This window comes from Brachycentrus maculatus, unplaced genomic scaffold (genome assembly GCF_059751285.1).
Source record: "Brachycentrus maculatus isolate JH-2025_06_01 unplaced genomic scaffold, ASM5975128v1 h1tg000119l, whole genome shotgun sequence".
NCBI classification, from domain to species: domain Eukaryota; kingdom Metazoa; phylum Arthropoda; class Insecta; order Trichoptera; family Brachycentridae; genus Brachycentrus; species Brachycentrus maculatus.
In genome coordinates, this window is record NW_028280872.1 from 2,246,004 (window position 1) to 2,367,899 (window position 121,896).

General features: G+C 32.5%; 2 protein-coding genes across 6 annotated transcripts; both read left to right on the top strand.

Moving 5' to 3' along the window:
- The first annotated feature begins 6,818 nt into the window (after nt 1-6,818).
- Nucleotides 6,819-89,073, top strand: LOC148309653 (uncharacterized protein CG3556). 2 transcript variants are annotated; one of them, XM_088259613.1, is made up of 10 exons: nt 6,819-7,003; nt 53,662-53,836; nt 78,239-78,360; nt 80,414-80,520; nt 81,434-81,681; nt 83,181-83,341; nt 83,587-83,791; nt 84,442-84,586; nt 85,120-85,331; nt 85,949-89,073. In XM_088259613.1, the coding sequence occupies exons 2-10, from the start codon at nt 53,680-53,682 to the stop codon at nt 86,008-86,010; spliced, it is 1,419 nt and encodes a 472-aa protein (XP_088115739.1). In that variant the 5' UTR covers nt 6,819-7,003; nt 53,662-53,679; the 3' UTR covers nt 86,011-89,073. The 2 variants fall into 2 exon arrangements, with proteins under 2 accessions (XP_088115739.1, XP_088115740.1); XM_088259614.1 differs by having other exon boundaries at nt 6,912-7,003; nt 53,668-53,836.
- Nucleotides 89,074-90,618: 1,545 nt separating this feature from the next.
- On the top strand, nt 90,619-120,967 carry PhKgamma (phosphorylase kinase gamma). 4 transcript variants are annotated; one of them, XM_088259728.1, is made up of 12 exons: nt 90,619-90,975; nt 96,557-96,732; nt 99,872-100,004; nt 102,960-103,111; nt 105,521-105,611; nt 107,847-107,876; nt 109,860-109,966; nt 111,982-112,079; nt 113,395-113,478; nt 115,829-115,888; nt 118,144-118,302; nt 119,030-120,397. In XM_088259728.1, the coding sequence occupies exons 1-12, from the start codon at nt 90,884-90,886 to the stop codon at nt 119,162-119,164; spliced, it is 1,317 nt and encodes a 438-aa protein (XP_088115854.1). In that variant the 5' UTR covers nt 90,619-90,883; the 3' UTR covers nt 119,165-120,397. The 4 variants fall into 4 exon arrangements, with proteins under 4 accessions (XP_088115854.1, XP_088115855.1, XP_088115856.1 ...); XM_088259729.1 differs by lacking the exon at nt 115,829-115,888; XM_088259730.1 differs by lacking the exon at nt 113,395-113,478.
- Nucleotides 120,968-121,896: the final 929 nt, after the last annotated feature.

A 121,896-nucleotide genomic window follows, 5' to 3' on the forward strand; every position in this document is an offset into this window, starting at 1 on the left:
GTATACAACAGAGATTCGTATGGCCACACATGACAAGAGACATTAAAGAATTCGTCAAAAACTGTATACCATGCCAAAAAGCGAAAATAAACCGACATACCTCAGCACCAATTAACACATTCAACGTACCAGAAGACAGATTCCAGCACATCAACATAGACATCGTAGGACCCCTACCAACCTGCCGAGAATATTCGTATTTATTGACAATGATCGATAGATATACCCGGTGGCCCGAAGCAGTACCAATCAAAGACATCACTGCTGAAACAATAGCCAAAACATTACTAGACACGTGGATCGCCCGCTACGGCGTACCACAAACAGTAACCACGGACCAAGGAACACAGTTCGAATCGAAACTTTTCAAGGCACTATCGGAAATACTGGGAATAAAACACAGCAGAACATCAGCTTATCATCCACAAACAAACGGGATGATAGAGAGATGGCATCGCGCATTAAAAACCGCACTAACAGCAAAAAACGACGACACCTGGTTGGACACGCTACCAATAGTCCTACTCGGACTTAGAACTACGGTGAGAGACGAGCTTAGATGCTCACCCGCAGAACTAACTTATGGAAAAACATTACGACTCCCAAGCGACTTCTTCACAAACACCATAAGCACCGACCCAGGAATATTCGTGAGCAAACTACGTGACAGATTCACGGACGTCAGGCCGACGCCCGGCATCCACCACTCATCAAAGAAAGTATTCATACCAAAGGAACTACCGACAGCCACCCATGTATTCATCCGAACCGACTCACACAGAAAGCCCATACAAAATACGTACGAGGGCCCCTATCGAGTCGAATCGCGAACAGAAAAAACATTTGTAGTCGATATCAAAGGAAAACTAAAACACATTTCAATAGATAGATTGAAACCCGCGTTCACAACGACAATGGACGAGAAAATCGACACACAACAGAGAGCGACAGAAATCCGTACGCCAACCCCGGAAACGGACTCAAACAAGCCGACAGAAGGAAACCTGCAAGAAAGAAAAACCAGAGCAGGAAGAAAAGTTCATTTTCCAGACAGATTTCGACCATGAACGCCTGAACAATATAAAAAAAAACAAAAGCCAATTGTAAAAATAAAAACTTTTATTTTACCAAGAAAAACAAATCACAATAAATAACAAGAAAAACAAACTACGGTCAACAACAAGAAAACAATTTAAATTACATATGTACAATTCACCCATATGTTTTAAAATTTCTGATTACAGTATCATGTCTTCTGTTCAAAGACACTGGAGGAGGGCCGTGTGGCAACCTTCACACATAATGTACATCGAATATGGCAACTCAAGCTCAACGTAGCGAGCTACCTTCACGAGAGCAGAAAAGAACGAAACGAGCGACCTCGCCACACTTCGTCGCCACCCGTCCACAGATCGACACGTACTTCAACTGTTCTCATATTAGAGTCACGCGATTATCCTTAAGTATTTGCTTGATTGTAATTTAATAGAACTAAATAAATTTGTGTTAAAAGTAATCCGCTTTCATCTTGCTTCCCTTCTGATAAATTAAAGTGGTATTCAACTAGAAACCATAGCGTAATGCTTGTTTATAGGCTGATAGGGAGTTGGAAAAAATGTCTGCAGCTTCACTGTGTTACCAAAAATTTTTGAGCAAATTTTTGGTAATTTCAAACTTATTTCTGACCGATTCAATTTCCCACTGACTTTTCTTAATGAAACTGAATTTATTTAAAACAAAAACTTTAAACTTTCATGAAATTAATAAGAAAAAACGATGGGTTTTTTGTTATTAATTTTGTGAAGTCGGTAACGACAAAACCCGGTCACAGGTTAAATAAAAATTAATAAAAAAATCAAAAAAATTGTTGATGTTTTATTGCATACACTACAGTGAATATATGGTACATATAATTCAAAAAATAATTCTATTAGATGATAAATAATAGTTACTTACATGTATAAATTGATCACTTAATCCAGCCAATTGTCACGTCGTAAACCCTGGAATGCTCAGATTTTCACCTTTTTTCGTATAAATCGATAGATGCTTTTTCGTCAAGTTAAGACACCTACAATAATAAAATAAAAAGTAGTAAAATATTACTATACTTTCAATCCGGCTCTTCAAATCCAAATTATTCCTTGAAATGTATATTTAAAGGAATAACCCGCAAAGCCTCTACTTTTAGAGACTTTTCTGTGGGTAGGATAGTAAGAATAGGGAAGGTCAATGTGAAAAATACATCACAAACATCCAGACCGATTGAAAATAAATCTTTCTTAAAATTATTTTGCCCTTAGCGGAAATAGAAACTGCGATGCCAGTTTCGCAGTCAAGCGTCTACCCAACTACGCCACGACGACTGTCGATAGATAATTATATAAAATCAAATATCGGAGTATGATAGCACAAGAGCTCAGTCTCTTTTTTGGAGATGCTCAGGGCAACTAAAATTAAAAGATTGTATTAAATAGAGATGTATAGAAATTCGTTTAAAAAATATGTAATTATATTAAATAAATGTCCGCCACCATAGTGTAATGGTCAGCACGCTGGGCTACCGTTCTGGAGGTCCCGGGTTCGATTCCTAGGGGGCGGGTCAAATAAATATAAGTGATTTTTTCACTTTAATATTTATCCAATGTTACCCTGGACTGGTGCCTGAGGTGGAGGGCTGATCACCTTTCCTTCATGTGTTAAACGATCAAGTTAACACTGCGTTTATATGATGCAGTGCCCTATGCACCATTGGGGTGCGAATAAGGGTTGGAAGAATATTAAATAAATGAAAAAAATCAATATCTATTAAATCTTTTGTTTTTTGACATTTCATCAAAGATGAAGAAGAATATAACAAGTATTTGGACACATTTAAAATGTTGTATCTATTAAATCTGATTCAATCACCGTTGAATGAATAAATGTTAAAACGATAGGAATCTATATCGAAATTGGACAAATTCAACCAAATTTGGTCGGGCGACATCAAGCAACAAAGCATATTGCAGTATCTGTGGTCATGCTTCCCTTTAACCGAACAGGTTGGGCACCTCTGAGACAAGTAGCTATTAGGGATGTGCTCCACCCCAGCCCCTGTAGCAATGGGCGAGGGGGCGATGGGGGTATTCACGAGATGTCGTCGAGCGGGGATGTTGTCAGGCATACAAAACACGCCACCTCCGCACGTGAGGAAGCTGTGTAAAGAGATTGTACCATAGACTGTGGACGTCTTCTCTCGTATCATAAGAAATCCGATACAGACATCCGATCTAACAGTGTCTATTAATATATCATCTAACAGTTATGTGTACATTTTAGACACATCAACATATATATGTAGAAAATAATATGGGTATTTACAGGGTTTATGACCTGGCTGGTTAGTATGTAATCTATTTACATACGTGTTACATTCACCATTCTACCCATGATTGACATACACGTAACTCGACACTGGCTAACAATCAAGATGGGTGAAAATCCATTAAAAAGAAGAAGAATAAGAAGACATACATGTGAATGTAACACGTGTATAAAGCAACTTAACCAGCCTATGACAGGTAATAAATCCTGTAAATACCCAGACACTCACATACTTCTTCATCTATGTTGAGATGTAAAAGTTATACAATTTAAAGTGACACACCCAAACCAATTGAAAATAAATCTTTCTTGAATTAATTTTGCCATTGGCGGGAATCGAACCCGTGGTGCCAGTTTCGCAGTCGAGCGTCTACTCAACTACGCCACGGCGCCTTTAAAATAACGACTTATTTAAAAGAAACCCTTTTTCCATTAGGTTTTATAATCCAATTTCCCATGTCTATAGCATAATTTACATTATTGATTAGAATATAAATAAAAAAATGATTGCATCTTTTTAAATTTGAGTTTAACTTGGTAAATGTACAATACGGTATTATTTTTGACATCTCATCAAAGAAGAAGAAGAATATGGAAGTATTCCATATTTTTCTTCATCTTTGATGAGATGTGAAAAAATAATGTGAAAACTAACTCCTTTATTGGAGATAATCGAGATCTGTGAACAAGTATTTGGATACACTCAAAATGTTGTACTATACGCTATTTAAAAATGATGCGGAATGCATCGAAGCACGTGTCACAATAAATTATAAGAAATAGAGGTTTTTGCCAAGTAAAACTGAAATGAAAAATGGATGGATTTTACCACAAAGCGACTGCCAAATCAATTAATGAAATGGTTGTATATTCCTAGAACATTTTCTTGAGAAACGTGACTAATTTCTCTGGAATTCTGGAATAACCGTCTTGAAAATGTTTACCGAATGAGTGTTGTATTCTCGAAAATAATTGCATTATATTTCTCGTCCACTCTTATAAAGGAGTTACTTGGCAACGAGAAAACTTAGTATATATTTCGTTCACTCCTTTCAACAACGTCAAATATCAAAAACCATCATTTTTCAGTTGTGCATGTTTTCGGAATGCCCAGAAAATGTACTATATCCCAGCAAAGGAGACATATTTTTAACTTAATATTTACCCGCTACAGGGCAGAAAGTGTAGGTTTTGCATTTTGAAGAAAATTTATTGTTTTTTTTATTTTTATATATATACTAAATGTTTTTCAAATGGAGAAAAAAACATTCAAGTTTTACCTAAAAAGATCTGCTGCACAGTAAAAAGTTCAATAAGAGGCTAAGTATTTATTTATTATACATTTTATTATATTTTTAAACTTTAAAAACGATCTCCTGCAAAATCAAGTTTTTTGATATTTAACGTTGTTGAAAGGAGTGAGCGAAATATGAGTAGTCCACTTCAAAACCACGTTAAGTTAAAAAATAAGTTATTTTAAATAATATTATTTTAAATAAAGAGAAATAGTTGTGTTTTTACTATTTACACAAATATTTCAATGTCATACTATTTCTGTGAGCCTAGGCGGATCATTATTAGAAATAGGTATCAAACTGTGTTAGAGTGGGTTCGAACCGAAAAACTGACTTAAGAGTCCGCGACACCAACCACGGGACCACAACCCGACACAAGATATTTTAGCCAATGGGGGCAATCGGCAAAACATTTAAAATATTAACGTCTTTATTTTAACATAATCTGCCAAAACTCGTTAAGTTAAGAATAAAATGGAAAAGAAAAATCAATACTCTGGCAAAATCTGTTATGCCAATCGACAGTTCAGTTTCAAAAATCTCTCAAAAAAGCTCAAACGATAGAAGATTTAATCGTCTACCGTTTGCCGCTATCTATTTTATTGCTACAAAAACTCGATTTTTTTACATAACGTGGTTTTCAAACGGACTACTCATATATTTGTATAAATTCAATACTCAGTACGTACCTACTTTAAGGGCTACTACTATACACGTGGGTGAAATGGTTTGCTACTTTCATGGGATATCCCAACCACTGTCTCCCCACATTTGGCCGAATATGATTTTTCATAGGGTTGGCAGATAGTTTATTAGTATTCAAGTTCAAGTAGATCCAATGCTGTGGCCTATGCACCTTGGCCACGAATAGAGGTTAGAATATAATTTGATATTTTGACACGCACACACCGCACTAGATATTCAACTGTTTTAAATGTCAAATATTTATGTAACAATAATGTGTAATATCAGAACCAGGGGTGGAAACTTGGCGAAATTAAGAATGAATTATTAATATTTTATTTTCACATAATTTAAGTACTTATTTCTCAAAATTTCTCACACGAGACACATGAAAAAAATATTTTATTAAAATTAAACACTTGAATATACCACTTTATCGAGTTTTATTTTTATTTACGACTAGTTTCGAAAATATCTGTCGTTTTCGAAACTAGTCGTAAATAAAAATAAAACTCGATAAAGTGGTATATTCAAGTGTTTAATTTTAATAAAATAATCATGTCATTCCACAAAGTTAATGCCGAATCAATAAATAATATGAAAAAAATATTTATTACCAATGAGATATTCTAATGATTCAGGCTATTTTCTGGAATTCAATATTTTGAATTTATGATATATATATTCAATAAATATTATGAATATATATGAATTTATGATATATATATTCAATAAATATTTATGATATATATATTCAATAAAATATATATTTAATATTTTCAATATTTTGAATATATGTACCGACATGTTGAAAATAACATTTTTAAATATTTAGTGCTTACTTACATGGTATAAATCTATACTTTATTGTAATTATTTGGGATCTTGAAAAGCGAAATTATTAAAATAAATCGTTTAATATTTTCTCACATTTTTTGTTGTTATTACTAATAAAATTCACGTTTAAACGTTAAGATAACTGTTGTTCAACATTATGAAATACGATTTAAAGTAATATTACACGTAATTATGAAATAAATTTGTGAAAACATAATTTTAAAAAACTTAACAACCCTAAATATTTGAATATATGAGCGCTTACATTCATTATTATGAAACAGTTATATACGCCACTGTAGCAAAAGGTTCATACTCACTCCAATATGGCCAGAAAACTCCCTATTATAGGTTAGTATTTTCTATTAAAATTCTCGTTACAAACGCTTTCTTGTTCGGTACAAACCGAACGGAAAATGCGCGCGCAGCGCTAGTTCTGAAACTCAACGAAGGCATATTTCCCTCTTACTGAAAAACAAGTTCCACGGAGGCAAAATGTGCGTGTATTTATACAAGGGATTTATGGTAGAGAGGTAATGATATGTACCTTTGCTGCGGAGCCGCTATTTTCACTGCCGAATTCAGAGTACAAATTTACGTTGTTTAAGCATTTACGGCCAACAGTGCAGCCACCCTGAGTTCAGTATAGAACATTGTTTTACGTTTGTCGGTAGCTCCGTAGACCGGTTCAAATTGTAAAATATTTCAAAATTCAAACGTCATTGAATTAAAATCGCTATTTTTCCGGAACATCTTCTTCAGGGGAGTTGAAAATTATCCAATTTTCCAATTTGGACGCCGATTGACGCAGTTCAACCAAGGTAAGACTTTTTAAAAGTTTTATTGGATTATTTTGATATTATGTAAGCCGATAAGTAAATGAGAGAAAAATAATGCAGGTAGGAAATTGTCAATTTGCAGACGTGAATACAAATGCGTAATAGATTATTGTAATAATATAATATTATCAAAGTTTATATGAATTATCGTGGCGTTAAACTTTTTGATACAAAAAATGAGAGGTTAATTTTAAAACATGTAACGTTGATTTTTTAAATAGGTAGATTTATTTTAATATAAAACGCAGTTGTTGTAATTTTTTATAGGTAAATACGCATCTTTCAATTTACATAATATTTCATTTCGAGCGCTTTTTTGTAAAAAAAATCGCTCTTTTAAAACTTCATCTCGTTGGTACTTTACGTTTTTTTATGTTTAACAATAACTCATCTTTTTATATTCTTAAGCAAAATAATTTTATTTCTGATTTATCGAATTTTCAAACATGGTTATTTTAATGAGCTATTTTTAAGCAAAACGATTATTCATTTTAAAAAAAATACATTGAGTAATATTTATTTAATGAAAATAACGATTCATGTACATACATGTTTTATAATATGGGTACCTCCTTTATAACTATTTAATTACTCAAGATAGTCCGCTATTTTTTAAAAATAATTACAAAACAAAAAATTGCAAAATATTTGTAATTTGATATACCATATATCCGCTTTCTTACCGTAGTGGTAAGCGCGTTTTCTTACCGTACTGAACGTCCGGGGTTCGATTTTTAGGGAGGTCAAAATATGCTTACATAAGTCATTTTCGCCCTCATGTTTATTTAATATTACCCGGACTGATCATCTTGCTTTCGTGCAATTAACGATCGAGATAATACTATGGCGATATGATGCAGTGCCCTATGCACCACTGAGTGCGGATAATGGTAGTACGAATATATACATAATGATTTTTTAACAACGTTCGTTAAATTTTTATACCTACTACAGGCTTACCGACGGACCCGGCATATTTCAAACATCTCTTGAAAATCATTAAATATTTCGATATTACACATTTAAGTACAGTACTTTTCTAATTAAAATTATAAAATGGAAAATCACAATGTTAGTGCTTCAAATATAAATTATATACAGTAGTTTTCGCTTGATCGGAACACATCGGGTTTAAGATTTTTTTATAATTAATCGTCTTTTCCGATTGACCAAAGCGATTTTAAAGTTTAGTATAAATTTATTTTTTCGTAAAATATGTTTATTTTAGAAATTCCTGCATGAAAATATAACTTATAAAAAATAATTAACTCTGTGAAAAACTAATTTACTTTATTTTTGTCTTTAAATAACTCTTTGCATCCGTTTGACTAGTACTGATGAATATTTATTCTCATATTATTTTTTGACATCTTACCAAAGATGAAGAAGAATATGGAAGTCTGGGCATTTACGGGGCTGACGACCGTCATAGGCTGGTTTAAGTGATCACTTTACACACGTGTAACATTCACCAATTCTACCCATTATTGACAACCACACTACTCGAATTCTTGGAAGTTCTATATATATATATGAACCAATTTAGAAACCTTGTTCTTGAATCACTAGAACTTCACTAGAGTCATCTATTGGTGAGATGTAAAGTAGATTTTTACTAAGAAGAAATTCTTATATTAGTATGTGAGGTCTGAATCCTGGATTATAATCACACACATGAGAAGCGCCAGAAAATACCATTTTCATTTTTATTATTTAAGCTTAATAATAATAATAATAAATAATAATGGGTAGAATTGGTGAATGTTACACGTGTGTAAAGTGATCATTGAAACCAGCCAATGACGGTCGTCAGCCCCGTAAATGCCCAGACTTCCATATTCTTCTTCATCTTTGATGAGATGTCAAAAAATAATATGAAAGTAATTCCTGTAATTGGAGATAATCCAGATATTGTGAACAAGTATTTGGACACACTCAAAATGTTGTAAATATTTATTCTCTTCAACTTCATACAATTTTAAATATTTTCATTTCATTTCACCAATAATTTCAACTTCTATTTCTGTTTGTTTCGTACTTTATAATATGAATCAATCCTTGATTAAATGAACTTATTTAATTATTTTACGTCCTAAGAATTGAATAAATAAATAAATAAAGATTTATTTTCCTTAACATATAGATCAAATAAGCAATTAGGAGGAATCGACTGTTTTTCAATGATTCTAATTACTAGGTTGTCATCGGATTCGTTCAGAATACTGTGTCTAAATTACATAAACGCTATAGAAATGTGGAGTATGTAACCCTGAATGTCCTAGGCATTGCTGCTGTTTCCTACATAATTTCATATATTCCTCCTCCATTTCCTTCCCATTTACGCGGTTTAGCCCTCAACCCTAAGCTTCTTCACTTACGTCATCTATATCCCTTCCAATATGTCTCATTTGTATATACAAGTATCAGGAGCGCAGGACTGAATCACCCTACCTTCATATAATTAACGCACAATTTGCGTAGAGAGAAAAATCAGGGTCGTGGAACAGTAAAACATCCCTATTAATCAGTCTTGTCAGTATTAATAAGTCTTGATAAAGAAACAGTTAGCTTCGAAACCGGTAGACATTAAAATTAAGTTATAATAAAATATTCAGTGATTTTAAAACAAAGTAACATTTCAATTATATTATTATCTGAACTAGCACAGACAATTATTATAAAAAAATTCACATTTTTAGACATACATTTGTATTCTGTTCATTTTTAATCAATGAATTTTATGATGAAGCTTCACGTCATCGAAACGAAATTTCAAATTTATATTTTTGAAGCTCTGATATTCGCGTCACGTTCCGTTACAAAAATGAAGGAGGTATCTACTTAACTCTACGAGATGTGGGGGTGAAGAAGATCTGGAGTGTAAAAGAACATAGAGAGAATGTGAGAAAGATACTATTCAAAGAAATATCGGGTGCGATGTATTATGCTAACAAAGAAACCATTTACTAAAATATCGTTTTTATATTTGTGAAAGGATTAAGGCTTTGCATGTAAATACTCGTATCCGTTATATTGAAGATCAACCGTTTTTGGTTCAATATAATGCTGCAGATCATCATTCGTCTATATTCTGTGAATACAGTTAAACCTCGATCTAACGGACCTCCATTTAACGAACTTCTTATTATAACCCTTATCCGCACCCAATGGTGCATAGGGCACTGCATCGAATCGACACAGAGTTATCTTGATCATTACTTACTTGAAGGCAAGGTGATCAGGCTTCCACTTCAGGAACCAGTCCAGGGTAATATTAAATAAATATTACATAATACAAAATCAATAATATTTATTTTCACCCCCCCTGGGAATCGAACCCGGGACCTCCAGCACGGTAGCTAAACACGCTGACCATTACACCACGGAGGCGGACATTGCGACATAACGTACTTCAGTGGCAATAAATCTTTTTAAAATTAAATTACTTTGTTTTCACCACTTTTGAATTTTTTTTTATTAATACAATTTAACCTACTGATTTCGACAAGAACCTTGTCATCATCAGGGTTTATTTTAATTGAAAAACATTAAAAACATTAAAATACTCTCACCAAAAACTTCCACACACTCCGTAAACATCCTAAAAAATTAAATTGTATCAATTAAAAAAAAGTGGTGTGGCACATTTTATAAATTTTTTAAAATGTGCCACAAAGTAAGTGCGGAAATTTGGTAACCAAGCGTTAGTTAGCTTAGAAACGTTAAACGCATTAAAAATAAGATTATAAAAAATGAGTTTCATCTTATAAAGGTTTATAAACTGTACCGCAAACTACAGTGCAACCTCTCATAAAGAGCATAATTCGTACCAAATTATTACTCGTTAAGCGAAACACTCGTTGAACGATTTTTTTGTCGTTTTTACGGGCGCGGAAGTCTCGGCTCACAAGTGAATGTCGTGAAAAAGGGACATGTCCTTACTCTGTAACTCTTTATACGAAATGTCGCTAGTTAAAGGAGCAACTTTTTCACTTTTTTTGGTCGTTATTAGAGGTGCTCGTTATGAGAGGTTCTACTGTATCTGCAAAAAGACTTCAAGAAAAAATAAAAAAACTTTAGTTTTGAAAATGCACCCATACGAAAAAGTAATAAAAAACCACAGAATAATGACAGATTGTTGTATCAGGGATGATTATTGTCTAGTTTCTTTCTAGGTTCAAAATCAAATTATTGAAACCCTGAGAGTAGCTGATAGTGTCATACAACAATAAATCTGGACTTCGAAGGGTTAAGCCCTTATAAATAGTAAAAGGAATACAAAAAAAAGTTTAGGCTCCTCGAGCTTTGTGCTTAAAGAAAACGATAAACCTTTGAACCTCTTCCGAGAATTCAATAAAATAAAATATTTCCTTTTAGTATTTCTGTATTATTAATATTTTTTGAATACTGTCGAACGACAGAGAGAGGATAAAATATTTTTCAAATTTCTTCTGGTTTTTTTGTAGCCAGGATCAGATAAGGCGGTGAATCCTTTTTTTACAAGTAAATTCGTTTAAAGTTCGCTGACTTTAGGGCTAATCGCACTAAAAGATAATGGTTTTCCATGGAAGTGCTATCCAGTGGCGGATCTAGCGAGAAAGAAACTGATGAAAGCTACGGAACTCCGCGCTGAAAAAGGGGAAATACTTAGATTATAATACGAACATTTCAGGAACTTGGAACGAAAAAAAGGTGTATATATCAGGTTTCTTCAGGGAATGCTTTTGTTTAGAGACTAGAAGAAAAGTGTATTCGATTACGCATTTTTATCGGTTATTGCATAATATGAATTGATAAATGTTTTTGATAAAATCCGAGAATATGTTCTCGATTTTTTTCATTTGCAATATTATGAGTGGACCATTTTTTTTACTAATTTAATTTGGATTAACATCACTTATGAGCTATTTATTACATTTTTTATTGATATCTCTTATGTCGAGATGAAGAATCTATATTGAGAACAACATGGAAGTCTGGGCATTTACAGGGCTTACGGCTAGACAGTGGCTGGTTTGAGTGATAACTTAATAGAATGGTGATTATAACAAAAGTGATTTCTTTAACCAGCCAATGATAGGTGAATGTTCGGACTTCCATATTCTGCTTTATCATTGTTGAAATATTAATAAATCTCTTGATATATGGTTTCACGTTACATTATACGTACCTGGCGATAATTATGCTTGTTAGAAGAAAGAAGAGTACAAAATCGCTTTGGACGTTGATCTGTTCCATGTTTCCGAGGCGGTTTTCCGTTTCTTTTTCTCCTTTGGCAACTGTTTCCTTTTTGCCTCAACTGTAATCACTTTTCTCATTTTATTTATGTTTTCCCTGATATTGATTACGCAATGAATTAAACTAGGCGTTATTCCATTCACCATGAACAATAAATTGAATTGAATTCGATTAATTCACGAGGGCGGTAAACCTGTTATCGACATTATCTCCATTTTACAAATAACGGTAGCCTTAGTAAATTCTTAAACATCATCATAAATAATGTCTTTATATCCTATTCGAAACTGACTTTTCAATTTTACAAGTAAACAAAATTAGAAAATTGTTTAAAATTTTCACGTTAATAATTTTTATCAAACAAATTGATCGAATTTATCTATTTATTTTGTAGATTTTACTATATAACGTATCCACATAAATTTATTAATTAAACCTGTTGATTGAAAATCGCATAAAATAACATAAAAATCCTGTTTTGATTTATATATTTTTAATTAATGTTTTACTTAGTAAATACCATTATTTCTTAAAATCTACTGTGACACGTGTTTCGATGCATTCCGCATCATTTTCAAACACCGTATTTCAAACACCGTAAATGATGCGGAATGCATCGAAACACGTGTCACAGTAGATTTTAAGAAATAGTGGTATTTACTAAGTAAAACATTAATTAAAAATGGATAGATTTTACCACAAAGTGACTGCCGAATCAATTAATTGATTTATATAATATACATATTATGTACGGAGGTTAGAGGTCAAAATAAAATATGGAACAAAGGTAAAATAAAGGAATGGGTAAATGATCAAGAGTTATTTCTATGAAATTTGTAAAATAATTTATCTATTTTTGTGTGCTTATTAGGTTGAAATAGATAAAAACTATAAAAAACGTATGCAAAAAAACTCAACCGACAAGACAAACAAGGTGAGTCTTGGCAAAAAAAATATTTTAAATATGTTTTATAATTCTTATTTTGAATAAATGGATACAATTTTTAAAAAATAAATATAGATAATGATAATTGATTCCTTAGTATATCCTGAATTGTGACTTTAAATATGACTTCGAAATAATACGCTTGAAAAAATTGGATAAAAAGAACATTTATTAAGTAATTCGTAAAAGTAATTTAAAAATTCCATATCCTGCATGCACTTACTATTCATATTATGTTTGGACATCTCAACAAACATGGAGAAGAATATGGAAGTTTGGGCATTTACGGGGCTTACGACCGTCATAGACTGATACACACGTGTAACGTTTATCTTTGTTGAATTGTCAAAAAATTATATGAATAATAATAACTCCTATAATTGGAGATAATCCAGATTTGTGAACAAGCATTTGGACACACTCAAAATGTTGTACTTACTATTCACTACTTTGCACAGAGACGTATGCGCAAGGGTGGTAAGTAATAACGTTTTTTTTTTACCTTTGATATTTTTCAAGTATTTAAAAAATATAATTGAGATAAACAGGCAACAGTGAAAGCTGTGTCGAGATGTTTTGGGCATGTAAATCGAATGAGTGTAGAAAGGATAGTTAAACAAATTTATGAGTCGAATGTGGTTGGTAATATAAGCAGAGAAAGACCGAGGAATGCTAGGCATGATCAAATAATTCATGTTCCTGAAATTGGTCAGGTCAAGAGTCAGAATAATCGGCGTGTATGTATGAGAACATGTATGAATGTGGAGAATATTGTGGTAAATATTGTTTGCAAAGACAGATTGGTGTGATGTTCTATTCTCTCTGCCTACCCCTTTGGAGTAGGGGCTTGATTGTTAGTTAGTTAATAATGATTTCGATTGTTTAATGTCTTGGCTTGATTTTATACAAGGAAACCTATCTACCATAATTTTATATATTCAATATTTCAGCATCCTTTTTTACACGGTATCGCGTGGAACGTAGTGAGCATATTAATATTAATTTTAACAATAATAATAATAATAATAATATCAATTTTTTAAAAATTAAATTAATTTTAAACTAAATATACCAATTGTTGAGTTAGATCATAATTGCATAATGAAGCAGCTTAAATTCATAAATCTTAATGATAGAAGGGTAATTACTGATCTGGTTCTGTTATATAAAATTATTAACAATTTTTTGGACAGCCCTGATCTCCTAAATCAAATAAAGCTTAGCGTGCGCCAAAGAGGTACTAGGCAAAAATAGATGTATTTAATATATTGTTATCCTCCTTGAAATCTGTACTTTCTCAGCATTTTTTCTCCATGTTATAATGGATAAATTTAAACGTTGTGTTTCACTCTCTCTTACTGCTCGCCGATAGTGTTTGAAGGAGACGTGTATTTACTAGTGCTTACTACTTGTTATTTTATTTTTTTAAATTATGATTTTATGTTATAAGACTATTTGTTACAAGACTTTTTCTTATTCTATTAGTGTATTCATTAGGGTATTTTTATTTTTATATTAGATACTGTATATATGTATTTTATGTATTATCTTAAAGGCTTCAGCCGTTCAATAAATATATAAATATATATTGGGAAGCTCAGTATACTCGTATATGCAAAAACAACCAGATATATAATATAAAACACAAATCAGAACAGCGAAAAAAATAAAACAATGTAAAAATAATTACGAATTAAAATTCCACAGAATTTTTCATCAAAGTTCGCCACTGTTGATTTGCATAAAAAACATCGCTGATCAGAAGAAAAGGTAAGGAAGGAAGGTAAACAATATCCGGGTCGAGGATTATTAACGCGTGAATAGGTCCCCGAATCTAAACTTCGAGATAATTCGGAATAGTTAACTAAATAACGTAATTTTATGATCTCCTTGCAAACTGAATACAAACTACCTTAATTAATCTTACTCAGCTAGACTACATACTAACTAGTCGATAAACACCTAGAACAATTTAGAAACTCAACATTTCGCAAAACAAATTTAATAGGCGAATGTAGTTGGTTATAGAAGCAGAGTAAGACTGATAAAAACTTGTCATGATCAAGTATTTAATAAAACTTTCGAAAATAAAACAATTATTTTTTATTATTTTTTTTTCCAGGATTCGGACCTGACATACTAATATAAGAGTTTCTGCTTAGTAAATAGCTTCTTTACATCTCACCAATAGATGTCTCTAGTGAAGTTCTAGTGATTCAAGAACAAGGTTTCTAAATTGGTTCATGTATATAGAACTTCCAAGAATTTGTGTAGTGTGGTTGTCAATAATGGGCAGAATTGGTGAATGTTACACGTGTGTAAAGTGATCACTTAAACCAGCCTATGACGGTCATCAGCCCCGTAAATGCCCAGACTTTCATATTCTTCTTCATTTTTCATGAGATGTCAAAAAATAATATGAAGATAACTCCTGTAATTGGAGATAATCCAGATTTTGTGAACAAGTATTTGGACACACTTAAAATGTTGAAAATAATTTTGTTTGTTCAACATTGTATTTAACCACTTTTATTTTTAGTACTTTTCTCCAACCGGTTTTGATAAGAATAATTATAATAGTGACAAATTCGGATAATTTATATAGCGCCATTTTTGTAAAATACTACGTCAAGTGCGCTTGTCATCTTCAGGGATAGATATGTAGGCATGTAATCGTACATGTCTATCCCTGAAGGTGACAAGTTTATTGTCAAAACCGATTGGAGAAAAGTACCAAAAATAAAAGTGGTTAAAAACAAAGTTCAAGTTATATTTTATCACGTTTTATAAAATGTGCCATAATATATCTACGAAAAATTCGAGAAAGCTGCAATACTTAAAAGTGGTCAGGTCAGGAGTCGAAATTATCGTGGAAGTGTGGAAGTGCATAAATGTGGAAGTGGCAAAGGCAGATTAATATGGCGTTCTATTGTCTCTGCCTACCCCCGCGGCAAAGTGGCTTGATAGTTTATTATTCAGTTACATTTCGCAAGCATTCTAAATTATTCTTGTAAAATTTGTATCACCCTTACACGCACATATCGCTCACTCCTTTCAAGAACGTCATAAATAAATAAAAAACTTGATTTTTCAGGAGAACGTTTTTAAAGTTTAAAAATATAATACAATGTATTAAAAATAAATTACTAATTACACTTTTTACTGTGCAACAGATCTTTTTAGGTAAAACCTGAATGTTTTTTCTCCATTTGAAAAATATCAAGTATATTTTGAAAAAATAATTAAACAATACCATTTCCTCAAAATGCAAAAACAACACTTTCTGCCCTGTAGCGGGTGAATATTAAGTTAGAAATATGCCTCTTTTGCTGGGATATAGTACATTTTCTGGGCATTCTGAAAACATGCACAACTGAAAATTGACGATTTTTGATTCATCACGTTCTTGAAAGGAGTGAGCGATATGTGTAAGGGTGATAAACTCCGACAGTATTGCTGGGGTTTTGAAACGAAAGGATTGATAGCCATACTTATGGCAGTCCTGCCGTTTTGACCTTCCGACGCGAGGCCATCAGTTAAAAAGCTTTCCACCATTTGTTTGTGTCGGACTTACATTAGTCACACTTAAGTTTTTATGAAATCTACATGACTAGTTTCACTACAAAACGCATGGTCGATTTATACAACTGCCCCTACGTAAAGCACTCTATCTGCAAATCTGTTACTATACAGGAGAGAGCTTAGAAGATTTTTTCAGCGTATTTTTTTTATTAATTAACGGTTTAATCTGAAAATCTATACTAGTATTATACATCAAAAAACACGATAAAATCGTTTTAAAACTTTATGCTTTTTTATAATTAAGTGGTTAGCGCTTTAGGAGTTCGGTTCATATAAAAAATTCGATGTAGATAGCGTCTTATACGCCTGAAAACAAGGCGTAATTATTTTTTTTTTATTTTTTCCATGTTTATGTTTGTAGATAACGGTCAGTTGATAACATACACAAAAAATCTCAAAATTGACAAACATGTACTAAGAGCACTTTACGTAGGGCACGTCGATTTATTTAACTGCCCCCTAAGCGGCAATACGTTTGTTACGCGTAATTAATGAGAATCTATCGATTTGTACGCACTGGCAGTGCGTGCAAATCGACTTCTTACTCTCATCCGCACCCAATGGTGCATAGGGTACCGCATCGTATAGAAGCAGTGTTATTTTGATCGCTAAGTACACGAAGGAAAGGTGATCAGGCTTCCACTTCAGGTACCAGTCCAGGGTCATATTAAATAAATATTACATTGAAAAATCAATAATATTTATTTTGACCCTCTTGGGAGTCGAACTCGGGACCTCCAGCACGGTATCCTATCGCGTTAACCACTACCCTTTGGAGACGGACTGTAAATATTAATAACTCTTTAATTTGAACGTCCGCGTATCTTTTTTATGACACTATAAGTAAATTTAAAAAAAATCACGTTTTTTTCTGTTTTATTTCATTTAAAAAAGGCAATTTCTAGGGGAGCCTTGTGTAATTATGTGTCTGGAAGGGGGGCCATGGCTCAATATTACCCCGGATATTGATTTGTTCCATACGTCTGAGGGGGTATTCCGAAGCGGGATTCTTTTACTTCTTTAACAAGAGTCTTCTTCGTGAATGTTTTCCGCAGATACTTTGTGGCACATTTTATATACTTTATAAAATTAAATAATTTTATTATAACCACTTTTTTATTAATACAATTTGACCTACCGGTTTCGACAAGAACCTTGTTATAATCAAGGTTTATTTTAATTAAAAAACATTAAAATACTCTCACCAAAAACTTCCACACATTAATAAAGTGGTTATAACAAAGTTATTTAATTAAAAAAAGTAATTATAACAAAGTTATTTAATTTTATAAAGAGTCTTCTTGCTTACCGTCTCCGCCTCCGTAGTGTAATGGTCAGCACGCTCGGCTACCGTTCTGGAGGTCCCGGGTTCGATTCCCAGAGGGGGGTCTAATAAATATAAGTGATTTTTTCATTTTAATATTTATTCAACATTACCCTGGACTGGTACCTGGACTGGGCTGATCACCTTTCCTTCGTGTGTTAACGATCAAGATAACACTGCGTTTATATGATGCAGTGCCCTATGCACCATTGGGGTGCGGATAAGGGTTCGAACTTCTTGCTTACATTTATATTTATATTTTTAATGTATACGCTTTAAATGTTACTTTGTAATGTATATATTAATTATTATTGAATAAATTGAATTCAACAAGTTTGGAAACCTATGGTTTACACCAACCTTGACAATACGGCTGGTCTGAAAAAACTCGTTAATTCTGAAAACATCGAAAAACCCTGAAAAGTATAAATCAACCATTTCAGCGATTCTCCGATGCGAATTTCATTATTAGTATTGTTTCAAATGCAATTAAAAACACGCCTTTTCCTTTCTATTGCCTGCCGACCTTTGTGCGTACTAAGCACGCGCTTGGAATATTTATTTTTCCAAACGTTTTCATCGAAACATTCACTGAAAAAGCTGCTGTTTACAGAAAGCCAAATATAATCGATACGCCACGCATTAGGGCCGTTCGAATGTTGCCACTGTTGTGTTGTGTACCCAATATCAAGTTTCATGCGTAAATGAAATTAAATTTTGACGTTTTTTTACAAAAATACTAGTATTATAATTTCAGTAGATATATAATATGTAAATATAGAGATTTCTGTCAACCGGTTTCGAGATGTACCCGTCTCTTCGTAAGGACAATCACTAGAACAGCATACAAACAATACTACACGTCTCTACCATAGCACACACTTCCAACTATAAAAAAATATTTATTTATTGATTTGGCGTTTAATTTGTAGAACTCCATTTTAATTTATGACTTATACTTTTGGTATTAATCAGTCTTTATAAAGAAGCGGTTAGCTTCTAAACCGGTAGACGTTATAATTAAGTTATAATAAAATATTTATAGTGATTTTAAAACAAAGTTACATTTTAATTATAAAATGGAAAATCACAAAGTTAGTGCTTCAAATTTGAATTATAAATTAGTATTTAATTTATTATTAATTTTGAAAGTTAATTTTTTCATAATAAATAAAATATTTAAAATACATGTATACATAAATAAAAAAACACCAATTTTAATCTGCTTAGCGACGAAAGATCCAGGTATTATACTAAGCAAGTACATGGACACTGGAAAATGTTAATAAACTATTCCTAACTAAAATTCAGCAAAAATGTCGGTTACGGCAGTTAGCCAAGAGAGCGACGATATGTTTAACATTATGACGAAACTTATACAGTGTAACCTTTGAATTTGAAGGAAGGTACCTAGAAGTTTGACAAAGTCGTAGTTTTGCTTGTGCCTCGAGGCTTTGCCTGCTCTACTCAGTAAATATTGACGGGACTCATGGGTAGGTACTGTGTTTTATCCTATATTAAACTGTTTATTAGGCCTCCACTACATATGTGATTAACAATTCATTTCAACCGTAACGACAAATAATAGGAAAACGTATCCTTATCATTCATCATTCACTCTGTGTAAGTACCACTTAAAAACTCCACTTATATATAGGTACCTACCCTTTACATTATTATTATTATTTTTTATTTAAAACCCTCATCCGCACCCAAATGGTGCATAGGGCACTGCTTCATATAAACGCAGTGTTATCTTGATCGTTTACACATAAAGGAAAGGTGATCAGCCCTCCGCTTCAGGTACCAGTCCAGGGTAATATTAAATAAATATTACAATGAAAAAATCACTTATATTTATTTTACCCCCCCTGGGAATCGTAGCCGAGCGTGCTGACCATTACACTACGGAGGCGGACGAAGGAGGAGGGCCTTTACATTATACATAAGATTAATTAATTTTAGTAATTATAAACTTTTTTTAAATTTATATATTTTTTTAATTAACTAACGTCCAACTTTATAAGTTTTTATAGCCTTTCAACTTTATAAAACTAAACAACTTTGTTTTGACCAGTTTTTTTCGAAATAAAAATTTTCGAAATATCTTTTTGAAATCAAGTTGTTTTTGAGTATTTGTAAGCCAAGGCTCCGATCATCTTGGTATCAAAACTATATATTGAAGGATTTTCTTTAGGTCGTCTTAAAAGTTTAGGAATCTCTATTTTTAAGGAAGTTTTTTTAATTGGTTGCGAAATACTGGATCATGATTAATTATTTTTAAAAAATGAATGTTTTTCGCAGATACTTTGTGGCACATTTTATGAACCTTATAAAATTAAACAACTTTGCTTTTACCACTTTTTTATTATAAGTACACTTTGACCTACCGGTTTCGACAATAACCTTGTCATCATCAGGGTTTATTAAATTCTAAAACATTTAAATACTCATAATTAATTACATTCCCTTACCAAAAACTTCCACACACTCCAGTTTTTGGTAGAGGAATGTAATTAATTATAAGTATTTTAATGTTTTTAATGTTTTAGAATTTAATAAACCCTGATGATGACAAGGTTCTTGTCGAAACCGGTAGGTTAAAGTATATTAATAATAAAAAAGTGCTTTAAACAAAGTTGTTTAATTTAATAAAGTTTATAAAATGCGCCACAAAGTATATGAGAAAAACATTCAAGAAATTTATAGCCTATGCCTACTCGCGAATGGATTTACTCTATATGTTTATAGATACTGTAATTTCATATAATTCATGAGTGAAAATTCAAAGCAACAACTCTCGCTTCCTTTTTTGTACTCTTTCTTCTATTCTCTTATACGGCTGTGAAACATGGCACCTTACAAGGGCCCAGAGCAGCCGTGTACTGAGAATAGGTGCCTGCGTAGAATCTTAGGCGTGCGGTGGTTTGACTTTGTGAGGAATGAAGAGATAAGGCGTAGGACGCAGCAAATCTTGGTCACAACTGTCGTCAAGAAAGGGCGATTCAGTTGGCTTGGCCATGTACTCCGCATGCCTCCCGAGAGCCGCCATCAAGGTTGCCTCCTTACAAGGCGTCAGGTTCGCGCCGCCCAGGACGACCACTGCTGAAAGTTCGTCGGCAGTTCTCGTCCGAATTTCGGGCCGCGGACCTGACTTGGTAGGATGCAAGGGAGCTGGCGGCCGACAGAAAAGCCTGGAGACAGTTTGTGGACTCCATATACTCAGCATAGGGAGCAGATATGTGTGTGTGTGTGTGTGTGTGTGTGTGTGTGTGTGTGTGTGTGTGTGTGTGTGTGTGTGTATATATAAACACATATCTTTAATTTTTAAAGAAGAAAAAAACTTATGTCAGGAGAATATCGTAAAGCGATTATTCTGTCCAAAAATTCTTAGTAAATTACAAAGTAGGCAAAAAACAATTTCGTTTTTAATTTGCGCATTATAAGTAATTGCCAAAGTGTATAAAAGTTTCAAAGAATTCGTAAACGGAAAAGCTATTAAAACTCATTCTAGGCTCGGGAGACTGCCAGTCCTTGGAATAATTCAACTATACGAGCGTTTCACTGTTCCTTACAAATAATTCCAGCCTTATAATTTTGTCGAATTGGTATTTTATTCCAATGTACGTACCGAATGATTAAAAGCTTAATTTTAGTTTCCCGGTTTTTTATGGTAATACGAAAACCAGAGATCTTTTTCTCATTTGCTTTTAGATACTTGGGTCCCACTAGTGCATTTATTTTTTCATTTGTGACATCTCAACATAGATGAAGAAGAATATGCAAGTCTGGGTATTTATACGGCTTACGATTTGTCATAGGCTGGTCAAGAGATCATTTTATACACGTATAACATTTACCATTCTACCCATGATTGACAACTAATAATAATAATAAAACCCTTATCCGCACCCCAATGGTGCATAGGGCACTACGTCATATAAACGCAGTGTTATGTTGATCGTTTACACATGAAGGAAAGGTGATCAGCCCTCCGCTTCAGGTAACAGTCCTGGGTAATATTGAATAAATATTACAGTGAAAAAATCCTTAAATTTATTTTACCCCCCTTGGGAATCGAACCCAGGACCTCCAGAACGGTAGCCGAGCGTGCTGACCATTACACTACGGAGGCGGACATCGATTGACAACTACACCACTCAAATTTTCGGAATTAATACGTATTTCATATATGTCATGAAGCTTCATCATTGAGTTCACAACAGCCATCTATGTTTGGATTGAGAAAGTTTTTATTTAGCAGAGGCCCTTTTATTTAGACACCCATTTCTTTTATTATAAATCTACAAATATTTCAAAAAATTTATTAAATTAAAATAAAGTTGCAAAACATAAAGAAAAAAACATAAATTGTATAACTTTGACTTCCAGTCCCTCTATTTATTTATTATTTCCCAACCACTAAAAATGAGTATGAATTGACCCAAGCCCAAGCTCGTAACACGTAGGAACACTGCTGACCTTATTTTTCTTTATAAAATTTTAAATAATTATGTAGATTGCCCAGAACTTTTATCACTTATCAATTTTTGAGTCCCGGTAGCATCGACCAGAATAAAAAAATATTCAAAATCCCTAAAATGCATACCAAGTCCTACCAAAATTCATTTTTAAATTGAGCTTCTGATACGTACAATGAAATGCTTAATGAAATAGACTTCAATAATGTTTATTTTAAAACGTTTAAAACAAATGTTGTGGATGTCTATTTTACTATTTGATTATGTGATGAAGAAATATAAGTTATAATATTATATAGTTATACTTATTTACATGACAGTTCTTTTTAGATTTCTTTTATGTAAAAACCTGTAATTGGAATTTTCTTTATTTTATTTCATTATATTTTGTATATAATTCTGTTGGTTTCAAATAAAAAAAAATAAAAAAATTTAAAAAGAGTAAAGTTTAACATACCGACATTATACTTAATAATAATATATTTTTCACTATAATTCCCCTTCATGAAAGACTTTCCTTTCAATGTGCATTTCCTTTTTCAACATTTTTCCACTTACACCTTTCTCCGACTGATCGACGAATTCCCGGTTCATCCAATTACAGGGAAGTGCTTTTCGGGATTGGAATCCAATCCTTGCTTAATTACATGTGCCTTTATTAGCGTTAATTAAGGGACAGTTGGCAACGTATTACAAGCTTAGCCCGCAACTGATTTCATCAAATGCGATACCCGTGTGCGTAATGGAGACTTACCTTTAGGCTACCTACACGTCAGATTAGATTAGGTAACTAGTAGCGTTTTTCGCATATTGGACAGACTATATGTGTGGCCTACTTTCAAAATCCGCCAGAACCAATTTTATAAGATTTTACAATAAATACTCTATCGGAATGCCAATTGTGAGTTTTATTGTTTAAAATATTTATATATTTGAAAACCATGCTAAAAAATAATTCAAAACAGCGTTGTATTTTGAATTCTGCTATATTCATGAAACCTGCCTTCTGACTCATATCGGCCAATCAGAGATTGGGGATGGGACAAAAATTAGGATGACGTCATTATCGGTATGTATCTCGTGTTTTTTTTTAAATACTGAAAAAAATCCAAAAAAATGGGAAAATTCTCTATTTCATAACATTTTATCTTATGATAGACAAATCTTTGAAACATAAATGTTACCCGGAGAATTTTGCATTTTTTGGAAAATCGACTTACATGGATCTGGCAGATTTTGAAAGTAGGCGACACATATCAGACAGTCGATTATTCACCCTACGGGTGAAATATCAATATTAAATCGTAGGTTTACTGGAAAAAAACGTTGCGTAACTCGAAAACATGCAATTTTGACTTAATGATGCATATACAAAATACACCCATAAACATTCTCTAGGACATGTCATACTTCTTTGCATAATTAAAAATAAACTATCGACCAAATACAGCTAATAATTTCAATTGAATAAAAGAAATTGTGGCGAAAAAAATTCGACACTTTAATGTACATATTAAACAATAAAATAAAAAAAAATCAGATTTCAAGTTAAGATTCAAGAACAATGTTACAAAATTGGTTCATATTTATAGAGCTTCCAAGAATTTGAGTAGTGTGGTTGTCAATAATGGGTAAAAAAGGCGAAGTGATCACTTAAACCAGCCTATGATTTCCATATTCTTCTTCATCTTTGATGAGATGTCAAAAAATAATATATAAAAAAATAAGATTTACTTGGTAAATTGAAAAAATACAATTTAAAACATTCCCTTATAATATTCCCCGCGAAAACGCGGTACCTATTTCAACGTTAAAGTGAGATTTAATGTACCCTTTATCTTAAAATCTATTGTGACACGTATTTTAATGCATTCCGCATCATTTTCAAACACCGATGTTTAGAAATGTAGTTTATTAATGCATTTAAATGCTGTTATTATGCTATAAAGTTATACAACCTGATTCCATTATTGATAAAGTCATTAAAATTAGGAGCTTAATGTAAAACAGCTATTCATGAATACAGGATAATAGAAGTGGGTAAAGCTGAAATAGGTCGCATCATTCAGCCATACCGTATTTGATTACATGTCGTAAACAATTTTATTTCATTATAATTTTATAAATAAATGCTTAGAAGGCCGGCTGGAGTGTCCCTTAGTGGCAAAATAAAGAGTTCATCCATTCGTGGAAGCCTGGGTGCAACAGACATGGCAATTGAAATGGTATGAGTACATGGGACGTAGAGAACCTGAATATATTGTAAAACAAGCGATCAGCATAGATCTTCCTCGAAAGACATCTGCAAAAAAATTATGGATGCTGCAGAAATATAACATGATTCAAGGCATGGCCTAGGTGAAGTTGACCATGATAGATGGACCTACAACCTGAGGATGAGGAGAGCTGACCCCAATAGTCTACAAAGACGATAAGTTGGTATAGAGCCAGGAAGAAGTAGATAATTTTATTCACAAATATTGTAGAATAAGAAGAAAACTCAAGTAGGCCAATATAAAGTAGGCCAATAAATATATGTATGATGTATTATGTGTATGATGAAATAATAATAAAGTTGTTGGGTAATATATCCTAAATTAAACAAGGTTTATTGGATTGAATTCTACATTTATTAATGTATATGTTAAGACGAAACGCGTCACGTATCAACATACACATAAATAAATGTAGAACTCAATCCGATAAACCTTGTTTAATTTTGAATATATTACCCAACAATTCAATATGGAATTCTACTAACTGTCTGCAGTTACAATAAATATTTTTTTCCCTCATACGGTTTACATCCCCTGAGGTTATACTATTCACCAGATGGCATTGAGTCAGCATATTTTTATATTTCTACGAACTTGTACATTTTGTTATACACAGTCATACAATTTCATGAGTCAAGGAGGGTGACTAAACGGAACGCGGCCAGGAAGGGTGCTGTCGGATGCCAACTAACAGGTGAATACAAAGTAATAATTAGCCCCGTCACCGCGATAAAAATATTCGTTCCAGTGAAAGTTAATTTAAACGAAGCCATTTTTCAAAAAATCAATTTAAGACACTCACTAACGTTTTTTTTAATGCACATATTTTCATCGATATCTCAACATAAATTTTTTGTTTGTTTTATCCGACTTTTTCTGATTTTGATCGACCATCCTGAGTAATTTTGCTGCCCGAAATAAATAAATTCCTTTCCGTTTTTGATATTTTATTATCTGATATGATGTTTGTCTTTAATTTATCTCTTCTTAAATGTACCTCCTTTTGTTCTTTCTGATTTTTTTCTCCAGAAAATGTTTCAAACTTACTACTGTATCTATTGTATACATTCCTGTCCCAAAACCAAATTGACCCTATGAATGTTTTTTTTCCACTTTTTTGCTATGATATTTGTTAGTATTTTAGAAACATGTGATATTAAGTGTCCTATAAAGTTCACGTCTCATTGTTCCGTTTTTTCATAATGTTTTTATCAATTATTTGGTAAAATCATCGGCTACCTCTTTTGCATTTATATTCTGCATACAAGTCTATACAACCTATCCAATTTTCCTTGTACTGCATTTTTAGGCGATTCTGATTGCAGTTACAGCTTTGGTACAAGATTTCAAAACTCTATTCTCAAAATGGCATCACCATAGTTTTCAGCATGATCCGTCTCTACAATGTCAAAGTCAGTCAAAACATTTTCTCCCATATAGAATTAATCCATATACTCCTTCCATATTTTTACGATCATTTCGTCTTAAAAAGGAGTTTTCCGTTTTGGTCTACGATAACACGTCTTGTCTGGGTCCTGTCTTTAAAAAAAATATTCATTTCACGATGTGCACCATATATAATATAATTACAATATTATTTCATAAATATAATTATTTAATTACTGTTATGCATTATTATGTTTAACGAATGCTCGATTTTTTTCCTTTTTTTTGAACCGTGTTATTTGAAATCGTATAAAAGGGGAGTTCAGTGTATCAACAGTTGACATTTAGCGGTGTTGCCAGTAAAACACATTAGCTGTAGCATAGTGAGATTAAAAAAATAAGCATTTAATTCGTATTTACTTTCAGAATAAGGATCCGCTGCTCCGCTGCGTTTTTGAAAAGAACTTTTAATTATCATCCTGCCATCTCGTTACCTAACTTGTCACGGTTTTGTTTTTCAGCGCGACGTGTTTTCACGGTTCTCATTCAATTAATTTCATATGTGGTAGGAGTAATACCCGTATCATGTACAGATGTTGTGTGTTACACAAACATACGTCATGGAACGTGTCTTCAATTAATTAAAAAGCAAATATCCCCCGTTTCGACACGGAATTCATTTTTCAAGGTACTCCGAATTCACCCCGGTATTAATGAACATGCCTCGTCAAAGGGTCTGTGACATTTTTTGGGTTTTATAAATGTGCTTCCATTGGGTTTGAAAATTAAATTATCAAAATGAGGATTTCATGAATACGTTCGAGCTTGAGCTGAAAATTTATTTGAATATATGTTTCTTTTAACCCTTACCTTCACCCAATGTTGCATAGGGCGCTGCATCGTAGCGACGCAGTGTTATCTTGAATTGCGTTTAGGCTAGGTGATCAGCCCTGCGCTTCCTGTACCAGTCCAGGGTGATATTAAATAAATATGAGAGTGGTAAGGAGTCGTAATAATCGTCGGGTATGTATGAGGAGATGCATGAATGTAGAAGAGGCAAAGAATGTTTGCAAATACAGAGTGGTGTGGCGTTCGATTCTCTCTGCCTACCCCTGCGGGGAAGCGGCGTGATGGTTAGTTAGTTAGAAAATCACCCATAATTATTTTGACCCCCTAGGAATCAAACCCGGGACGGACTTCTAACACGGTAGCCAAACGCGCTGACCACTATACAACGGAGGTGGACAAAATTTATTTTTAGCCTAGTTGAAAACTCGACACTTCATTAATGTTACCATTTATTTATTTATTTGTTAGACAATTTATAAAGCGCTGTTTTCGTGAGAAATCACACATAGATGATGAAGAATATGGAAGTCTGAGTATATTCAAGGCGTACGATCTATGGCTGGTGTAAATGGTCAAAATATAAGTACAATCAGTAAATAATTCGGAAAGAATACCGTGAAAGAATGTACCGTTTACGAGCCCTCAGCTATAAAAAAACTTACTGAATTCAACCTAAGATGGTGCAAAAGGAAATTACATCAATATCAATATCAAGGCTGAATTTACTTACTCGTACAGGTTTACGTGTTAAAATATATACAAGTTCCTTGAGCTCAATTATACAACATACGTTTACCTATATACATAATAAAATCCATGATTATGATTCAAACTATTTTTCTACAATGTATGTCTTCACCGAACATTTTAACAGCACCCTGCACCGAATGAACCATAAATAAGACAATCTACTAGGGGTAGGAACTGATTTAAATTATCATTGGAAAAAAAATCTTAAACGAGTCCCCATGTTAAAAGGATGCATGAACTTCAGTTTTTAAACACATTTCTTCGTATATTCTTAATAAACATCGTCTGTAATTTACCAGAAAAAAGGCAAAAGCAGTACACTGATTTAATTCTGAATTTTCATTCTATACTCAATTAAACAACAAAGGAAGGATTCATCAAACTTGCAGTATCTCTCCGATTCTTGTTCTAAAATATATATTGTATTATATAGAGTACCTACTGAAAAGGTTAGGTCAAGTATCGGAAATTCGAGAAGCTTTTACGGGCTTCTAAATTAATTACGCTCCTCTTCTTGAACCAAAAACTAAAGGGATTCTTGCGGAAAATGTTTATTACACCTCGATCTTCCAGGAAATTTCGTGAAAAATATCCTCTTTCATCCGGTGTTGAAATTTATTATATCTTTTGAATTCACGTTTTATTATTAAAGTATATTTTTTGACTTTTTTACTGTGAAATATGTAGTAAAATAACTGTAGACTGTCATTCTAAATTAAAGTATACATATATGCTATATTATATGGTAGCTATAATATGCTAGGTCAGATTAGGTATCCTTGTTTAGGTTAGGTTAGGTAAATATAATTTTTGACAATTGTAGTGTGGAATATTTTGTTATATAAAGACATGATTATGTGGCGACTGCGGGAATGTAGACTTTCATTGTAAATTTTGCTATATAATGGTAGATATTATATGCTAGAATAGGTTAGGTAATGTTCGGTTAGTTAAGGCAAAGTAAGATAAGGTTTGGTTGGTTTTATATTTGTCAATTATATTGTGGAAAATTTACCAACATAATGTAGAAAATATGACTGTCATTCTAAGTTGTACTATGTTTATTATATACTGGTAGTTATAATGTGCTATGTAGGCCTTCCGGGCAAACATTGGTTCGCTCTTCGAGCCTCTATAAATTGGCCCTTTGAGCCTCTGTTTGTTGGCCCATCGGGTCAACCTTGATAGGCTTTGTGTGCTTTTATTGATCGACTGCACAGCATTGGCAAAAAAATATCTCAGTTAAATTAATTCAGTTTCAAGGGGTTGATCATTCAGCCGACTCCACATATTGTGGCCATGTTTTAAAATGTAAGAAACATGCCCTTTAAACAGATTTTACATATATTTGGTTCTTCTTCTTGAAACCCTTATCCGCACCCCAATGGTGCATGAGGCACTGCATCATATAAACGCAGTGTAATCTTGATCGCAAAACACGAAGGAAATATGATCAGCCCCCCGTTTCACGTACCATTCCAGGGTGATATTGAATAAGAATAAGAGTGAAAAAAATCACTTATATTTTTTTGACCACCCTGGGAATTGAATTGAACTCCAGTACGATAGTCGAGCATGCTGATCATCACTCTATAAGTTTATCGTTAAGGCCGAGTTTCGAGCGTTCAAATTATAACGCGATTAAAAAATATATTTAAAAAATATTTTCATATTTTTTGAAACTCCTGGTTTTTCAAAATCACATAGTTATTTCAAAGAAAAACTGTTTTTAACAATACAGAAACGATGTTTCAAGAAAAATTCAATTACGTCAAATGCTATCTGGGTATAGAGAACTCATGTCATATTTATTAGACCTCTCCCTGGGAATCGTACCCGGGACCTCCAGAAAGGTAACCGAGCATGCTGGGCATTACACTACGGAGGCGGACATTTAGTAAGTGATTAATAATACAATTTGAATCTCAAAAATCGATCTAGCTATTTTTCAACGGGCGATCTTTCATTTTTCGCTCTCGCGTCGTGGTTTCAATAAACCATTATTCAAACCATTTTTTTTAAACGTACTTTCTCGTCTTTTCTCTTTCACCCGTATAATTAAGCGCCATTTTTCAGGCCATTCTTAAATATTTCACTGTTCCACCGTCCCCGCATTCCACGCGGCGGAACACCGTTCGCTAAAAGGAAGTGGCGGGCACCAGCTCATTTTCTGTTTTACAATGAAAATAAATATCACACGTGGCTTTGAGAAATGTTGGAGCTCTCAACGTTTGCTAATACCAGGTTTTGGAAATATTTTAAAGCGGGATTACAGTCCCCCGCCATGATATCATAAACAATAGAAAATTAAACAATATTTATTTTTTATATTCTCTATTTTATTAATATTTAAAGCATTTACTTTGTGGTCAGTTCTTTTTTACTTATTGGTGATATTAGTATAAAACCACTCACCGAGATTTTTATGTCTATCGGTTGCGAGACGTACCCGTCTCTTCGTCAGGACAATCACTACAACAGCATGCAAACAATACTACACGTCACCACTATACTTACACTTACAACAAACACACAATTCAGTTACAATTCACACACTTACAACTACACAAAATGTTTATCATGTGCGATTTCTGTCGGATAGATTATTTTTCTCCGTTTTAACGTCCATTCATCGAATATATTGGCGTTATGTGGGAATCTCAAGAAAAAATTACTAGACAAGAACTTCTATCTTTCTTAATTCATGATAGTCTATATAATATACAAAAATAGACTGATAGTCACTCTGCATCTTTCTTTGAACCATTTCACGTGGTGTAATGTTTTTAAAAAATAATAAATATATACATATATCGTCCTCATACAGGAGAAAATGACCAAGTGCATTTTTTACAAAAAAACATGATTATTGACTATTTGACATCTTACTAGCTTAATGTTGACCTGAAAAAAATCCCAAAGTGATTTTAAACTTAGAAGTATAAATATTGACTTGTTAAAAATGACTAACTGCATTGATGACGAGAGTGTGAAAACGGTTAAATGGCCCTCTTGAACATTTTACGTTTTGTTGGTTGGTCACTTTCTCCTGTACAACTACGATATATATCGCATATGCAAATAAAATTTAGAAGCTAGAATGTAATTAATATGACTTTTTTTAAAACATAAAAAATGACACACAAATAAAAACATAACATAATACAGAAACACATTTATATATATTTTTAATCATACACGAATAGGCGATCAGGGTAATAAATACATCTGGTAAATTGGAAAGAAATTGGAAAAGGAATTGTAAGATAGGAAAAGTTCTTTTTGAGTATTATACATTGTAAGTACTTGCTAACTTGTCTAAGTACACTGTACACTGCAAACGCGTACAAGTCCTTTGCAATATAATAAAATGTAATATTCACATATATCTTCAAAAGATTGATTAAATTTTATTTAAAATACATTGTTATCCGACGATTACGATATTTTGTGAGCGATTGTTCACAGGCGTAAGCTCAGACATAAACTCCTGCTTTATTCGTTTATATTGTTTCAAATCTCATTTTTATTCTGCTTAATACATTATACGCCGCAGTATGGCCGTTGTTTTCGGATTACATTATTGTATTATCATGCCATAAGCGTATTCAAGAGATGAATTAAAGTTTTTTACCATTTGTTTTAAGCTCACACAAAGTTTACGAAGCTTACAGCGCACAATTCGTAGGTGCTGCGCAAAAAATACTCTGAAAGCCAAATTATGCAAAAACGGGATACGGGAGGATTGCGTTATATTCAATGTTACGTTATTTTTTAGATAGGGTAATCAAATAATATTTTTCCTTGCTTGTAAATATAAGTTATATTTTATGAGCCTTAAAAATCTGAGCATTGTTTACTTCGTGGGATGCTTATATAACACTCTACTATCCTTCATCGTTCACTTTGTGTAATACAGTTGTTGTTGACCGTAAAAATTTAATTTTAATCTAAATTTAACCTGATTATGGAATGATTATTCCGAAACCAGTAATCACGAATAAGTGTTATTTAAAGTGGTATTACACAAAGTGAACGGTGAATGATAAGGAGAGTGTTATATGATAGAGACTTCAGAGGGGTCAGAAGAAAAAATAAAAATATTTTAAAATTAAAACCTTCAAATTAATTAGTAATTTTATATATAATTTAATTTTTACTGAGTAAATACCATAATTTATTAAAAGATAAGATGACACGTGTTTCGAAGCATTCCGCATCATTTTTAAACATCGTATACGGTGTTTAAAAAGGATACGGAATGCATTGAAACACGTGTCACCATATATTTTAAGAAATAGTTGTATTTTTTATTATTTTATTTATTTGGCAATCACTCGGTGAGAGGATGTTTCTGCCAGTGTCAAATCTTATTTTTATTTATAAACAAAATAATAATAACAATTAATAAAAAATCATAATTAAAAATTGATTAATATTTTAAAGTAACTGCCGAATCAATGAATGACATTTTTTTTCGTCTGTGATTCATTTTCTCTGTCGAAATATTTTTAAAGTATCGTAACATAATAATAAAGTCCTACATTTTTTTTCTCTGTTCGAGTACACCACATTACTGAAGACTTTATAGATTTATGAATTCTGTAGATAAAACAGAAACCTTTAATATTTTTGCAGCTCACGTAAAGCGATATATTATGTTAAAATCCTCGTAACCTTCTCATTTTAAATGTCATCCTTCGTTCGGGGGTAATTTCCCGAAAAGTTCACTCATTCAAGCCTCGGTTCCCTTAAAGGGTAGCTGCCCCTAACCGACCCTTTGTACAATATAGAACCATTCCGTACCAAAAGTTTCCGCGAGATCAAAGTTACCCCGCAAATACAATAATGAGAATCGAAAACCCTCCCGATTGAGGGTTGAACACCTGTTTGAAAAAAAAATACAAAAACACCTTTTTTGAATACCAAATGATTTTTAAACAAAAGGTTATGAAAAGTTTGGGAGAGAAGGGCTCCTTTCGAGTTAAACAATGTAGATTTTGAATTAATATAAAACACAATATGATGTACTAACTCATTGAAAAGTTTCGCCGGAGGGTGAAATCTAACAAAAGGAATCGTTTTATGTTTTAAAAATTGTTTTATTTTGTTTTTGATGAATTTAAGTATATTTTTGATGTCAAAACGGATATACATACTTACTTGATTAATAAATATAATTTACCTAATATAAAGTTCAAATAGTAATAATTTTTCTTTAAAAACATCGGAATTCAAGAAGAAAAATGGCACTGAACAAACAATGCTTATTTGCTAAAAAAACAGATTTATCTCATAGTTTTAGCAAAATATATTTTTATATTTTCAACATTAATTTAAACAAGTTGGTGCCACAGAAAATATAAAAAAAATATGTCTAGGTACTTACTTGAATATTTATTAACATAATTTAAAATTATTTATTTTAAACAATCGATTTTTACATAATAATATTCCTAAAACAAAACCAACTGACTATTGACCGGTATTTTTTATGGGATCAATTCCAAAATAAAAATCCTTTTTTTTCTTTGTAAAATAGAAAAAGGTTTGGTATTGTTTTTCAAAATAATACCAGGATGGTTCATTTTATCAGATATTTTAACTTATAAAAAGGATTATATTTTTAAGCTTTTTTATACTGTCCTTAAAGTTTCCCAAATATCTTTGTTATTAAACTTTTTAAATATATACTATAGTTGTCTCAAGTTGAAATGAAGTATCTTTCGTGTTTATAAGAAACAATATGGCTGGCTTATGTGATCACTTTATACCGTGTGTAACGTTCACCATTCTGCTCATCATTGAACATCTATTATACATAAATAACATAAAATTTTGAAAGATATAGATCGCTTAAGCCAGCCAAATGGCCGGCCATAGACCTTGGCTTGCGCAGACTTACATCTTCTTTTGTTTAAAAACGATAGATGCTTCGTCAAGACAACTATAGTGTATTTGATATATCATTAGTATGGTAAATAATCTAGTGCCTGATAAAATAAATAACAAAAAATATTAATATATTTTATAGTTTGATTGTATTTTGTAACTATTTTCAATACAAAAAAGTTCTCGTATATTGTAAATCGAGTATCATGTTTCTATAGAAAATTTATTTATACACTTGGGACTGAAAGGTTTAGCATTCTGAAAAATATTCCAACAAATTTCAGTTCTCAACACTCAGATTTCAAAAATATTATTTTGACGCGTCTATATTTCGATATATGGGGATTTTGCTATCATAAGAGCTTGATGCATTCGAACTCCGATACATCGAGATCGTATTTGGATATATCGTTATTTCTTTACTATGAGATTTGGATTCGACGGTATCTTTAAATATCGAGATTTTGGTATTATGGAATGGTATTTTAGCTGTCCATGCGATTTCATTTGAAATATGTAGGGAGATGTGAAATAATGTTGTTTTTTTTTTAATACGTGGCAGACAGGCACCGTCGTGTAGTTGGGTAGACGCTCGACTGTGAAACTAGCGGCTCGGGTTCGATTCGCTCCAATTGCAAAAATAAATTCATGAAAGATTTATTTTCAAACGGTCTGGATGTTAATGATGTATTTTCCACATTTACCTTCCCTATCCTTACTATCCTACCTGCAGTAGGTCCAGATACCTTCCCTATCATTACTATCCTACCCCCAAAGTCTCTAAAATAGAGACTTTGCGGGTTATTCCTTTAAATAAATAAATATTTAACAAAAACGTTAAGTGCAAAAAAACATAATAATGTAAAAAAATACTGCATTTGATGATTTTCTAACAATGCAAAATATTTGTCCCGAATTATATTGATTTATTTAATATTTCTTTTAAAATAAAATATCAATTTAAGTAGACCCTAAAAATCACTGTTTTATTTGAATATTTTATATAAATAAAAGACTGCAGTTGGCCAGCTATAAAAAAAATCCTCCCTTTTTTTTAGTCAAACGCCTAACGTATGGAAAATACAAGATAACGATCAAAAAAAGTTTAGTATGTTACAAACCCCACTTCTCTTTAGTGCACGAAGTTTTCCTAGTCGAAGTGGTGTCGGGAGGGTGGCAGGCTGTTGGCGCGGCCGGGTAGTTCGTCTACGGGGGCGCTACTATCGACCCAGTCTGCCCCCCCAGACGAGAGACTAGAATACTAGAATAGTGCTAGTCTCGACGTGAATAGGACGAAAATTCAAATGGGAACAATTTATGCTATTTTTTACTGTATTCATCTGTTCATCGCTGTGGCGTAGTGGTTAGCACGTTTGGATGATGAGCTTTTGATATCTCAGGGTTGACACTCGATTGGATGAATATAATAAGGTTTTGAACGTGATGCGGAATGCATCGAAACACGTGTCACAATTGATTTTAAGTAGAAATGATGAATACCAAATTTAAAAAAAATGAATCAATTAATCAATCTCTGCCGAATAAATCAATTCATGTTATATTTTTTCTACAACAATAACATTTAAATACGTACTTCTTTTAAACTAAATTTGAGTCGAGGAAATTTTAATCTTTGGATTGATATCTCGTTTTTATTAAATTGATACGTTGACACGTTTTTTTAGAACTAATTGTCGATCATTATTTATTGTAAAAGTTTAGTGGAATTATTCCCAACTTTCCGAAAAACAAAAATTAAATAGTTATCAAACACACTATTCTCTAAAATTTTAAAATGAAAAAATCCCTACCGACAGGATTTTACGCATACACTACAGTTACATTTTCTTCGTATTTTCTTTTACAAAAACGATATTTATAACGGTTTTTACTGATATATTTGCCGATTTTTATGTTTTTTCTTTGACCCCTGTATTCATCCTTATAGTTCAGAGGTCACAGTATCGGATCGCAGCATATTTTTGTTGTTGCTATGGTACTATCCACTTATTAAAAAACGTACACCTTCTCTTCAGCTGTTTTCATTGTGAAAACTAAAAAAAAAAAACACCATGATGCCTCGGCGCCTAAATTTAGGCAATCGGCGTAACAGGCCATAAAAAAAACATTTCACCTGTAAACAAGAGAGAGGGATATCTAGTCTCTCCCTCTATTAGCCCACCCTCCTCCCTCGGGAGAGGAGTCGAAGAGTGTCGTCCCTCTCTAGCGCATTGACCGCAATAGAGCGAGACAAGGTGAAAGACAATAGACACACATAGACAGAGAGTCACACTATTCTGTCTTATTGGTATTATTTTGTCTGGAATTTGAGAAGGCATGTATTGCGAGTTCCTCAATGAAATATTTTTCCATCTTTACACGGAGGCTTATTTAGTCAATTAGTGTAAGTCCAAAAATACCGATTAGAGATAATAAGACTTGAGTTAAATGTCTTCTCACAGTTGAAACAAGTATTTGAGAGAGAGGCAATTTGAAAAAAAATATTACTCTTTTAATATTTTTGTATTTTTGATTGGATTAAGAAAATAAGTTAAATAAAAAAATAACAAAGCATAAATTTCTCTTCTTCTTCTCTCTGGCTTCAACCCAAGTTATCGTCTTTGTTGACTGTTAGGGTTAGCTCTCCTCATCCTCTGGTTGTAGATATTTATGTCTTGGGTAACGTCACCTAGGCCATGCCTTCGAATCATGGTTTTGTCTGCAGCATCCATGAATTCTTTGGTCTTCCTCTAGGTGTCCTTTAAGGAAGATCCATAGCGATTGTCTGATTCACAATATGATCAGGTTGCGTTATATTTGTCCATACTATGTAATATATACATATCTAATTCATTCATATAATAAAACAACTACTAAATATTTTTTCCACTTGGATTTTATTTGACCAGTGACCGGGTTTCATCATTAACGACAAAATCAAACTGGCTTTCTAAATCTAATCATAGATGACTATAATGAACTCAATCATGGAACGTAATGAAAATGATCATATACGTATCTACTCATATGATTGGATCATATATGAACGTTCACTGGACAAACAAAAAAATCTTTAAAAAACTATAAAGTAGTAGTACATAAACATAATATAAATATGTGCTTTCTCTTTTTTCTTTTCTTTTATATTTAACAAGACTGCGTCATTAGAATAAGTATCCAGGTATAACTAGTTTTAAATATTTTATAAAGGCTACTAAAAATTTAACTAGAGTAATGTATACAAGTGAATTAATTGATTGGGATTATTTTTTTTTTGTTGACAATTGCTCACTCCTTTCAAGAACGTCATAAATCAAAAATTATCAATTTTCAGTTGTGCATGTTTTCGGAATGCCCAGAATATGTACTATATCCCAGCAAAGGAGGCATATTTTTAACTTAATATTTACCCGCTACAGGGCAGAAAGTGTTGTTTTTACATTTTGAAGAAAAGGTTTTGTTTAATTTTTTTTTTTAAATATACTAAATGTTTTTCAAATAGAGGAAAAACCTACGGGTTTCACCTAAAAAGATCTGTTGCACAGTAAAAAGTTCAATAAGCGGCTTGATATGTATTTTTAATACATTGTATTATATTTTTAAACTTTAAAAACGCTCACCTGAAAAATAAAGTTTTTTGATTTATGACGTTCTTGAAAGGAGCGAGCGATATGTGAATCAATTGAATGAGATTAAAAAAATATGTTTATTGAAATTTCTTCAAAGATGAAAAATAATATGGAAGTATATATTTGATAAATTGTCAAAAAAATAATATGAAAACAAAATCCCATAATTAGAGATAATCCAGATTTGTGAACAAGTATTTGGACACACTCAAAATGTTGTGAATGGGATTAATACTACAATTATCTGCGCATAACACTGAGTAAAAACTTGATTAAAAGTTTTGAGAGTTACTGTAAACTTTTTAAATTTGAATTGAGTGTTGAACCGAGGGAAATAAATATTTATTTAATTTAATCATAACTTTGTTTTACAAAATTGGATATTGTTTTTCCACAAATAGACATTTCGTGTTTTGAAAATCACGTTGGATCTGAAATTTAATCTACGGTTTCATTGAAAAACAAATCTGGACACTTAAATATTCATTAAATTTATAGTACTCCATAGTGTAATGGTCAGTACGCTTGGCTACCGCTCTGGAGATCTTGGGTTCGATTCTCAGGGGAGATCTAATAAATGTATTGTAGTGATTTTTTTCACTCTTATATTTATTCAATATTACCTTGGACTGCTACCTGAAACGGAGGGCTGATCACCTTTCCTTCATGTGTTAACGATCAAGATAACACTGCATTAATATAATGCTTTGCACTATTGGGTGCGGTTAAGGGTTTGAAGAAGAAGAAATTTATATTTTAAAAATCCTAACTATGGTGTTTAATAACGTATTCCAAATACTATAGTTGTGCATTCCGTTGCCTATATACCATAACACAATTATAGTATAAAGATCATTTTTAAACTTGATAATAAATTTTCAAACTCTTTAATGTTTATTTCTAATATTTCCTTATGTGAAATCAGAGAACAAAAATATTGTGAAAAACTTAATTTAAGACGCCGTAAAAAAATAATAAAATAAGTGTTTTCAAAATGAAATAAGTTATTCGAAGCTTGCTTGAAAATAAATGAAAATAAATAGTACTTAAAATATTAGATATAATAATATAGAAAAAATGAGAAAAGAACTCAACTGGTTATCTATAAAATAAAATAAAATAAACTGATCTTTATATTTAAACCTACCTAAATACCTAAATATTTACCCAAATATTTTAAGGATAAAATAGTGTTAATCAAATGTTTTGATGAACATATTACTAGAAATAAGGATAAAATAAGACTGCCATTGTTGTTTAATGTATGAGGGTTTGAAAATGTATGATGTGATACCTGAATGTATGAAGAATGAAAAGTGTCTGAAAGAATTTAAAAATAAATGTTTCGTTTACTGTAAGATGTAAATATTTATAAATATCCATATATATATATATATATATATATATATATATATATATATGTATATATATATATATATATATATATATATATATATATATATATATATATATATATATATATATATATATATATATATATATATATATATATATATATATATATATATATATATATATATATATATATATATATATATATATATATATATATATATATATATATATATATATATATATATATATATATATATATATATATATATATATATATATATTTATATAAATATATATATATATATATATATATACATATATATATATATATATATATATATATATATATATATATATATATATATATATATATATATATATATATATATATATATATATATATATATATATATATATATATATATATATAAATATATATATATACATATTTGTGTATGTATATAATGTAAATTAAGTGTAAGTAATAGTTTATATTAGTGCAATATAAGCTAATTAAATAAATAAATAAAATAAAATAAAAATAACAAATTCATCGCCTATGACTGAATTTTACACAGTGAAACCTTTTTTAAATGGACATAATATTTTATCATCGTAAAATATATTTATTTTTGTAAATTCAAATTTATATTGTACATTTGTCCATTATCCGTTTTGTTTCTTTTTGACATTTAATTATCTATTTTTTGTGTTCTTATGGGTATAGCAAAGGTGAATGGATGTATGTCTAGCATCAAACTGATGATGTCGGTAACGACGAAACCCGGTCACTGCCCAAATAAAATATATGTGGAAAAAACTATAAAGATGTTACAATATTTTATTATGTAAAATGCAGTTCCACCAAGAAATGTCAGCACAAAACTTAAATATCCAATATTTTTAAAATAATGCAATTTATTTTCAAGAAACTAAATGTTCTGTTGACTTGAGCACAAAACTCTTGGGATTACGATCAAAATAACACCGTTTACTGAAGATTTGGTACGGTCTTCATTAAAGATTCACTTAAGTATATAAAATTCATGGCCCTGGCGGCCATTTCACAAACCTTTTGAGATTCAATAATTGAATTAGATACTTGGCGAGTGTGCATGCTTTTCCCGCGTTTAATTGTGCCCCTTGAGTGTTGCGATATAAAAATATTCCCTCGACAATGGGCAAAACGTCGCGCTCGGCGCGGAAATTAGCGACCAAAAATGGGAAAAATTATATTCCCCTAAGTGGCATGCCATTAGCGAGAGTTGTAGGAATATTAAAGCGATGGAATTCAATTTGCACGCTGTTGTATTGTATTTACAGTATAATAATATGATTACCTACAAAGTTCCGGATTTATTACACTTATTTTTGGCTACAAATTACAATTTTTATTTCATGCGCACCTATTTCGTTTTAATTAATATAAAATGGTGTTTTCTCCTTCTCTACTTTGATATATGGGGGGAAACAAGGACGAAAACAAACAAATGTCCCACAGTCGTGAAGCGAGCACGAGTATAGAGGACATTAATTAGATATTTCGTAGGTCTCCATAATATAGTAGTTAGCGCCTTAGGTTAGGTAAGGTCAGGTTAGATTATGTAAAGGTTAGGTTAAGTTTGACTAAAGAGTTTTAACAAAGAAATATTTATAATATATATAAAACCCTTTTCCGCACCTCTATGGTGCATAGGGCACTGCGTAATACAAACGCAGTGTTATCTTGATCGTTTACACATGAAGGAAAGGTGATCAGCCCTCCGTTTCAGGTACCAGTCCAGGTATTCAGTGATATTGAATAAATAGTACAGTGATAAAATCACTTAAATTTATTTGACCCCCCCCTGGGAATCGAACCCGGGACCTCCAGAACGGTAGCCGAGCGTGCTGACCATTACACTACGGAGGCGAACATAAATATTCATAAAGACTGTATATTTTTTAAAGATGGAAAGTACTGACGTTTACAATTGAAACTGTCATTAATTTTTTTTTATTTATAATTGATGTTATACTTGGTAAACACCACTATTTAAAAAAAACTTTTTGTGACTGACGAATCAATTATTGAAATTATATTATTCGTTTAAATTTGTTGTTCGAATTTACTAGCTGAAAATATATTTTGTTTGTACAAGACACTAAAATTTAATTACAATATCAGCATGTTAATGAAAACAGAAAGTACGATTTCCCGAATAGGCCCGCTGTAATGAAATGAAATAATGTCAAATTTCTTTCTAAAATAAGACAAGCTATTTTTATAAAGTATAAAAAAGTGTCTCGGCGTCTGAGTAAACATAAAAAAACTTAATACAAAGAAAAACATCTTAATAATGTCAGGATCAGACTCGAAGGCCTGAGGGAAGATAACAATAATACGACGTATTGTGGGAGTAAGCGGAAGTGCCTTCCAGAAAAACACGGCGATAAACAAAAGGAAAGACTCGCCGGCGTAAAGATTATAGGGGTTGGTTGGTGTATTGGCCTCCCTCAATACGAACCCCACGCGTGCGGAGTAGGGGTAGGTACCTACCTACGTAGATACTACCTGAACCTAACTAGGGGGAATGAACAGAGCTGAAACTGCTAGTTTTATTCACAATATGTGTGGAGGTCCTCCAAAACCAAACCAAAAAGTTACGTTTCCAATATTGCACAAAAAATCCTTCAAATGAAAATCTGTTCTGTTTACTGTATTCTATCGAAATCTTAATTAAAATTGCGATAAAACGTGACCAATCCTGTATTAAACCAATATGAAATCAATAAATTGCACCAAAACGTAACAATTTTACAAGCTAGAATTCCTGATTACTTAAAAGCGCAGTGTTGACCTTGTCTTCATGTAAGTAACAATCAATATAACAGTGCGTCAATACGATGCAGTGTCTTATGCACCATTGGGTGCAAAGAGTTGGAAAAAATTGCATTAAAATGATTGTGACTACATTTTTCGAAGTCGTTGGACAACATCGTAAGAGCTAAAATCATAAAAATCACGTATGTATTCAAAATACTCTTGGATTTTCAGATAAATAAATTTTTCAAAATTACATAATCGTCGTTTAAAGAAAATCTAACAATATAAAGAATACATCCTTATATTACTTGTATCGAAAATTGTCGAACGATCACAAACAAAATGGCCTCGAAGTAGCCATGTCAAAAAGTAATTTGTAGCTTTTTCTGAACTAGCTCTTTGAACGTAACGCTCATTATGCAATCCAATTTCAGTTCGATTTTCAATTATCTAACAACGGGGTTGCCACACTCGTATTATAGTCAAACATCGAAAAAATGTTTTCTGGCTTTATTTACCAATGTAGCCACTTTTTTATCGAACGAGAGATTTTATTCGAGCGTTTAAAAATATTATTTTTCGAACGCGGTTGCTTTATAGAAAATTATCTTACATCTTTTTTAAGGGCGGAATTAACTCATACATTAATAATACGTTAGAAAAAAGCTTGGCTTCGCTTATTTTATATTCTTTCAACTAAGATCTCGAGAAATACGATATTGCTATCGATATGTAAATTTTTATATCGTTTAACAAGCATCCACTCCAATAATTTCAAATACTTTTCTAGACAAGAATATTTAAAAGTTTTCAATATATATTATATTCTTTACTAGTATTCATTTCCACGGTTAGCATTGTGATGGAGTATTTTTCTTCTTCTTTATTTATACGGAAATGTTTTGAAACTTGAACGTAGAAAGAAATCAAGTAATACATTTGATTATTTCATCGATGAAACGTAAATTAAAAACCTCGACAAATGCAAACTATAGTAAAACATATAAAATTATGTTTTTCCAAACTATTATGATGTCCAATTTACAACTCATGTATTTTATTCATAAATCAATTCCCAAATCTACAATCTGTTTAAAATAATGATATTAAATGGAATGAAATTAAATATTTACCGTGTGGTTATTTTTTTTTTAATTGTCACTTTGTGGTAAAAATCTTTATATTTTTAATTTAAATTGCACTTAGTAAAAACCACTTTTTCTTCAAATCTATTGTGACACGTATTTTCGCACATTCTGCATCATTTCCAAATACCGTACGTTTAAAAAAGTTGCGATTTGTACCAAAACACGTGCCACAATAAATTTTAAGAAATGGTTTAATTTTTTAAAACAAATAAGGCCGCCATTACGAAATTTTCGTTTTCTATCTTTCTCGAAATTATGACAAATTTTCTGTCTCTGATAAACATTAAAATGCAAAAGTAAAACAGTTGTCAAGATGTATGGAAATCGTGCATGCTCACCGAATTGATACATTATTTTCACTTGATCGGTGAAAAAAACCCACATGTTGACCAACAAAATGATTTTTTTTACCGCAATAAATACTCATTTCGAGTGTGTCCAAATACTTGTTATTTTTTACATTTTGTTGACATCTCAACATTGATGATGTTTTTGGATGTGTGGGCATTTACATGGCTTAGGACCACCATAGGCTTGCTTAAGTGATTACACTTTACACACGTGTTGTATTCACTAATAATACCCATGATTGACAATCACATTACTGAATTTTTGGAACTCCTAGATATTCTAGAATTGGTGAATGTTACACGTGTGTGAAGTGATCACTAACCGAGCCCATGACAGATCATAGACCCAGCAAATGCCCAGACTTCCATATTCTTCTTCATTTTTGTGTCCAAAAAATATGTAACTAATTTTCCAAATCAAAACACGTATACATCGAAAAAAAATCAAACATTTCCACATTTTTGTTATTGTTTTCAATTCACCACACAATTATCTGGAGCATCGTCAAAAAGATACCAGGAGAACATGAATGCCAAAGCAAGTTTGTAACAAGTGCCCGAATAAGATTCTGGTTGACCCCGTCTGAATTCCGAGTCGTAGATATTTCTGTCCGGAGTTTATCCACAAAGCTCTGCAAATAGCCTCCGGGATGAGAACACTCAGCCTGAATAATTGCGCGCCCGTCGGCGGCAGAGACAATGCGACTGCAGCCCCACAATGGGGGGTGAATTATTAAGGGTTGCTGCAGCCGGGTCGAGCTGCACTGCACTGGCACTGCTGACAGTTTCTGCGATTCAGTGCCGCTATACAAATGGACAATGCACGCTGGGAAGATTCGATCTGCTCTTTTGAAATTGTCAGTTGCATTCGCGTTGAATCTACTACGTTTCAAGCCCAATTTACACTTTTTGAAACAGTCAGCTTTGGAGTTTCGGTTTTTTGTTTGTTTTTTTTTTGCAATTACATTTGTTTGATTATTTATTGATTCGGTATTGACTTCGTGGAATGACATGTTGATTATTTAAAACAAAAGTAATCATATTAGAGACATGCGGTGTACATGAAATTTCTTGTAGAGACTGCGATAGAAAATACATTGGCCAAACTGAGAGATCTCTAAAAATTGGATGATAATAAATTTAGTATACATAATTTAAAGCACTAAAGGTTAGTGTCGTGGACTCTTGAGTCAGAATTTCTGGGTTCGAACCCACTCTACCATAACTCAATACCTATTTTTAATAATGAGCCGCTTAGGCTCACAGAAATAGTATGAAATTGAAGTATTTTTGTAAATAATAAAAACACATACATATTTATAAATGATAAAAAATATTAGAAATAGCGGTATTTACCAAGTAAAACTGAAGTTAAAAATGGATAAATATCACCAAAACGTGTTATTAATTAACTTTTCGATATGGCGACTATATTTTTAATGAATTAATTAATGACAAATATACTCGTATTCGCTATATCCTTTAAACTTGGTATTCATACTAATACCAATGCTTCAATCTTTTCTGCAGTTATCTTATACAATAAACGACCACGGAAACAAAATATTTTTTAAAAATTAATCATCTATTTTATATCCTTGCGCCACAAACCACGTAATTTTCAGTCGGTGGAAACTAACCACGCGAATCGGTCTGTTTTATTGGCAAGCTGCTGAAAACTTTGTTAATTATAACAACATTATCTTCCTCCCCTAAACATCCCATCCCTTGTCTTACCTCTTGCCTTCTACCTCGCCAGAGTGAACTTTGATTGCCGTCTTGTTAGGGGATTATAAATTGTACAAGGGAGGACTTAATACGTATTCTCAAAGTTCAAACATACCATTCATCCCTTTATAATGGTCTGTAGGTACATCTTTTTTGCTTTTGTAATCTGAAACGTGTAAAACAGGCTTATTTCTTGAAAAGATATCTTATTCTTAATTTCCTGTTTGTAACATCGACTTGTCGGCTTCCTTTATTAAAATTCTTTTAAATAAACGTAAGGTATGTATTTTTTTATTTGCCTAATTTTTTTTCTTTCCACTCAGGTATTTTTATCAAATAAATATTGTTGTGGCTGCTTTTTGCCCCAAGGGGTTTATTTTTCCTTAGTTTGTTAGATGTATTTCCAGGTGGGATCAACGTTAATATTAAAGGTGTTTTTTTTTTAAACAAATATGTAAAAAATAACCCCTAATTATAGATAATCCTGATTTATGAACAATTATTTGGACACACTCAAAATGTTGAAAACATTCAGTGACATAATTGAATTTTTCCTTAAACGTCGTTTTTATATTGAAACAAATAGTTTTTCGTCGAAACAACTATGTGTTTTTGAAAAGAAAACGATTATTGAATATTAAGGACTTTAAAAAATATATGATTTTTTAAAATCATATTACCACATGTTTTATGGTCAGCAAGCTCGGCTATCGTATTGAAAGTTCCGGGCTCGATTCCCAGTGGGGTCAAATAAATAAAATAATTTTTAATTGTAATATTTATTCAATATTACCCTGGACTGGTACCGGAGGCGGAGGGCTGACCACCTTTCCTTCACGTGTCAACGATCAAGACACACTGCGTTTATATGATTCAGTGCCCCGTGCACCGTTGGGTGAGGATGAGGGTTTTGAAGTTCTCAAAGTGTAATACAAATTACAAAGTACGACAAAATTCAAATTTCCTTTAAATTGAGTACTTACTTTGAATTGGATTGGTATAATTATTATGCTTCAAAACTAAGTTCTACAAGTCTTTATGTATAAAAATGGCGACTTACTCTGAAAAGCGAGTTTTGATAGAGCAGCTCCTAGGAGACCTTTTTTGTATCCGTATTCTTAGATGTCCGCCTCCGTAGTGTAATGGTCAGCACGCTCGGCTACCGTTCTGGAGGTCCTGGGTTCGATTCCCGAGGGGTGTAAAATAAATATAAGTGATTTTTTCACTGTAATATTTATTCAATATTAACATGGACTGGTACCTGAAGCGGAGGGCTGATCACCTTTCCTTCGTGTGTAAACGATCTAGATAACACTGCGTTTATATGACACAGTGCCCTATGCACCATTGGGGAACGGATAAGGGTTTTATTATTCTAAGATTCATCATTCTAAGTTTATTTTTGGGTAGGTAAGAAAAGAGGATGAAACGCAGCATACCGACACTAAAATTTATGTTTAAAGGTTTGAAGAATTTATTAGGTCCAGTATGTGACGTTTATGATGAAACATAACGAGAAATATACCGTAGTTATGAGTATGTTATTGGATTTAGTTTTTTTTCAGGATCCGCAACTTACATCGGATGTAATGATGGTTATTAAAATATTTAAAGAGGTTCGTTACAAAATATCATAAAACGGCAACCCATAACGTTGTTCCTTATTTCACGGTGTACATCTACCTTTACATATATCTTTGAAAAATCGTAAAATTTGCATTGTAAAAAAGTAAAAGCTTTGTAATGTAGTATTTTTACGATCCGACAACATCCCTAATTTCGGGAAAAATTGTACGAAATTCATTTTAATTTTAAATTCACTCGCTTACTTAATTTTGCAAAATCTTAATTTCAGAAAACAAGGCTTGTTTCTAGAGATTCTCCTAAATAATTTTACTAGCATTTTGCATAGAAATATACTCGTGAAACATAGTGTAGAAGGGTTTGTAAATATTTTAACGTTTAAAAGTGTATTATTGTATTTAATTATAAAGAATATTCATAAAATGTATGAGGAGATGAAATTTGGAAGGGGCGAAGAATGTTTGCAAAGACAGAGTTGTAGTGTGGCTTTCTATTCTCTCTGCCTACGCCTGCGGGAAAGCGGCGTGATGGTTAGTTAGTTAGATACTTTTCACAATATTTTGAATGCGTCTAAAAATCAAATATGGGTCAAATAATTACTTTAATAAAAATGAAATATCATGTTTCAGGCGTCTCCTAGTATGTAAAATAATTGGAGAGAATCTTACATAGGTATGGACATTTCATGAAGATATCTGCTAAATAACAAAAAAAATACTCAACGCAATTAAAGATGCTGAAAATATTTTAAAAAGTGGATTTGAAGCTAAATTATAAAAGCAAATTTTTAATTCCATTTTTAAAAATATTCCCATTGTGATTCATTTGTCTTCTTTCTCTCGTTCAAAATGTTTTTTTGTGTAAATGTCAGACCGTAATAATTTTATTTGAATGACCTGATGATGGAATGATTATTCCGAAACCGTTGGTAATGAATCTGCATTTATTAAAGTGGTATAACACTAAGTGAACGACGAATGATAAGGAGAGTGTTAGTTTATTTTATATATTTCTTAATGTCAGTTTATTATCAACATTTTAAATGTATCCAAATACTTGTTCACAAATCTGGATTATCTCCAAATAATCCAGATTTGTGAACAAGTATTTAGACACACTCAAAATGTTGTAAATAAATTAACTGGTCAAATTATAGGCTAAAATAATAAAAATGAAAATGATATTTTCTGGTGTCTCTCATGTATGTTATTATAATCCATGATTCGGACCTCACATACTAATATGAGAATTTCTGCTCAGTAAAAATATCTTATTTTCATCTCACCAATAGATGTCTCTAGTGAAGTTCTAGTGATTCAAGAACAAGGTTTCTAAATAGGTTCATATATATAGAACTTAAAGAATTTGAGTAGTGTGGTTGTCAATAATGGGTAGAATTGGTGAATGTTACACGTGTGTAAAGTGATCACTTAAACCAGCCTATGACGGTCGTCAGCCCTGTAAATGCCCAGACCTCCATATTCTTCTTCATCTTTGATGAGATGTCATAAAATAATCAGTTTATTATTCTTATTGTTTTTTTCCTCCTATCTCCATCTCCGCCTCCGTAGTGTAATGGTCAGCACGCTCGGCTACCGTTCTGGAGGTCCCGGGTTCGATTCCCAAGGGGGGTAAAATAAATATAAGTGATTTTTTCACTCTAATATTTATTTAATATTACCCTAGACTGGTACCTGAAGCGGAGAACTGATCACCTTTACTTCATGTGTAAAAACGATCAAGATAAGACTGCGTTTATATGACACAGTGCCCTATACACCATTGCGGTGCGGATAAGGGTTTTATTATTATTATTATTATTATCTCTTTCTCCTCTTATATCATTTATTTATTTTTATTACAATGTATTTTGTTTTTATTAGAGCTTAAATCACTAGTAAATGAGGCTTAAAAAAATATTTTTCTGGTATAAGCCCAAAATGATCATACAAGCCTTTTCGTTCAGACATGGCTGGAATTATTTTCAGCGTCCGGTTAATTTGTCACCATAATGAAGGTAATAAACGTAGGAATTTATACGATTTAGTACATCTGTTTGGGCGTCTGATTGTCTGCAGGGGTGAATAATGTATGTAGGGGTTAATTATACTGCAGCATTGCCAACCTCTTCAGGCAAATTCGCCCCCTTCACCTCGTGAAAAACAATTCACATTTTTTACCTTCCCCTCCCTGTGATATGTCGCTCACTCTTTTCAACAACGTCATATTTCAAAAAACTTGATTTTTCAGGAGATCGTTTTTAAAGTTTAAAAATGTAATGAAATGTATTGAAAATAAATATCAAGCCACTTATTGAACTTTTTTACTGGGCAACAGATCTTTTAAGGTAAAACCTGAATGTTTTTTTTCCATTTGAAAAATATGTTTTTTTTTAAATAATTAAACAATACCTTTTCTTCATAATGCAAAAACAACACTTTTTGCCCTGTAGCGGGTAAATATTAAGTAAAAAATATGCCACTTTTGCTGGGATATAGTAAATTTTCTGGAAAGATTCCGAAAACATGCACAACTGAAAGTTGACGGTTTTTGATATATGACGTTGTTGAAAGGAGTGAGTGATGTATTTACTACATTTTAATCCTAGATAACTAAAGATTCGTCCACGCGACGACGCCCTTTTCCGAAAAAGTGTACATACATCCCTGCACCCCACACCCGTCTGGCTTTGTTAACGGAATAGTGATTTATTGGTAAATGTCTCCTACGTTTATTTCTAATAAACTAAACTTATGTGTCATGTAACCAGTTACTATACAGGGTGTCCATGCTGCGAGAACAAAGCTTCAAGGGGGTGGTTGGGGATGCCGAGAAACGCAAAAAATCGTTCCACAGGGGGGGGTCTAAAATGCACTGTTAAAGAGTTACAGGGTGTTTAAGTTTTATTTTTTTTATTTTTAACACTATTGGAAATTTGATTTTATCTGAAAAACTGTTCATTTTAAAAACTTTAATTGAACTGAATTCGATAGGTAGTTATTGTACCTTAATTTTGTTATATCATTTGTTGATCGACGCCATACTAAACTGAAGTTATTTAGCTTCAAAGTAGAAAAAAAAATTCTTACATTTTGAACTTAAAGTTGAAATATCTAAAAATAATTATTTTTTAATTTTTTTATTTTTAAATTATTTATTGTTAAATTTTGCATCAAAATATTAAAAGTTTGAAATCAATCCCACTCACGACAAAAAAGTTACAGGAATCAACACGTGCGCATGTTCGCCATTTCAGTACATTAAAATATTAAACTCCACTAATTTATTTATTTTTAAATCTCAAATTTCCCCTGTAGAACGATTTTTTGCGTTTCTCGGCATCTCCAACCACCCCCTTGAAGCTTTGCTCTCGCAGCATGGACACCCTGTATTTAAGAAATACTTTGGATAATTTTCACGTTTTTAATTGCGTAGTCCGCCTGAAGGATGTTTAGTTACTATGTATCTACAAATATAGTTAAGTTATCTAAGGTTAATGTGTCCAAACAAGTTCACAAATCTGGATTATCTCCAATTGTAGGAGTTATTTCGTCTATTATTTGTTTCAATCTCAACAAAGATGAAGAAGAATAAGTCATATAGAGCATTTACATTTTTTTATTATTATTTAGGAATATAACATTTTTCCCGTTTTTAAACCACATTTTGATTTGATGTACAAAATGCATATCACCGGTTCACGCGGAATTTTTCAACGCCGTAAGGGAAAGGTTTACTCGACGCAAAATACACCCCTGGCTGTCTTTTCACGCAAAATGAGTCATTTAAAATAAGGGCTGCGAGTTGTAAATATGGCGCAAAAGTTTGTCCTGATTTGTTCGGCTGACGAAGACTCCAAGAAAATATAATATCATGTAAATGAAATATTGATTAAAACTTTTCTTGTTAAAATTTGCAGATAAAGATTTTGTGTTATATAAGGGTAGTAAATATACAGGGTGCTTAAAGAAATCTTCTTCTTTTAACCCTTATCTGCACCTAATGAAGCATGTGGTTTTGCATCATATGTATTTAAAAACATATTAAATATATATATATATATATATATATATATATATATATATATAAATCACATATTGCTCACTCCTTTCAAAAACGTCGTAAATCAAAAAACTTTATTTTCAGGTGAACGTTTTTAAAATTTAAAAATATAACACAATGTATTAAAAATAAATATCAAGCCACTTATTGAACTTTTTTACTGTGCAACAGATCTTTTTAGGTAAAACCTGAAGATTTTTTCTCCATTCGAAAAATATTTAGCGCATTAAAAAAATAATTGAACAATACCTTTTCTTCAAAATGCAAAAAACAAAATTTTCTGCCCTGTAGTGGGTAAATATTGAGTTAAAAATATCCCTCTTTTGCTGGGACATGGTACATTTTCTGGGCATTCCGAAAACATGCTCAACTGAAAATCGATGATTTTTGATTTATGACGTTCTTGAAAGGAGTGAGCGATTTATAATATTCCTGGTGATTAAGGTTAACAAGACTGAAACAAAAAAAGAATGTAAAAAAAGATTTTTTTAAAATAAACAAAACCAACACATTTCAGACGAGTGTGGCGTTCCGTCCTCTCTGGTTCATGGATTAAAATTGCTCTGCAGAAGAGGTCTGTCAGGATATGTACCTAGATGCTTCTGTATCAGATCTGGAAATGTGGTTAAAGGTTTCAATGTAGGTACAGTAATACCTCGATATAGCGGACTAATTGGGGGGAGTGGGTATCCGTTAAAACCGAAAATCCGTTATTTCAAAATATGTTTAAACTAACTAAATAACCATCACGCCGCTTCCCCGCAGGGGTAGCCAGATAGAATAGAGCAACACACCACTCTGTCTTTGCAAACATTCTTCACCTCTTCAACGTTCATGCATCTCCTCATACATACCCGCTGATTGTTACGACTCCTAACCTGACCAATAAAAAAATTAAAATATGTTAATATTATTTTTTGAATCATGGTATGTGTCGTGAAGTGACGTAACTATTTGATTTCGAATCAAGTATGTATAATATTAACAGGATGTTTTGAATTCTTTTTCTTTTGAACGGATTTTCGTCCGAAGTTCGTCGAATAAAGGTACGCTATATCGAGGTTTTACTGTACTCGCACCTTACCAGTGCTCCTTATGTGGGCATACGAATGTATAGAACTACGTATATTCAAGTTGGCAGTTGGTTGTAATTAGTTTTGTTAGCCACGTTAACATTTATTGCCTTCTCTCGTATTCAATATGTTTTGTTTAGCCCACTGAAATTTGTGTTCGCGAAACTAAAACCACAACGTAAATATCGAAGCCACGTTTACACAAAACTTTCATAACCGCAAACTAAATATTAATTATTCGATTTTTCTCTTCAGTTTACCATAATTTGACAGTTAACAAAAACGATATTCAAATAAAAACCAACGAACTAACCATCACAGCAATTATTCATTAATAAAAAATAAAGTAACAGTAAATGTGTAAGATTATCCTAGACAAAGAAATTCTTTTCAATTTCTTTTTTTTTTAATTATTCATAATCTTTCTCTATCCTCATTTCTTCCATGAACATATGCAAACGTATTTTTTGGTGTTATTGTATTTATTAATATTTAGATCCAGCATTCGTTAAGTCGCAACAAATTTTCTCGAAATCCAGGTAGCATTTTACGAAATTAAATTTTTTCTTAAAACACCGTTTTTGCATTGAAAAAAATAGGTTTTATAGAGAAGAAGTTAAAATAACAGAAACATGAATATTTTCTCCAGTATGCACGACGCGTTTAACAGAGATGCGCAATTTATATTCGCAAAATATTCTTAAGTGAAAATATCTCCTCTCGCCAGACGTCACAATTAATATTATCGTACATTTTCAATCGTGAAATCAGCACGAATCTCAATTCCGGGAGAGAAATGTATATCTCCATTTTGCGCTCGAATGCCTCCGAATGGAATCAATTTACATAACCTGCGTCTATTTCGCGCAATTTGCGTCACACCATATTTTCCGGCGTTACGCAATGTAAAACGTCGAAGCTGTTTGTCATAAAATACATCAGCATAGATAAATATATTGTATAACTGCACAAAATCTGTGTCGGGTTGTGGTCCCGTGGCTGGTGTCGCGGACTCTTAAGCCGGAGTTTCTCGGTTCGAACCCACTTTACCAAAATTTGATACCTATTTCAAATATTGAGTCGCTAAGCTCACAGAAATTGAACGATTTTTGTAAATAATAAAAACTCAAATATTTTTCTTTAAATAAAAAAATTAAAATCAAACAAAAATATTTCTTCAAATCTATATACTCGTTTATAAATAGCATGTCGACATCTCAACATAGATGAAAAAGAATAAGGGAAGAATAATACATGATTCATATCAAGTTGACACCTTTAAAATTGACATCTCATATCGCTCACTCCTTTCAACAACGTCATTTACCAAAAATCGTCAATTTTCAGTTGTGTGTGTTTTCGGAATGCCCAAATAATGTACTATATCCCAGCAAAAGTAGCATATTTTTAACTTAATATCAACCCGCTACAGGACAAAAAGTGTTGATGTTGCATTTTAAAGAAAAGGGATTGTGTTCAAAACTTTTTCAAATGTAGAAAAAACATTCAGATTTTACCTAAAAAGATGTGTTGGACAGTAAAAAGTTCAATAAGCAGCTTGATATTTATTTTATATTTAATATTATTTAATATTGTATTATATTTTTAAACTATAAAAACAATATCCTGAAAAATCAAGTTTTTTTTATATATGTAGGGTAAATAATCTAGTATCCGATATAATAATAATATTAATAATTGTTAAGAATTTAAGGGTGTGGGTATTTACAGGGATTACGACATATCATGGCTAATCTGTTCGATAGCTTGACTTCCATATTTTTTTCATCTATTTTCATATCTCCAATTAGGAGATAACCCAGATTTGTGAACATGTCGCTCGCTCCTTTGAACAACGTCATATATCAAAAAAAAATATTTTTCAGGAGATCGTTTTTAATGTTTAAAAATGTAATGAAATGTATTCAAAATAAATATCAACCCACTTATTGAACTTTTTACCATGCAACAGATGCTTGCTTGGGATATAGTACATTTTCTGGGCATTCCGAAAACATGCACAGCTGAAAATTGTTGATTTTTTATATATGACGTTGTTGAAAGGAGTGAACGATGTATTTGGACACACTCAAAATGTTGAAAATATTTTTTTTCTATTCATTTTTCTATTGTGGTGAATCGAATCGTTTTAATAAACAATGATTTTATTTTATCGGCAGGTACAGCTGACAGTGGGCATGTCCGGGAGTTGGGTGGCCCTACTGGGGCTGGTGATGGGGGCTCTGGGGGCTCTCGGGGGCGCGCCGCCCATCCTGGAGGCCTCCGTGCCGCCGACGACCGCCTACACGCCCCCCACGGAGCTCTACACCATGTCTCCTCCCGCCAAGTGGCTAGGTAAGCATCCGACAGCCAAATCTGAAACCAAAGGTTTCATTCTTTGCACAATTTGACCTACAAAATCTGACAACAATTTGGGTTATTATTTAAATACACAAATACTTCAATTTCATACTCACGAGACTACAACCAGGCTTTTCTTATATTGTTCATTAGTTGCAGTGTTAATATCTTAAAAATTATATTAACTAACCTTCGAAACTAAAGGTATCTATCAATTTTACTCATTATCTAATGTCATTTGTTTCAACATGTTTTTTTTTTATATATTTATAAATATATCGTAATTTAAAAACACTCATAAGTTCCTGATAGGCTCCCAGTAGATATTTCAAGCATTGACTCTATGGTTAGTCATTTTCATTTTTATATTTTTTTACAAAAATTATCTAATGCGATGTTCTTGATCTCAAAAATGAGATGTTCTTGATTGGCCCCCACTATATCATCCCTCCTGTTTCCCATACAGATTTAAATAATAACGTATTTTATAAAGTTAGACAAAAATCCTCTTGATAATCTATAAACCTTGTGTATAATAAGCAAGGTAAATAATAAATCCATCTACAAAAAATAACACTTATTGATAGTTCTTGTAATTTTAAATGTGACGATACTCAAAGTATATCTCATTTTCTAACAAACAGTATTCCTAACATGGATTCTTATTTTCTCCATATAATATATTTGTATTTGCCCGAAATGTATAATAGATTTACATAAAAGTAGATTTATAAAAGTCGAATTTTAATATATTAGGTACAACGAGTTTTAAAAGCGAATAAACAAAGTTTTTTCCTATGCTTTTTTAATCATATGTCCATATTTGCGGTATATTAAATAAAAACATCGTTCATTTTCCCGAACATGTTATAATATGTTTTTTATGGTAATTAATTTTTCTTAGAGGCAACACTTATTCTTTTCCATAAATGAAAAGATGTAAAAAGATCTTTCTTCCTTCGAAATGGGCCTTTCATTTTCACTCCTTCTTTTCGGAAAAAATACAATTTCCTATCTTTTATATTAAATAGTTAAAAATATAATAAGCGAACATAATAAGGAACCCGTATTATTTAGAATATAATTAAAATTTACGGGTTTAAAAAGGAAGCCACAAAAGGACGTTTAATATTTCATTAAGAGATAAAATTAGGTAATTTAACACGTCTAACGAGCAATGCCATAGCTGGGAAAACCACGCGAAAAGAATAATTTATTGGATCTATAATCATTGTATTATATTAATGAAAATTTTATAATTTTCTTTGAGAACGAATTCCTGCTTTTTATTTTTTTCTAAACCCAAAAGGGCTTCATAATATTAAAGGTGAAGCCAAAATGGCTAGTGTTAATTCGTTATATTTTAATCACAGGGTTTTTTAATATTGGCTAAAAACTTCATTAAGAAAATTAAACGAAAAACAATACAATTAATATTTGAAGCACTAACCTTGTGATTTTCCATTTTATGATGAAAATGTAACTTTGTTTTAAAATCACTGTAAATATTTTATTAAAACTTAATTATAATGTCTTTATCAAGACTGAAATTGGAAACGTATATGTTTCTAATCCCTCATCATCCCTGATCCGTTTTGACTGTGACTGACAATCAACACACAAAAAAAAATAAAGCCACTTGAGATCTACCCAAGCTCCTTTGCCTAGCCGTCAAAATATTTTAAATTTTATTAAGTGGATAGTGGTTTAGTATTAATAAGTCTTGATAAAGAAGCGTTTAGCTTCGAAACTGGTAGACATTATTATTAAGTCACAATAAAATATTTATAGTGATTTTAAAATAAAGTTACATTTTAATTACATGAAAAATAATATATAATCGAAAGCGTTAATAGCGAAGGATGAATATATGAAGGATATTTACGCCAATTTGCCCTGCAAAAGCACCTCTACCCACTCCTCAAACGTCCCTCTTATTCGGTGCTTTGTAATTAAAGTCCGTTCTCTCGAGAAGGCAGCGTGTTCTCGAGAGCTCGACTGATCGTTAATTAATATATTTCTACAACTAATTAAGAAAACGCGCCCTTGGGAATCGCTAAAAGTCGAATTAGAATAACCTTGGCAAAGGAACATTCAAATAACATCCGGAAATTAATTTATCGTTTAATTTTTTTTAGCTCGCTGTTGAAACCTAGCAATAAACCTACTGCTAGTAATTTATTACTCAAAGCATTTTTAAATTAGAAAACTGGCTTGTAAAATTTCGTTTGAGAGTTGTATTAGTATGTCAAAGGGGGAGCTCTGGATAGAATAATGATTTTTAAAAAAATTATTAAATATTATTAAAAAAATATTTTTACTTTTAATTATGGTGGTTTAATTTATTAGGTGGTTGTTGAGACCTAGCAATAAACCAACTTGATTAAAATTGATAAGACTATATTTCAAATAATATAAAGTCCAGGTGATTGGTACTACATTATACTATACTTGGATCTAGGAGTAAATCTATACGTAAGAGAATTTTACTAGTAATTTAGCTGTATTTGGAAAATTCATTGAATCCAAAAATTTCTCATTATATACCACAAAGTTTCACCTTTCTCCTCATACGTTGATTGACTAATTACCAAACGAATAATAAAGAAACGTTTACGGGAAAATATTTAATTGCAGGAATAAATCAGATTGTTCAAACTACATTTTGATTTAGATTAATAAATCGTAGTCATACAGGAGATAGTGACCAAGTGCATTGTTTACAAAAACCTGATCATTGACTATTTGATATCTTACTAGCTTAATATTGCGCTGAAAAAAACCCAAAGCAATATTAAACTTGGAAGTATAATTAATTAACTTGTTAAAAATGACTGACTGCATTAATGTTTATTTTCTTGCCAAGAAAAAGTGACTTAAATGGCATTTTATGAACATTTTACGTTTTGTTAGTTGGTCACTTTCTCCTGTACGACTACGACATGTTAAGTTAAACAAATTTAACAAATCACTTTAAAACATTGTGAACCTTTTAATTTCGTATTACCAAAATTACACTTTTTCAAAAACAAGTTAAATATGGCAAAATGTGCGTAAAGACTATTTACATCAGTAGAAACATGGACGGAATTGATTTTTGTGGTGAAATGCTGCGAGATGGCGCGAGTGTCATTGTAGAATTGAGTAAAATGGCGCCATTTCCGTCGCTACAACATCGAATGATATCTCCTGTAATATTTCTAAAAGTTTAATTACGCTATTGTTGCGCCAAAGAGCAATATGTAAAATTTGAAAAAAACTGAGCCCTGCGGGCTACTTTTGTCGTTTTATTCAGCTTTTGCGTAGCAAAGTACATAAGAAACAACAACAGTTATCCATTTAACAAAATTACCGATGAAAATATATAATTCAGTTAAAATTCAATATCACCCACGATATTGTATTTCAAACTTCTGACATCCGAACGAACGTGTTTGTAATTGGATTAATTTTCCAATAATTCTCGCTAAAAAATGAGCCCCGGTGAAACGGGAGGCTCATTATTTACCGGGTGGAGTTTTCAGGTTTTTCACGAATCCCCCGAGCCTAATGTGGGGGTGCGTTATTAAACACGACTTGAGTAATGTATTTGTTAATCGAATATTACTTCAGACGAGACCCACCGAACCGTCAATATTTTAGGATGAAATAAGGGCTTAATGACGCAGGAGAATTTTTTTTCGATATTTCACCGTTTGGCGTGTGTTTTATTTTAAGGCCTAGCATTCGTTATTGGCAACTTTATTTTCTTTAAACCCAGGTAACATTTGACCCCATAATCGTTTTTTTTATTAAACACCGTTTATCGTATTGAAAAAATATTTTTTATTCGAAATAAATATATGATTTTGAAAAGAAAGACGTTATTGAAAGGTTCAATACATATTCAATGCATATTCTAAAAAAACAAAATAAATCCAATTTGTATTTTGTTTTAAATGGGTGTGACCCGACGACCAGCTCTATGCGTTGACGGAAGCCAACTTAATTTTACTAATGCAAGTTTGACTTTTAAGTTCTAAAAATTTATTTTGTAAGCTTACGGAAAGCTTTACAAGGAAATACGTTTATTTTTATTTTTATGTATTTCTTATGTGTATCTCTTTAGGATTACATTCTGCGCATGGTAGTCAAAAAATAAAAATAAAAACTTTGATGTTATATGTCGAAAATTGCCCTCAAAATTCGATAACATTGTTATAACTGAAGCATTTTGATTACGATTATCGTCAAAGTTTTTTTTGTACAAAATTTTGAGTGTGTCTAAATATCTGTTCACATCTTGATTATCTCCGCTTTGGATTTATTTTTAACTCGTACATATATTGAGATATGTATCTAGGAGTTCCAAAAATTCAGTTGTGTGATTGTCAATCATGGGTAGAATTGGTGAATGTTACACGTGTGTAAGTGATCAATTAACAAAGCCTATGATGGTCGTAAGTCCTGCAAATGCCCAGACTTCCATATTTTTTTCATCTTTGTTGAGATGTCAAAAATGTAAATTTTAACATATATTCTTTAACACATCGCCCTGGTTATAGTTTCTGCAATACCAGCTGAAACTTCGACATATAAAAGTGAATACCTCAGGCAATCAATTTCATATATTTTTTTAGATATTACTTTTATATTAAATGCTTGTTGAAAATCCTTGCCAAATCAAATAACATGAAATGCTCAAAATACGAATAAACTAATCAATTAAACGATAAACCAATATCCCTTACATTGCTAAAATTTATTAGGGTCTGTGAAGGCCTAAATATTAATGCGTTTTTTTATGAACACCAGCAAATTAAATATTGATTCTTGTATTTAACCTTACTGGTTTATGGAATTACGAATTTAAAAAGCATTTCGATATTTTTCATGTTTGCTTCAATTAAAACGTTGATTTAAATTGAAAAAAATAATTTATTAGCTGTATCCGGTCACGCGTTGCTGTGCCTCAGTCTGATAAAATGGAAAATAAAAAATCAAAAGCACACATTTCTAATGTGTTTCATGTCATTATTCTTATTATTTTTTGACATCTCATCAAAGATGAAGAAGAATATGGAAGTCTGGGCATTTACGGGGCTGACGACCGTCATAGGCCGGTTTAAGTGATCACTTTACACACGTGTAACATTCACCAATTCTACCCATTATTGACAACCACACTACTCAAATTCTTGGAAGTTCTATATATATTAACCAATTTAGAAACCTTGTTCTTGAATCACTAGAACTTCACTAGAGACATCTATTGGTGAGATGTAAAGAAGCTTTTTATTAAGCAGAAACTCTTATATCATTATTCTTGTAGAGCAATGAAAACTCCTGTATTAAAAATCTATGAAATGCATCTCTATAAGATAAAGTGCGTTACATCACCATATTGTGAATGTGGACAAGATATAGGGGATGCAAACCATACGTTCTTTCAGTGTCTGCTCACAATAGAGTAAGAGAACTTTCTAAAAAGCTTAACACGGGATCCACCCTTCTTTCTGAACCTAATCTAGAATTGAGGTCATAATTTCTAAAACGATAAAGCTAAACGCATTTAAACTGTGATTTTTTTTATAATTTATTAATATTATTTTATTTGTAAATAAAATATAATACTTGACATTGGCAGAAACATCCTTTCACTGGGTATCTGCCAAATAAATAAAAAAAACGATGAAATCAAAATTTGATTCGTGTAGTTGCAGTCATGGGTAGAATGGTGAATGTTGCGCGTGTGTGAAGTGATCACTTGACCAACTCTTAACAGGTCACAAGCCCTGTAAATACTTTCATATTTCGTTCATCTATTCTTAGATGTCAAAAATGAAATAAATTACCCCCAAAGTGGAGAAACTCAGATTTGTGAACAAGTATTTGGACACACTCAAAATGTTGTGAAAACTAACTACATAGATTAAGTAAGATTCGTAATCAGCGCCCCCAAATAAATTTTATTTAAAAAGATAAATATTTTGGTTTTTATTATTTATAAAAATACTTCAACATCATACTTTTTCTGTAAGCCTCATTATTAGAAATAGGTATCAAATTGTGGTAGAGTGGGTTCGAACCCAGAAACTCTGGCTCAAGAGTCCGCGATACTAACTAGGGGACCACAACCCGAGATAATTAGGTAAATTAGGTAAGCACATTTATTACATATAAAACATCCAAAATCATTCCGACGCATGTAATTAAAATGTAATTTTCCAGCAATAATAGTAAAGAATTTATCATCCGAGTTTGTCAGCAGTAGGCAAACTCGTACTATTTTTAGCCAGCTCCTTTAGGCGAAATGCTGCCTTCCACATCAGCCGATAAAACAAACGAATTGCGAATTGTGAACAGCGAACTGTGAAAAGGAAACAAGAACTTCGCTATTGGAATACTACAGCAAATAACAAGAGTTATGTCTACGGTTCTCAATCTGTGGGATGCGGCTTATGCATACCTCCTAGAATATTTAAAAAAATTATTAGTTGCCTTAGAAAATTATATTTGCCTATTTTGTACAAGGATTTATAGCATATTTAATTTATATGTTAAAAAATGATAAGGGATATGTATAGTTAATAATAAATTAATATGATTGATCCCTAAAAACAATACAAAAGACACAATGGATTCAATATATAAGATATCCATCAAGATTCGTCACATAGCTTCTAGAAGTTTAGAAGGCAATAGAGCCCGTAAAAACGATAAATAGTAATCCATAAAACGCGTTATTGTTTAAAGATCAATGTGCATATCAAGTCTGTTGAGATGAAAATTGGTGACCTTTTATTGGCTGCTTTAGGTATTTATTTACTTTGTTAACTGTAACATTCACGATTCTACCCATAATTAAGACCCATGTTACTCAAATTTCGGGTAATATGCTTCAATCAAATACATTATCTGCCATTATTGAGTTAAGCCTCGTCTACGACATTTGTGATCGGAATTAGTATTTGGGAACAAAAGTGTGGATAAATGATAGTAAAAATATCCTAATTATTCGTGATTCTTGAAAAAATAACATTTAAACCTTTAAATAATTAATCTTGTATGACAACACGTGCTGTTTTTTAGTTTTTTTTTAAAGGGGTGTTGGCGAATATGAAAAGCAATAAGCTTATGTGTAAAGCTAGTTAAAAACCGTAAATTTGATCATTCTGACAATGTAATACTTCATACTATGACAGTTGTCAGATAGCATAACAGTTAAAGAAAGGAAATTTATCTTATAACAACGTTTGGTTAAGGAAAACAAATCGAGTTGAATGTATGATGGGTCCTTTGGGTCTTAATGTTACTTGTAAAGGGAAGGCAAAACCGTCAGAAACTCTCATGTAAAATTCTTGATTTTATTGGCGTCCACGATAAATTAATTGAGAAACACTGTGGCATACGTCAACACTGTGAACAGAGTGAATTGGAATAACGGTAAAACCATCGAACAATACTTCATCAAGCACATTTCATACAGAATTATGCGTTATAGTTAAAAAGATTATAACTGAGGGAAAAATAATTAAAACCCATGTTTTCTATCCTTTATCGAAACCTATTATCCCCGTTCCGGACTGGAATTTTGTTTGGAAGATAACACTTTAACTTCATAGTGTAGATAACTTTAACTTTACATCTACTCCGTAAAAAAAAACAAATATTCATTCACATTCTTTTGGTAGACCATTAATTTCCTGACAATACTAATCGACATCCGGTTTTAAAATAAAGAAAAGTATAGAAGTAATGTTAAAGATATCTACACTATGAAGTCGATAGTTATCTTTTCACTGTAACTTCATAGTGTAGATAACTTTAACTTTACATCTACTCCGTAAAAAAAAAACAAATATTCATTCACATTTTTTTGAATGGTATACCATTAATTTCCTGACAATACACTAATCGACGTCCGGTTTTAAAATAAAGAAAAGTTTAGCAGAAATGTAAAAGATATCTACACTATGAAGTCAATAGTTATCTTTTCACTGTGATATCGGTCCAGACATAAGTAACTAATAATACGTGTATATGTGTCACCTACTTTCAAAATCCGCCAGATGCAATTTGATAAGATTTTAAAATAAATACTCTATCGGAATGCCAATTGTGGGTTTTATTGTTTAAAATATTTTCATACTTGAAAACCCAGCTAAAAAATACTTAAAAACTGTGTTGTATTTCAAATTCTGCTATATTCATGGAACTTGCCTTCTGACCCATATCGGCCAATCAGAGAGCGGGATATGTCAAAAATTAAGATGACGTCATTATCGGTTTGTGCCAGGTGTTTTTTTTTAAATACTGAATAATTTTCTAGAAAAATGGGAAAATTTTCTATTTTATAATATTTTATCTAAAGATAGACAAATCTTTAAAACATAAATATTACCCGCAGAATTTCGCATTTTTTGTAATATTGACTTACATGGATCATATATATATATGTAATGTGTCGCCTGAAAGTTGGCGTCACGAGTTGGCAGGAGAAAATTAATTAACGAATACACATTTCTGTCGGCTTATGGCGAAGGTGGCTCGTATAACCTAAACAAATAATGGGGTAAATTACATAAGCTGTTTTGATGGCTATTAAATACGAGCTTCTGAAGGCTACGTATGTAAATGTTTTTATTGGTTCGTTAGCTGTCAACTTTATTAGACTTTCCATCTCACAACATGTTTTCATTTTGACATAACATAGTATCGTATAATGTATCATTCCGTTTTCGCGTTTTTGTCAACGTCACGCTAGAAACCGAGAATCAACATGTAATATATTATAACATATAGCACGCCAAGATCAAAACTGTTTCAACTCAAAAATTATGTTTTTTTTAGATAATCACTTATTCGGATTCTACAAACGAAGACGCATATCGCTCACTTCTTTCAACAACGTCATGTATCAAAAAACTAGATTTTCCAGGAGATCGTTTTTCAGTTAAAAAATATAATGAAATGTATTAAAAATAAATATCAAGCCAATTTTTGAACTTTTTATTGTGCAACAGATCTTTTTAGGTAAAACCTGATTGTTTTTTCTCCATTTGAAAAGTATTTGAGATATTAAAAAAAACAATACCTTTTCTTAAAAATGCAAAAACAACACTATCTGCCCTGTAGCGGGTCAATATTAAGTTAAAAATATGCCGCTTTTGCTGGGATATAGAACATTTTCTGGGCATTCCGAAAACATGCACAACTGAAAATTGACGATTTTTTTATATATGACGTTGTTAAAAGGATTGAGCGATTTATCAATTTATCCGATTTGTCAACATCTTAAATATTATTCAAAATATATCACTATATGTTCCTTTTGGTGAATAAAAGAGTTCGATTCTCTCTGCCTACCCCTTCGGGGAAGCGGCGTGATAGTTAGTTAGTTAGTTGGTATGAAATGTTTTAATGAAAATATTCTTTTATATGCATTGTACACTCATAAAAGAAATCAGAAAACTTATTTTACATAAGGCGATATCACTATACGTTTTTCGTCTCCCATGGATAAACAGTTTTTTTGAGTTGATACTCTTTTGATCTAGGGATGAGATATCGCTCACTCCTTTCAAGAACGTCATAAATCAAAAAACTTGATTTTTCAGGAGAACGTTTTTAATGTTTAAAAATATAACACAATGTATTAAAAATAAATATCAAGCCACTTATTGAACTTTTAACTGTGTAACAGGTCTTTTTAGGTAAAACCTGAAGGTTTTTTCTCCATTTGAAAAATTATAGTTTATTTAAAAAAATAATCAATCAATACCTTTTCTTCAAAATGCAAAAACAACATTTTCTGCCCTGTAGCGGGTAAATATTAAGTTAAAAATATGGCGCTTTTGCTGGGATATAGTACATTTTCTGGGCATTCTGAAAACATGCACAACTGAAAATTGACGAAATTTTATATATATATGACGTTCTTGAAAGGAGTGAGCGATATACGTAAGCGCGACGACTTGCTGCGTCACAAATTTACCCGACCTCATTTTATTCTGTCACCCACGAATTCACTACTTTCGTTTTACACAGTTTTCTTATCCCTTGTCATTCGAACAACCCCTAAATTTCTAAAATATTTTCCGAGGTACATCAGTCGCGGAATGTTATTTTTCGCGTAACAAGATTATATTATTCTCGTGGTAAAATTGAAAAAGTATATTCTAAAGGAAAAATGTTTGAAAAAATGTCGGAATGAAGCAAAATACGAGCAATATCACCTTTGAAATGGCAAAAGTATTTGCATAAAATATTATCCCAGCTGAAAAATTCCATTAAAGCTTAGTTCTTTATTCTAAAACTAGCTGTATCTGCTGTTTCTGTGTCATAGTTAAATAGAATAGAAAGAAAGAAAGAAAAGATACATGTCTAATACAGGGTAGCGCAAAATCAATCACCCTATCGGAAGATATTATATTTTTGAAAATAGCGTCGTACGTCATATTTCAAAAATCGACGATTTTCAGCTGTGCGAAGTCAGAGTTTCTCGGTTCGAACCCGCTCTACCACAATTTGATACCTATTTCTAATAATGAGCCGCTAAGGCTCACAGAAATAGTATGAAATTGAAATATTTGTGTAAATAATAACAACACAAATATTTATCATTAAAAAAACTCTTAATAAAAAATAAATATTTTAATAACATTGTTACTCATTTTATTTAATTAAATTTTTTAGTTTTTTAATGTTTTCTAATAAAATCATCTTTTTATCGTTAGAATTTTCTTAAGGTTAGCTTTATTTCTTTATTAATATGTCTATATACCTGCTGGGAATTTTAAGTGTCGAGATTTTGATGTAGGGGTAACAAAATTTAACACGGTCGAGTTATGAGTTCCAGTTAAAAAAGTAAATTTGTAAACACGTTTATCGTTAAATCTCTATAAGCATATTTATAGCACCGTACATTATACGTCTTACATTCACTGTCTGTAATAAAATGCGGACCGTTCCTTAAAGGGTTAACCCCAGATTACTAGGCTATCGTACGAGTGACGTTGTTACGAAACATTCGTAAAATATACGACCTAGAAATAAAACGGGAAAAAAAATTCTTTTGGAAGTAATTGTAACATTCATTCGGTATAATGCCCAACATACTATAAATTGTTACATAATTTTCTTTTAACCCAGGTAACATTTTACGTAATTGAATTATTTTCTTAAAACACGGAATTTGTATTTAAAAGCAAGTTGTATTTTTGTACTGTGAGTTTATTTTCGGAATTAATATATGACAAAGAAAAGAAAGTAATTATTAAATGTAAGGAGTTCAAAAAAACATAAAAATTTTTTTTCTAAATAAATTCTGAAAAACAAAAAAATCCAATACATGTTCTTTAAAGAACATCGGGAGTGAACTGACGTCCGGCTCTCAGTGCAACCAAACGCTTAATGATTTCTGTTATTGCGAGTAAGATCTTAATAGATAACTAATTAATGAAAAAATCAAAGGTGCATTTGGAAGGTACTGTGAAGCAGGAACGACGCTAACATTGTTTTTTCAGGAATCGTCATTTTACCGTCGTAATGTTTACGATAGTTTAGTATTCTAGGGTTAAATCAAAGTTGTTCCGCCTCGAGGCTCGGGGCGCATGAGGGTTGGTAATAATTCGGTCCGTAAGATAAAATATACGTTTGTTGTGCTTTTATTACGCAAACTGGATGGGATTCTTGTTAGACTAGAATAATATTACATTTAAGAAATTCGTTTTATCAGTGCGCTAGTATGTTGTATGAGCATGTACATAAGTACGTTACCCATTATTCTTAAATCTAGAACAATTATTTATTTATTATTTATTTTAACAACAAAGTTGGATACAATATTTTTTTTAATTAATTTAACCTACGGCTAGATTTTTATAGGGTTGCCACACTAGAAAAATACAGAATGCCATTTGAATTATTTGCATGTTTTTTATTGTTTCTATATTCACTTTGTGATAAGACATGATTAAATTGTAAATAAAACATTTGTTTTTTTATCACTTGAGTATTTATTATATTGCAACGGTTAGTTTTGGAAGATACAGTTGCTTCCATTTACGGGTTTTAATATAAACTGAATTATATGCATATGAGATTATAAAGCGCTATTAAATAGAAAATGTTTTATTTTTGTTTTTAAAAAGTATCTATATATTAGTGTACTAAATGTGTAAAAAAAATATTTTTATTTCGTGGTCGTAAGCGGTCCGTTACTAAACAAATATTTAATTCTGGCGGACATATTTATGCTAGTTACGAAATACTACTTTATAATAGATTTATATTATCCACTGACACTTCGTGATGGAATTGCATTTTTAATTTATTATTAGATTAAAACCAATATTTTTAGCTTTTCCACTTTTTTATTTGACCAGCGACCGGGTTTCGTCGTTACCGACATCATCAGACTGGTCTGATGATGTCGGTAACGACGAAACCCGGTCGCTGGTCAAATAAAAAAGTGAAAAAGCTAAAAATATTGGTTTTAATCTAATAATAAATTACAATATACTAGAGTTTTGAACGAAGATCTAAACATATTGTATCTACATAGCATAAATATCGCTCACTCCTTTCAAGAACGTCATAAATCAAAAATCGACAATTTTCAGTTATGCATGTTTTCGGAATGCCCAGAAAATGTACTATATCCCAGCAAAAGAGGCAAATTTTTAACCTAATATTTACCCGCTACAGGGCAGAAAGTGATGTTTTTGCATTTTGAAAAAAAAGATATTGTTTAATTTTTTTTTTTTAAATGCTAAATATTTTTCAAATGGAGAAACAACCTTCATGTTTTACCTAAAAAGATCTGTTGCACAGTAAAAAGTTCAGTAAGTGGCTTGTTATAATATATTGTATTATATTTTTAAACTATGAAAACGTTCTCCTGTAAAATCAATTTTTTTTATTTATGACGCTCTTGAAAGGAGTGAGCGATATGACAACCATAACTTGATTCCTATTTTTAATAACGGACCGCTTAGGACTATGAAATTAAAATATTTGTTTTTATAATAAATACACCAATATTTCTCTTTTGAAAAAAAACATATATTTTTTTAAAGCGCTTCGTAATTTCATATGCATAAAATGGAATTCAAATGATATTCTTAATTTGTCTAGTGTAGCCACACTTAGTAGCTATTTCAATCAAGCTTTTTATTGAAATTTAAATACAGGTGATGTAGTTTTTATTGGGATGAAAATATGGAAATCTAGGCATTTCCTGGATTGACGAATAGTCAGGTGAGGAATTTGGCAGGTTTAAGTGATTACCAGCACTATAATTATCAACATTCACCATTAAACATTACTTAACTTTTGAAAAAAATTGTCTGCCTCCGTACTGTAATGGTCAGCACGCTCGGCTACCGTTCTAGAGGTCCCGGGTTCGATTCCCAAGGGGGGTCAAATAAATACAAGTGATTTTTTCACGGTAATATTTATTCAATATAACCCTGGACTGGTTGGTACCTGAAGCGGAGGGCTGATCACCTTACCTTCATGTATAAACGATCAAGATAACACTGTGTTTATATGAAGCAGTGCCATATGCACCATTGGGGTGCGGATAAGGGTTTTATTATTATTTTATTATTAACTTTAGAAAAAAAAATATGCTTCAATTAAAAACACAATACTTTTTTTTTTAATACATATTTTCTAACTATTGGGTATATAATACATAGTGAGCACACACCCTCAAAAACATATTCCTATAATCATTCTAGTCTATTACTACCCCGAGGCGATACTATCCCCTACTACAGGCATTGTTATCTCGGGATGCCTTGTAATAATAATACCAAGAGAACTGGAATAATCTAATCGAAAATCTACATATTATATTTTTACATTCTCAGAAATTTGTGATGAAAAATCAAATTACGGAAGAAAAAAATCCCATCTCAAATTTCACTCAAATCATACATTTTTAACCAATTTAAAATCAGGGTGTTTTTAATGAAAAAAAAATGGAATATCAAGGCAAAAAGAAATTTCATAAATATGAGAAATGTATGCATATAATATTTTTTTACTAAGATTACCCGAATTCGCCAGGCATTTAGATTTTTTAACCTACATTCATACCTTGTATTTCTCTGAGAACAAATTTTAATCTCATCAAGTATTCTTTTTTCATATTCTTTGCTTAGTGTTCTTCTAAAAAGTGGTTTAATCTTAGTGTTCTTTGTACACCCTTCAATTTTAATACCCTCATTTGTATTTTTTTAAATTGTATGTTATAGATATATTGAGTTATCAAATAGAAATGTGACTTTCATATTCTTCTTTATCTATATTGAGATATCAGAAATGTAAAAATAACTCCTTAGTGGGGAAAATCCAGATTTGTGAACAGATAAGATTTTCACATACTCAAAATGTTGGGATTTCATCGCCCATCATGGTCACGGAGGTTGACAAATAATAAAAAATTCTATAAATATCAGTATTTAAATACTTTGTATTAATATGTAACATAGAAGCCCCAAAAAGGTTCACTACTCTCATCTCCACTAGGTTTAATTTAACTTGTCTTAAGTGATTTGTGTAAAATAGCGTTGTGTGTTCGAATCCAAGAACCGAATTATGTAACAACTTCATCAGAAGAAACCGAATTATAAACGCCTATTCGGTTTTAAGATTCGATCGCCCATCATGGTTCACAAATAATATACAAGATACTATAAATATCAGTATTTAAATACTTTGTAACATAGAAGCCCCAAAAAGGTTCACTTCTCTCAACTCCAATAGGTTTAATTTAAGATAAGATAAGTAATTTGTGTAAGATAGCGTTGTGTGTTCGAATCCAAGAACCGAATTATCTAACAACTTCATCAGAAGAAACCGAATTATAAACGCCTACTCGGTTTTGGGATTCGATCGCCCCTCATGGTTACGGAGGTTGACAAATAATGTATAAGATACTATAAATGTCAGTATTTAAATACTTTGTTTTAATATGTAACATAGAAGCCCCAAAAAGGTTCACTTCTCTCATCTCAACTAGGTTTAATTCAAGATGAGATTTAAAGCTAAATGCACAATCTTCAGTGGCCCTAATAAGGTTCTCTGTTCTTAGCAAGGGGTAAACATTCATCTTGAGAGGTTAATTTATCGTTCAGTGCTTCGATATTAGAAATCTTCCGGAAATAGAATATTCCAATGAGACATCACGTCACCCGAAATGTCGACACGCTTCGCTCCAAATTAGGTACACTTACTTGCCATTCAAATATATTTGTTTCCGATTGGCTAGAGTTCTACTGCAGAGAGGAAGGAACTTGTTTTTTAAAAGACGGATTTTCAAATAAAGGCCCTTATTTCAAGGATTTTTGCTTATGTGTTTACTACTTTGTTACTTAGATTTTTAAAATTAAACACTTCAATATACCACTTTAATGATTTTTATTTATATAAAGGTCAAGTCATGAATTATTTTGAAAATTTAGAAATACAAATAAATTTAAATTCAGATAAAACGTTAATTAATAATATACTGTTTCAAAATATGTCACCATTATTATCAATGTTTCCTTTTACAATAAATCTTGTTCCTTAACCCCCCTCCCTTCCTTCCCTATATTATTTACGTATATATATATATATCCCTAAATATATTTTTTGTTCGTTAGTTTTTATTTGTACCAGAAGATGAAAACATGTGTACCTTTTGAAAGTTTTCGAAACTAGTCGTATATATAAATAAAACTCATTAAAGTGGCATATTCAAGTGTTTAATTTTAAAAATATAATCAACATGTCATTCCACAAAAATAATGCCGAAACAATAAATAATATAACTTTGCTACTTTTTTATTGAACTTGCTAACTAACCATCACGTCACTACCTCGCAGTGTTAGACAAAGAGAATACATCGCCTCAATACTTTGCAAATAATCTTCGCATCTTCCTAATTCATTCATCTCCTCATATATACCTGCCGATTATTTCGACTCCTGACCTAACCACACCCAAGTATTGGAAATACCTGATCATGCCAAGTTTTCCTCGATCTTCCTTCTATTTTCAACGTAAATTTGTTTTTTAAATTTATTCACTCATTCGTTCCACGCGTACTTACATTTCAAATGTTTCTTGGTGTTATTGATAAAGCTTTCATCATACTTATTTATTGATTTGGCGTTTAATTTGTAGAACTCCATTTTAATTTATGTATTAATTTTAAATCAAACACAGATTTTTTGAGTCTACCAAGTTGTATTTTATTAACAAAAAAACATAAAAAATTATATTGTGACAGTTGTTTCGCCTTGTTAGGGCACTATCAAACGAATGTGAATATCAAATGGACTACGGTCCTTATGTAGCTATACAATTCTAAGTGACAGTTTTAACACGTGCAGCAATAATTTATGGGAGACAACAGTAGCTAATGTAGATAATGCCCTAACAAGGCGAAACAATTGTCACAGTATAATTTTTTATGTGTTTTTGTTAATAAAATACAACTTAGTAGACTCAAAAAATCTGTGTTTGATTTAAAATTAACACATAAATTTATCATACTTTTTTACTGTTTTTACTATTTTTTTGCTACTACTGTGTTTTTTCTCATTTGTGAACTTGAACGTGTCATTTTAACTTGTTGACGTTTAGGACTGTACTATAACGTCTATTATTAAGAATGATATATAATTTTAATATATAATTTTCGAGTGTTAATTTTCAAGTGGAAGATGAAAGACTGGTCTCAGAAGAATTACTTTTCTCCTCTAAGCACATACCCCATCACCCAGATGGGACACCTTCCAGACTTTGAAATCAGTCAGCAACTCTCTTTTCTGGGTAATTTTCGAGTAGTGTTAAGAAGTGTTTTGAAGTGGTAGAACACAAAGTGAAGGATGAATAATAAGATAGTTCACAAAATCTGGATTATCTCCAATTACAGGAGTTATTTTCATATTATAAGCTTAAATAATAAAAATGAAAATGATATTTTCTGGCGTTTCTCATGTGTGTGATTATAATCCAGGATTCGGACCTCTCATACTAATAAAAGAGTTTCTGCTCAATAAAAAGCTTCTTTACATCTCACCAATAGATGTCTCTAGTGAAGTTCTAGTGATTCAAGAACAATGTTTCAAAATTGGTTCATATATATATTGTAGAACTTCCAAGAATTTGAGTAGTGTGGTTGTCAATAATGGGTAGAATTGGTGAATGTTACACGTGTGATCACTTAAAGCAGCCTATGACGGTCGTCAGCCCCGTAAATGCCCAGACTTCCATATTCTTCTTTATCTTTGATGAGATGTCAAAAAAATAATATGGATAAGATAGTGTTAATTTTGTTTCAAGTATGAAAGACTGGTCTCAGAAGAATTACATATCTTCTCTAAGCACATGCGTCACATAGGACACGTTCAGGACTTTGATATCAGTCTTGTCTGAGCAATTTTCAAGTAGGTAGTGTTAAATAGTGTATTTCAGTGGTATTACAAAGTTGAAGTAGTATTTTCAAGTGGTATTACACAAAGTGAACGATGAATGATAAGGAGAGTGTTCATTTTTTAGTGTACTTGTTTTAAGTGGAAGATGAAAAACTGGTCTGAGAAGAATTCCCAAGATAGAATTGAATATTCTGACTGGAACGGCGGATATCCCGCGGAATGACAAACGGGCGGACGCGGGACCTTTCGATAAGGGGTTGACTTATGATTCGAGCGCCGGGTTTTTAGCAAAAGGGGCGCGAAGGGTGGTTAGAACAGGAGTATGCAGAGTAGGTACACTGAACTCTCTTAAGACACCTTTTCTTTAATGGTTTCGAAGTAACACGGTGCTACATCCCTCGACGATAAGAGTATAATAACAACGTATTTATTTTGATTGATTGATTCGGCAATATCTTTGTAATGGGTGATTTTTTAATAGCTATCAGAATTTTTTTCAGAAAAAAAACACATAAATTTCAGAAAAATGCATGAAATCTTTATTTGAATCAATAGTACGATACATATAATTAATGTTTGAAGATTATTTCATTCAAATGTTGAACGCGGCTGCGCCTCAAATGGTCCATCCGCTTATTCCAACTTTGGCATACACTTTCCAACATTTCGGTATCTCACTGATAAATGCTTTAATGTCGTCTCCCAATGCGCCAATCGAAGCGGGCTTGTTACTATAGACATGAGCCTTAACATAGCCCCACAAAAAATAATCTAAAGGCGTTAAATCGCACGAGTAATACCCATTTTCAAATATTTTTCTATTGGTAATTACCACCTTTTCTTAAATTCTATTGTAACACGTTTCATTACGTTCCGCATCATACTGTGTTTGAAAATAATGTGTCGAATGTATCAAAATACTCGTACATGTTACGGTAGATTTGAAGAAATAGTGGCATTTAGTACTCCTAATTTAATTAAGTAGTATTTTGTGCTTCTAATTTAAGTTTAAATTTAAAATTTATTTTCTTAATTCTAATTTCACTTCTTTTTATTTCATACTACATCCATTCATTTATGTATATAGATTTAAAATATTCTTACAAAACCCTACACGGATAGCCTGTGCGTGTGTATAAAATATAATGCAAAATTACATTTTTTTATATTACACAATGATGAAAGCGATTTCGAACTAAATTTATCAGAGATCGACAACATTTTTTAAAAATAAAATTAAAATGCATAAAAACACAATTCGATATTCTGCATTGATTCTTTATATAAGAAAACCTGTTCACCTTTATTTTATTATATTAAGTACACTTTTTCACACGGTTTTGGGAGTAATGTAGGTACCGTGTATCAGGAAAGAGATTCTCACCGGAATTAATCGGAAGTAGCCGCTTCCGTTCAGCGCTGGAACCAACGGGACCAAACACCCCGCCACGTACTGAAAAGGGACTGAAATATAAACTCTACAGATTGATACGAGCATATTACTCTTTCCTCCCTTGTAAGCAAGTGCCCGGGCGTCCGTACCTGTGAGTACGGTCGGCGCTGCCTCTACTTTTAATCCCTGTTCTACATAACTTTTAATTCAATTTTGTTTCAACATTATTTCGTTAAATTAAACGTAATTTGTGTCATTTTAGTTAACACTTTATTCTCGGGTAGATTTGTATAGGAAATCGGAATAAGGTTTTTTTTAAACCAATTATTTTTATAAAATTGTTATATAAGTATGTACATTATGATATTTTTATGCCATCTATCATGGAGACTTTGGCGTATCCAAAACTCAACGAATGAGACCATTAGAGTTACAGCAGGATGGATGGAGTCCCCGATGTACACCCAGTGGACTTTCTTGAACCCCTTGACTTTTTGCCTTCTATTGTCTATATTATTTATTATTAATCACATTTTTTCAGTTCAAATTTATTTATAGTATACATTTTTTGACATATCAACATAGTTGAAGAATAATATGGTAATCTGGGTATTTACAGGGCTTATGAACTGTTATAAGCTGGTAAAGTGATCACTTTACATACATACATGTAAAATTCTATGAAAAATGTATGAAAATGACACCAATGCTATTGTTTAAAGTATTAATCAATTAAAATCTCAAGCAGATGATAAGCTTCAAAGAATATGTGTCATTTTTATCATTTCGGTTTCCTTCTGAATAAAATACTAAAAAAAATCTGTAATATTATTTGTACGTGCTATATTATTGTACAATCAATTCAAATATAGACTCATATATATCGCTCACTCCTTTCAACAACGTCATATATCAAAAATCGACGATTTTCAGTTGTGCATGTTTTCGAAATGCCAAGAAAATGTACTACATATATCCCAGCAAAAGCGGAATATTTTTAACCTAATATTTACCCGCCACAGAGCAGAAAGTGTTGTTTTTGCATTTTGAAGATAATGTATCGGTTTATTATTTTTTAGATATTTTAAATATTTTTCAAATGGAGAAAAAACATTCAGGTTTTACCTAAAAAACTATTGCACAATAAAAAGTTCAATAAGTGGTTTGATATCTATTTTTAATACATTTCATTGTATGTTGAAACTTTAAAAACGATTTCCTGAACAATCAAGTTTTTTTTATTTATGTCTTGATATTGGAATTGGAATTTACTAGTAAAATTAGTTAGATATGCATTTATTTCAAAATGATTATTTTTCCCTATAGTTTTGAAGGGTTTCAGATAATACATATTACATTAGCTTACGTGAGATATTTAGGGAACTTCGCATGACGTCTCAGCTAACCTTGTGGTATGAACTTTCCTACTGTTACTAAAAATGAATCGAATGAAATCGATTCAGTTACAGAAGTCAGTCTGTGACCTTTGTGTAATTCTGTAGAGACCATGGCATGACAATGCCAAGTTATTAACAACAATTAGTCTTTTTTTATTGATTAATGGCTGTTTTCATTTAGTAGAAAATGTAATCAAACCTTAATTGGTTTTGATATTCTTTTTACGTCAAACAAAATGCACACTGAAAGGTTCTGAATTTTTGGGACAATTATTTGAAAGCTGATAGATGTAATAAATGTGTTTTTGATTACCGCTTTTACTGAAAATAATTACTACAGTTCAAGTAAATAATGTCCTGAATATGGGTTGAATACATTAACCTTAATAATTCGGTTTCGGGTTGTGTTCCCGTGGTTAGCGTCGCGGACTCTTGAGTCAAAGTTTCTCGGTTCTAACCCACTGTACCACAATTTGATACCTATTTCTTATAATGAGCCGTTTGGCTCACAGAAATAGTATGAAATTGAAGTATTTTTGTAAATAATAAAAACACAAATATATAAGTTCCTAGCAAGTAATAAACAAACGGTACAATATTGTGTGCGCCTTAATATATAGACCCGGCAAACTACTTAACAAAAATTCGTCGTCATTATGTTTTTTTTTCAATTATCGTGTGTCAAAAATACATTTGAGAGAGTTTTTTTAATATTATTATTTATTGTATCAGACACGATTATTCACCCTACGGGTGATATATCAATATTATAGGTGTATTATACCGATATATCAATATTATATTGAAATGACGTAAGATATATATATAATTCCCAAATTTCTGAACTGATGGCACCACTATCAATCATACTTCCAAATCTATTAAATAACTATTCGCAAGTGAAAGGAATCTAAGGCCATTGAAAGCTGTCCCACCGCATGCGAAGCATCTAGGCTTCCTGACAGATCTGCTCTTGCAAAGCATTTTTTTTTAAAGTTGCGAAATTAATTGAAAATGTGAAACAATATAAAATTGTATCCCGATTTTACTGTGAATTTACATTTAAAACCTTTCAATAAACCTGTCACTGCCAATTTAAATAAATACAAGTTTGTAAAAACACCACCAAATTTTCTAGAAGTACCTCGGTGTAGCCAGTGAAAGGGATGAGTTTAGTTCAATTAGTCAGCTAGACCCGACGTTGGCCGGTACACAGAAGCCCACAACCCCGACCAGCACACCAGACAGACACGGAATAGTGAAAAGACAAAATCAAAGGCTATTGCATATATACAACTTTAAAAAAAAGCTATATGTGTGTTCAATAATGGGCTACAGAAGTGTATAAAATAATCACTTAAGCCAGCCAGATACTAGGTCATAAGCCCTGGGATGCTCATTTTCCATCTTCTTTCTATAAAAACAATAGATACTTCATCTTACGTTGAGACACCTCGGCTGTCCAAACTTAAAACACAGTAAGGGACATTTTTTGTAGTCCGTTTTTTTTGCATTTTTGGACTAAGTAGAATCTACTTAGTCCAAAAATGCAAAAAAAAACCTATTACTAAAAAATGAGCCTTACTGTGTTTTAAGTTTGGACAGCCGACCTATTATATTGTTTAAAACTTTATGTACCCAAATGTCGAAAGTTTTAAAATATCGCAGACAGTACGGGGATAAAGAATATTTTGATACTTATCCAAAATTACTCTAAAAAATCGATTTGGTCTCTCGTCACGAACCAGACATAAAATTCTTAAAATACATTTGGTTTGGTGATTTGGACTCTTCCATTCCCTAGCGATATTGGGTGGAAAATAAAAATGCCGATCTAAATTCAAAGTTTCCCCATCGTTCGCTGACAAGGGAAGGTTGACTGTTGGTGCAATTCTCAAAGCCTTTGAGTAATTCTTTATTTAAGTTTAAAATTACAAAATAAATCAAAATAGTGGCATTTGCTAAGAAAAACTTAAATTAAAAATGTATAGATTTTACCACAAAGTAACTGCCGAATCAATAAATGAATCCTTTGAGTTACATATGTTTAAATAAAGCATGTATATATTATTTCAAAAATGACAATTTAACGCATTCTGTCCCTTGCATCGAAAATCCAATTAAACCCTCATACGCATATCCAATTGACAGAGTTTTTGAGTATCGGTATTTTGTCAATAAAAAAAATGTTGTTTATTATTTGTAAATTTTTTATAGTCGGAGGTATTTCTCGCTATTTTTTATTCTAAAATATTTACTTTACTTGTAATTTGTGTAATAATAGAGTTTTTAAACGTAGGTACTTAAGCGCCTTAAACTAACTAACTAACTAACTAACCATCACGCCGTTTCCCCGCAGGGATAGGCAGAGAGAAAAGAGCGCCACACCACTCTGTCCTTGCAAAAATTCTTCGCCTCTTCCACGTTCATGCATCTCCTCATACATACCCGCCGATTGTTAAGACTCCTAACCTGACCACTTTCAAGTATTTGGCATACCTGATCGTGCCATGTCTCGGTCTTCCTCTGCTTCTTTTCCCACTAACATTCGCCTCATAAATCCGTTTTACCGTTCTTTCCTCACTCATTCGTTCCACATGTCCAAACCATCTCAACACACCTTTCTTAATTTTATCGATAATGCTTATCTCAGCTTTGCATTCCTTCCTTATTTCACTATTTATCATACATCTATCATACATCGTTTTGTCGCACATTCTTCTGAGAGATCGCGTTTCGACTGCATTCAGTCTACTTTCATCCTTCTTTTGCCAACTCCATGTTTCACTTCCATACATTAGAGTAAGCGCCTTTGAGGTAGTATTTTACGAAAATGGTGTAATTATCCAAATTTATTATGATTATTATTACTAAAATAAACGAATAATAAAAACGATATGAAAATAACTAAAACAATTAGAGTTTTTTCTACATTTACACAACAACAAAAACGGAAAAATGTTCAGTAAATTGGTAATTTTTCCTAAATCGATTTCAAATCAGTGTGTAAAAATATTCAAATATTCATACACGAGTATATTTATATGTGTATATTCAAATATTTACCACCATAATCAACTTAAAGCTGTTCCCGAAGGCGACAGCCATCTTCCTGTTTATTTTTAACGCAGAAAATAAGTCAGATTTTACGCCAATTTTAACGGATTCGACCTCGAATAGTTCCCCAAGATTGGAATGAGTTTCTCTGGAATTTTTCGCCGTACAAAAACTATTATAGTGTTTTAGGATGTAACTAAGTTAGTGGAGATCCGTAAAGTTGGAAGTTATTGGGGAAACTCGCATCAATCATGCGATATCACTAGTGTGGTCTCTGACCTGAAGGATTCCATCACGGAAAATGACACTGAACTTTCTTCGGTGATCAATTTCAGAGACAATTCGGAAAATAAATTGTTGGGTTTGGAAAAATGTTTTGCGGTATACTTGACAGTTTGCAGATGGTGCCAGCTTACGAAAATATGGCTTCTAAAATCTACAAAGCTCAAATATAATTTTTGGTTACAATATATTTGCAATAAATGTATTTACTAGATTTCGTTAAGGGCGTACTCGCAATTATACAATGGAGTACGCGACCGTCTGCAGAAGAAGCCGCGCACATTTTATTTTACAAAATATATTGGATGTTTTTAAAAATATATTGATTTTTTTCAACTCCGTACCTTTCAATAACTCTTTTCTTTTCAAACCATATAATAATTACTCAGAAAAACTTGTTTTTTCAATACAAAACGATGTTTTTATGCTAAATTAAATTACTTTTAATGTTACCTGGGTTTAAAGAAAATTAAGTTGCGATTTATCGTATATTGGGCCATTATAAGATGTTCAACACAAACATAGATTTTTTTCTTGTTTTCTTTTTAACCCTTTCGGCACCGAAAGGTCCATAGGGCACTACATCGTATAGGCGCAGTGTTATCTTGATCGTTAATTGCGTGACAGCAAGGTAACCCGTCTCAGGTACCAGTCAAGAGTAATGTTGATTGAAATGACAGATGTTTATTTAGACCCTTTGGAAATCTAATTATCTACATAAAACTTTTTTTAAATAATATTATTCATTAACTTTTTCATAAGATTACATTTCTTAACATACATACGTAAAACTTAAATTATATATTGTAGCAATGTTGGTGACTTCTCACTCTGTTGATTTTGTTGCAGATGGGCACGAGGAAAGCGATCGTCTGAAGGCCACTGCTGCAGCACTCCACTGGATAGAGGAACAGAGGAAACCAGATTGGGGTTGGGGAAACGATACTCACAGAGCCATCATCGCCCTTCAGGTACATATCGTAGTCATACAGGAGAAAGTGGCCAAGTGCATTTTTTTACAAAAACGTGATCATCGACTATTTGATATCTTACTAGCTTAATATTAGCTTATTTGACGTCATAGACATGGGCTGCTTGACGTATGAAGAGCTGAAGAGGACTTCCAAAAAAGGGCGAGAATGGCGAAAGAGATGTCATCCGCTGCTACAGACCAATCCGCAGGATTGAGACCAAAGAAGAAAGCTTAATATTGCCCTGAAAAAATCCCAAAGGATGTTAAACTTGGAAGTATAATATATTGACTTGTTGAAAACGACTAACTGCATTGATGTTTATTTTCTTGCCAAGCAAAAGTGACTTAAATGGCCCTCCTGAACATTTTACGTTTTGTTAGTTGGTCACTTTCTCCTGTACGACTACGATATATACATATCATATAAACCCTTTATCTTCTTCTTTGGCCATCTGTCTCCACTGCTGGATATATGCATCTTCCGTATCCTTAATTTATTTTCGGTCTGTTGCTGTTTGCATCCAGTTTCTACCCCCCACAGCGGCTTTGTCGTCGAACCGTCTTTTTTTAGGTCTTCCGGCGCCTTTTTTATTCTCCCAAGGTCTCCATCTCAACATTTTAGGGGTCCATCTTGTTGGGTCCTGTCTTGCAACATGTCCCGCCCATTGCCACTTGAGTCTTGCCACACGATCTATGATACCCGCTATTTTGGTTCTGTTCCTAGTTTCTTATTCTATCCCCCCGCTGTGTGTATTTGAGGTTCTCTGCTTTTCTTTTTGCCAGGTTACTGACAAATCCTTTATACATAGTATTAATAATTATATGTGCTTATGATTTTTCAATTAATATGTTTGATGAAGGTTGCAGCATCATGAGGGTTTTTACGTTTAAGTTTTGCATTGTGTTGTTGTATTTCTTTATGTTAGGGTTGGTTTACGATCGTTTCTTAGGATTGTGATAGATTTATGTCACGAATAATGCTCTACTTTTGAAAGAGATCTGTAATAGAATGTACCATATTTACTTACTTCAGCCTATTTCTTTCTATTTCTATTTCGTGTCCAGTATTAAACAAAGAACTCCCTCTTGGACTTCCACAGTTCTCTGTTGGACGCGACTCTCTTCCAGTGCAGGCCCGCCACTTTCCTTATATCATTGGAACTCGTGTCTGGGGCCTACCTACGTCCTACGTCCTAATCTAGGCCTCCAGTCAAGGAGGAAATATGGGGTTGATTACTGACCAACATGATACAGTGTGGGTGAAAATGGTTGAGTGAGAAATGCGACGACTGAACATTTTCTGCAAATTCCTTGCCACCGCTCTGTGTTTGTCCTGTGTGCTAACCGGGGCTGTGGAGGCGTCTGTGTACTAGCCACCGACTAACCTAGCTGACTAATTAGATGCTAATCCCTATCACTGCCAACATTGGGGTACTTCTAAAACTCTGTACTGGTTCTCCGAATTCGTAATTATTTAGATTGGCTGTATATGGTAAAGTCATGAAATCTGAATTTACAGTAAAATTGGGATTCTTTTTTAAATAATTTTCGCTACTTAGTTCATAAAAAAATGCTTTGCAAGAGTGGTCTATCAGGAAGTCTAGAGCTTCTATATCAGATCCGCGAATGAGGCAGAAGCTTTCAAACATTTGATAAGGACTAAGTAATCTATCACCACTTTTAGTTCATCAAAAACATCTTTGAGTCAAAATTTACAGAGCTTTTTAGATCTCTTGGTATAAATTTTATATCGATTATTAGCTTCCCTAATTTGTACCAATTTTTTTAACCTTTTTTTCACCAAGTTTTGCATTTGTTTTATTACTTATACTTATTTTTTCGTTTTTCATAATTATTATTTTTATTTTATATAATTTATTATTATTTTCTATGTAATCTATCTTAATTTCTAATTTCTATGTCATTTTTTGGAAAAGGAGTATTGCTGTAAATAAATAAATAAAAACCACAGAGAAATACCCAAGCCGTACGCAAGTAGAACAGTGATAATAAAATACCGTATACTTATACTGATTTGTTTCCTAACTTAGATGGCGAATGAGTCCAAAACCAACGAGGTTGAATCTTCTCTGCCAAGTCTTGAGTTGCAGCTCTCAGCCAAGCAATTGGAAGTTGAAGTTCTTCTTCTATTGTGGAAGTAAGTGTTCTTATTCTTATTCTTATTACCCTTTTTCATTTACAGCAGGGTGGATACAGCCCCCGATGTACTCACAGTCGATGATATTACTAAGACTTGTTAAGAGAAATATGCGAGATCGAAGATGTCGTTAAGTAGGGACGGCAAGGAAGAAGACAATGGTTTGTGCATGTGAAGAGAACGGAACCATCCAGACTCCCCCACTTGCACTGCATGGCCAACCCCAAGGTAGACGACTCTCGGGTAGACCACCAAAGAGATGGATTGAACACTGGGAATCGATATCGCAAGAGGCTAACACACACATATGTACATAGCACCCAAAATTATTGAAAATGTTTTTTTCTTGAATTTATTTTGCAATTGGCGTCGAGTTTCGGAGTTGAGTGTTTGCATTGAGTTGTGTGTTGAGTTGTGGTCCCGTGGTTAGTGTCGCGGGCTCTTAAGTCTGTGTTTCTCGGTTCGAGCCCACTCTACCACGATTTGATACCTATTTCTAATAACGAGCCGCTTAGGCTCACAGAAATAGTATGAAATTGAAATATTTGTGTAAATAATAAGAACACAAATGTTTCTCTTTTTTCAAATGAAAATAATTTTAAAAAAAAAACTAGTTAACCCTTCACTGCATGACTGCATTGACAGTTCGTCTTCGAGAAACAAGTGAAGTTATTATTTTGGCGTTCATAGCGCGTCTTTTGGCTAAATTATGAACTATATACGTGAGTTATAAATGTATCTAGTCAGTAACAACAAAGAATGGTTGCTTATATTTTTAAAGAACGTTTTAACACTAACTTTTGGGTATGTTACAAATTTGATACACTATGCAGTGAAGGGTTAAAACAAATTTTAAAAATGATGTTCAGCGCGTGAATTCACTCTAAGTAATGTTCTGATTTTGTTATTCCAGACACCGCGAGACGCCCGTGTCGTCCCGCCAGCTGGCCTCGTACACGCTCGCGCTGGTCGCGCTGTGCCGCGACCCGCGCCGCTTCCACTCGCACGACCTGGTGGGCGCGCTGCTGCACCGCGAGCCCGCGCACGCGCACGACCTGGCGCTCGCCTCGCTGGCCGCCTGCGCCGCGGGCGCGCGCGCGCGCCGCCGCCACGTGCGCCGCCTGCTGGACGCGGCCAGCGCGCCCGCCGACCACAACCTGGGTGAGGCTGACCGTGACACGTTCACCGTGACGGAGGCCAATAGAGGCACACTTGCAACTAGGAGAAACTGTCCCACACGCACTTGTTGCAAGTTATGAGCGAGAGAAACTGTCTTAGACACACCGGTTGCAAGTTGTCACTAAGAGAAACTGTCTCAAGCACGCTCGTTGCATGTTTTAACCGAGAGAAATTGTCTTAAACTCACTTGTTGTAAGTTGTAACTGAGAGAAACTATCTCAGACACACTTGTTGCAAGTTGTAACTGAATGAAATTGTCTCAGACTCACTTGTTGCAAGAGCAACTGTCTAAGACACACTTACTGCAAGTTATTAGTGAAAGAAACTCTGTAAGACACACTTGTTGCAAGTTATAAATAAGAGAAACTGTTTTAGACTCACTCGTTGCAAGTTGTGACTCTAACTGAGAGAAATTGTCTCAGACACTTGTTGCAAGTTGTGAGTTAGACTGACTGTCTGAGACAGGCTTGTTGCGAGTCATTAGTGAGAGAAACTGTCTGAAACATATTTGTTGCAAGTTGTGACTGAGAAAAACTGTCTGAGACATTGTATCGGACACACTTGTTCCAAGTTATAAGTAAGAGAAACTGTCTGAAACGCATTCGTTGAAGGTTGTAACTCAGGGAAACTGCCTGAGACACTTTTTGCAAGTTATAAGGAAGAGAAACTGTCTGAAACACATTTGTTGAATGTTGTAACTGAGAGAAACTGTCTCAAACTCACTTGTCGCATGTTGTAAACCAGATAAACTGTCCGAGACACACTTGTTACAAGTTGTATCTGAGAGAGAAATTGTCTCAGACAAACTTGTTGCAAGTTGCAACTAAGAAAAACTGTCTTAGACATGATCAAGATACCACTGCCTTGAGACGATGCAGTGCTCTATGCACCATTGGGTGCGAATAAGGGTTAGAAGACACAAAGTGAATGAGGAATGATAAGGAGTGTGTTGTATTACCATACGATAAAATTAAAAATGCTTTAAAAATACAAAACATATAACATCTTCAAGATTCTTAAATGATTTTTCAACTCAAAAATGTAATACTATACAATTTCAACAAAACTTCAAATATTTGGGAATTAAATGTTTCAATAAACTCCCTAAAGAAATTAAAAAAATAGAAGATATAAAAATTCTTAAGAAAAAATTAATGCCCATTACATTTAGATATTGAAAAAAAAAAAGACTATTATACCATTAATTATATAAAACATTAAACCTTGAGTGTAAGTCCCTCTCCAAGCACAAGAGCTCAGTCTCTTTTTTGGAGAGGCACAGCGAATCTAAAACTATAAGTTTGCCATATGTATAAATGTTTAGAAATTGTATTATGTTGTACTTAAAAATGTAACTATATTAAATAAATTTCAAAATTTAAAAAATTAAAAATGTTACTTAACTAGAGACTTTATTGAAAAACGTATTAATTGAACAACAATTGCATAACTTTAACTTATAAATAATTATTACTTACCAGACACAATGGCTATGGTGATTCTGGCTCTCCGTTGCATTGTACGTGACCATCGCCACCGCAGCCTCCAGCCATTCTTGAGACGTCCTCTGGCCGGATTAGCACGACAACAGCTTCCTGATGGCAGCTTTGGCAGTGTCCGGGCAACAGCCTTAGCTCTGCAGGTAATCTAATTATCTTGTCAAACTTTCACAGAATCACGCCACGAGGCCCATTATCGATGAAAAAAAACACTATTGGATTTGATTTATACTGATCTTTGTCCAATTCTTTATTTTATAGTTTTTAAAAACTAGTCATTAAATAATCATCTCCAGTAATCTGACTCCCATCAGAAAAATGTTTATTGGATCTCGAAAACTTTACTGAAGATTAAATGTTTCATTAAAATATTTATTCGTCTACTCAGGCTTTAGAAGACACGGATGGCGGCCTCGGCCCCCAAGTTTGGTCCCGCTCCGGAGCCCTGCGCTGGCTGGCCGGGCAGCAGGACCCCCGCGGGGGGTACGGAGACCTGTCCACCACGGTGGAGGCTGCCCTGGCCCTGTCGGGGGCCACCGTAGCAGCCCCCAGGCGTTGCGCTCATTCGGAACATCCACCACTAGACACTCATGGTATATTTAGATTAATCCCATTCTAATATGTTTTATTATGTAAGAAAATATGCTAAAGTAACCAGCTTGAATGATCTGGTCTAGAGACATAAATGCGTATAGGGAGCTGACCACCAACCTTCAAGGGGAAAAGTTTTTAAAAGACGAAGAAGAATGAAGAAGAAATAAGACCATTCCAGATGGGATCAAATGGAGTATCTCTTCTTCTCTGGTCCCAATCCTGTGGATTAGTCTGCAGCAACAAATGACATTTCCTTCGCCATTCTGGTCTATTTTCCGAAACCCTCTTCAGCTCCTCATATGTTGAGTAGCCCATGTCTTCGTATAAGTCGCTTAGGTATTTGCGGCGTGGGCGTCCTCTGGTGATTATTCCTTCGTCCCCTCTATTATTAGGTGCAGGAAACCCTCTTGTCTCATTACGTGACCGATCCATTTGGCGTGTCTCTTGGAGTATGTCAGTTGAAAATAACACCATCCTCAGTCATGAAAACTAGGAATTAAATAGAATTAATGATCCCAAATCTGAATGTCATATTATGTAATGTATAATAACACCTAGATACAATAAGATATATTTAATCCTAACCTAACCTTACTTTGTTTATATAAAAGCATTTCTAATATAAAAATTTTGTGTCTCATTTATGCAGATCCCTCAGAAGGATATCCTCGTGTGGCCATCGGAGCACCTCGCTCCCTCAATGAATCTGACGCAAGGAATGTCTCCTTCACTTATACTCTGTGGGTGGGAACAAATGTCACCGACAACTATACTCTCTACATGGTCGCTCCAAGGTACAAAGATCTTTTATATCGTTACAAATAATAAAGTCTGAATGTTTTATGAGAGATTTTTCATTTATAAATATAATAAACCCTCCCTGTGTAACATTATGGTCGGGATGGCAGTTGATATAGTCACAAAGCCCTTTTTAGGTGCTCTGCGACCAAACCAACTACCACAATGACCAAAAATCGTAATTAGTTTACTAAAATACCACAATTAATTAGTGTTGTGTGGTAAGGTAGTGGAAGATTATCAGTAAAAGACTGTTAGTTCATTGACTTTGGTTTATTCAATATTTAATTTACCAGGAGCTCTAAGTGAGTGACTGCTTTGAAGGATAGACTAATCTAGAATGACACTTACCAGACTTTGTGGGTATTCACATGGTTGCGGGATGTTATTGTCACCACTGCATCAGACACATACCCACATTCCTTGCAATTAAAAACAAGCTAACTAACAATTACACCATTGTGTAGGTAAGGAAATGCAAGGACCTTAATCAATTGTTTGAGGATATGAATGTTTATTTTTCTTACAGGAACATATCATTTTACCACGTAATGCAAATGGCCGCCGAACAAGACCCCCGCTTCGAGTTTTCAGCCAGTGAATGGCCAAATGGTCACTATGTGCACACCCTGGCAGGCTGCCGAGAGGAGCCTATGGGATACCACTACTGGCTTCTGTATCGTCTCCCGGAACAGCCCGACCCCAACAATCCTCCTGGCAATCAGCTCGTTGCACCTGTCGGTAAGATTAACATTCACCTACCCTTTGAATCATTTCTGGCCACGGTAGTGGATGATATGAGCACCAAAAATACACTATGTGACCATATCTTCCACGACTAATGACTAAGATAAAAAATTTACATGAGACATGATACTTACAAAGGTAAAGGCATAAAGTTCTGTTGTTTTCTCTCGTGTACAAAGGCTTATTCAAGTAAAAACAGGAATAAACGGTATATATGGATATCATTACTTTATTTAATTATTCTGTCATATAAAAGGTAAACAGTCAATCAGTTATACATTATTTAAAGCATTTTAAATATCACAATTTTTCGAAGGAATCCCACTGAACAATGTTATGTCAGTTGCTTATATTTGCGGCAGATTTTAGGAAAGATGAGTATTTATACCTACCCCAAATGTTTATCCAAACGCTGTTCCAGTAATATCCAAAACTGGAACTCTGTTGACTCACTATAATATAAGGATATCATATAAATACAACAGGACTAGTCTTAAAATATCAATACTGAAATATCGTTTTGTATATTTTTATGACTTATTTTGGTCAGTGAGCAAACTGGAATTGAGAAATTTGGACAAATTGAACTAACATGTTTTTTTTTGTTTCAGGAGTGGATGATTTACTTGTGGAAGAAGGTGAAAACTATCTCTTCTGGTACAAGAAGTTGTAAATACAAATTGAATGAATAAGAAAGGTTTTTTACTACATTTTTTTCAAGGGACATCATTTCCTTCAATTGTTACCGATTCACCTTTCAATCAGTCTTCATTATAACCTGATAACTTATTTTTTATGATAAAATGTGTAAAAAAAAGTCCATGACTATAATTGAGAAATAAATCATTGTGCATTATATTATTATTAAATAAAAAATTGTGGCAATACTTTGTACACTTAACATAGTAACAATTTGAATGTTGAAAGTAGTTTTTTGGTTAAAGCAAATGATAGGATGTTTCTTAAAAACTGTTTGAATTATCAAACCTGAAGTAATATCTGTTCTCCGCAATATTTAGATGAAAAGTAGAAGTATATATAGATATAATAAGTCATTGGTCATAGATATCGCATTTTCATTTATTTTAATTAACAATTATGTAAACATTGTATCTCTAGAATGATACTTCTTCATTATACGTAGCATGAAAGTCCCACGTTTTATTCCTAACAATCAATTATCTGTGAAGAGGTTTCTTATATGTATAGTGTTACCATGTATACATTAGAGATGAAACGGATAGTGATTTAGCCAGATACCATATATGTATATGGTGCAAGATGTATGTATTTTGCACACTTCTAAGTCACAACACATCACCTATAATGACTCTTCCACACCTAGTAAAGATTAAATACAAATGACATTGATAACGTTAAAGTTTTTGAAGCTGCTTTGGCTAAGTCCCAATAGACAATAGCCAAACTGAGGGTACAGAAAAAAGTGCTGTAGCAGATGGACTTGATTATTATTTAAAAACTATTCACCTCTACCGAAGGCTGACCAAGTGGCAGCCACCAAACGCCAAACAGGATACAATACTAACAAAACTTATATTTTGTACCTCGTAACAGCGTAAATAGTGAGTCTATTACCTGAAGCATATACTATGTACAATGAAAACCGTAAGCGTTTACTACTAAAAAATGCTAAAAACTTGTTTTTATTCAACGAAGTTTCCCTAAAATTAACTTTAATTAAAATGTTTTACATTAAATTTACATAATTTGTTTTTTCAATTAAAAATAATTTTCAGCTGGATACTAAAAAAGCGTAGGATTGGTTCTGGATATCCATTTCATCTCTGGTATACATATTATTTTAACCTATTGAACAAATATTTATACATTACCCTTACATGATAGAAATATACACAAATTTATTTGTTGTTAATATTTTATTGATTAATCCCCGAATCGATAGTATAGAACCTTTCATACTATGTAAATTAGATATAATGTAAGATTGATGCATACATATTCACAAATAAAGATAGCATGCAACTTTTTTTCCTGTAGCATACAATTTTTATCAGTGCTAGTAATAAGGTCTAGTAGCTGATTTTGCCACAACCAGCTATAGTTGACGTTAATACCTGGCACAATGATTTAATGCTGCATAGGTAATATTTTAACCATAAGTAATATTGTTCAAAGATGTATTTTTAGTTTAGGATTATCGGACACCGTAAGACAGATTCTCGTTGTTAAGATATAAGTGTTATTTTCAATCTAGCTTTCGCAATATAGCTGTTACGTCTGTTTACAATGTATGTCAATAAATTTAAATTAATGCTGATAAGCTAAAAGGTTTGAGGCAGACCTGAATACTGTTTGTAAAAAGTTATTATAATATGGAGAGCGGAAAGTGTATGAAGTATCCTAACTTGACAAAATATGGAAACATTGAGGAATATCTACAGCAATAAAAATGAGACTGTTAAAGGCCTCCATTTTTCATACGAAACGTAGACGCTTGAGACCAAGAAGTAAAATAAGTTCGTCGCTTTCGATATGTGGTACTGAAGACTCATACTTCAAATTCTGTGGACAACCAGACACCAACACATGCGTTTATTAAGATCTAAATATGAACAAAAGAACCTCTTATATCCTCTTACTTTCCCAGAAAATTATCATAAACACTAGATCAGTAAATATCATATTCCTTTAGTATAACTTACACTTTGAAGGTTGCTATATGTATTTTGAACAAAACCTTATATTACCAAACTGCTGTTTATGATAGTTTCCCGGGAGCAGATCGATAGGCATTCTGCTAATACTTCATCCCAGAAGAGAAGACAGCCGAGACAAGACGTCAGAAGAGTAGAGAAGACTATCCATTCATTGGAGCCACCAAGCCACAAGTACAACAAGCTCTTACTTAGCAATAAAAGTGTGAAAACTGGGGTAGCAAACCTTTTGAGCATAATTTCCAGCGTTAATAAAAAATAATCTCATTCCATGTATAATTTTCGTCTGTGTTTATCATCTATAATATGCTACTCACCGTAATATTACTCTAGAGCTTTAAGATTATACATTAAGCTAGTTAGAATGTCCATTTTGAATATGATTAAGTCTTCAAATTAGAGTTGAAGATTATTATGTAAAATTCATATTGCAACATAATATTGTGTTATGTATATATTCTCGGTATTGAAATTCAAGGAAATTTATTGAAACTGTTGTAAGTACAGTCATATGAGTTCACACACGGGTAAATAGTTTAATAAGAATGGTTAAAAGAGTCACATTAAACTTGATTAACCGTAAATGTTTATTTCGCAACCATTGACGTAGTTACTGATGGCTGTACTTGTATAAATTGTATTTGTGTTTGTGGTTTTTAATATACGTTGGTATTAGAAAAACAAACTTATAGAATAAAAATATATTTATCATCAAGTTTTTATGTAAAGTATAGGCAGTTTTGTTTTAATAATATTACGTTAGCTTGTCTTAATGATTTTTAAATCTATTAATTTACCAAAATTTTGATAAATGGAAATCTCAATGTCTAATTAAATGTGTACCCATTATTGTACTATGGAATGGCAAAAAATATCATATGTTGCGGCAATTTTAAATGTTGAATTGTTTGATGTTGTATGTAAGTACCTATTGTATATGTGTATTGTAATAAACAAGGAGACACGTATTGCAATTTAATTGTTTAATAACTATCTGTTTTGCTCTTAAATAAAGGATCTTGCTGTTGCCAAACAGAAAACTGTGTTTTATTTATCTGTTACTAGATCACCAAGCCAAGTTAAAAAAATAAAAATAAATCAGTTGAAATATACAATTTAAATAAAAACCAAATAAAAAACAATTCATGTTCACATTTTTTGTTTTTAATGAAATTATAGGTATGGTTTGTGGAGGTATCATAAATTTCAGATAAGTGTAAACTCTCAGAACATTTCGTGGGTATACTGGCAATAAATGTTAACTCAAAAATATGCAATTCTGACTTAATGATACATATTATAAAGTTTTCAACGTTTTGTAAACTGGTAAAATACACTAAGTAGTTTGAAATGTCATTTTTATGTGGTTTTAAAATTTAAGTTTAATAGCGGGTATTTTATTTAGGCTAAAAGCTTTAAAGAACAGGGATTATTCAATCACAGATTTTAGAGTTAACGTTTTTTTCCAGTACACACGATATGTTAGAATATAAACCATTCCAGCTCGAGTTTGTTTTATTATTTTTTAAACCACACATATCTACTGTGCGAAATGTCTGGGTCGACAACTAGGTAGGTATCTTGTTTAAAAATAATTTTCCATGATCACTTCAAATCACACAAAACATTACCCCATTTCCCCTTCCCGAGATTACAGCAAGTTTCCATAACTTTTTTACTTCCACAATATGATTTTTTATATTTTATCATTATTATTTGTAACAGTTTACATCTAGAAATAGATTTTCAACCCCCATTCTGCCTATAAATAATAAATAGGTACCCACATGTAGTTATTTTTATTAGTATTTATATTTAATCATTCTTTCCTTCATCTCAGATTCTTTTAGAAAGTTTTTTTCCCATTCTGCCGCAGACCCCTGATAATTGAGTCAACAGTCACTATTGTAATATTTTGGAATGTTGGAAACTTCCATTAAAAATTTATGAGCTTTTATAAAAGGGCGGATTTTACCGCTACGGAAAGTTCCATTGGACGAGTCAAACAATGCCATCTGTAGGGCGTCTGTATAACTATACATTTTTTTTAAATATTAAAAATCCGACTAAAACGAAAATTTATTGGTGGTAATTGTTAAAACATCCGTTTCAAAAACAGATATAGATATTTTTAAAGGTAAATATGAATGTGAATTTTCAACTATTATTATCGACACCACCTAAATGTATTATTGATTATATACTCTAAGGATTATATGGAACATTTAAAAAATAATAATAAAAGGTATATTCATTTTTAAAAACATTCGCTGAGTTCTTTTAAATACCAATCAACTAGTCCCAAAAAAATAAAAAGAATTGAGTATAATGAGAACCTTCTAAGAACCTTTTAGGTGCTAAGTCAATAACTCCTTCCACGTAATTTTCCATTCACATATATTTCTGCCCATAAATAGGTGGACAATTTTGGAAATCTCACCAGTCGACGCCGCGAAACGGACGAAACCGGTTTTCAACCTGTCATTTGTATTTGAAAATTATTAGACAAGTCCAACAACATAATAACATTTATAACTTATTTATGTTATTCACCTGTTAAAGTTTGATAACTTGTTACTATCTTCAGTGTGTATTTGCGAAAACAAATTGCGGGACGTGAATTGTTCGCAGGCTCCCGTTAAATTATTAATAACTTTATTCGTCGTGACTTTTCAGTGAATGTGAAATCTGTTCAAAACTATTTATTAAACCTAAAATAGTAATATTGTTCCTACAGTCTCGAAAAATATTAGTGTTGATTTAATAAGTAGTGTTTAACCTTTCGACATTGACGAATGGCGATTTTTTTGCTGTGTTGAACATTAAGTCCAAATAGGTTTAAGCGGCAACATGGCAAAGGAGGACGATGATGATAATCTTCCCGACAAGGATGCGGCGAAAGAGTTCTACGCGAAGTATGAGCCGAAAGAAATAATTGGAAGGTAAAGAAGGTTATAATTCTGTCATGCCAAAAAATATTTCAAAAACCTCGTGTTTAAAATTATTCAGAAAGATGTCATCTCTAACTGATTTTGCAAACATTTTCTGCTCTTCTTCGTTATTTCTAATTGAATAATGCCTGTTTTTAGAATTACGTGTTAATATGTTTGTAATGCAATCCAAATCCAAGGACAAATCCAGTGTCATAACTTGATAACATAAATAACAATATTGCCTTAAAAAATTGTAAATATGAATGAACAAATATCTTTAAAATCATGTTTCAAAATATAATTGTTTTATTGTTATCCTTAATCGCAAGGTATTATTTTATGTCATTCATCGTTTTTTTTTCTTTGGTGTAATATCCTTTGCACCATTTTTTACTATTTTTTTTGTTGATTAAAATAAATGTTTATATGTATTGCAAATATATTATTCTCAATAAATAATTTGATAACTTATTTATGTTGGTGATAAGGAACAGAAGTTTATCCCCGATTTAACACCAGTTAGTTGAAGATATTTGGATAGATTTGCTCAAAACAAATAACATATGATTTGAAAATTAATCATAATTCTACCACCACTGGGTGGAACAAAGATGCCCATGATTGAATTTTTCATAAGAAACGAATTTCTGATGTCACAAACTCGCTATTGCCATTCAAGAACACATCCATCTTTCATCTAAAACTAAACAATATGTCTGACCCATTTCCACTACAAGCGAGCGATCTTTCCTACAACATCACATACTTTAGTTTGGCGGTGGATCCAATAGTTTCATTTTCTATCTCTCAATCTTATTATAACATCAATGCTATCTTCACACTGTATCTCAGGATGAATAAAACACATTAGTTGATCATTATCCATTAGGTTTGGAATGAAACTTCGAAATATGGAGTTTATTTTTCCAAAAAATGCCACCAGAACGAGAATTATCCTCTACTTGATGCCTAAACAAATTCCAATGTTTATTTTTTTTTTCTTATTTAAAATTTGAGAATATAAACATTTTACAATTTTCATAAAATTAACTCTTGATCATTCACCCATTCCTTTATTTTGCCTTTGTTCCATATTTTATTTTGACCTCTAACATCCGTCGGCAACCAATTAAAAATGTTCAGAACGATATATTGCAGTGTTCGGCTCCCATATTTACTGTTAATTTTCGGGACTATCAAACCTTCGTTGTGTGTAAATCGTGTATCATGGTTACCTTGGTCTTTTACCTTATCCAAACAATATCACATATTATTAGCTAAAAAATCAACCAATATTGTTTTTTAAAAAATACAATTGCGATTAGTTCATGTAATCAATGATGCCTAAACAAATTCCAATGTTTACAACATTTTGAGTGTGTCCAAATACTTGTTCACAAAATCTGGATTATCTCCAATTACAGGAGTTATTTTCATATTATTTTTGACATCTCATCAAAGATGAAGAAGAATATGGAAGTCTGGGCATTTACGGGGCTGACGACCGTCATCGGCTGGTTTAAGTGATCACTTTACACACATGTAACATTCACCAATTCTACCCATTATTGACAACCACACTACTCAAATTCTTGGAAGTTCTTTATATATGAACCAATTTAGAAACCTTGTTCTTGAATCACTAGAACTTCACTAGAGACATCTATTGGTGAGATGTAAAGAAGCTTTTTACTAAGCAGAAACTCTTATATTAGTATGTGAGGTCCAAATCCTGGATTATAATCACACACATGAGAAACGCCAGAAAATACCATTTTCATTTTTATTATTAAAAAGCTTCTTTACATCTCACCAATAGATGTCTCTAGTGAAGTTCTAGTGATTCAAGAACAAGGTTTCTAAATTGGTTCATATATAAAGAACTTCCAAGAATTTGAGTAGTGTGGTTAACACGTGTAACATTCACCAATTCTACCTATTAAAATAATGGGTAGAATTGGTGAATGTTACACGTTTGTAAAGTGATCACTTAAACCAGCTGATGACGGTCGTCAGCCCCGTAAATGCCCAGACTTCCATATTCTTCTTCATCTTTGATGAGATGTCAAAAAATAATAATTCCAATGTTTATTAGATGTAAAGACACTCCCTCGGATTGTTTCAATATTAGTTATTGATATATTTATCTTATTTTCTGTAATCTAGTGCACATTTAATTGCTTTGTTATGTTCATTCTAATATGGTTCCACTCCAAATCGATCCCAATTATCTTATTTAATTCAGACGTTAGATAATAAGTATTTACTTATGAATTCACACCCTCACAGCTTCCTTAGGAGAGATAACATTGAATGGTATAAAATGGTGGTATTAGGTGTCATCCTCTGTAGTGATAGTTATAACGTTTCGATTCCCATGGGTTCAACATTAAAATCAAATTGTTTTTGTGGTTAACATTTTTCCCAAACTGATATGTCTGCAGTGATCACCTTGATGTGTAGTTTGTGAGTTGAAAATGATAATAATCAAGATACGTAACATAGACAGGCGCTGTGGCGTAGTTGGGTAGACACATGACCGCGGAACTGGCGCCGCGGGTTCGATTCCCGCCAAGTGCAAAATGAATTTAAGAAAGATTTATTTCCAATTGGTCTGGATATTTGTAATGTATTTTTCACATTTGACTTTCTTATCCTTGCTATCCTACCTGCAGACAAGCCTCTAATAGAGGCTTTGAGGGTTATTCCAATAATAAAAAATAGTAAATAAAATAAATAAAAAAAAGTATTCAGTTGATAAGCTATATTTAAAATATTATATATTCTCACTTAATAATTTCAATATATTATTATCTTCATTACTGAAACATTTTAAATACAATATTCCTACTATAGTATATTCTTAGATATGATATGAGATGCTGACGAATAGCCATTTTCAAAATACTAAAACCATATTAAAAATACGAAATTAATTTTTGTAGATACTAGTTAACACAGTTTAATGGTCAGCACGCTCGGCTACCGTACTGGAGGTCCCGGGTTCGACTCCCAGAGGAGGTCAAATAAATATAAGTGATTTTTTCACTTATATTTATTTGATACTTCCTTGGCCTGGTACATGAAACGAAGGACTAATCACCTTTCCTTCAAGTGTTAACGATCAAGATTGCAACTATACGATGCAGTGCCCTATGCACCATCGGGTGCGGATGAGTTAACGCTGACAAAAAGTGATAATTACAAGGAATAATAGCTCAATAAACACTAACAGCACTTCATAACTATCTTTTTTCTACTTCTAAAAGAAAATATGAAGACTATCGATAGCTTTTATAGTGTGACTTTTTTGTTTGAATTTTTTGCTATATGAAAAACATGATGGACCTATTTAACTAATTTAATACCTCAGTCAGTATATTAAACAGAAAGTCTCGACAGACTGATTGATTATATTTTAAACAAGCAATGCTTCTAGTTTGATTATTTTTGCAACGGAGGGTATCCGGGAGTAGAGAAGTATGCGGAGATATAGGATCGGTGCTCATTACGTTTCGCTTTCATTTGCTTTCCTCCCACACAGTTCTTAATTAGTTCTCGTTGCATAGAATTTAGCTTCCGTTTTATGTATTTGCTTACTTTATATTGTTTTGCCATGTTGCTAGCTCAAAGGAGATTTAAAACCCTATTCAAATTATTATTTTATTACTAATATATATATATATATATATATATATATATATATTTACATATATATATATATATATATATACATATATATATATATATATATATATATATATATATATATATATATATATGTATATATATATATATATATATATATATATATATATATATATATATATATATATATATATATATATGTATGTATATATATATATATATATATATATATATATATATATATATATATATATATATATATATATATATATATTTATGTAAGTAATTTATTGCTCACTCCTTTCCAGAACGTCATAAATCAAAAAAACATATTTTTCAGGAGAATGTTTTTAAAGTTTAAAAATAGAATACAATGTATTAAAAAATAAATATCAAGCCACTTATTGAACTTTTTACTGTGCAACAGATCTTTTTAGGTAAAACCTGAAGGTTTTTTCTCCGTTTGAAAAATATTTAGTATATTTAAAAAAATAATTAAAACATACCTTTTCTTCAAAATGCAAAAACAACACTGTCTGCCGTGTAGCGGGTAAATACTAAGTTTAAAATATGCCGCTTTTGCTGGGATATAGTACATTTTCTGGGCATTCCTAAAACATGCACAACTAAAAGTTGACAATTTTTGATTTATGCCGTTCTTGCAAGGAGTGAGCGATACGTAATATTCATCATTTTTTTCTTGGTTCGTGTTTTTTCCATCATGTTGCACCTATTTTTCTGGTTTTAAATGATTACAATTATCTTCATACTGTAGTGTATTTTAAATAACATTTTATATCCGCCCACAGAGGGCGCTTGTCCACTACCTGGAATTTTACCGTCCGGCAGTCCGGTTTTGAAAAATGAAAGCGACTACGACAGTTTAGCATGATTGAATTTACGCGCAACGTGTTCACGTACCGATCAAGAGCACCGATCTGAAGAAAGATGGACAAAAGCACAAGCCAATCCAAGCCAATCATCGTTTCAAAATGCTAACTGACGTACCGGACGGTAAAATTCCGTGTAGTGGACAAACGCCCAGACTATCCTTATATGAGATTTTTTGTGTATCACGGAATGATGGGAAGTGAAATTTTAATAAAATTTTACTAACCATGCAAGTCTTAGTAGGAGAACCAATATTACATTTAGTCCTAGGAAGATTTTTTTTTTATTACCCTCATCCGCACCAGCGTTATCTTGATTGTTAAATACATGAAGGAGAAGCGATCACCCCTGCGCTTCAGGTACAAGTCCATTTAATAAATATTAGCAAAAAATGACTTATAGGTAATTTATTTTGTCTCCACGGGAATAGATCCCAGGATTTTCAGAATGTTAGCCAAACATGCTGATTACTAGTATTACGGAGGCAGACAAACAAAGCAACAACAAAAAAACCTGACAACTCTTTAGAAGTTTCACCTATTTACTTTCAGTATTAAGGGTTAAGTTTGTTTTTTCTGAGGGCTTTTTTCGGGGACCTTCTGTCGTTTGACTGCAGCCTGCTAAAATTTTACATAAGACCATTAATATGGCTCCAAAATAAAATATAAAATTAACCCTTTGCCCTTACCACATACCGGCAAAAAATGAGCTTTTGCGGATTCGGCTGTAAAAATAGCTGAAACTGATTTTACCGTATTATTTTATGAGGTAGTTTTATGTATTCTCTCAGGGTAGCTCTATGTGTATGGACTGTAGTGGAAACTGTCGCCCAATTCTGGTATTATTTTGTGTGTTTTGAACATATCTTAATATCATGTATTTGAAATAAATAAAAAAAAACCTGCCCTTTTTCCAATTAAAATCTTCATCAAAACTCATCAGTCAAAGGGTTAAAAACATGTAGACAAAATAATCACTTTGAATGTACATACAAAGCATAATAATAAAATACATAAAAATAACTAAATAAATGTTTGTTTTTTGTCACCAGGGGCATCAGCTCAACAGTGCGTCGTGTCATCGAGAAGGAAACTGGGCGGGAGTATGCTGCCAAGATAATCGACCTCAGCTCGGAGACTCACGACACGGTAGAGTGCCACACCATGAGGGATGCCACCAAGCAGGAGGTGGCCATCCTGAGGCTCGTCATGTCACACCCTTATATCAGTGAGTTTTTTGATTGGTTGGCAGTCAACATAGTTTTTTTCCTGATAAAATCTCATTTATGTCTAAATGATTAGTTTTGTATTTAAGCTGTACATGACATCGCAAAGGGGTTACGGGGGATTTTATCACCCGATATGAGGAAATGTGTGTTTGCTCTAATTACGTGCATCCGCGTCTCCATTTAATGCTCCTCATAAGCTGGGTTTTATTAATGGATGAAAATTTAAAAAATAGATTTACTTGAATGATTCACGTTTTTATATTCACAAAATTAAGTTTACAAATAACTAAGATTACAGATTTTAGTACTAGGTTTATTTTCACAAACTAAATGTTTCAAATTTTATAACGACGAGGCACTGATGTAGAATGTGGCAGCAGTTCACACTGCTGGTGCAGTGGCGAGAGAGAAGGTACTTCGCCTCGTCATCGCATTTAATCGTGGTGACGTCATGCTGTTCGTGATAGTCTGTGGCTCGTCATCATCAGTTCGTCTATGGTGGTCGGGGCCGAATGAGACACCACAGGGTTATTAATGAAATGTCAACTTCTGGAAACTCCGAGGCATTCGATTTGTTTATGACATCACTAAATTTGAAAAGATTTGTGGAAATGTTTTCGTCCAATCTCGGTAAAATTCACTTCTCAGCATCTGGCACTTGTCCAATAGAGTCGTAAATAAATTGAAGCGTTTCCTCTCGAATGAATAGGAAAAAACTAAACATTTCACCTTTGATTCATAAGAGACTTTACCTTTTTTGCGACTGTTATTTGGGTACATCGGAATATTAGCATACAACACAACCGTTCCCTTGCCAAGTTAAATGGTTGACTTCCCAGAATTAAACCGTCTAATTTTGTGTTGAATCCTTCCATTATGTTATAATGTCGATTGATTCAGCTGTTTGCTGATGGGAAATGTTTTTTTAATCCTAATTTATAGTACAAAAATCAAAACAATGGCAAGAAGACATTCATTCGCTGTCACATTTTGTTGTAAGTCATAATTTGTCTCTGAAAAATTAGGCCAACAATGCTGTCGTTCCAGTTCATTCTGCCAAAGAAATGGTGGTATTTACCAAGTAAAACTTGAATTAAAAATGGATAGATATTACTACAAGATGACTGCCGAATCAATCAATGAAAAGAAATAATAATAATAATAATAATGTGGATAATTTGTATAACGCCATTTTCGTAAAATACTACCTCAAGGGCGCTTATAAAGACATGGATAATAATAATAATAAAAGGAAGATGATGATAATGATATACAAAAAATAAATGGATTAAAACGTCATCAATCGGTCTCGGGCAGTCGAGTCTGGAGCGAGGAAAAGATGAGCCGACAAATTAAAACGCCTTCCTCTTGATCCCATGGGCTGGAGAATGGCAAAGGTGTTGGGTAAGACGCCTTCTGAACGAGTAGTTATGAGAAAAGTATTTTTATTCTTTTTGAAACCCTTGTAATTTTTATTTGATTTTTTATGGATATCATAAATAAAATTTAAAAAAATTCAATTATAAACAATATTACAAAAGTCATTGAAACTTTATTTTTTTAATATTAATAATTGGATATAATTCATTTATTACAACTGAAAAATATGTAAATCATGGAAGCATAGTTTAATTTATTTTATTTAGAGTATATAATTATCTGTCAATTAATGAATGCAAGCACTACCACAACTTTCACTTGTTTATAAAAAACAAAGCCACTTGTTTGATTTTCTGTTTATTTTTTAATATTATATAAATAATTTATATAAATATTATTTTATGATTAGCGTAATCATAAAATTTATATAGTTTTATTTATATTAACATAAATCAAAAGTTCAAATTCCATATATGTATATCATTTATCCATTACCGTGTTTGTAACTATAAAATAGTGTTAGAACATGAGTCATTTTGTTTATTCTATGTACTTGTAAAAACAAAACAGGATACATTATGTTTTTGTCTATTGAGTATTGCTACGCAGTAAAACAGTGAATAATGAAGGTCTCCGAATGTAAAGCTTTTTTATATTTGTTGTGTTGTGAGATTAATTAGTGACATAAATATCATTGTAGAAAATAAATGATTTATAAACACGCAACCATTCTTCCGGGGTTTCCTCCAATAAAGTCAATCGGTACTGCCAATCGTAGTATGTGGAGAGCGGCTGACCGCACATCTGTACGACTGTCCTACATTCCTGACCAACCGCTCCACTGAATACCTGATGAAGAGAATTCATCGCATAATTGTGTAGCATGATGTCGCCAGTAGCATAATCTTCGCATAATTGTGTAGCATGCTGTCGCCAGTAGCATAATCCAAGCATAATTGTGTAGCATGATGTCGCCAGTAGCATAATCTAAGACCTATGTTGCTTACACAAAATAATACAAATTATTTATATAAAGATCGCATATTTGCAAATATATATGTATTACATTACATTGGTAGACCAAGGCGGCAAAAATAACTTGTGATTGACATTCGTTTTCTCAAGCTTTCTACAAATTTCTGAAGTCACTCTCATGAATTGTGTTACTGAATGTTAAAAATGTAAATTTAAAATTTAATATCAAGTGAAACCCGGATTTTGTATCTTCGGATACAACATTTTCCTGCCAATTGCATGAAATTATCTCAGTCCCCATATATTTTCGTACATTTATTACGCGCATTTAGGTTTATTTTCCAGCTTACATCGAAAATATCCTGTAATTCGAATAATGATCGATCTGTAATGCTTTTTTTTACATTATTCGCGATCGTCACTTACATGCAGTTTTTACATTTTTTGTTTGCTTATGTCATAGTTTTTGTAAAAAAAAATTAATTTAAAAGGTTTTTTCAATAATCCTAATTTATAGATTTTTGTACGCAAAAAATCTCATCAACATAGACAAAAAAATCTCATCACCAAAAAATTTCATCAAAACAAAAAATAAATTAAATTAAAATGTCTCCTTCTTCAATATTCCGCATTTACATTTTCCCTCCATTTTAGTTTTTATTTTACATGCCCTTAAAAAAAATTGGGGTTTTTATGTATTTTATTGTGACCACTGAGAATTAAAACTATGGATACCATTTTACTAACTGATTGAATTCTCATTTCATTTCTGTTTCTCAATAGTTGAGCTGCAGGATTCCTTTGAATCGGACACCTTCATCTTCCTGGTGTTTGAGCTCTGCAAGAATGGAGAGCTGTTTGACTATCTGACTTCTGTTGTCACACTCTCTGAGAAAAAGACGCGATACATCATGAGGTATGTTCAAATATAATAAATCTACGCCTACTTTAATCCTCCAAAGTTTTTTGTATCTAATCTACCCAGCTTAAAATTGACTTTTTTCTTTTTTTTTGATGGTGATACATTTAAAAATAATAAAAAAATCTGGGGTACATATATTTTTATGCGGTGCATGGGAGTTATCTTGCGAGTGTTTGTGTCTTTTATATTTTTAATTTCTAAATGGAGGCTGTTGAAATTTGTTTATGATTTCCTGTTGTTTATTGGGAATGTTATATAATTCTTTAATTAGTCAAAAATAAGTGACCTATTGACATTTTTTTAATGTAGTCATAAAAATACTCGTTAAATATATCAACTCATTAAAATTATCACCAATAACTAACTTAAAATTCATAAAATAATACATTTATATATATTAAAACATTACATAACAGCAAAAAAAAACCATTTGCACCTTGAAAACGATAGTCGCATGATAATTTATCTATTAAGTTTTTTTGTTCTTTTCATTATGTGGATATGCAAAGTTATAATAATTAATGTTTGATTATAAATTGTGATTATAAATTGTCCGCCTCCGTAGTGTAATGGTCAGCACGCTTGGCTACCGTTCTGGAGGTCCCGGGTTCGATTCCCAAGGGGGGTAAATAAATATAAGTGATTTTTTCACTGTAATATTTATTCAATATTACCATGGACTGGTACCTGAAGCGGAGGGCTGATCACCTTTCCTTCATGTGTAAAAACGATCAAGATAACACTGCGTTTATATGACACAGTGCCCTATGCAGCATTCGGGTGCGGATAAGGGTTTTATTATTATTATAAATTATTTATGCTACGTTGAGTTTATTGCTAAAATTATAACAGATTACCTCTGCACATGTAAAAAAGGAAATAAAGAAGAAATAAATAGTTGGTAGTGGTTCAGTAGTAATAGTAGTTCATCCTCTCTGTCTGCAACATAATTATTTTGCCTCATTTGGGTTTTACAATTTCAAAATAAATTGTCGATTTTTGATCCTCAATACTCTCACATTGTTTGTTTAATTTTCGAATGATATTTTACAATCGAATGCACGCATTGCACGCGCCAAGATTTAGTTCTGATTTATGCACTATTAGTCATTGAGATTCTCGGCTTTTTTATTTTTCCGAATGTGTAGTAAACATGATTGATAACAAAATACGTCAGAGAAGAAATGAAGCATGAAGTTTACGCACTTATCGTAAGAATAATTACTTGTAATATGTTTTTAATTACTGTGATATTTTATTAAAAAGGGTAAATATTTTTCATTTTATATCGAAAGAAATATATCATAAAATATTTTTTCCGCACATAATTTCCATATAATTTTAAAATTTGTTTTTCAACTTGACGTCTATCGTAAAACACTGAAATGTAATTACATTTTGGCAAACCCCGGATTCAATTTGCTGTGTGGTGAATATTTATATCATTAATTGATTCGCCAGTTACTTATACATTGTACTCTATCATCAATGTTTCCATTGAAGAATAACTCTCAAATGTAAGTTTTCACAATTTAAAAAATGTTTGATAATGATGTTGATTACATTAAAACACGTCACATTAGTTTGTTTTTTATTTGAAATATATAGTGGTATTTCAAAATATAAATAAAAATTTAATTTATCTCTACTAATATTAGGAACATTTTAATTTATTCCGCCTTCTTAGTTTAGTGTTAGTAAAATAAATATAAGTAATTTTCACTCTCATATCTATGTAATATCACCCTGGGCTGCCCTCATACAATTAACGATAAAGATGACATTGCACTTGTATGATGCGGTGCTTTTGTACCATTGGGTGCGTATAAAGGTGGAGACTGACCGGAGCATTTCGTCGTAACATAATGCCGTAACATCGATCGCGGCAACATCACCGAACATCTGAAACTATGAATGGAATGCTCGGCTTGGTATAGTGACTGCCCGAATGCTCGCATCGTAACGCGTTACGTTATGATGAAATGCGCCAGTCAGTCTCCACCTTAAGGGTTAGAAGAGGATGAATAATTAACTTATAATTGAAGACGTGTTTTGCATTTGAATTTCAAAAGAATCCTAGTAAATGCCGCATTTCTTAAAGAGCATTCCGAAGCCGGATTCTTCTACATCTTTAACAAGAGTATTCTGATATTATTTTTTGACATCTCATCAAAGATGAAGAAGAATATGGAAGTCTGGGCATTTACGGGGCTGACGACCGTCATAGTCTGGTTTAAGTGATCACTTTACACACGTGTAACATTCACCAATTCTACCCATTATTGACAACCACACTACTCAAATTCTTGGAAGTTCTATATATACGAACCAATTTAGAAACCTTGTTCTTGAATCAATAGAACTTCACTAGAGACATCTATTGGTGAGATGTAAAGAAGCTTTTTTATCAAGCAGAAACTCTTATATTAGTATGTGAGATCCGAATCCTGGATTATATTCACACACATGAGAAACGCCAGAAAATACCATTTTCATTTTTATTATTAAGCTTATAATTTGAACAGATAATTTATTTACAACATTTTGAGTGTGTCCAAATACTTGTTCACAAAATCTGGATTATCTCCAATTACAGGAGTTATTTTCATATTATTTTTTGACATCTCATCAAAGATGAAGAAGAATATGGAAGACTTCCATATTCTTCTTCATCTTTGATGAGATGTCAAAAAATAATATCAAAATAACTCCTGTAATTGGAGATAATCCAGATTTTGTGAACAAGTATTTGGACACACTCAAAATGTTGTAAGAGTATTCTGGCTTACTTTAAATTTTTTTAATGTGTACATTTTAAATTTTAGTTTGTAATGTATATGCCAACCAGTTTCAAAGCATGCTTCATTCTTAACACTAATAAATTGAACACTTTGCCGAATGAATTTTGATTTAAATGCACTCTTAATTTTTTGCTCTTCTTATTTGCAGACAAGTTTTCGAAGGCATGCAGTATGTCCACAGCAAAAACATAGTCCATCGAGACCTTAAACCGGAAAATATCCTACTTGATGACCAACTCAATGTAAAGATCACCGACTTTGGCTTCGCTAAGGTTCTCCGCCCTGGAGAAAAACTTTTTGGTAAGATTTTTTTGTAATACCACTCGTGAAATAATTTTGGTTATTTATTTTAATTTTATCACTTTCAAATCTTATAAAATTTTAAAAACTATAATTACAAAAATTCATCTGCATGGACTGTGGAAAAAAAAAATATAAGCATATAATATAAATCTTTATTTTATTTATTGTGAGATATTTATTTTTAAAAATTGTTAAACTATTAGAGCGTTCGTGCACTGCACGGAATTTTACCGTCCGGCAGTCCGGTTTTTAAAAATAAAAGCGACTACGACACTTTAGCGTGATTGAATTTATACACACTGATTAAGTGCACCGATCCAAAGAAAGACGGCTAAAAGCACAAGCCAATCCAAGCCAATCATCCGTTTTATCATGCTGACCGGATTGCCGAATGGTAAAATTCCTGTAGTGCACAAGTGCCCTTACAACCATATTATGCACTAACGAAACACATTGAAACTAATTTACAACATTTTAAGTGTATCCAAATACTTGTTCACAAATCTGGATTATCTCCAATTATAGGAGTTATTTTTCATATTATTTTTTGACATCTTATCAAAGATGAAGAAGAATATAAATGTTTAATATTTTTTTAAATGGTATTTTAAACCAGCCTATGATGGTCGTCAGCCCCGTAAATGCCCAGACTTCCATTTTCTTCTTCACCTTTGATGAGACGTCAAAAAATAATTTGAAACTATTGTTTGAATTTTTTGTCATTCCTGTTTTTTTTTAAATTCCATTTGCAAACATTCCCATGTTGGACAATGATCAAATTACCCATAACAATACTGTCCTTTGATGGGATTGTCTTACATCCGTAGCTTTTTATGCACTGCTAAACATACGAGAGACTGCTTTGAGCATACGCAGCTAAAAGACAAACTTGCAGTTTATACAATTTTTTAACTAAAATAAGAGGTGGTGCCCTCCTTCATTACCAAATCTCAAGAGTTCAATACCAAATCTCCATTTACTGAGCCTCACATTATTAGAATTATTTTTTTAAAATAATAAATGACTTTTTGATAAATATTATATTTAACCTTGTTGATAACACTAAATGATTCCTTTTCTCTCAGTTAAATTAGTGTTTCGAACGGTTTGCACGTTTTTATTTGAGAGAAGGCCAATCAGCTTATTTTTTAATCATAATTGGTATTACATTCGAGCTATCAACACTTTGACTGGGAAATTAAATGTTAAGTGGTATTTGTGAAATCCGGAATGTTTAAGTGTAAAAAAATTGTGTACTTTGTGTGTCTGATAATGCCCTTACAAGGCGTAATAGCTTTCACATATATAAATTAAATAAGTGGAAGTATAAATGGTGTTCTAGTTTTTCTTAGTAATTAATAGTAAAATAAAATTGACTTTAATGTGTATATATTTTTTACGTCTTCAATAAAAATATAAATCGTAAGAAAGTTTGTTGTCAGTTTTTGTTATTTGGATTTTTTTCCTAAATGAATGGGTGCACTCACAAACCTCTACTATATTTAATTCTGCTACTAAAGGACTAGTTTATGTGCTACTAAATTAGTGATATTTGTTATTATTTTTCATCAGTAAACCAATTACAAATTATGTATTATAGCTCGTTTTTTTGTTGTATATGATATATATTTTTAATTTAAATTTCACTTGGTAAATACCACTATGAAAAGTGGTATTTACCAAGTGAAATTTAAATTTAAAATGGATAGCTATTACCATAAAGTCACTGCCGAATCAATTAATGAAATAATATTTTTTATTTCAATTAAATAATAATAATAATAATAATAAAACCCTTATCCGCACCCCAAAGGTGAATAGGGCGCTGCGTCGTATAAACGCAGTGTTATCTTGATCATTTACACATGAAGGAAAGGTGATCAGCCCTCCGCTTCAGGTCCAGGGTAATATTGAATAAATATTAGAGTGAAAAAAACACTTATATTTATTTGACCCCTCCCTGGGAATCGAACCCGGGACCTCCAGAACGGTAGCCGAGCGTGCTGACCCTACGGAGGCGGACGATTATTTAAATTAACATATTTTTTATTTAAATTTCACTCGGTAAATACCACTATTCATAGTGATAGTTACTAAGTGAAATTTAAATAAAAAATATATAGATATTACCACAAGCTGACTGCCAAATGTATTACTGAAGTTATAATATGTATATAATATATTGTTGGAACGACCACTTTCGTCATTAAAACATTTTAAAGAAACTTGTGATTGAAAAACTCAAATAACTGCCAAAGCAGCTAGTGAACTCACTTCTCAGAAAAGTATTGACTGAAATATTAGTTGGGAGCTTGTGTTTGAATTGGCATTATTCTGGTGTTGTGTTGGTATAAAACATGCTGTCATTTTACCATCTAATGGGCGTCCGTTGCTGTTGCAATACAGAACTGTGCGGGACTCCCGGATACCTGGCCCCGGAGACTCTCAGAGCCAACATGTTTGAAGATGCACCCGGTTATGGGATGGAGGTTGACTTGTAAGTAATGAAAATTATATCTAACTTTACTTTATTATCGTAATAAGTATTACATTTGAAATGTGGCTTAATCAATATTAAACTTGTATTTTGTATATTATAAGCATTGTTAACCCTTTCCGGTCCCCAATAGAATATAAAAAAATACAGGTAGACAAAGTTACACATTCCAATGGGTTAAAATACATTTGTCCTTTGCTCCATATACTCTTGTAATAAACACAAGTGATAAAAAATGTGAGCTTGCATTTTAACTGAATAATACTAATGATGAAAAAAATGTCAAATGACTTGGGATCTCCGTGGAAAAAAAATTGATGTCGAATTAGATTCGATATAGGACCAGTAAGGATTAACTTATGGTATAGTTATATGACAGTAAATCAATTTGATAAACACAATTCAAAATCATTGTCTGTAGCAAACCTGTATAGTATAATCATTGGGACATAGTTGGGACAAAATATAACATTGTTCTTCTTATTTATTAATTTTTTTATTGGAAAACTAACAGAATATTTAACAAAAATAACATAATATAATAAAAGTTAAAAATAAAACATTCTAATTAGAGGTTTTCACTTAAGTAATCTAAAAATAAAAATAAACTGTCATGTACATAAAAGGATTACTACATAAATAAACTTACATTACATGTTTTCATCAAATAATATAAATTTTCTTCAACTAGTCAAATAGACATTAACAATATTTCTCTTAAACGTATTAAAAGAAACATTATTGATGTCTATTTCATTAAGCATTACATTGCACATATCGCAGGCTCGATTTAAAAATCAATTTTGGTAGGACTTTGTGTGCATTTTAAGGATTTTACAACATTTTGAGTGTGTCCAAATACTTGTTCACAAAATCTGGATTATCTCCAATTACAGGAGTTATTTTCATATTATTTTTTGACATCTCATCAAAGATGAAGAAGAATATGGAAGTCTGGGCATTTACGGGGCTTACGACCGTCATAGGCTGGTTTGAGTGATCACTTTACACACGTGTAACATTCACCAATTCTACCCATTATTGACAACCACACTACTCAAATTCTTCAAATTATAAGCTTAATAATAAAAATGAAAATGGTATTTTCTGGCGTTTCTCATGTGTGTGATTATAATCCGGGATTCGGATCTCACATACTAATATAAGAGTTTCTGCTTAATAAAAAGCTTCTTTACATCTCACCAATAGATGTCTCTAGTGAAGTTTTAGTGATTCATGAACAAGGTTTCTAAATTGGTTCATATATATTGAACTTCCAAGAATTTGAGTAGTGTGGTTGTCAATAATGGGTAGAATTGGTGAATGTTACACGTGTGTAAAGTGATCACTCAAACCAGCCTATGACGGTCGTAAGCCCCGTAAATGCCCAGACTTCCATATTCTTCTTCATCTTTGATGAGATGTCAAAAAATAATATTAAGGATTTTAAATAAATTTATGTTTCTGGTCTGTGCTCCCGGGACTCAAATTTCTTATCGTTCATCATTCGCTTTATGTAATACTTTTAAAAACACTACTTTAAAACAACAACAAAAAACACTTATGAAAACATTGAATGAAAAACACTACTGCAGACTACAGTTGCCTAATAATGGAATCGTTAATATAAAACCGGTAGTCACGAAGTAGTATTTTTAAGTGGTATTACATAAAGCTAACTATAAATAATAAGGAGAGTGTTATATTACCACACCACAAAGTTAACAATGCTTTTAATATACAAAATAAACAATGATTTTGTGTTGGTTGGAAGATGTTGCTGTATGGCAATAAACCCGTCAATGTACACACTCTTGGTTGAAGAAGTTTGATAAATAAATCAAAGTATAAATAATTTTTTACTAAAAATAGATAAAATGTGACAATGAGCCAGTATATTTTCTCTTTGTATTTTTTTTACCATTTTATTTATGGCTGTAATCAATTCTGATTCTAAATAAGCTTAAAATTGCTAATGATACGGTAGGGCTTACTACCTTGCATCTATCTCCTTAATATCTGAATTTTATTTCTAACCTGTTGATTTTATTTTGAATTTCAAACACCATATTATACGGTGTTTGAAAATGATGCGAAATGCGTCAAAATACGTGTCACAATAAATTTTAAGAAATTAGTGGTATTGACTAAGTAAAACTTAAATTAAAAATGGATATATTTTACCAAAAAGTGACTGCCGAATCAATTAATAAAACTGTTGATTTTAATTTGCAGGTGGGCGTGTGGGGTCATCATGTTTACCCTGTAAGTATTATTACGAAGCTTGCAAATAATATATTAACATGTAAACTTTCTTACTGGCTATGTAATTTATCCCTTTGCCCGAATCGCCCGTACCACATATGGCCAAATAATAATGGGACTCGGCAGATTCCCTAGTGCCTTGTACACACCGACATTCCGGCGAAGAAATAGCTCAGATTGACTCTACCATATTATTTTACAAGGTAGTTGAATGCACTCCCGCAAGGTAGCTCGCAGAGTAGCTTGACTGTTATATTTGCTATTTAAAAATTCTTCCCTGTCTTATTCCTTATTATTGAGAGTTGTGACCCCTGACGAAGTAATGACTCTTCTCTAGTTATCCCTTGACTGCGCTGCACGTAGCGCTCCAACCACCGAGGTGCCTGCTGCTGCCTTAAATAATAAATTATTACAGGGCTCGGGTATCGGTAATAATAACTCGTGATTAGGATGCAATCGGTTTATTCAACAGGTCTCTATGACAGTACAATGACAAGTGTGCAGTCTCCCCTGAATTCATCTCATAAGGGATATAACGTAAACATTCCCCGCGTACACTCCGCCCTGCCCCTAGTGGGCGCTTGGGGTCATAGTTCAAGTTGCTAGAAATATTGCGCCGTAACAAAATAATTGAGGTTCTACTATTGCTTATTATTCATCCGCCTCCATCGTATAGTGATTGGTGCATTTGAGTCCCGTACATGACGTCCCTTGTTTGATTCTCGGGGGTTTAAAAAATGTATTACCTCAGACTGCTAACAGAATGGAGGACTGATCACCTTTCATTTATACAACTAATGTTAAAGTTACTTACTCTCTATGTATTCTCCAATAGGTTCAGATTAGATTAGATTTAGTAAAAGAAATGTGAAAGAATTTCTTAGAAAGAAAACATTTAAACTAAAATATCAAAGGAAAAAAAAACAAGTTTATGAATGCGTGATAAATATAGAAGATAAGTTGATGGCCTCTCATTAAAAATGACTTACTTTTTATTACCTTCTTTATAATTCCTGGAAGAACTGTAATACAATAAGTTCTACCAGTGGGATAATATACCTGTGCCCTAAGTGGGGAAAAAACCCACACTGGAAAATAACCCAATTCTTGGTATCTTTATTGTTAAGGGATAAGTGGTCATACCAACCCCTGGGCTTGTACACTTCGGAAAATATCCAAATCATTGTTTCAGTCACCCTTCACCCTCTCCGAGTGAAGCATCTATTTGTTTAACAAGTGGTTCAATATTTGAGTTTTCGCAGTGTATACATAACCTACTACATTATCTATCAGTTACATAACACTAATTGTAAGTGATACTAATTTTGGATGATTCGTACAGAGCCATTTTTATAAAAGGCTGCTTCGATTCAACCGTAAAATAGAAATGAATGATGAAATTAAGGAGCAAATAAATTATTTAATTGATTTTGTAAACAAATGTTTGTGGCTATCCAAAGTTGGTTCAGTTTTGAGCGTGTCCAATTTCAATCTGTTTTCAATCATCTATTCTACACTTTTCTCAACGCTTTTAATAATTGAATCACTGAGTTCATCTTTCTTTCCTGGTTTACAGTAGAAATTAATTTACATATCAGTGAGTCTGCAATCCATGTGATTTTTTTTGTTTTCTACATATTAAAAGGTATAAAAGAGGACCAAGAACTGAACTTTGAGGTACACCAGTAGAGAATGAATGATTGTGTTAGTTAAACTTGGAGGTATGAGCAAAAACAGAAATGTGCTTCATCACAAATGCCATATGTTTTTCTCAAACATTCTGGCGGAATATTGTGACATACCGTATCGAAAGCATCACTCCTGCCCAAAAATAAAATTAAAACAAAGTAACCAGTATTTACAGCAGTTATTATATCAGACTCACTTATTTCTCTCACTCACACATACATGTTATTATTATACAATTGTTCAAGATATAATTTGATTTACCAAGGACTTAATAGTTTTTTTTTTAAATCCTAGGTTGGTTGGTTGTCCACCATTCTGGCACCGAAAACAGATGGTTATGCTGAGGAACATCATGGAAGGAAAATATTCATTTACCAGCCCTGAATGGGCAGATGTATCAGGTACGAATCTTATATTATTACTGATGGAAAAACCAAAACTTACATATTTTGTTCTTGTAGCTGTGCTTTAGTCACCGGGAATCCATTTTATATGTACCTAAGTGTTTGACGTCGCCCACCTTATCAAGCTGATATACCTCGGGAGTATTAGAAGGAGGGGTAGGGAGATGAATGAAAATTCAGCACAAAAAAATATACTTGAATTAATTTAATTAAAAATATCAAAATTATACGAAAGCGACTTTAACTTAAACTAATCTTAAATTGCTATCTTAAATTAGCTTAAAATTAATTGATCCTATCTTAAATTAAACTTATTCTAACCTTTGGTGAAAAAGATGCGCCGTGGTGCTGGGGTGGCCGTGATCCTTTGTGAAAAAGCTGCGCCGTTGGATGCTGGGATGAGGTTCTTCTTATGACGGGCCGCCGTGCGATGATTCTTGCTTCTTATCTTCTTCTTCTCCCAGTAGAGCTTCAGCTCTTAATTTGAGGCTTATGACCCGGCGTGGGTCTGCTTTTGATACTCCGGATGAGTAACTCCCTTTTTCTATCTTCTCTCTCCCTGCGTAGAGCTCCCGCTCTTCTCCTCACTTAAGTCTTAAAACCTGGTGTAGGTATGCTCCTTCTAACTGATTTCTCCCGACTGCTCGATCCCCCTGATCTCTCCCGACTGCTCCTTCCAACTCCTCGATCCCACTGATTTCCCGAAAATAGTGCCCCTTCCAACTGATGTCTCCCCGTTATATTCGGTTTCTCTCCTTGAAGATCACGCCCTCGAAACCATTTTTCATTGGCTGACGGTGCGCTTGTATCCACCCCCAAAATTTCCAACGTCTAGACATTTCAATTAGCAATAATTTTATTTGCGCTGTATAATAATAAAGAACCATCGGCAAATATCTTTAACCTTTTCATAGCCGCAAATAAATTACGCCGCAGTGCTCAACAGGCCAAGTATTTTTTTGAAAAAAAAAAGTTGTCTAAAGATTTTTTTTTGTTGTTTTTATTGAATTATAATTTACTTACCAAATATTATATCCCGCATCGATTGTTAGAGTTTTATTCTTGAAGTTAAACCAGTTTCAAATTTTCAGGGTTGTCACACTAAGTCGCACACGCAAGTTTTTATTAAATTTAATATTAACACACAACTATTATTTATCAATGGAATATTTTAAAATAATAAGAAAAACACAAAAAAATTGAGCAAAATAAAAACCCCTGGCGTTCAAAACAATCGATTAAAATAATCAATATTTCAAGTGGTTTGAGTGGTAGCCCTAATGACATCTGTCAACTGTCAGCTGAAAGTGATACCGATAAATCACTTAAAAGTATTTAAAAACTTTATAAAATATTTTGTGACAACTTCAACTGATGGCAATGTATGTTCCGTTTTTGACAGATTGTCAATATGAGTTAAAACTGCGGAGTAATACGTCATCAAAAGTACTGACGAGATATCTCGTCTCTGGCCATACGGGCACTCCGCCATTTGCCGAGATATCTCGTCTCTGGCAACCATCGGGTTAATCCCTTTTTTACAAAGGCCAGCGGGTTGGCGACAGTTTTTTTATGATTCAAACCTTTTAACACATTTTAATTTTACGACAGGTAAATTATAAAAGGTCGGAGCCATAAAAAATATTTGCGCGCACAGAATAAAATTTTACCTAAGACTAATTAATTAAATGGATTGACGATTGATTTTTTTAGCCAGCCTGAAAGGATAAACGTGGTTTCACCACGTCATGTTATTTAATTTATTTTTTCATTTTCCATGTAAAACTATTTTTTTTGGCAAAAGCTGTAATAGTAATTTCTATAAATTTGATTCATCCACAAAGTCAATGCCGTATTAGGTTTTGACCTAATTTAATGTCATGGACTTCGACTTCCACCCATTGTTCAATTCCTATTTTGTAACAGACTCTTTTCAAAAAGTATTAAATCGAATTATTTATACAGATCATGGGATTTTTTTAGTATTTAAAATGTTTTTCTAAACTTTTCAGAGGCCCCCAAAGATCTCATTCGGCGGCTGCTAGTTGTAGATCCGGCGAGCCGAATATCCATCCAGGATGCTCTGAACCATCCCTTCTTCAACACCATTGTGAGTATCAAACACTGCTTCTTGCACCCCGGGATGAATCTCACCGAGCCTTAAATATTACCCGAAATGTAACTGAACTTTGTGTTGGTAGTCTAGAATAAGGAACGCATTCGCTCAATGAGTGGCACTATGTATAATGTACATTATATTTAGATTCGAACTTAATGGACTACATTACATTATTTTAATTATAAAATGAACATTTAAACTACTACTCTAAAAAATCCAAGTGGGTGATATTAAAAAATTACATATTAACCCTTTCCGGCCCCACAAAATTATAAAAAAAATCTAGGTAGACAGTTACATCCCAATTGGAAAACATCTTTTGTCTTCTGCTCCACATACTGTTGTTATAGATAGGAGTGACAAAAATGTAAGGTTGGAATTTAAATAAATAATACTAATGATGAAAAAAGTATCGAAGAGCAAAAAATCAATGTAAATTAGATTCAACATTGGACCAGTAAGGGTTAAAGGTAATATAATTGAAGCGGAGGGCTGATCACCTTACCTTCATGTGTTAACGATCAAGATAACACTGCGTTTATATGAATCAGTGCCCAATGCACCATTGGGGTGCGGATATGGGTTTGAAGAGAAGAAATGCTATAATTTGTATTTTACATTACTCTATGTATTTGGTATGGGAGACTTAAGTATGATTAACACTGGTGTAGAACAAAAACAGTGTCCAATACTTTTTAGGGCCACATTATATATGATGTTGTAATATGCCCCTAAATCTTTGTGATTAATAAAATGTATGTGTTTATTGGGTAGTTTAATTTGTATAAATGTTCTCGTTCACTGTTTTTAAATGTATATAAAAAGTTTGCACACATTAATATAATGTTTAACCGTCAAAACTAAATGTTTTGAATCGTAAAATTTATGAACGCTGCAATTCAGTCCGATCCAAAGACAAGACGTTTCAAATTGACTTAACGCATAATATAGCCCCTAAAAGGTTTATACAGCAAGATATATAATTGTCACTAAGCTGTGTATTTGTGGCGCTTATATATTTTCACAAATACTATCGTTTTGTGATATACATATTAGTGTATATATCAAGTGTGAATGTAAATAGAAAGTCTACGTTGATACTTCAAATCCTAATTTTGAAGAATAATTTTCAAAGAAAACTATTCTTATGACAGCATCCAATTACAGATGATTTGTGGCGCGCATTCTTCCAGTATTGGCTTTGATCTTCTAGTTATAGTTTTTACTGTTTTTTGCCACTTCTCTTTGTTTTTACTGTGTATACTTTTCACCACTTTTCTTTGTTTTATTTTGTTTCCGTCGCTAGCTGTGGGACCAAGAGATGGCACCACTAAAACAAAGTTTTTCAGCCCAGGGCAGGCGCATATCCAGGATTGACCAATTGACATCGGTAAAACCGCCAGCAGAATTATATGCCTTGCGTGTGTGTTATATTCCCCCCGGCCGCACGCAAACGCCACATTCACATGTCCTGTCCCCTACTAACTTTGTGGATTGCTTACAGCCAAAAGGGTGCAACTTATTTGTGTGGTGAAGAGAAGGAAAATATTATATTTTGTTTTCCGGATTCAAAAAATACAAAAAAATGTACATATTTCATTCCTGGCAAATTATAAATAAAACACTTGTTTTTTACCACTTTAGTATTATATTGTTACAGTAAGTTTTGGAAGCTATAGATGCTTCCATCTTCGGGTTCGAATATAAACTGTTTATATTCGAACCATTCGTAGATGGAAGCGTATGTAACTTCCGAAACTAGTCATAACATAACATAATACTTGAGTATTATATTGTTGACTAGTTTCGGAAGCTACAGATGCTTCCATCTACAAGTTTATTGAATATAAACTGTTTATATTTAAACCCGTAGATGGAAGCATCTGTAGCTGCTGAAACTAGACATAGTATAATACTCAACTGGTAAAAACCAATTCTTTTATTTATAACTTAATCATGTCTTACCACAAATGCCGAAACAATAAATAACGTAATTCATTGCAAGTTCAACAAAGCATCACTTTTACCTGTTATTAAATGAGATTTTCAAATATTCACGCAGGTTTTTCAAACAGTTTTTTTTTTGGATCCACGGACAAAATTATGTTTTCCACTTCATTGAGGTTTATTTGTGTCGCCATCCGTCATAGCTACACAAATCATTGTTCAATTTGTTCATTAACTCATTTATATTGAAGCATATTTATGAATATCATAATAATATCCCTATGCTTAATATATTATGTGCCGGGCATGTTCGCCGTTTCAACTATAAATTGATAGAAATTTATTTTATATGGAAAAATGTAATTGTTCTACAGTTATAGCTGTTTGTAGGCTGATTGCCCTCGCAAGGAAAACAGCTGTGACTCGATATGATGACAATAAAACCATATTAAAATTTCTATCATCAATAAACTTTACTATGTAACTCATTTTTTATTCCTGGATTGTTAGTGTTAATTTTCCAATTACTAATATCTTTGAAGTAAAAAAAAAATGGATCAAACCATGTTACTTCACTAATACATTTCACTTGAGATAAATCTTTTGAGGAGATTTTCATAGGATTGTTGTTTAAATATACATAGATATATTTTAAACTTTATGTGAAGAAAAATATATAAATTTTCATGTTGTATCATTATTAGGATAGCCAAAATCAATGAGCTTTATAAAGTAAAACAACTTTGTTTTTAAACACTTTTTATTGATACTTTTTTCCTCCAACATGTACTTGTTAAACATGTATATGTTTAACCCTGATCATGACAAGATTCTTGTCGAAACCGGTTGGAGGAAAAAAGTACCAATAAAAAGTGGTTAAAAACAAAGTTGTTTTATTTTATAAAGATTATAAAATGTGCCACAAAGTATCTACGAAAACCATTCTAGAAAAAAATTAAGAAGGCTTGGGGGGTAACATATGTATATATATAAACTTTTTTCCAGCATTTTTATTTTACATTTAACATTCAGGAATAAAAACAGTTACATAATGCTATCTATCTTTACAGTACAGTGAAGTTTGTTATTTCAAACAGGAATTATTCGAAATCCAACTACTTTTAATTACCGTCAAACGGGGCTACTTGAACTTTGATGTGTTACTTGAGCCAGGTACAAAAAAATTAAATCTGTATTTGGTCTACAATAATGAATGTATCGTGACAATAAGTGTCACCTGTCAGGGAAACAATGAATCATGTCGATACGTTCATTGTTGTAGACCAAATACAGATCTAAATATTTTTTTTGTACTGGGCTCAAGTAACACATCAGAGTTCAAGTTCTACGGTATTTGAAAAATCCATGTGATTTAAATTTTAGACTGTATTTGCTATTTTTGTTCATTGGTCAACAAATTATAAGAATTACTTGCGTAATATCACTGCTTTAACTTCAAGTTAAATAATATATATATATATATATATATATATATATATATATATATATATATATATATATATATATATATATATATATATATATATATATATATATATATATATAAATAATTTTGAATTAGCAAGCTTGTACTGTCAATATATGAATATGTTTTGTCAATATAATTACATTTAGTACATATATTTTCATAATATTCAACACAAAACCATTAATATTATTATTTCAGCTTTCATAGAGGATTTCATTTTGGGAGAAAAATACACATTCCCGTCGTCTTATATACTTTTTTAATTTTATTTTGCTCAAAATATTTTTTTCTTCTATATTTCAAGCCCCCAGAAACTACCAGCCAATCTGTGCAAGTCGTTACTTTGACATATCGTAGTCAAACGGTACAGTTTTTTTGATGTTATTATTTGGTGACGGGGTTTAGAATTTGAGTATTACATAATCTTCACTTCTAGATAGTATGTGTGACTAAATTATCGTTTTTTTAAAAGAGAAATATTTGTGAATAAAATATGGCACGATCAGGTATGCCAAATACTTGAAAGTGGTCAGGTTAGGAGTCGTAACAATCGGCGGGTATGTATGAGGAGATGCATGAACATGGAAGAGGCGAAGAATGTTTGCAAAGACAGCGCGGTGTGGCGTTCTATTCTCTCTGCCTACCCCTGCAGGGAATCAGTGTGGTGGTTAGTTAGTTTTTTTTTAGAAATCTTTGTGTTTTTATTATTTACAAAAATACGAATAACTTTATACTATTTCTGTGAGCCTAGGCAGCTCATTATTAAAAATAGGTATCAAATTGTGGTAGAGTGGGTTCGAACCCAGAAACTCTGACTCAAGAGTCCGCGACACTAACCACGGGACCACAACCCGACACCTGTTATGCTTTTGTAGGTACTCTGTAGAAGTCATGACAAGTGATGATATTTGACACTCCTATTTTGAAATGTCAGAATGATAAAAGTAAAAACTGTATTATAAATAATAGATTTTATAACTGTATGAATAAATGTCACCAGACCCCACGTGACTCAGTAAACAGTAAATAAAATTATTCAATTAAGTACTTTGTTTTTGACGAAATGGCATATAATTTTTTTTAGTTTTAAAACTAACATATTTTAATGTATTATTAATTATTATATTTTTCATCTCCTATTCACACATAATTTCATTTATATTTTATTGTGTATTTTGTGTTGGGTTCTGGTTGCTTTCTGATATTTTAATTCGGTGTTTGAAACATTAACATTTTTGTTTAGTCTAATTCTACAAAAAAAAGTTTAAAACAAATTTAGTTCACATTTAAAAAAGTGTCCTAAACTCAGTCTGTAAAATAGTGTATTTTAACCATGAAGTAATCAATGAATTAACCTTTTGCACTTGAAAGTTTTTTAGTATGTGCATACTGCCAACTCTAATCAAATTCCGAAACCTATTACTATTTTATTGTGCTTATATGATTCTGATTTAATTATATTGAAAAGTTTAAAAAAATATATCAGAAACATTATTGATTTTTAAGACTTCATTTTCATAGCAGCGGCACTTGCATGCCGCCTCTATGGCGGCACTCCAGAGCTAAGGGTTAATCATCACAGGGATAATTAAATTGATTGCTTTTTCTCATTATCAGGGAATAATGAGAATTTCCATTATGTGTCATATATGATACACATATCAATGATACATACAACATTTTGAGTGTGTCCAAATACTTGTTCACAAAATTTGGATTATCTCCAATTACAGGAGTTATTTTCATATTATTACATACCATACATGATGTTTTATTTAACACGTGTAGGCGAAAAATCCACTACCGTCATTTGTAAGGTCACCATTAGTTAAAAATATTTTGGTATACTTGCCCGTGTATAATACAATTAAGTATTATTTTTTGACATCTCATCAAAGATGAAGAAGAATATGGAAGTCTGGGCATTTACGGGGCTGACGACCGTCATAGGCTGGTTTAAGTGATCACTTTACACATATGTAACACTCACCAATTCTACCCATTATTGACAACCACACTACTCAAATTCTAAAATACTCAAAAAATAAAATGATTAATATATTGTCAATTTAATTGGACTCAACTGTTCTTAGTTGTAGCTGCAATAAAATATTGAATATGTTTTAACATTTTAAGTCACACTGTGTAATTACTTTCCGCTGATATTGCGTATAACCTTACACTAACCCTGTCCGCCTCCGCGGTGTAATGGTCAGCGTGTTTAGCTACCGTGCTGGAGGTCCCGGGTTCGATTCCCAGGGGGGGGTGAAAATAAATATTAGTGATTTAACACTGTAATATTTATTTAATATTACCCTGGACTGGTTCCTGAAGCGCAAGAGTGATCACCTTGCCTTCATGTAAGTAATGATCAAGATAACGCTGCGTCAATTTGATGCAGTGCCCTATGCACCATTAGGTGCGGATAAGGGTTATGAACCCTCTTCAGGGTATTGTGAAAATATAGTTTGAATTTCGTTTGGTCCTTATCTCGAAATCAATCTGTTCAATAATACAATTTTCAGGCATATATAATGCCACGTTATAAAATGATTTAGCCTTACCAGTAATATATTTTTTTTTTCACTCATTTAATAATTTCAAACAACCGTGTTTCAGCAATTGAAAGCAGCCTCATTCAACGCGCGTAAAAAGTTCCGTTTCGCCATAATGGTAGTGCGTGCGGCCGTCCGGGTGAGGCGGCTACGTTTCACCCCCGAGCCGCTGGACCTCAGCGTTGCCAGGATGGATCCTTACAAACTGAAAATGCTGAGAAAGGTATGTTTGTGATTGTGATCCAATTAGCGGAGATTCAAAATGAGTTTTGCCAGGATGTATCCTTACAAATTGAAGCAGCAGCAGAAAGGATCCAATAAGCAGAGTTTCAAAATGACAAAGAGGGACATGACGCAGAAGCAGAACCAGTGGTTGATTGGTTAGCGCTCTTTTACTGATCCGTTTTCAAAATTTACTGAAATTTCATAATACAATACGGAATATTTTTCTTGTTTTTCATCACGAAATAAATTTTTCAAAAAATCATTTTCGGTTAAAATTCAATACACACAAATTGTTTAAATTGTTAAAAGTGAAAAAATTTCTCAAGTTTAGCTGTTATTTGCAAAAAATGCATCAATAATGCACCACTTTAATGCAACTCAAGTTTGCTTGTAGTGTGATGTGGTCCATTTCCAAATAATGGACCGTCAAGAGAAGTGCTCTCGAAAAAAAATAACACGTGTTAAGTGCTTCCCTACGACCATGTCAATTTAGTAAATACAATAGACAATAGCGACCCAAAAACATGTGCTTACTCTAACTTCTATTTGTGCAATATATTATTAAAGCTTCATGAAAAATATCCTTGTAGTAAAAAACACGTAACATTAAACTTCATGGAGTACAGGGGCAATTTTTAAAACCACAAAACAAAGCGAAAATTTTACGAAAATGGCGCTATATAAATCATCCAAGATTATTATTATGATTTGTTTTTCATGCGCAGATCATCGATGGCTGCGCGTTCCGCGTGTACGGGCACTGGGTGAAGAAGGGCGAGGGCCAGAACCGCGCGGCGCTGTTTGAGAACACGCCCAAGACGGAGCTGAAGAACCTGTACGTGAACAACCTGAGCCGATAGCGCTGGGCCGGGCTGGCCGCGCGCCTGCAGGAGAGCGTGGCCGTGGCCGTGTGCAAGCTGTCCCTGGTGCTGTGCGCCGGCACCTTCTCCCGCGAGCAGCGCCGCCGCAACCCCGCGCTCTCCGTCGAGGCGCGCATGCTGGTGCGCGCCGTCGGCCTCTACCACATCTCCGTGGGCGTCAGGGACCACTAGCGCGCCACGAGAATGTGTCTATGCACATGTGCCAGGGGCGACTAGCGCATGACTTCAATGTATCCATGCACATGTGTCAGGGACGACTAGCGCGTGATCGAATGTATCTATGCACATGTGTCATATGGCATGGGCGTCAGGGATGACTAGCACATGACTTCAATGAATACACAAATGTATCTCTCACTCAGGCCACTGCCGTCAGCCAAACAACACTCGGTATGAGAAGGACGGGTATAGTGATGTAAAACGCAATAAGGATACATTGTAATATGACTCATTCGAAAATGTCCCAGTGTGTTAGTTGTATTGTCGAACATTGGTAGACCATCTGTTACGTAATTCATGCTCCTTTTTAACCTTCTACTTCTTATCGTGTCATGTCAGGTTCACTTGACGTTGACTATCATTTGAGAGTAATTGTCCTTGCCTTGGCCAGCTTTAAACAGCGCCTAGATGGTCCATTTTAAACCACTCAATGCTTAGGGTTTTTTTTCAATACATCAAATGCAAATCCTATTTTTAATACATAAATGAAAATCAATAATATGAACATATGTAAACACAGTACCGATGTGGAAACCACACCTACAAGCGCAAATTGCTGCATACATTTTTGAAAGTGACGTTGGTCCTAAAGCGTGGAGTTGCTTAGTGCCGTGCATTTTATTCATGAGTGACTAAAGCATTAAGTGATCTATTTTATTTTTAACTACTAAAAACTTGTTTGAATGTTCCGTGTATTTCGTGTTAGTAACAGATGGCCTAAACTCTGTTCACAGATATCTTTTTGTTTAGTCTGAATACTGACATTTATACTTCCTACTGTTGAAATATCGCATTTTCAATGTGATAAGGTAAAAGCTCATTAATTCGAATACTACTGTTGCTTAATTTGCCATAATTTGAAATATATTACGAAATTCTGATCCATCACTTTTCATACTTGAATGTTGATAAATTGGAAATCGAAACTTAAACATTTGCATTATTTAAAGAAAAAAAAATGAAAATATTAAACAATATGTACAATTTTAAAAATTATTAATCATTTAGCTTTTAATTAATAAAAATGTAATAATTATTTTTTTTGCTTAAATCACAGTTGTTATTAAACAAAAAAAATAATTATTACAAATTTATGACTCTAAACAAAGATATGATCTTGTTATGTAGTCAACAAAAAATTTGAGTAACCTTCTTAAAAACATTGCCACATCAGTTTATATATGAAAAATGGATGGGTTTTTTTAGCTAATCCATAACTCATAATTTACTATCATAATTTATAGCTATTTTTCGAATTTCAATCCCCTATATTTTGAATTAACAAGCTTTTACTGTATATTATTTTTGATTAAAATAATTAAATCTATGTGCGGTCATCTAGGCCCACTAACTACTCTATTTACTTGAAAATGTATCAAATACCAGTATGAATTTTACATTACTCATCTTCAATTTCTTAATTGTAAATTAAGTTGTAATCAAACAACACTTCTCTGACCCCCTGGGAATCAAACCCAGGGCCACCAGCATGGTAGCTTAACACGCCAATCACTACACTAAGGAGGTAGGCATAATTACCTGCAGTCATTTGAAGAAGAAAAAGATCTTTTAAGCTACCTTTTTTAGGTACAGTAAAACTCTTCGTAGTATTATCCGAAACGCTTTCAAAATTTCAGACAAAAAATTTAAACGGAACAAGCGATTCGCAAAACAATGATTCTATCTACGCGCGCTATTGTCCTTCCCTCCGCGAAGCCACCTGTCGCTGTTAGTTTAGAAAGCTCTTTTTCTTTAAAAATAGTTTTTTTCTCCCATTTTCAACATGCGTAGTGTAATTAATTAAAATAGACCCTTTTTCGGAAAAAAATACTATCAGGATTTTTTATTATATGAATGGGTTCCGGTCCCAATTGATTTGGTTAATTAGAGTTCTACTGTAGCTAAAAAAAGTCATTCTGTCTGTAAAATTACATTTAATATTCCAATGAATCAAATAACTTCATTAATCTTTTAGATTTATCGCATTACTACCGGTAATTGATTATTTCTCAAGTAAAAGAACAGCGCCCTGTACACCACAGCGCGTATTTATTTATATAGTTTGTAAACATTATTGCGCTTTGAGGATTACTGAGCCATTGTGCCTGCAATCGCCAAAGCTCAATATGATCTTGTTAAAAAATGCCTTTTTTAATTTCCTTATTTTAGAGGAAACTAATGAGATCTGCATGTTGGGGTGTGTGACTTATGCCTTGGAATCGTTCATCCAAATTTTGTGTGTTTTAATTTTATTCCATTCCTTTCATTTTTGTGGGAGTTGTAATCAATGAATACCAATCGACATTGTGCTTGCCGTCTTATTGGCAAATTCGCAAATGTGAAACTAGATCATCTACATTTTTCAGTAGAAGTTTGCATATTTTTTAGGTTCATGTGTTACAGATTTTTTCTTTTTTATATCTAAATGAAATATTTCAAGGTAACTGAAACGAATTTGATCATATCAGTCAGAAAGGTAATTTTTAATATTT

Coding starts and splice junctions, on each gene's coding strand:
- LOC148309653 (XM_088259613.1), top strand. CDS start 53,680: ATGTCCGGGAGTTGGGTGGCCCTACTGGGGCTGGTGATGGGGGCTCTG. Junction 78,361..80,413: donor GAGCCATCATCGCCCTTCAG/GTACATATCGTA, acceptor TTCCTAACTTAG/ATGGCGAATGAGTCCAAAAC. Junction 81,682..83,180: donor GCCCGCCGACCACAACCTGG/GTGAGGCTGACC, acceptor ATTACTTACCAG/ACACAATGGCTATGGTGATT.
- PhKgamma (XM_088259728.1), top strand. CDS start 90,884: ATGGCAAAGGAGGACGATGATGATAATCTTCCCGACAAGGATGCGGCG. Junction 100,005..102,959: donor AAGACGCGATACATCATGAG/GTATGTTCAAAT, acceptor TCTTATTTGCAG/ACAAGTTTTCGAAGGCATGC. Junction 105,612..107,846: donor TATGGGATGGAGGTTGACTT/GTAAGTAATGAA, acceptor TTTAATTTGCAG/GTGGGCGTGTGGGGTCATCA.